The sequence below is a fragment of the Panthera tigris genome, chromosome E1 (assembly GCF_018350195.1).
Source record: "Panthera tigris isolate Pti1 chromosome E1, P.tigris_Pti1_mat1.1, whole genome shotgun sequence".
Taxonomy (NCBI): Eukaryota; Metazoa; Chordata; class Mammalia; order Carnivora; family Felidae; genus Panthera; species Panthera tigris.
This window is the reverse complement of record NC_056673.1, coordinates 10653757-10792445: the sequence shown is the minus strand read 5'-3', so window position 1 is coordinate 10792445 and position 138689 is coordinate 10653757. Positions and strand designations below refer to the sequence as shown.

At 54.0% G+C, this 138689-nt stretch overlaps 3 protein-coding genes, 1 long non-coding RNA gene and 1 other non-coding gene across 14 annotated transcripts; 2 read left to right on the top strand and 3 right to left on the bottom strand.

Moving 5' to 3' along the window:
• Positions 1 to 19171: 19171 nt before the first annotated feature.
• Positions 19172 to 105419, top strand: EPN2 (epsin 2). Of its 8 annotated transcripts, none has more exons than XM_042965493.1 (10): positions 19172 to 19309; positions 59640 to 60404; positions 81352 to 81464; positions 83546 to 83638; positions 84603 to 84777; positions 97577 to 97750; positions 98305 to 98391; positions 100417 to 100632; positions 102585 to 102622; positions 102884 to 105419. In XM_042965493.1, the coding sequence occupies exons 2-10, from the start codon at positions 59810 to 59812 to the stop codon at positions 103100 to 103102; spliced, it is 1710 nt and encodes a 569-aa protein (XP_042821427.1). In that variant the 5' UTR covers positions 19172 to 19309; positions 59640 to 59809; the 3' UTR covers positions 103103 to 105419. The 8 variants fall into 8 exon arrangements, with proteins under 8 accessions (XP_042821427.1, XP_042821425.1, XP_042821423.1 ...); XM_042965491.1 differs by adding an exon at positions 21189 to 21295 and having other exon boundaries at positions 102585 to 102973; XM_042965496.1 differs by lacking the exon at positions 19172 to 19309 and adding exons at positions 48418 to 49368; positions 62201 to 62371 and having other exon boundaries at positions 102585 to 102973.
• LOC122233425 lies at positions 72812 to 83584 on the bottom strand. The gene is made up of 3 exons (XR_006210962.1): positions 83384 to 83584; positions 74943 to 75429; positions 72812 to 73201 (listed from the first exon to the last, which is right to left on the bottom strand). It is a non-coding gene; the product is annotated as an uncharacterized LOC122233425 (long non-coding RNA).
• TRNAR-UCU lies at positions 95856 to 95940 on the top strand. The gene has a single exon. It is a non-coding gene; the product is annotated as a tRNA-Arg (tRNA).
• Positions 105420 to 110480: 5061 nt separating the features above from the next.
• B9D1 (B9 domain containing 1) lies at positions 110481 to 125278 on the bottom strand. 2 transcript variants are annotated; one of them, XM_007080761.3, is made up of 7 exons: positions 125051 to 125278; positions 123353 to 123421; positions 120869 to 120980; positions 116099 to 116195; positions 114903 to 114965; positions 111042 to 111109; positions 110481 to 110777 (listed from the first exon to the last, which is right to left on the bottom strand). In XM_007080761.3, the coding sequence occupies exons 1-7, from the start codon at positions 125111 to 125113 to the stop codon at positions 110635 to 110637; spliced, it is 615 nt and encodes a 204-aa protein (XP_007080823.2). In that variant the 5' UTR covers positions 125114 to 125278; the 3' UTR covers positions 110481 to 110634. The 2 variants fall into 2 exon arrangements, with proteins under 2 accessions (XP_007080823.2, XP_042823051.1); XM_042967117.1 differs by having other exon boundaries at positions 116099 to 116187; positions 125051 to 125266.
• Positions 125279 to 126009: 731 nt separating this feature from the next.
• Positions 126010 to 129244, bottom strand: LOC102965099 (serine protease 33-like). 2 transcript variants are annotated; one of them, XM_042967263.1, is made up of 3 exons: positions 129133 to 129244; positions 127153 to 127319; positions 126010 to 126536 (listed from the first exon to the last, which is right to left on the bottom strand). In XM_042967263.1, the coding sequence occupies exons 1-3, from the start codon at positions 129164 to 129166 to the stop codon at positions 126315 to 126317; spliced, it is 423 nt and encodes a 140-aa protein (XP_042823197.1). In that variant the 5' UTR covers positions 129167 to 129244; the 3' UTR covers positions 126010 to 126314. The 2 variants fall into 2 exon arrangements, 1 of the variants encoding a protein (XP_042823197.1); XR_006211368.1 differs by lacking the exons at positions 126010 to 126536; positions 129133 to 129244 and adding an exon at positions 127835 to 127988 and having other exon boundaries at positions 127185 to 127319.
• Between the last annotated feature and the right edge of the window lie 9445 nt (positions 129245 to 138689).

Genomic DNA, 138689 nt, shown 5'->3' with positions numbered 1-138689 from the left:
ATAGACATCTGAGGGATCTCATGACTGAGCTTTTACTAAACAGTAATGAATGGCCTTTTCCTAGCATCGGCTAGCCCCTCAAGGTCCTAGCAAACTTGCTTCCAGAATATCTTAGAGACTTCCATTATCCCTAACACCCTCTCAACCTGAAGGTATATAATCAGTCACCTGTCACAAACCCCAGTGCAGCTCTTTCTGCCCATGGGTCCTATCCCTGTGCTTTAATAAAGCCACCTTTTTAAGAAAAAAAATGTTTAAACCTGGATTCATGTTTGAGAGACACAGCATGAGTGGGGGAGGGGCAGAGAAAGAGGCAGACGCAGAATCCGAATCAGGCTCCAGGCTCTGAGCTGTCAGCACAGAGCCCGACGTGGGGCGGCTTAACCAACTGAGTCACTCAGGCGCCCCCATCAGGCTGCCTTTTGGCACCGAAGATGTCTCGAGAATTCGTTCCTGGCCATCAGCTCCGAACCCCAACACTTCAAACCCCCTCAGTGGGGACTGAGGCAAACTGAGTCATGTTCTACCCAAAGGGGCAGCCTTACTCAGTGTCAGCAGGTTGCTGCCTTACGGAAGGGCAGGCCCAGAGTCGTCCTTCTAAGAAGAAATGGAGATGGGATGGCCGGTGGGTGAGGGAGGAGGTCAAGGTGACTACAGGGTGCATGGCCTAGGAGTGGCAGAGCTAGAGAGAGGTGGGACGGAAGGAGTGGTAGAGCTGACCAACCTATCTGCCATTCCTAATCCCCCTCTCCGCTGCTGCCTTCCACCTTAGAGGATAGAAGAGACAAATGACTCGCTTTCCCACTCTCCTTTGCAACTGGGAGCGGTTATGTGACACAGTTCAGGCCAATTCGTTTAAGGAGTCTCAGTCTCGTTGAAGGTGGAGGTGAGTTTTTCATGATAAAAGGGACAAATGCTTTCAATTGACCCTGAATTTAACCATTCTTCTGCCTTCCCATCTTAAATGTGAATGCAGATGAAATGCCGGGAGCAGCAGCAGCTATTTTGTAAACAAGAGGGAAAACTCAAGTGAATTGCACACGGGCCCTTGACATCACTGGCCTGACAAAGCCGTACCAGCCAGAGCTGGTCTCCAAGCTCACTGTGCTAGGGGGAAATTAACTCCTCTTTGTCTAAGCCATTGTGATCTGTTTTGTATTTTTTGTAGTCAAACATTCTGAACTTTACAGAAGATGGGTATTTGATGGAATTCAGAAGATGAGGGAAAACGGGAGGCTGGACAGGAGTCAGTGGAAGGTTAAGGATCCAGGGCAGAGACTTTTTGTTGGAAGGTAGGGGACGTCTGAGGATGTTTCCGTCATAATAACCAACATTTATTGAGCACACATGATGTGTGGGGCACAGGGATCTTCACGGATCAACTTATTTGTCCCCACAATCTTCTGAGCCAGGACTGGCTTTGTCCCCCTATGATGGGAGACTCTGGCCCAGAGATGCAAAGCAACTTGTCCAAAGGTCCTGTAGCCACTGGGCAGTGCAGGCAGGATGGGAACTCAAGCGGATGGAGTCCCCGCAAAAATGGAATCTTTGAGTCCTCAGTCAGTGGAGTGAATGAAGAAGCATGTGCCCCTCTTAGGGCCTCAGTCTCTCACTGTGTGAAATGGGGCTGATTGTCTCACCGCAGTGATGGGGCACCAGGAGCCTGTCATCTGTGGGTGGCCCTTGTGAGGGCTGAGGCAAGAGGGGATGGCACTGGAGTGGGGGGTGGGTGCTGAGATGGGCCAGCAGGGTGAACTGGTCTCTGCGGGGCCAGCAGGCCAGGGGTGGTGGTGGGGGGGGGCGCTGCCTGGTGCTTGGGGTCAGTCATGTGACACCTCCCCTTCCCGCTCCATCTCTGTGTCCCTATGCCCTGCCAGGAATCCTGCCAGGACCAGGGGCTACCTGCAGGGACAGAAGGAGTTTGTGGATGATGGCAGCTGGGGGCAGGGGACCTGGAGGGAGCAGCTGAAATGCTGAAGGCTCTGTGACCCCACTGGCCCTCTCTGTGCCTCGATTTCCTCCTCTGTAAAATGGGGCTTGAATAGCACCTCCGCCGCCTACTGAGACGGTTCACAGAGACGACCGCAAAGCCACAGCGAGGTGCGGGGACGCGCGGGGACGCGCGGGGAGCCTCAGGGTGGCCGCCGGGGAGGCGTGTGCGGGCCCCGCGGTGTGTGGGTCCCTCCTAGGCCGACCTCACTCCGGTCTGCCCCACTTCCCGCCCCAAGCATTTCCGGCGGGCTGGTCTCAGGAAATACCAGACCGGTCCCCCCCCCCCCCCCCCCCGCGGTCCCCATGGGCCTCACGTCACCCGCAGGCGAGGGAGCTGCCCTCCAGCTCCTCCAGCTCCTCCTCACCCGCCCCTCCTCCACCTCCTTCCGGCAGCCAGCGGGCCTTTGCTCACATCTCCACCCCCCCCCCACCCCCCGGGAGTGCCCTCTTGGGCCGGACCTTCGAGACTCACCGGCAGCCACCAGAGCCTTCCAGATGGTCTGCACCTCCTCCTTCCTTTTCCTCCAGCTCTTTACTCCCGCTGGGAGAAGGCAGGTTGAGGGCAGGGCTGGGGCGGGGCTGGGGCCCTGGGAACTGGGCTGTTGCACCCGGGAGGCATGGCTGCTGTGATGGGGGGGCGGGGGGCGGGAGTTGGGGACATTCTGGAAACCCAGAAGAGGAATCAGAGAAGCAATCGGGGAAGGCTGCCTGAAGAAGGTGACGTTTACGTCTGGACTGGAAGAGCGAGGGGTTAACCAAGGACAAGTGTTACAGTAATTCATTTAGTCAACAAGCCTTTACTGAGCACCTCCTTGGTGCCGGTCCCAGCGCGAGGCCCTGGGATTCGGGCAGGAGGCAACATAGGTTTGCGTGCCCTCGAATATTGCAGCGGGGGAGTCAGAGGAGGAGGCAAACTGACAAATGGGGCACAGAGTTACTGAGGAAGAGACATGAGGGGAGGCGAAAGGGGCCTTGTGCTAGTCTGAGGCGGGCAGGTGGGCAGAAAGGCTTCCCTTCCCTGGGGAAAGGGCACTGGAATGACTGTGGGACAGTCCAATGCCCTGAGCAAGGCTTACTTAAGCAAAGATGGGGTTGGGGGGGGGGGCGGTTTCCGGATGGGGAGACGGCAAGTGCAAGGCTGGAGGTTGGGAGGACGTGGGAGGCCCTGCTGCTGGAGCTGAGACCTCCAGGTGGCACGATATTCACAGGCCAACGAGGCCGGTGAGTCAGGCCAGTGAAGGGACTCGCCCAGGGTCACAGGGGTTAGAGCTGGGATTTGAGCCTGGAGTTCAGGGACAGGAACTGCTAGCCACAGGGGGGCTTCCTGGCTCCTCGAAGCCCACCCAGTGCCGCAAACCCCTCCAGGAACAGCGGCCAGCCTCCCCTGCCAGGCACAGCCACCACCGAGGGCTGGCGCTGAGGGAGGGGGCGGCCAGCTGTTGGTAGGAGACACTGCCCTGGGACAGGCGGTAGCAGAAATCACCGTGGGATGCTGGAGGCTGTGGTGGCCATGATGTGGTTTCTCCAGGGCCCCTGTGGTAACAGCCTGGGCCCTGTGCCTGCCTCCTGTGGCTTCTTCACCCACAGAGTCCTCACTGGGGCCTGTTCTGTTTCCCAGAGCTTGGGCTGGGAGTCCGGAAGGGACCCTCCTCCATCCCTGGAGACCTCCCTCTCTTTCTCTGCTGGGGGGCCGGAGTGGGCATCCCTGTTTTGTAGAGCAGGAAACTTGGGTTCAGAGAGGGACAGTGGCTGGTCCCAAGCCACACAGCAGAGGAGCTGCACCCACGCTCCTCAAGGCGATTCCTGAGGGGCGCCTGCGTGGCTCAGCCGGTAAGGCGTCCGACCTCTGCACAGGTCACGCTCTCACGGTTTGTGAGTTCGAGCCCCACATCAGGCTCCACGCTGACTGTGCGGAGCCTGCTTGCGATTCCCTCTCTTCCTCTTCCTCTCTCTCTCTCTCTCTCTCTCTCTCTCTGCCCCTCCCCCACCTGCGCGCATGCTCGCTCTCAAAATAAATAAATATACTTAAAAAAGGAAACTTAAAAAGAAAGATAAAGGGGATTCCCGGGATCCCGTCCAAACACGGGACTTGCACTCCAATCCTTGTTCTAGGTGGGTTTCCGGGGGTGCTGAGAGAACACATTCCATCAGTCTTCAAACGTGACCTACCCTGAGCCCAGCGCCCGTGCTCATAGGACAGGCTCTAAGGGTGTTTGTTACCCGTGGCTTCAGTTTGTAGAGGGACTGCATAAGGGCACAGGCTCTGGGTTCAAATACCTCCTGCCACCTGCTAGCTATGCTGCTTCACCTTCCTGTGCCTCAGTTTCCTCGAGGGCGAAATGGGATCGTGACAATGCCTTCCTCATCGGGTTGGTATGAAGGTTCAATGAGATAATATAGGGAAGTGCTTAGGAGAGGGGCTGCTAGGGGGTGTCTGTGTGGGTTTGGTCTTATTATTAGGCACCTGCTGTATGCTGTGACCCGGCACAAGCCTCACAGCCACAGGTGAGGCAGATAGTTTCACACCCTCCGCTTCACAGATGGGAGACAGAGATTTGATGGGAGGTGAAGGTTGCCCAGAGTCTCACAGCTGGTAAAACATGGTGTCAGGATGGAAACCCAGGCCAAGCTGACTCAGACATCCCCGGCCCCCCCCCCCCACCCTCCTGCCAGCAGGGCGGCTGTGACTCAAGTTTGCAGGAAGAGGGGGAGGAGGGTGGGGTAAGGGGTACCGAGGGGAATCCAAGACCTCTGTTTTCTCAGAAATAGAAGTGCATTTGGTGACGTCTGCATACGGTATGGTTGAGGCGGTCGGGGCTGAGAATGAGCCAGTAAGGGGCCCGGGAGTTCATCAACACAGGCGGCTTGACGGGGTTGTGGGGAAATGTGTGATCTCTTCAGGGGCGGTTGGATTTCAACCCGGGACTCTGAGGCCTGGGCCTGGCCTGGCTACAACCTGGGCCCAGCCCCTAGCAGTGTAGGAGGCATCAGGCTGGCACGGGAGTCCCCAGTCCTCTCTCTGGCTCTGCCCTAACCTGCTGTGTGACTTCAGGCCCAGGCAAGACCTCTCGGGCTCCTCGAGGGCTAGAAGGGAGGCAAGTGGCTAGGATAAGTGAGCCCCCGGCCACCCTGCGTAGAGGGCTGTGAGTCAGCCGACTCAGAATTTGGAGGGCCCCAAGGTAAAGCCAGAGCCGGGGCTGGGGAGGTCCTGGACCCCCTGGGCTGGTGGCTGGTGAACAGAGCACCCTCTAGCAATAAGCCGGGCAAGGCGAGGCACACAGCCCACAGTGGAGCTGGTGGCTCATCCTTCTCCAGGGTCTGTGCACCCTGAGTAGCTGGGCCAGCTGTCCTGGGGGTGATAGTTTCCAGCTGGGCCCTGGGCCCCGCCCATCAGGAAGAACCCAGACTCCCAGCAACTGCAGCCTGGATACGAGGTTGGAGAGCACTTCTCTGGGCCGTGCATCTACCCGTTGATTCACCAGGTCTTTGTTGGGCGCCCACTGCGTGCCAGGCTGTGATCTGGGTTCTGGGGATTCTACCATAAACAAGACAGATATAAAGCCCCCGCCGTTCGGAGGGGAAGGAGACAATAAACAAATCCATGCATAACATAAGTCAAATAGCGATCAAAGCTGTGAAATCCATACCGAGCAGAGAGCGGTGGAGAGAGGTGTGGGGGCAGGGGGAAAGAGGGCACCATCATAGTGGCCCGGGAAGACTGACGGAGCATTGGACTGGAGGGAAATGAGGACAGGGCATCTGGATGTCTGGGGGAGGGCATTCCAGGCAGAGGGAACAGCCAGGGACAATGTGGGGGAGGCTCCACGTGCAGAAGAAGGCTTGGGGATGGGGTAGGGCGGGCAGGACCTTTTAGCCATGGGAGGCGCTGTGGATTTGATTCTAAGGGCCCTGCAAAGTCCTTGGAGGGTTTGAAGGAGGTGACAGGGTCTCATTCAGTCTTCCCAGCAACCCTCTGCCAGCAAGGGACGTCGCCCCTGAATTGCAGTGAGGAAGCTGAGCTCTGAGAGCACCACTGAGCAAGTGTGAGGTCTTTGTCCCAGGCTCCCAAATCCACTGTTTATGCGAGGCAAGGCACTTGGTGCAATCCAAGCCCTTCCCCAGGGGGCCACATTCCGTCAACCTGAGCCTCCCAGACGGGCCTCCACCCCTCAGCAGACAGACATGACGCCTGTGGCCAGGGGCCTGCAGGGGCCTGTCCCAGCCCGCCCTCAAGAAGCTACCAGACCACAGGGGGACAGAAACGAAACGGTGCGTCATCATCCAGGGAACAGGTGCTTGGGAGAGTCTGCAGCCAGAGAAGGCCCTGAGCACGGCCTTCAAGGTGGGATGCCTACTGAATCCTAAAATCTTCAGCCAGGTCAGCTGCTAGAAGGGGCCTGAGGGCCGGAGCGGGAGACAGTACGGAGGTACAATTTTGTTCTCATCTTTCTGCTCGGGGCCTTCTCAGCCACGCACATTTACAAAAACTAATAACAATATTGCTTCATGTTCTTAACTTGTATTTCCTTTGGGTTGAAGAAAGGAGTGGGGAGAAGAAAAGAAGAGAGGAAGGAAATAAGGAAGGAGAGAAAGAGGCAGGGGAAAAAAAAAAGATTTGAAGGGTTTTGTTTTGTTTTTTAATTTTTTTTGCCTTTTTCGGGGCTATCATGGCCCCAACCTTTGCATTCCATCACCTGTTGAGTCGCTGGCTTCCTGCCCCCTTTGGTTCCCCTGTCTTGGCTTTTAAACTGCTGTATCTGTACGAGCCTCCCCCACAGCTTGACGGCCCCTGGGACAGTCGTGCTTCAGCCCCAGTTTTCAGTAACACACGGTTTGGGCGCAGAAAAGGAAGTCTGTATGGATGAGTGGGGGTGAGCGGGAGGAGAAGGTGGCAGGGAGAACCGGTCTGGAGATGTGTTCCACGGTCTCAGGATAGACTGGTCCGTCCTGATAGTCCAACCTAGTAGCCTTGGCCTAGGGCCCTTCCAGTACTGAGGCCTGCCCTGTTGGCATTCTTCCAGCAACACTGAATTACAGGTTTATGAGTGCCGACTCTGTGCTAGGCCTTAAACTGCAAACTTTCCGTCTTCCATCTGAGTACCGACAAGCAGGTGTTATTCATGGCCCCCTTTTACAGGTAAGAAAGCTCGAGGCTCCGAGAGGAGCAATGAGTTGTCCGAGATCACCTAGCTGGGAAGTGATGGGGTCTGGATTCAAATCCAGGCCTCTCTGTCCCCAGGACCCCTATTTTCAACCATTGATATGCCCCCTGTAAGGGGCCAGATTATGGGCATGTCTTTGCAAAGAGAAGAGCATCCAAGTGGAAAAGCTGTAGAAGTTAAGCAATTTCCCCAACATTGTCACAAGAGTTTGTTCCTCTCCACTTCTAAACATTTCTGGATTCTCTCAGGGCTTCAATATTTTCCTCTGTGAAATGGGCCAGTAACCTTGCCTGGCCTCCTCCTCATCTAATGTGAGAGTACTGCGGGCAGGGCCCAGCCTCATTAGCATGATGGTTCCTTCCTGATTCCCTGGGAAATCAGCCAGGCTTGGGGTTTCTGGGTGCAGCTCTCCGCGGCTTTGCTCAGCCCAACGCACATGCATACACGTTTCCTTGTTGCACAGAACTTTCATAGCTTCTGTAATCTGGGACTCATTTAAAGTAGACCAGGCAGGCATTATCACTGCCCTGTCCATTTTATAGTCCAGAAAACCGCAGCTCAGAAAGGCAGAGCGATATGCCTGAGGTCACACGGCTGCTGAATCCCTTGCACCCAGGGTATTCCAAATCCCTATGGCTTTGCACCCAGCCCTATCACGTGAATTCTTCTGCAGGCTTCTCAGCCTGCCCAGGTCCCTCTGGCCTCCCCTGGAATCCTCCAGGCTGCAGGCTCTCAACTCAAACCCATCTGTTTTTCTTCTGGGGAGGAAGGAAGGGGATCAGGACTCTAAAAATGGAGAGGAAAGCAAGGAGCAGAGCGACAGTCACCCTGAGCACCTGCCCCCGTTGCCCTCACGTGGCTCTGGCAGAGGTCTCATGATGGGTGCAACGTCGGGGTGACAAAACCCACATGACAGGTTAGAAGACTTAGGTCTGCAAAAAGGTGAAATGGCTTGATGAATGAAGGAGCTAGGATCTGAAGCCTGGCTTGCTGACTCCCAATGTCATGCCCTTGGCATTGGAGGGGGCCGTACCTAGAGAGCTGACCGTCATCTCAGTCTTGATTTGGACTTTTTGCCCGAAACGATTAGCCGATGCTCACAGAAGAGGATGATGCAGGACAGGAGTGATCAAGGGCAGGGCATGGTCCCCAGCACGATGATGTCGTCTATTTCCACCTCTTTGTATCAAAGACAGAAGCATTTTAGGAATACAAGCAGCAAATGGCTTGCTATTACACCTAAAATGTGGTTGGGAGGGAACTAGGTGAATAAAACTAAGATTTAAATGCGACTTTAACAAATATTTATTCAGATCTGAATTGATATCAGGAACTAATGGAGAAGTGCTCCGAATGGGGTAAGTATTGCCACAAGAGACTTGCTACATTCCCTTATTAGTGACTTGAACAGAGGCACGGGGGCTGGGGGTGGGGGGGACAGCCATTTATTGACCTGGGATAGACAAGGTATCACATAGAGGTCTTTGGTCACGAGCAAAAAAAAAATGGATCCTGGTTAACTAAAGAAAAAAGTGAAAGGACATTTTTAAAAAAGTGGAAGGAGGGGCGTTTGGGTGGCTCAGTCGGTTAAGCGTGGGACTTTGGCTCAGCTCAGGATCTCCCCATTCTGAGTTTGAGACCCGCCTTGGGTTCTGTGCTGACAGTTCAGAGCCTGGAGCCTGCTTCAGATTCTGTCTCCCTCTCTCTCTGCCCTTCCCCCACTCACGCTCTGTCTCTCTCTCTCTCTCTCTCTCTCTCTCTCTCTCTCAAGAATAAATAAACATTTAAAAAAAAGTGGAAGGAATTGGAGTGGCTCAGCGGATCAAAGGCAAGGCTTGGAAAGGCTGCCACCTAAAGCAGCTCCAGGATCTCAGAAGTGACAATTGACGGGCATGTTTCTGAGAACGACACTGCTCTAGGGTGGTCCCTGAAGGAAGGACAGACGCTGGGCAGTTAATCCAATGGAGGACCCCTCCAGGTGGCTAGGATGTTGGCTAATATCATCCAAATTCCCAGAGGTATGACCTGCAGCTGACAGGTGGGATCTGAGTGAACAAGAATTTTGCTACGGTTGACCTCAAATCTTACCTTTTTGTAAATTTTTGAAAATTTTTTTACTTTTTTATTTATTTTGAGAAAGAGAGAGAGGGGGAGGGAGAATGGGGTGGGGGTGGGGTGGGTAGGGCGCAGAGAGAATCCCAAGCAGGCTCTGCTCTGCCAGCTCAGAGCCCAGCACGGGGCTCTATCCCACAAACCGTGAGATCATGACCTGAGCTGAAATCAAGAGTCAGATGCTCAACTGACTGAGCCACCCAGGCGTCCCTCAAATGTTACTTTCGGCTTGAGAACCCAATATAGGTTGGGGATACGTGACATCACAGTAACCTATAGACAAGACTCTCGAATTGCTCTTTGAGGGCCTTTATATAAGGAGCGTGGCACAGGAGTGCAAAGACCTATATGGCCAAGGACACACATTGCATGGAGCATCGTTTCTAGAAACAGAATGCAGGGATAATGTCCTCCATTTGCTGGAGACTGGTTACCTACACTAAGCCATCATGAATGAGGCAGTTCTTTTTATGTTTATATGGAAGAATCACCAAGATATATGCTGTTAGGTGAAAAGAGCCCAATGCCCTTAGTTTTCACTGCCTAGCCTGATGTACTGTCTGAAAATTTTCTGTGCGTGTTAAAGACAAAACAAAACAAAACTTGTATGTGGCACTTGGCTGGCTCAGTCTGTGGACATGTGACTCGTGGTCTTGGGATTGTAAATTTGAACCTCACATTGGGTGTAGAGATTATTTAAATACAACTTTAAAATATAATAATAAATAAAGCTTTTTACTTGGACTGATTTATGGAAAAGTTGCAAAATATAGCACAGAGGGTTTCCCTATACCGTTCACTCAGTTTCCCCCCAGTTACCATACATTTCCATTGTCCATTTGTCAAAACTAACAAATTAACATCGGTGCCATACCATTAACTAAGTCACAGAAATTATGTGGATTTCACCGGTTTTCCACCAATCTCTCTTTTCTGTACCAGAATTCCATCCAGGACACCAGGTTGCATTGAGTTGTCTTGTCTTTTCAGTCTCCCTTAGTTGGTCACAGTTCACTACTAGTCTTTCTTGTGTTTCATGATCTTGATAGTTTTGAAGAGAACTGGTTAGGTATTTGTAAGACTTGTGCACATATATTTTTAGGATTATTTTTAAAGATATTTACTAAATACACAAAAAATAAGAAGAGAGAGAATCAGAGAAAAAGAAATATGGAAAGAAGGGAAGGGAGAGAGAAAGAATGATTAAATGAAGCAAAGGAGAGAACAAGGATAAAAAGACTTTGGGGTTTCTCAAAAGAGAGCGTTTCCTGAGACAACAGTGAATGTGGCCTTCAAGAAAACTATAATGATGCCGACCTGACCTAACAGCTTTGATCACCTGGTTCCTGGGCTGGTCTGAACTGGAAGTGTTAAGAATCGTCTCTGTGATATTGCTGATGATCATAGAGTCAAAAATCTTGAATAAAATATTAGTAAGTCAAACTCAACAATGCACTGAAAAGATCATACATCATGACCAAGTGAGATATATCATTTCAGGGATGCAAGCATGGTTTAATATCCACAAATCAATTACTGTGATACAGCACATCAACAGAACAAAGGATAAGAATCATGTGAACATCTCCATAGATGAATAAAAAGCATTTGACAAAATTCAACAGCCATGTATGGTAAAAACTCTCAACAAAGTGAGTATACAGGAAACGTATCTCAACGCAATAAAGGCCATATGTGACAAACCCACAGTAATATCATACTCAATGGTGAAAAGCTGGAAGCTTTCCCTCAAAAATAAGGAATAAGACAAGGACGTTCACCCTCACCATATTTATTCACCATAGTATTAGAAGTCCTAGCCATAGCAATTAGGTAAGAAAAAGAAATAAAAGGCATCCAAATTTGTAGGGAAGTATGGGGTGCCTGGGTGGCTCAGTCAGTTGAGCCTCCGACTTTGGCTCAGGTCACTATCTCTCAGTTCGTGAGTCTGAGCCCCATATCAGGCTTGCTGCCCTCATCGCGGGGCCTGCTTTGGATCTTCTGTCCCCCTTGCTCTCTGTCCCTCCCCCGTGCATTCTCTCGCTCTCAAAGATAAAATAAAACATTAAAAATTTTTCAAATTTGTAGGGAAGTAAAACTCACTATTTGCAGAAAACATGGTATTATATATAGAAAACCCTAGAGAGGCACCTGAGTGGCTCAGTTGGTTGAGCATCATACTCTTGATTTTGGCTTAGGTCACGATATCACGGTTTGTGAGTTCAAGGCCCATGTCATGCTCTGTGCTGTCAGTGCGGAGCCTGCTTGGGATTCTCTCTCTCCCTCTCTCTCTGCCCCTCCCCTGCTCACATGCATGCATGTGCTTTCACTCTAAATAAATAAATTAATTAATTAAAGAAAGAAAACTCTAGAGACTCCACCAAAAAACTATTAGCACTAATAAATGAATCCAGTAAAGTATCAGGATACAAAATTAGTATAGAGAAATCTGTTGTTTTTCTATACATTAATAATGAACTATCAGAAAGAACAATTAAGAAAATAACTCCATTAACAATTGCATCAAAAGGGATAAAACACCTGGGAATAAATTTAACCAAGGAGGCGAAAGACCTGTGTTTTGAGAACTATAAGACAGTGATAGAAGAAACCAAAGACAAAACAAACAAATGGAAAGATATACTATGCTCATGGATTGGAAGAACTAATATTGTTAAAATGTCCATACTACCCAAAGCAATCTATGGATTCAATGCAATCCCTATCAAAATACCAATGGCAGTTTTTTCCATAGGACTATAACAAAAATAAGTCACAGGAATGTAATGTACACCATAGGGAATACAGCCAATAATCTTGTAATAACTTTGTATGGTGGCAGATGGCAACTAGACCTACCCTGGTGAACATTTTGTAATGTATAAAGACATTGAATCATGGGTCTTGTATACCTGAAATGAATATAATAGTGTATGTCCATTATAATTCAATTAAAAATTTTTTTTCTCTCTGCTGTGACAAAGAGGGCTCCTAGCAGCTCTAGGCTTCCCGAGTCATTGGTGCCCACAATCTCAGAAGCAGAGAGGGCTACTTTGTTGCTAATTTTAGGTAAAAATCCTGGAGAAAGCAGTTATTGGCTGAGCTTGGGTCACATGCCATCCCCGAACCAATCGTTGTGGCCAGGGAGATGCAGCACTCTCATTGGCCAGCCAGGGATATACCTGCCCCTGGTCTGATAGTGAGGAGGGTTGCTCTCCACACCTGTGCAAGAAAACGTTTAAAAAAATGGACTGGCTTGTTTAGAATCTTCACTATAGGGAAAAAAGCCGAAAGATTAAAAGACAATAAGAAACAGAAATGTTGTGTCATAAGATCAGAAGCTATATTTAAATGGATGCTATGTTTTTATAGTTGCACATAATGCCCTAGAGAGGAAAACTGATGCAGGGTATTGAAACTTGTTTATGAGGTGTGATAAGGGCTTTGGAAGAAAGGCAATGTGTAATCCCAAGCAGAACGGTCAGTTTGTTCGAATAGTACAAGTATAAAAGCATGGAGCTATCAAAAATTTAAATGTAAACTGGAGGTGGGGTTGGTGACCATTATCGTTAGGAATCAGGGTACCGAGTGATGAAAACCCAAGTCAACCAGTTGAAGGAGGAACAGGTTGTTGCATACCACCCCAGCACCTGTTCGCCTCCCATAAATTCACCGCCCCCCACCCCCCCAGCTCCAGGGATGAGTCCTGATTGGTCTAAGCCAACCACCTCAATTCCTTGCCCCAAGTTCCCCACAGCTGGCTCGGGGATGAGCAGGCAATCCAAATTCTTTCAATCACAGCAAGCCGTGGATGGTTGGGAAAAAGAGATATTGTTTGCTTCTGGGTGTTGTGGCTACAGACGTGACACACGGATCTGCTACAACCAGTTTACGGCAAGTTGAGAAACCAGCCAAGGAAAATGATGACGTGTCTATGAGGCATATGGCTTATGTCAAAGAAATGGAGCCAGAACCTTGATCATACTGCACCTGAAGCCCTAGCTCTGGAAATTTTAATTAAACGAGCTAATTGATTCCAAATATTATTTAAGCCACTTTGAGTTTGGTTTTCTTTTTTCGTCCTTTTTTCTTGTCTTAAATGTTTATTTATTTATTTTTTATTTTTTTTAATTAATTTTTTTTTAACATTTATTTATTTTTGAGACAGAGAGAGACAGAGCATGAACGGGGGAGGGTCAGAGAGAGGGAGACACAGAATCGGAAACAGGCTCCAGGCTCCGAGCTGTCAGCACAGAGCCCGACGCGGGGCTCGAACTCACGGACCGCGAGATCATGACCTGAGCCCAAGTCGGCCGCTTAGCCGACTGAGCCACCCAGGCGCCCCAATGTTTATTTATTTTTGAGAGAGAGGGAGAGAGAGAGAGTTCAAGCAGAGGAGGGGCAGAGAGAGAGGGAGACGCAGAATTTAAAGCAGGCTCCAGGCTTGAGCTGTCAGCACAGAGCCGGATGTGGGGCTTGAATCCACAGACCACGAGATCATGACCTGAGCCGAAGTTGGACGCTTAACCGACTGAGCCACCCAGGCGCCCACATCTCTGTGTTACTTTCATTCTCAGGCTGGTTCTCCTACTGTAGAGCTGCCCCAGCCTTACATCCCACTAGCTCAGCAACCTAATGGGAGGAGAAGCTTCCTGTCTCTCAACGGTTTCTGCGAAAATCCTGGGCTTGAGTCTTGGCCGGTTCTGGGAACCACTAAGACCAGGAGAGATGCTCTGATAGGCTTAGCCTTTGTTATACACCCACCCCTGGGGCTGGAGGGAAGGGGCAATCTCTCCCCTCAGCCTATTCAAATTCCTATTTCAAGGAGATCAGCTTGGAAATCAGATAAGCCTCGGGGTTTCCAGTATTGTTGCCCTTTTAGCATTGTGATCGTGGACGGATAATTGAATCTCATCTATAAAGTGGGAGTAAAGATGGTCTCAAACTCAGGGTTGTTATTAAGAGGAAATGAGATCATCCAAGCCAAGCATTGTTATTGTTATTATTACTATTTCCTAAGTCTACTACCTCCACTTCCAGGAAGCCTGTCTGATTACTCCCCCCCCCCCCCCCCAGGAGCTAGAAGAAAATTTTCTCCCTGTGAGCTTTCACAGCCCTTTCTTTCACGATTCTCTATGTGTTATTACAGTTTCTGCTCATGTTCATGATTCCTTTCTGCCCTTTTCAACTTCCAGCCCCTAGAGGGGCTACAGTAGGTTCATCACTGTATCTTTTTTTTTTTAATTTTTTTTAACGTTTATTTATTTTTGAGACAGAGAGAGACAAAGCATGAACGGGGGAGGGGCAGAGAGAGAGGGAGACACAGAATCGGAAGCAGGCTCCAGGCTGTCAGCCCAGAGCCCGACGTGGGGCTCAAACTCATGAGCTCACGAGGACCGCGAGATCGTGACCTGAGCTGAAGTCAGACGCTCAACCGACTGAGCCACCCAGGCGCCCCATCACTGTATCTTAATAAGAACCACTGCTAACACCCATCCAGGGCTTGTTAAAAAAACAAAATTCAACCAAGAAAACGTTGAAGATCTCATTGACTTTATTAAATGATTCATAAGTTGAGAAGCACCCCATCTAGCAAGGAGAAGGACTGCCTATAAAAAATGGAAACCTTTCATAGGAAGGAAGGTGAGCCAAGGAAGTTATGAACAAAAGAAAAGAAAGGATTGTTCTAGGCGAGACCACCTTTCCTTAGGGGAAAAACTGGAGGGTCTTATTATACAGGTTACTTCACCTTCCTTAGGTGGTGGTAGGGGTGGGTAGGGAGAGGGCCCACCTCATTGGTGCAATCCCATTGAGTGTGATGGATTATTCCCACTTCACAGATCAGGAAACTGAGGCCTGGGGGGACCAGTGACATGGCCAAGGTCAAACAGCAAATCAGTGGATAAGAAGTTTGGTGTTTCTGGATCCCCAGCACAGGATTCTTTCTGCTGGACAAATGGTTTTGAATCTAAAGTTCAATCTTTGGTGAAGATCCCTGAGACCTCCTTCTGAACCTTTTACTAGGTGATTCTTTTTTTTTTTTTTTTAATTTTTAAAAAATTTTTAAATTTTTTTAAATTTTATTTTTGACAGAGAGAGAGAGACAGAGCATGAGCGGGAGAGGGGCAGAGAGAGACACACACACAGAATCCGAAACAGGCTCCAGGCTCTAAGCTGTCAGCACAGAGCCCGACGTGGGGCTCGAACTCACAGACTGCGAGATCATGACCTGAGCCAGGGTCAGACCTCAACGTTCAGCGCTCAACGCTCAACGGACTGAGCCACCCAGGCGCCCCTAGGTGATTCTTTTCACTCGGCATGCCCACCTTCCTTAACCCAAGACATCCCTGCCTGCTCTGCACAGCCATCTGTTTGTGCTTCTGAAACACCACTCAGACCACCCCAGTCACCGCCTCATTATGCATCTGGAACCACCTTCCAAATCCTAGTGAAAGTGGACTTTACCTCCATTTTGACTTCAAATATTCTAATGGATTAAGTTCTTTCTGGCTTATCTCTTTTTTTTTTTTAATTTTTTTTTTTAACGTTTATTTATTTTTGAGACAGAGAGAGACAGAGCATGAACAGGGGAGGAGCAGAGAGAGAGGGAGACACAGAATCGGAAACAGGCTCCAGGCTCCGAGCTGTCAGCACAGAGCCTGACGCGGGGCTCGAACTCACGGACCGTGACATCATGACCTGAGCCGAAGTCGGACGCTTAACCGACTAGCCACCCAGGCGCCCCTGGCTTATCTCTTAATTTAGGCAAAAGGCCCTTTGGGCAAAGCATCCCCTGAGGAACCAAAACTACCCCCTCAAGCAATAAGGACTGACCTGAGCCAGCCAGACCCCGCCCGCAGGTGACTGACTCCAAGGTGACCATGGGCCTGACCTTTACTGCCCACCTGCAGGTCCCCACCGATCTCTGTCCCATATTTGCCTAATGTAAACCTGGAAGTATTTTCAGCACTTTGGAGACTGTCTTTGGAGACTGTCTTTGAGTCCACTGTCTTCCCCGGGGCTGGCCTCACTGCAGTAAATCCTTTTCTGATTTCACCTCTGCTTCTCTCTCTCTGCCTTTGGATTTTGTCAGCAGTGAGCGGCGGAACCTGGTCTGTTTGGGACCCCTGGAGTCAGGTGCTCTTGTACGCCTGAGCCCCGGCTACACTAGGAAGGGCTGATGAAGATGTCTGCGCCAGCCCTGTGCCCTGGGACTGCTTTGGGCGTGGGCACAGGGTCTGGCTTGTCCCTCAGCCTCCTCTGCAAGACTGCTTACGTGCTCTGGACCAGAGCGTGGGTGTGAATCCCAGCACTGCTGTGTGCTGCCTCTGTTTCCTCATCTGCAAAATGGGGAGAGGACTGCTGACCTTAAGTGCTCATCGTGAGGGTGAATTGAGAGAGGGACCATGAAAGAAGGTGCTATATTTCAAAGCAGTGCAGGAGGGAGAAATCACTTGAAGGAATGCAGGAATGTCCCCTCTGACCCTGCACATGGGTGGGGGTTTGGGGCCTCAGGAGGCCCTCCCCCACCCCCCAGCCTGGCTCAATCTCCAACTTACTTTCTGGGCTGTACTTAGCTCATCGTATCTTTTTTTTTTTTTTTTAAGTTTGTTTGTTTGTTTATCTAAATAATCTCTGCACCCAACGTGGCACTCGAACTCAGGACTCCGAGATCAAGAGTTGCAGGCTTCTCTGACTGAGCCAGCCAGGTGCCCCATCGTGATCTTTCTGTCTGTATCAATTTCTCTTTCCAAAACTTGCGTCTTATCTCTGTGGCGACACGCTAGTCGGGTGGGGAAGGGAATGGGTCCCATGTGCAGAAAAACTGGCCTGGATGACCAAGCCCTGGCATCTCTCCAAACCTCTGATTCTTGTCTGTAAAATGTGGACAGTAAGACCGCTCACCTTGTGAGGCTCTGGTGAGGTTTCAGGCCAGCGCTGTTCAACGTGGTAGCATCCAGCCACATGTGGCTGTTTAAATTCATTAATTAAAATAAATAAATAAATTCATTAATTAAAGTTAAATAAGGTCTTAAAAACTCAGCTGCTCGCTCACACTAACTGCATCTCACGTGCTTACATGTGGATGGCACGGTTAGAGAACATTTCGATCATTGCAGAAAGTTCTCTCGGGCAGCACTGGTTCAGACAATCTAACGCACTCCAGCCTGCACTGAGCACCCACGGTGTATTGGCATAATTCATCTGAGGTTGCAAATCCTAGTGAAAGTGAACTTTACCTCCATTTTGACCTCAAATATTCTAATGGATTAAGTTCTTTGAGGGCAGGGGCCATGGTTCATGTAAAGCTCTGCTCTCCCACAAGGCCCAGGAAGGCCCCGCCAAGAGTGAGCTGCAGTTTACGGGGGAGTGTTGAACTGGTTGAGGACCCTCTCCAGGAGGGGGAGTGGGCCAAGTTCAAAACAGGGAGCTCAGGTTCCTGCCACAAGGTTTAATTCACTCTCCTGGTGCAGAACGGACACTGAGCAGTGGGAGGGGGCTGCAAACCATGGGGAGGAGTTTCTAGCATCTAGAATTACCAGTGTTGGACTTTTCAAAGGAAAAATGACCGGGTGGGTTTACCAATGTGTTAGTTTCTCTCTCCGTCTTCCTTGTTGCTCTCTTCCCCTCTCCCTCTCCTCCCTCCCTCCCCTATCTTTTCTTTCCTTCCTTCTCTTTCAGTCTCTCTTTTCCCCTTTCCTTTCACTCTTCTATTTTCCCTGAGAAGGGAAGTCTAGATCCCAACTTGTAAGAACAGAAGGGATGTCTTTATCCAACTGGTTTCTTCATAGGGAGGAGGAATATAAGGCTCAAAGAAGTGCAGTGACTTTTGCCTAAGGTATCTTAGGAGAGCAGAATGGGACCCTGAAAACGGAGCTTGGCATAGTGTTGATGTCACCTGGGAACAGGGATGGTGCTGTCCACAACCCAGCAAACCCTGAACCATACCCCATACTCCGCGGTGAGGGGTTTCTGCTCACCCCACCCTGTCTGGAGTAGGTTAATGCCGTGAGGTCCCAGGAACCTCTGCAGGGTCTGCCTCTTCTCCAGCTTTGTCTTTGTCTCCCTTTGAGCCTTGCACAGAGCTTGGCACATAGCAGGTGCCTCATGGGCACTGGTTGAACCACATGGAAGGAGCGGTTCCGGCTGCTCTTTTGAGAGTTCCAGGCCGTGTGAAGGGGTGAGTCTGTGAATTCCTCATGTGAGGATGACGGTGAGCCAAGGGATCCACCTTCTAGATAGATCCCTTTGGCAGTCTAGCCAAGGCGATGCACCCCTCTCTCGGAATGATGTTTGAGTGTGTTTTATTGAAGTATTAACACACATACGGAAAAGTGCACACGTCTAACGTGTACATCGGTAAATTTTCACAAAGTGAACGCACTTGTGACCCTAGCACCAAGCTCAAGAAACCGAAAGTGACCGGTGCCCCAGTAGCCCCTGGCGCCCTCCAGGCTCCACCTCCTGAGAGAAGCCCCTACAGGAACAATGCTTTCAAGTGCATACTGCGAGGGCAAGAACGGAATTTCACGTCCGATGAGGGCTCGGGGTGCGTGCTTGAGGCTGGTGAGATGCTTGTGGAGTATGGGGTGTGGGGGGACTGGGTGGGGGGCGGATCTCAGGGAAGGTTGCCGAGCGCGTGGGTTCGGGTATGAGTTCGCCAGGGCTTGTAGGCGGTCGGGGGGGTCGTCGAGACGCGTGTGTGGGACTTGGGGGGAGGTCTGGGGGATTCGGGCGTAAGCCCCCGGCGCTGCAGGAGGGCCGGGCGTTCCGCTAGGGGTCGCGGGTCTGTGGGTGGGTGGGGGGAGGTCGCGGAGGCGGGGCCTCGGGGCGGGGGCGGGGCCTCGGGGCGGGGCCGGCGGGCGCGCGCACGCAGCCGGCGCGCCCCCTCCCGGCCGCCATGTTGGCTGGTGTGTGGGTGTCAAACGGAGCTAGACGCGGCGGCGGCTGCGGCGGCGGCTCCGCAGGCTCCGGTCGCTCCCGCCTCCTCAGCGCTGGCGGCGGCCGCAGCCGCGCACCCGGGCGGGCTCGGAGGAGCGGAGGTGAGCGGGGCCCACGCGCCTCGGGGGGCGGGAGCGGGGCCCCAGGGCGCGGACCCTCCGCTCCCTGGGGCGCGGACGCCCTCGCAGAGCGGCTCCCCTCCAGCCCGCCCCCCAGAGCATGCACCCCAGCTGCCCCAGCTGGGTCCCTGCCTCTCGTGGGACCCTTTTCTTTCCAGCCAGGCCCGTCCCCACGGGCTGGGGCATGGCCCCCCTCCCCACCTGGATCCCTCTTTCCGCTGCAAAGACCCCCGCCTCCCCCCACCCCGTTTCCCTATCGGGGAGCTTTTGCTTTTATATTCTCTGAGTCTGAGGCTCCTCTTACTCCCACCCCAGATCTGGGAGCCCTCTCCGGGCCCCCATCCTCTTGCCTTTCGGCTTGGAACCACCCCGCCCCTCCTCCCCAGATCACTTTCCTCCCCACCTCGGGCCAGGCACCCCTTTCCTCCCTCCCGCCCCCGTGCACAGCCCAGCCCCCCGTTTCCTCCAGGAATCGGGGGAGGGGTCCCCGCTGTCCGGGATCCCATCCCGTCGCCCCTCTCCTTCGGGCTGGAGCGGGGCCCCTTTCCCTCCCCAGGGACCAGGTTCTCCCTCCCCACCCCCGACCCCCACAGCACAGCGGGGACGGGGGCGGCAGAGCCGGGCTCCAGCTGCCTTTTGTTCCGCGTGGGATGGCAGAGACCCCGCCCGGCGGTCCCGTTCGGCTGATCCGGGTGGGTTTATGGGTGCGTGGGGGCCGGCCTCTTCAAGGAGACCCTCTCTCTGCCCGTGGGGCGGCTCCCCCTGAGCAGAGCGTGTTGGGAGAGGCTGGCCCTTCCTAGAGGAGTCTGTGCCAACAGGTTTTTGTTTGCGACCTGAAGTTGGCCCAGTGGCTTTGCGGGGGGGGGCGGGGGAGAGTGGGGACAGCTTGTTGTCCCCTGAAACCCCAGAAGGGGCCTGTGAAAGCCCATTCCTCCGCCCTGGGACATCGGCCGGGGGTCCCTTCGCTGTTTCGTCCTGGGGATGCATCTGAAATCTGTGCTTTAAGGGAGGACCGGGCCTGACCATCATTGGGGTTCAGATGGGGGAAACTGAGGTCCAGAGATGTAGTGATTTGCTCAAGGTCATGCACTGGTACCGTGTCACCGCCAGAACTAGAAGGTTGGTCTCCGGGGCTTGCTTTCCAGGACATTTTAGAATTTTTTTTTTTTTTTTTTTTTTAGAGAGATGTTCAGGATATTATCCCCCTCCCCCTCCCCCTTTTATTTTTAACATTCACACGAGATAACAGGCAGGAAAAGATGTGAAGTATGAGTTCTTGCTTTCCACCTCCAGAAAATGCCCTGTGAAAGAAGAGATTGCAACAGGAGGTTAAAGGGATAGAAAAAGGTGAATTTTAATTACTCTCCCCCCCCCCCCCCAATTACGTAAGATAATGAAGATTTGGCCGAAAACACGTACATCTTGTAGCTCTAGATACCAGATGATAGGTGCTGGCAATAGCAGATACTGAGTCCTGCACAGCAGTGATTGAGTTTGCGCTGATAATTAAGTTTTCGTCTGTATTTAAATGAACATCGGGAGGGACTACAGTTTGTTTCCGAATTGTTCTTGTGCCAGTGAGTGTATTTGGGGTAAGTGATGGTGTTGGGGAAGCCATCAAGATCTGATCTTTTATGTATCTTGTATTTTCCCTTTCATATTTTAAAGCTTACTAGTTTCTTTAGTTCTCATATTCGGTTAGTCATGTTACCCGTCGCAGTGGGCTTTTCTTTTGTAAGCGCTGAATGAGATACCGGCTAGTAGAGTTGGGTAGAGTGCAGATCGTTTCCCACAAGGTCCTGGAACAGGAGCAAGTTTGGATTGTCCTGTGGGATGTACTGATCTCTCCTGGTTTCCACAGGCTTTTTGCCTCCTTGAACCTTGAGTCTGGCAGATGGGGAGTTCGGTGGAGAACTCTTCTCCCAGCAAGATGTGCTGTACCAAACACCGTGGTGCATGTGAAGAAAGGTAAAACTTTCAAATGAGGATACTTCGTTTGGTACATGCAGCCTTAGAAATGACCCATCCCTTGTAAAAAAGACTTTGTAGAAATACAGTGGATGCCGGGGCGCCTGGGTGGCTCAGTCGGTTAAGCGGCCGACTTCGGCTCAGGTCATGATCTCTCGGTCCGTGAGTTCGAGCCCCGCGTCGGGCTCTGTGCTGACAGCTCAGAGCCTGGAGCCTGTTTCGGATTCTGTGTCTCCCTCTCTCTGACCCTCCCCCAATCATGCTCAGTCTCTCTCTGTCTCAAAAATAAATAAACGTTAAAAAAAAATATAAAAAAAAAAATTACTTGGGACATGAGTAGTTTTTAAAAAAAAAAAGAAATACAGTGGATGCCTTTTCATGTAACTGCCTTCCATGATAAGGTGTGGATTGCCTGAGACTTGGCATTCTGATAGGAGTCCTGCAAAAGTAGATGCGTTTTTAGGGCTTTGATTTGTTGTAATGGCTGGGCTCTTGCTGAACTTAAAGAGTGGGATTTTTATTCATTTCTTTTTGAAGATTTCATTAGGAAGAGGGCAACTTCCAGTTCTTTGTGGACTAAAGTGCCAAGAAATTTTCATGCAGGAATTGTCCTTTTCATCCTCTTGGGAAGCGCATTAAAGTTGTTAAAGCTTCTTGGCAGTTGGTCTTACTGTTGTTCCCCAGAACCTTCCTGTCAGAGCGATGGGGCCTGGATGACTGCGGTGGTCGTTGCTTTATGGCATGAGTACCTGGTGACCCTGAGCCTTGGAGAAATGACAGGGCTTGCATTTGGGGAACTTGAGGTTGGGGAGGATATGAGGAATTTTCTAGTTCTCCTCCCCTGTTTGTCTGCTGGGCTTTCTATTCATGTGTTCAGTTTAAACAGCCCTCTTCTGTCAGGCCTTTGCCGGCCACCTCCACCAGTGTTTGGGTCCCTCAAACCCTTCTCTTCAAGCCTCACCACCCCCAACAGCCTTTTGGGGCACTTAGTCGTGTTGTCTCAGTATTGGGCTTTTGCGGCACTGTGACATCTTTGAGGCCAGCGACCGCCCTCCCTGTCTTTGCTTACTTCTCCAGTACCCAGCTCAGGCTCTGACACATGGTAGGTGCTCAGAACAGGTCTAGGATGTGAATAACTCGTGGGGGCAGAGGAACAATTGGTCCCCTGCTACAGGCTCCACTATTTCGCCTTGCTCTTGCAAAAACCACTACTGTTGGTCCCGCAGTCATCTGTCATATGGGTGTGTCACGTCACATGGCACATGGGCGTGTTCAGCCACATGCGTGTTATCCCCCACCTGCAGTTGTGAGAACTGAGACCCAGGTGCTGAAGTCATGTGCTCAAGGCCACACAGCCACTAAGTGATGGGGCTGGGATTCCAGCGGGTTTGTTGGGGTTCCAAAATATTCTTATGCCTTTTACCTCACTGGAGAAACCAAGTCTCAGAGAGACGAAGAGACTTGTATGAAGCCCTCCTGCAAGTTGGCAAGGGACTGAGTGATGTCACTAAGGTCGTCGAGGGTGGGAGAGAGCACATTTTGTTTGGCCTTGTGAAACGACTATGGCCATCCGTTGAGTTTTTGAACATTGACAAGCTTTCTGATAACTTCGTCAATGGTATTTTCCTTGGTCTGAAGGGGTCTAAAAATAGAAACTTGGGAAAACAGATACAGTGAAATAAGTGTACGTGCCGTTGAGTGAGTGTGTCCCGTCCATCTATGGACTTGTTTGGTTCCATCAATTGTACTGTCAGATGGTTAAGTTTTTCATGTCTTGAAATGCAAAGTTGTTTCAGCAGACTTTTTTTTTTAATGTCATTTCATTTTGTCTTCACATCGACCTATGACACAGGGATCACCACCCATCTGTGAGTGGAAGAATGGAGGCCCAGAGATGTTAGGTAACCTATAAGGAATTCGCACAGCCAGCAGCCAAACCAGGGTCTGTGTGATTCCCAAACCTGGGTGCCTCCTAGTCCACCAGCTCCTGTATAAAGCCCCTCAGTGTTATGTGTGCTCATTTAATTTATTATAGAGGATAAACCTGTGATCTGAAAATCACCACCGAGTTTCTGTAGAAAGTTGGAAACTGTGAATGAGATTTCTTTTTCCTGACCTTAGGATCAATGAAACCACTGTAATTTGAATGTCAAGAGTTTAATGAACCAATTGAACTGACGGACGCTAGATTTAGGGTTAGATTAAAAAAAAAAGAAAGAGAGAAAGAAAGAAAGAAAGAAAGAAAGAAAAGAAAGAAAGAGGCTTGCCTCCTTTGAACCAGATCTGCAACATTGTTAAAATGTTCCGTGTCCGTGCATCGGATTCTTTGTGGTGACTCATTCCCAGCATCCCCAGGTACTGGAACCTGCTTTGTGCCTGGGCGCAGAAAAGCCTTCCTGTGGGTGTCAAGGCTGCACTCTCAAGCGTTCTGGAGACAGAACAGGTAACTTCTCTTTCTGTTCAAAGCAGTGCCAGGAAGTGGGTGCACAGAGGGCTGTGCAGAGGACTCCCCCCCCCTCCGCCTTCCCTTCGTGGCAACCCCCGCTGATAAATGGAGCAGGGAGAAGCAGGCTCGTCCTGAGGGATGGCCGACCATCTAGGGCTGATGCATGATGTGGGTTTAAAAGCATCTATAATTAATCAGTTCTGAGTGCAGGCTCCATCCTTCCTCTTTCCCACCCCTCTTAAGCTAATGTCATCGTCGCATCCTGGTGGCTCAGTAGCCGAGAGCACCGCATGGTCCAGACAGTTTGGCTACAAAGTCCGTGTGAGAAATAGCTGTGGAATCAGACGTGGGTACAAATTGGTCTCCTGGCTGGGTAGCGTTGAGCGCTGTACTCACGGAGCTTCATCTTCTGCATCTCTGAAGTGGGGCTAATAGTAACCACCTTGCAGAACAGACCAGTGCTTCTCAGACTCCAGGCGTGCATTGGCATCACCCCGTGGCCCGTTAGACACGTTGCCGGGCTCCGCCCCAGAGTGTCTGAGTCAGTAGGTCTGAGGTGAGGCCTGAGACGGTGCGTTTTCAGCCAGTTTCCAGGTGTTCCTGATGCTCCTGGTCCAGGAACCAGGTTCGGGAACCCTGGCCCAGAGGACCGGATAAAGAAGGCGTGTGAAGGTGTCAGCACTGGCCGACTGTGCTGAGGGCGCTCATACACAGCGGTGGTTTTCTGCCTCTGAAATGCTTCTGGATTGCTCGGAAGGTGATGGCAATGACACTTGGGAAGGGACTTTGGTGTGTCAGATGTCTTCGCTTCGTTCTTATGTGATGATAACTTGGACCATGGTCACAGGCGTCATCACTATGGGAGTTAGTTGGGGTGTTTTCCTTAATGAAGGGAATGTAAGACATCAGTGCCCTTCAAAGAGGCGCTAAATCTAGGATTCTGTTAGAAAAGCCGGTTCATCATTCCCACACATCAAACAAGATGTTCACGGTCAAGGCTTTTTAGAAATGCAGCTGAGAAAGGGCAGGGCACCAGACAGACTCCCACGGGGCCGTTAGGGATGGCCACTGGTGTTAATGGAAGTCACTCCTCCTCCTTCCCCATGGTTCAGATTGATTTAATATTCTTTGGTGTTTAGGGTTTGGGGGGGAAAAATTCATTTTCCACCAATAGTAATTATCGTCTTGTCCATCAAAACCAAACACGGTCTGTGTGAGTGTGTGTGTATGAGAGAGAGACAGAGAGAGAGAGAGAGCCCTGATGGTTTTCTGATGTCTCCTGTGTGCCAGGCCCTATGCTACGCCATCTGCGCACAATATTTAATTTCATTCTGTTCCTCCAAGGCCTGTCACGATTTCCCTTTTTTGCATATGCAAAAACTAAGGCTCAGAGGGGTTCAGCACCCTGCCCCAGGCCACACAGCCAGTAAGTACCCCACCTAGTTTTTGCTGCCACCTGTGTCAGATTCAAAACCACATTATTTTCACTGCCTCACTCTGTAGCCGTGCCAGGTGCTTCCATTGCTTTGCTAAACCCTCGCAGCAACCCTGGGAAGTACACGTTTCACAGATGAGTAGACCAGCTTGGGGGGGGGGGGGGTCAGGCTGGTTCTGTGTACCCACCCAGTCCCGTACCTGTCTGGTTTTGGAGCCTCATGAAGCTGTTTCTGTGGCAAGACCTCACCTCCCTGTCCAGGGCCACAGAAGTAAATTCTAAGACGTACATCTGCCTGGATGCTTACAGCGGGGGCCTGGGAGGACCCCAGCTGGGTTGGCTGGGAGGAAGTCTGTGTGGGCTGGTAAAGGTTTTTGTGTTTGCAAAACTGTGTTAAAATAATTGCCCAAATTGCTCTGAGGAAAGGGCTCATTTCTTTTTTACTCTGTAATCCTGAAGCTCTGCACATTGGTTCTGTAAACATGACACATGAGAATTAAGGACTCAAAAAAAAAAATCCTCTGGTTAATGCTGTTGTTAAAACGTGATCAAATTCACGCAGAGGAACTTGTTAGTCTTAAACAGTTATGTAAATAAAAATATAAAGTGTCTCCTTCCTCAGTAGGCAATTAACATATGACTTGTAGCAAATGGGTCATTTTTCTGGTCTTAACAGTGTATGTGGAGGTTGGGGTGTGATCACTTTCCCAAGGTTTAAAAATTGCCTGCAGCTCCCAAGCCAAGGAGTGGTAAACAGCTATGTGTCAGTACCTGCCCTGCACTCTTGGGAGGCCCTGGAGGTTTGGACTCAAATTTGTTGTTCTGTAAACGCTTTCAGGCCGAGGTGAATAAATCATCAGAGCTGGAAGTTGGTTCTGCAGAGTCCGCCCCCGGACCTGTCCTTCCTCCCTCCCCAGAAAAGTCATAGCAGTGGAGGAATACTGACAGGCTAAAAAATCACATATTTACTTGAAAGTGACTTCTCTGCGAGTGCCTGGTGATATCCAGTGCTGTCCTGGGGTATAATGACTGTACCTGGGATCCCAACGTTTGGGAAACACATGATGAGGGGAATAACTTTTATGCCACTTCATGAGAGGCAGTTCAGCTGATGCAAAAGCATGAGGATCAAACCGAGGACCATTCTATGACATTAGGGCAGAATATTTGAGGTCACCGTCGACCTGGAAAATCTGCGACATGTGGTCTCTTGTCAAGATGATGCGTGTCGGGGAAATGCTATGTGTCTTGCCACCGATCGAGAAGTCAGTTAATATTTGTGAGACAATAGAAGCTGGTGGTTTGCTAAGCTGTGATTTTGATTCTTTGTTAGGACATCAAGAACGCAGAAAAATCTAGAAGAGTCAGGGAAGACGTCAGGGAGAAGGTAGGATTTGAGGTAGACCTCAAAGGACAGGGACCAGTATCCGGGTATAGAGGACAGATGGGAAGGCCTTTCAGGTCGAGGGAACATCAGGGGGTGAAGCTTGGGGTGGGCGTGGGCTGGGGCCTGCGTGTGGGATGTGCGTGGCACCCCACGTACACAGAAACAGCTCTGCCCGGAGGATGCTGGGAACAGTGAGGACAGAGGTGGCCCGATGGCCACTGGCTCTGATGGGGCAGCGGCCTTGGGATTTGGTGGTGTGGGCAGTAGGGCGCTCAAGTGTTTGGGGTGGGGCCCTCTGGCAGGGCCTGACCCGGCAGATCGGTGAGACGAGATAGGTCACAGTTCCAGCAACAGCACGAGGGTGCGCGTCAGAGTGAAGGGAGGTCCTGGGGTCCGGTTCTGTTTCGGGAGAGGCAGGTGCCCCGGGGGCCTCCGTGCTGGCTGGGGAGAGTGGATGTGACACCGTGAGAGCCTGCAGTTTTTACCCTTGGCTGCACCTGTAGGTCACATGGCCTGGAAAGCTTTTTAAAAATGCCTGTGATGGGGCCCCACCCCAGACCATGGAGGAAAAGCCAGTCGTTTTTTTTTTTAGAAGTGCCCTAGATGATTTTCATGGTTTGTGTGGGCCAGCAAGATGAACTGTGTGCTCAGGGGAGCCTCTGGGCGTGTCAGGGATTAGAAGGTGGGAGCCAATTGGAGCACGAGGAGAGCAAGAAGCCTTTGCAGTGATGAGATATGAGGTGCTGGGCTCTGAGCTACTGTAGAGTCGCCGAGGAACCAGCTTGAGGAAAGAGGGAGGGGGCAGCATGTAAGGTGGAATCGTGCCAGGGAGAGATCACCCCCCCCCCCCCCCCCCCCCCCCGGGCTGCTGAGGTTTGCCTTGAGCCACTTTGCAAAAGGGGGCTGGCCCAGCAGAGAGTGTCAACTGGGTGAGGGCCGGAGAAAAGATTGTGCCCCACCTGTTTGGCAATGTTCCTCCCCCCTGATTTTCAGCCAGGAGTAGGGAGCAGGCACGGCGGGTTCTTATCTGGCCGTTCAAGCCTACGAGCCAGATTCCTTCCTACACCCCTGATCGTAATGACTGCAGCAAACGCCGCTTGTAAAACTTAAAACTACATTTGTTCACAGAAGTTCCATCAAAGGTAGTTGTAATTTAGAGTACCTAACTGAGGTAGATTCGCTTTTAGCGGAAGATGTCTGGAAGAGAGGTTTTACCTGGTGCATTTCATGTATATCACAACATCATAATTTATTATATTTTCAGAAAGAAATTAGTTTGCGGTCCAATTAATTCTGTAATGTTTATTGAGCACATATGTACTGTGCTCTGTAGGTTGGAAATACACGGATGGAGAGGTGTAAGTTCCTGGGCTCACGTAGCTTATGGTGCACAGACAGTGGCTCCTGACGGAAGGATAAGTGATGGCAGCCTGGGAGGGAGGGTAAAAAGTGGTGTCAGATACCGAGAGTGAGGCTGAAGGCTTCAGGGGAAAGGGTAGGGAGGTAGAGTCTTGCAGGGAGAGGGGGAGCTCTGGGGGACGCAGAGGAGAGGCCTCCGGGCCAGAGAACAGGGCCGGGCCAAGGGCTGAAGGCGAAGGTGTGAGCTCGAGCTGAGCGAGGGTGTGGAGGAGGAAGGGCCGGCCGTGAAGCGGAACAGGCGGACTGCTTAGCGCGCTCTGAGTCGGGACGTGGCTTTCACACAGTCTTTTGGTGGCGAGTGGGCAGCGCCCTGGGTCCTCCACGCTGCCTCTGATTGGAGCAGTTCTGCTCTGCTCTGCACGTGGGAAACTAAAAAGAGCTCATTTGAAAAGTGTTCCTCTGCTGTTTCAAAAAAAAACAAAACAAAAAAACCCCAAAGTGATCTCATTGCTGTAGGTGCAGGGGAGTCACTGACAGCAAGAGAGCGCCCTGTGGGTGGCCGGGAGAGAGGGCCTGGAGGCTTCCCCAGGGAGCTGAGAAGCCCCCACTTCTTTCTTTCTGCAGGAGAAGGCGGGGCTGAGAGGGGTTCTCACCTCTTCCACCCTCTGCTCTAGGCCACTCTCCCAGGTCCCAGGGTGAGGTCTGGGCCATGTGCCTGCTATGGCTAACAGGTCCTTTGGGAATGGAGCTCTTTACGGCCAAATAGCTCTGTTTTTGTCTTTTTCTCTTTTGTAAATAAGCTGTGTGCCCAAATGGGGCTTGAACTCATGACTCTAGGAGCAAGAGTTGCACGTTCTACCGACCGAGCCAGCTGGGTGCCCCCAGCAGCTGTATTTTCCAGAAATCCCTGGAGAATTTTATGACCAGGTCATAAAGGTAAGGGACCTAGCAGTTCACCCTGGGATGCATGTCCGAGAGATCACGTGCCAGGCTCTTGTGCTGGGTACCTAGGAGGTGGCCCGGCCCTCAACTCTTCTTAGACTAGACAAGAGTGGTCCACAGGCCCCATGCGGCCCACAGATGTATTTTGTCTGGGCTGTGCTGGGCCTTTTTAAGGAATTAAAGTTGGTTGCCCTATTAGTTTCCTCTGGCTGCTGTAACAAATGACCACAAATGCAGTGGCTTAAAACAACAGTTGTGTAGGTTAGAATTCTAACACAGGTCTCAGTGGGCTAAAATCATGGTGTAGCCAGGACGGTGCTCCTTTCTGGAGGCCTTAGGAGAAGATCTGTTTCCTCGTGTTTTCCGGCTTCTGGAGGCTGCCCTCATCCCTTGATTGGTGGCCCCTTCTGTCTTCAAAGCCAGCCACAGTTAGGCTGTGTCTTTATGCCGCATCATTCTGACAGGGACTTTTCTGCGTCCCACTGCCACTTTTAAGGATCCTTGCCATTACAGGGGTAATTCAGGATCTTCCCTATTTTGAGGTCAGCTGTTCAGAAACCTTAATCTCATCTGCTGCCTTAATTCCCCTTCGCCGTGTAACTGGGATTAGGATGTGGACATCTCTGGGAAGCCATTATTCTGTCTACCGCAGTTGCCAACATGAAAATCAGGAGATCTTACATAGCAATCCGGACTTGCAGCTTCATTGACAAATCAGAACACTTGGCAGCCAGGGGCCTGCACTGTTGCCTGGCAACAGTGGGTCAGTGCCAGTGTCGGCGCCATCTCTGGATGGGGCTTCGTGTGCCAGTTCTCTGCAGCCCCCACCCCTCCCGTGACGCCTGCTCACTTCCCTTCGTGGCCTGGGCCCTGCTCTGGAGACCCAGGACCCTACACAGTTCGTCACGGCAGTGTCTCCTGTTCAGGGTGGTGGGGCTTGCCAACCTCCCTGTTCGATGCCCTCCTCCTTGCCCTCACGCTCCACCCTCTCTGCTTAGACACTTGTCTCCCACCCTCCTCTCGTTCCCCCCTCTCCCTGACCCAGGCCTCTACATTCCAGAGCATCTCTGATGCTATTTTAGGTGGGCGTTATTTGCACGATAACTCCTTGCCTCCTGTCCTCTCCTTTCCTGGCACCCAACACCAGTACATTCTGGTGCCTTCCGTTTGGTATCTTGCATTGGCATTTGTGAGAAGCAAGTCTTTACGATGCACCTTGAGAGTAGTGTCCATCAGAAGTCAGGATCACACAGCAAACATTTAGCTGAGCCTCTGCTCTATGCCGTGTACTTTCCTACCTGCTGGGCATTCAGTGGGAAGGCTGGTAGGGATGCTGGCCTTGCCTCCCACCTCCATGTGGTTCTCCAAGGGGGAGGAGGAGAAACAAGCGGGTAGGTGATTGCAAGTTTAACCACCTGTTGCATCTAGGAAGCGCCTGGCAGCCTCCTGCTTCCCTGGGGCTGGGAGGCGAGCTCCGTTTGCAGTGGTAGGGGGTCCCCTGGCTCTGTTAAAGGCAGTTCAGTGAAAGGTTTCCTTGTTTCCAGACCCTCGCTGAATTTGGGGGAGGCATCTCGAGGCCTACGTGATGTATTGGTTTACAGTGTGAAGGACCAGGTCAGAGGACTCTGTGTGGCTGCCTGGCGGTCTCACCTGGGGCTCTGGTTCTTTTCTGAGGAGCCCCTTGTGTGGCCTCTCGTGGACAGGCCTCCACAGTGACCCTGAGCTGTAGGACTCAGGTGGAGGACACTGGGTAGAGCCCCCAGAACTTGACAGCTTAAGGGCATCTAGTTCTTTAACCTGCGCGGAGCGTTATCTAGCATATTAAGGGTATCGGGGAACTTGCTTGAAAGCAAAGTAAAACTTTTCATTATGGGGAATTTCAAACATAGAAAAATAGACTAGTTCAGTGAACTCCCAGCACTGAGCTTCAGGAGTTGTTTTTTTCCGTTTTTAATGTTTATTTATTTTTGAGAGAGAGAGAGAGACAGAGCACGAGCAGGAGAGGGGCAGAGAGAGAGGGAGACACAGAATCCAGAGCAGGCTCCAGGCTCTGAGCTCTCAGAGCCTGGACGCGGGGCTCAAACTCATGAATTGTGAGATCATGAGTTGAGCCAAAGTTGGACGCTTAACTGATTGAGCCACCCAGGCGCCCTGCTTCAGCAGTTTTAATCTAGGATCCTTCCCCCTACCCCTCTCCGATTCTCTCTTTCCTTTTTTTTTTTTTTTCCCCTCTTCGATTATTTCAAAGCAAATCCCAGACTTACTTCATTGATCAGTGCTTCGGTATCTATCGCTAGCAGATACAGACTCTTTGGAAACTTGTTTTTGTAATCTTTTTTTTTTTTAATCTTTGTTTTTGAGAGAGAGTGCGCATGCATGTGTGCAAGCAGGGAAGGGGCAGAGAGAGGGAGATACAGAATCTGAAGCAGGCTCCAGGCTCCAAGCTGTCAGCACAGGGCTCAAACTCACGAACCGCGAGATCATGATCTGAGCTGAAGTTGGATGCTTAACTGACTGAGCCGTCCAGATGCCCCTGGAAGCTTGCTTTTAAGTGGAGACTAAACACCAGGCATCCTAATTTTGATTTCGTGTGCTCTGGAGTCGAAGCTGACTTTCTGTACTTGTGGGTGATAATCTTTATACAAAATCTTGATGTGGGTTGAATTTTATTAGCACAACGAGAATTTTGCTATTAATTTTTTTAATTGCAAAATACATGTAACACAAAATTTACCATGGTAACCATTTCAAAGTGTTAAGAATTCAGTGGCATTAAGGGGCGCCTGGGTGGCCTAGTCGGTTAAGTGTTTGGCTTCAGCTCAGGTCATGATCCCACGGTCCATGGGTTCGAGCCCCGCGTCGGGCTCTGTGCTGACAGCTCAGGAGCCTGGAGCCTGCTTCAGATTCGGTGTCTCCCTCTCTCTCTGCCCCTCCCCAACTCATCTCTGTCTCTTTCTCTCTCAAAAATAAACAAACATTAAAAAATTAAAAAAAAAAATTCAGTGGCATTAAGTATATTTACACTGGGGCATGTGGATGGCTCAGTTAGTTGAGCGTCCGACTCTTGATTTTACCTCAGGTCATGATCCCAGGGTCATGAGATCGAGCCCATGTCAGCTCTGTACTGGGCGTACTTAAGATTCTCCCTCTCCCTCCGCTCCCCCCTGCCTGTCTCTCTCAAAAAGAGTATATATACACTGTTGTGCAATCATCACCACAATGTAGTTACAGACTTTTTTCATCACCCCAGAAGGAAACCTGTACCCGTTAAGCAGTTATTCCCTATCCCTCCCATCCCCAGCCCCTGAAAACCACTAACCTGCTTTCTCTCTCTAGGGTGCTCGGCCTGTGCTGGGCATTTCATATGCATGGAGTCATATGGGTGTGACCCTCTGTGTCTGGCTTCTTTCACAGAGTATGGTGTTTTCCAGGTTCAGCCCTGGAGTCACGTGTGTCATTCCTTTTTGTGGCTAAATAATATTCCATCGTGTGGACAGACCACAGTTTGTCTATCTGTTCATCTGTTGGTGGACATCTGGGTTGTTTCCACCTTTGGCAATTGTGAGTGGTTGCTACTTTAACTTGTCCGTGCTTACTTTGAAATGGGTGATGTGATACGTGGATCAAAAAGAAAATGTCGTCATGCAGGGGTGGGGGGGGTGGCTACTTCCATAATCCGTTGATTTTTAACCCATTTAAAAAGAACTTATTGGGGCGCCTGGGTGGCTCAGTCGGTTAAGCATCCGACTTCGGCTCTGGTCATGATCTCACAGTCTGTGGGTTCGAGCCCCGCATCGGGCTCTGTGCTGACAGCTCAGAGCCTGGAGCCTGTTTCCGATTCTGTGTCTCCCTCTCTCTCTGTCCCTCCCCTGCTCATGCTCTGTCTCTCTCTGTTGCAAAAATAAATAAAATTAAAAAAAAATTAAAAAAAAAAAGAACTTATCGTATGTAACGGAAAAGCATACTCCACGTCAGGGACTCAGGCCTGTTGCTTTTTTTCGGTGGCCATGAGGCCTGCTTAGGAGGCTGCCATCTGAGAGACACCCTCCTCTTCTTAGACCTGAGAGACCACAGCTATGGGTCTGAGGGTGGGCAGTGGCTTTTTTTTTTTTTTTAGCACTGGCATTGAGGGAAATGCTTGACTTAGACTCCAGAGTTATAGGGGCAGACTTGGTGTTTTCGTGAGTCATTGCCTTTATTTCCATGCCTCAGTAAACAGTGTCTGCCCTTGTGTTGTCAGGTGCCGCAGGTCAGGGGGTTAGGTTAGGTATGTTGTTATCAGTGTGCAAAATGAAGTGGGTTTGGTAACATGTTTTATATGTAGACATTGATTTCTGTTAGATTTTATTTCTAGCAAGGAGTTAGCGAACAGGCCTGAATAAGTCAACTGCTGACTCGTGGGGTGCCCATCGCAGGGGCTGCCTTGTGGGGCGAGATGCTCTCTCGCATCATGCCGTGTGTCCTCTTTTGGAGGGTCCAGAGAGGTGTTCATCTCAGGTCCCAGGACAAGGAAGAACTCTTCTGTGAATTAGCTCTATTTCTGTCTCGTGGGCAGCGTGAATCATCTTTGCCTTGGCCATCTGGAAGCTCAGCGCAAAGTCGATCATTTGGGCCCGCTCTAGTGCGGCCTGCCCTTGGGGTTCTAACCTTGCTTTTTGGCCCAGCCTTTTGTTTTGTTTTGTTTTGTTTTCTTTTTTCCTTCTCTTTCCCTGTTGCTTGAGTTTCTTTGTTTGCTTGCTTTTCATTGTTACATGGGTTTCTCTAAGCCAGTGATTCTCAACTGGGCTCAATGTAGTTTGTCAGGATAACCTGGGGAGCTTCTTTTTTTTTTAAATGCCGATGCTTGGGACACCTGGGTGGCTCCATCCGTTAAGCCTCTGACTTTGGCTCAGGTCATGATCTCACCGTCTGTGCGTTTGAGCCCGCATTGGGCCCTATGTTGACAGCTCAGAGCCTGGAGCCTGTTTCAGAGTCTGTGTCTCTTCTCTCTGCCCATCCCCTGCTCACTTGCTCTCTCTCTCTCTCTTTCTCTTTCTCTCAAAAATAAATAAATATTAAAAAAATTTTTTTAAATGCCGATGTTGGGTCCCCACCACCTTCTGTTTTAATTGTTCACGGAAAGTGGCCTGAGCCTAAGTATTTTCCAAAGTTCCCCAGATATTTACCTGTGTGGCCAGGGTTGGGAGCTGCTGTTTTAGGCCATTTCACATTCGTTTAGCAAACAAGACAGGGATAAACAGAAGAAAAGGATGGAGTCTGGGAGGACAGCTGACCCTAAAGTATGGTGGTTTAAGCTCAGAGGAGCCAAGTAAAAGGGATTATGTAGCTTCCAGTGGTTTTCCTGCCAGTGGAACCAGTGGGAAAGCTCTGAGGGGATCCTCTCTGTGGCCAGAACTGCAGAAGGCTTAACTCCTGGGACCAGGGTTGGGAGGTGGGGGGGGAGTGGCTGGGATTTTGCTCTGAATATCTCAAGCCTGCTTAGTGGTAGTACAGCTTTGTAACCAGGTCTTCTGGCCCATTCAGGACCCACGTCCCATACTTGGGACCTAGTTTGTGCTTTAATTCCATTCGTTATAAAAAGTAATCATAGAGAAGACCCAGTGTATAAAGAGAAAATTTAAAACATGGTCTTTGCAACTAATCCGATTCCTCCTGCACTTTGAAAAAGCACTGTCTAGGGGCGCCTGGGTGGCTCAGTCGGTTAAGCGTCCGACTTCAGCTCAGGTCACAATCTCACGGTCCGTGAGTTCGAGCCCCGCGTCGGGCTCTGGGCTGATGGCTCAGAGCCTGGAGCCTGCTTCTGATTCTGTGTCTCCCTCTCTCTCTGCCCCTCCCCTGTTCATGCTGTGTCTCTCTCTGTCTCAAAAATAAATAAAAATGTTAAAAAAAAAATTAAAAAAAAAAGAAAAAGCACTGTCTCTGCCTTTTTTTTTTCTTTTTTTAAATTTACTTATTTTGGCGAGAGCACAAGCAGGGAAGGGGCAGAGAGAGGGGGACAGAGGATCTGAAGTGGGTTCTATGCGCACAGCAGTGAGCCCTTTTCCAGACTCAAACTCATGAATCGTGAGATCATGACCTGAACCAAAGTCAAAAGCTCAACCAACTGAGCCACCCAGGTGCCCCTAGCACTTTCCCTGCTTTAAAGAGAAACAAGAAATTATGAAAGAAAAGACATTCTTTATTGATTAAAAAAACTATATTTTATTGGTAGAAGAAAATGGTAAATAGCACAAGAAATCACTGTAATCTGAATGCAAGGTGTTGGATAGATGTTAACATTTGAAGAAAGAGAAACAGATGATTATCGAAACAAAACCAAACCCATTATTTCTTCCTTCATCCCACCCCATCATTGTTTTTATTTACTTCTTTCACTTTTTAACAAAAATCTTGTTCACTCTTTTTCTCTTCTGATTATGTTTAAGTCCACTCTACCAAAATAGATTATCTGCAGTATGGTATTTCCAGGCTGATTTTCTTTTTGCGCTAAGTCTCGGAGAATGGTTAGGGTGCCCGTTTGAATGGTCATCAAAGAAAATTTGGAAAGTTCACCTAAGTAGGAAGAACCAAACTGGAACTTGACCTATGGCCTTGCCCCTGTAGTCACTGTTAATAGTTTGGTTTGTTTTCTCTAAGTTGTTTGTTCGTTTAGTACCCAGGGGTCCTTGTGTTCTGTGTGACCATTGCCAGGATGGTCCAGAGCTTTCCCTTGAACAGCCACAGTGGGAAGAGGGCAGTGCCTCCTGCAGTTTGTCCCCTCCTCCCTTGCTGGGGGTGGCTCCGGTCTTCAGCCTCCAGAGGCTCTGGGAGGGCGCTCAGGAACTCTCTGCTTTGCGGGATTGCTAGGGGCTTATTAACCAGTTGGATGTGGGTGAGGGAGGGGGGACCCTGACTGTGGAAGCTGTTGGTACTGGTGCGGAGATGGGAAGTGTAGAGGGGGGACCGGTCGAGGGGGAGGAGGGCTTCAGGGCCGGACCATGGAGCCAAAGACTGACAGAAGCTTCCAGAGAGGGGCAGGCTGGCCCCTTGGGCAAAGTTACCTACTGGTCCCTGGGCCTCAGTTTCCCCCTCGATGGTATAAATGAGAGAGTGGGACTAAGCGACACCCAGGTCCGTCCTGACTCCCAAATGCTTTCTTCCATCCTCAGTAAGGGCGGCAGTCGGGCTGGCCGTTGTTTTTGTCTTCTGAATGTGTCTTTTCCCTTTGGTGAGCTGCTGATGAGGTGTCGGTGATGTGGGTGTCGGCATGTTCTTACCGCAGTTTATTGCCTCTTCTCAGAAGTCCCCGTCGGAGGAGGAAACAGGCCAGTTCCTTAGGAAATGTGTGTGCCTGGGGCTCAGCAGCTCACTTCTGATCCAACCCGGAGAGCTGGTCCAGGTTGTAGGTCAACTGGCTCGCTTCAGGGGCACCCATGACATGTCATTTCCTTCTGGGGCCCTCAGCATTGCTGCCGCACGGGGACAGGCAGAGGGGTCATTTGTGGGTCCCTGTGAGTGGGTGTCCCACGCCGGGGACAGGTCCCCGCTTCTCTGTCCGGCGGTGTCAGGCACGCCTGGCTGGTTACTGAGCCAACCCCAGCGACAAGCTGTTAGCTTTCCCACAAGACTGCACATCCCGGGAGGAGAGCAGACCCTGACGGGTGCCGCGTTCCGCCCAGGGCCTGGTGGTGGCGGATGGCTTAGCACAGACTTGTCACTTTGAGGTTTTCATTTGTGTGCTACATCACACTACCAGCCGGTGGATATTTAAGAAGTCTTTTTGACAGAAATTTAAAAGCTATTATGGAGGCTCCCCCCCCCCTCCCCGCCCCAGTTTAGAAGAAGGAAATCCATTTAAAACTCAGAAAGGGGAAACAATGTTGTCTTCTTTAAGAGAAAAAAAAAAACCCTCATTCTGTAACGTACCGGCTTCTGAATCGAGACTCAGAAATGAGATTAAAAAAACAAACAAACTGCCCTGTGATCTGTGCTGACAACACTGAGACTGCTTGGGATTCTCTCCCCCCCCCCCCCCCCCCACCTCTGCCCTCCCCTGCTCATGCTTGCTCGCTCACTCTCTCAAACAAATAAACATTAAAAAAAACAAAACAAAACTGTCCTGTGAGGCTCATGGAAATCGAATTTGGAATTGGTCAGCCTAAAGTTTGTCTCCTTTCAGTAGGTAATGTGGAAATACGGTTTTGCTGTTGTTGTTGAATATGAGCACAGTACCTCGTTGACTTGGCATGTTTTGAGCACTGAGTCACTTCAGAGGGAAATTTCCAGACAAGGATCACGTCCCTTTGAGGGCCAACAGCCTGTCCTTCTCACTTGGCACTTCTTTTCGCCCTCTTCACACTTGCCCTGTTCCCCCCCGGCTGGCTGCTGGCTGGGTGGTGAGGAGGGCTGCCTTCCTCGGAAAGGCCCAGGCTACCTGCTGGGAGCTTGCGGTCTCTGATGGGTCTTGAGGAGGCTGAGACTCCCCTCCCCCCGGAACGGAACGCCTGGAGGAAGAGTCCCTGTTCTCCGTTGCTGGCATCCAGGGCCCATCCCTGTTTGGCCTGCGCCCTCTCTTCTGGCCTCCTTCTCACTGCTGTCCCCTCCCCACTGGCCCGGCTGGGGCCTGAGCCCGTCATTTTGCTTGGAATGCACTCCGCCTGCCGCTCAGCCACCTTGACCTTCCCCTTGCCCGCTCCACCGCTGGCCCGTACCCCTTGGGCTTCCATAGTAGGGTGTCGGCTGTCTGTGTTTCCCTGCTTCCCATGGGCTGTGTCGTGTGAGCTCTTTGCAGACAGGGTTTGCGTCTGACTCACCTGCATCCCCCAGCACTCTGCTGCCACCTGACGGGGGGGGGTGGGCAGGTGTTGACGACACACTTGCTGCACAAGTGGGGGCTCGTAGCCTCTTGTTCCTCCCTTCCTTGCCCCTGCCCTGGGTGGTCAGAGAGGCACCTGCTCAGGGCCATGCAGGGGTGGGGTGGGGGTGAGGGGTAGGAGGTGAGAGTAGCAGGGTGGCAGGGTGGGTGGGGGTGCGTGGACCTGTGGGCAGCACAGAGGAGAGTGCAGGTTGGAACGGGGTATGGACAGCTGGGAAAGGCCACCACAGGCCATTTGCGGCCTTCCAGGTGTGACACCTGAGGAGCCTGGTCGACACGGATGCAGACTGTCTTCTAGTCCTTGCCCTTCAGCTTCCCAGCTGTGGAGGTGGAGGTGGGCTCTAGCAGATTGACAGGCTGAAGGACACAGGGCTGGGCGGAGGCTTACGCCTGGCTGCTCATGGCACCGGCACGTTGGCCAGGGGCTTTGATATTTAAAAAAAATTTTTTTTAATGTTTATTTATTTTTGAGAGAGAGAAAGTGAGAATGGGGGAGGGGCAGAAAGAGGGAGACAGGATCCTAAGCAGGCTCCTCGCTGAGTGCAGAGCCAGATGTGGGGCTCGAACTCATGAACGGCGAGATCATGACCCGAGTGGAAATCGAGAGTCAGCCGCTTAACTGACTGAGTTAAGCACCCATACGCCCCAATATTTTTTTAAATGAGGATGGGACTTTTTTTTTTTTAATGTTTTTTTTTTTTGAATAGACAACACATTGACATAGGTTTGAAATAAAAGATTATTAAAGTATACTTTGAGAGATCTTGCCCTTCACCTCTGATCTCATCTGCCTTGTCCCCCCCTTCTTCTTCTTTTTTTTTTTTTTAAATGTTTATTTTTGAGACAGAGAGAGCACAAGCAGGGTAGGGGCAGAGAGACAGAGGGAGACACAAAATCTGAAACAGGCTCCAGGCTCTGAGCTGTCAGCACAGAGCCCAACGCGGGGCTCGAACCCACAAACCATGAGGTCATAACCTGAGCTGAAGTTGGAAGCTTAACCAAGCTGAGCCACCCAGGCACCCTCCCCCACTTTTTCTTTTTTAGCGTTTATTTTTGAGAGAGAGAGAGCGTGAGCGAGAGTGTTGCTGGGGAGGAGCAGAGAGAGGGAGACAGGGAATCCCAAGTAGGCTCCGTGCTGTCAGCACAGATCTTGACGTGGGGCTTGAGCTCATGAACCGGGAGATCATGACCTGAGCCAAAATCAAGAGTCAGATGTTCAACCAACTGGACCACCCAGGTGCCTCCGCCTTCTCCTGAATAGAGAGCCCCTTTTAGCAGTTAGGATATCCTTCTAGTGTTTCTTTACTCAAATAAAGCAAACACAAATTTATATCCTTATTTCTCCCTTTTTATTAGAGAGAAGAGCACACTACGCATAATCATTCTACACCTTGCTTTACACTACCACTGTAGCCTAGAGAGTTTTCTATTTTCATACTTGGAGAATCATCACTCTCTTTCAGCTATTTGATATTGTGAAGTTGTTCCTTTGTTTGTTTTCTTTTAAATCCCATCCCCTAAACAAAGGCATTCGGGTTGTTTCCAGCATACCTCTCCTGCATCCAGTAGTCTTATCTGTGCATCTTTCCCGCGTGTGCAGGGGGCCCTGAGGGTAGCGTCCCCCAGGGACACCGCTGGGTCAGAGGGCAAACACATTTGCAATGTGGGTAGATTTTGCGAAATTGTCCTCGGCAGGGGTTGTTCCAATTTGTACTTCCATCCAGCAGGTATGAGTGCCTGGATCCCCACAGCCTTGGCCGAGAGAAGGAGAGTCAGATGTTTGGATTTTTGCCAACCTGACAGGTGTAAAAGGCATCTCAGTGTAACCTTCAGTTTGCATTTTTCTGAAGTGTGAGCCGATCGTGTCATATGTTTAAGGACTACTTATTTATTTAAGAATATTTATTTATTGTTGGGAGAGTGCGTGTGGGAGGGTGGTAAGGAAAGGCGGGCAGAGGATCCAAAGTGGGCTCTGTGCTGACAGCAGTGAGCCACTGTGGGGCTTGAACGCACGAAACATGAGATCATGACTTGAGCTGAAGTCGGATGCTCAACTGACTAAGCTACCCAGGTGCCCCGGGACCATTTATATTTTTGGGTGGACGGTTCTTTTCTCATTTTTTTCCTTGGGTTATTGGTTGTTTATTTCTCAATCGCTGTGAGCTCTTTATGTTTTGGGGAGTTTAGTTCCTTAAGTTAGGAGTTGTAAAAATTTCTCAGGCTAGGAATTGTTTCGATCTAGCCAGATTCTTTAAGTACCTCCCTCCCACCCCCATCTCCTGTATTTAAAGATTCAGACTGTGGCCTTGGGACAGAGTCTGGTCTCTATTGGGACAGAACCACAGCCTTGGCTTCCTTCCAGGATTTCAAATTAATTGACCACAGACACGTTTTGAGTCTGCATGGGGGTGGGCTACGTGGTGTTGTGAAAACAACCAGCCCCTCATGTTTCCGTGGCCCGACACAGCAGAGACTTCTCTCTCTCCTCGTGCTGCGTGTCCAGTGTGTGCGGTCATCGTCGTCATTCACGGGCCCAGGCTGATGGAGGCACCTTTTTTTGTTGGTGGTGGTGGTTATTAATGGCTTTATCGATTCACAATTTGTGTCCCACGCATTAAAGTTCACTTGTTTGAAATACACAGTTCAGTACTTTTTAGTATATTTACAGTTGTGCAACAATCAGCATAATCTTAACATTTCATCACTCCCCCAAACACCTCATACTCATACCCGTTAAGCAGTCCCCCCATGCCACCCCCAACCCCAGCCTTCCTTTACCTTCTGGCAACTGTCAGTCTACTTTCTGTCCTCTGGATTTGCCTGTTCTGGACATATAAACGGAGTTATGTATACAGTAGATAGCCTTTTGTGCCTGGCTCCTTTCTTTAAGCATGTGGTTCTTTTCTTTTTTCTTTACTTTATTATTTTTTAATAACAAAATATATATGTTTTCAGGAATAGAATTGTGATTCATCACTTACATACAACACCCAGTGCTCATCCCAACCAGCATCCTCCTTAATGCCCCTCACGCCACTAGCCCTTCCCCCACCCAACACCCCGCCAGCAACCCTCCGTTTGTTGTCTGTATTTGAGAGTCTCTTATGATTGCTCTCCCTCTGTTTTTATATCATTTTTGCTTCCATCCCCTTATGTTCATCTGTTTTATATCTTATTCCACATATGAGTGAAGTCATATGATATTTGTCTTTCTCTGACTAATTTCGCTTAGCATAATACACTCTAGTTCCATCCACATTGTTGCAAATGGCAGGATTTCATTCTTTTTGATTGCCGAGTAATACTCCATTCTATATATATATACCATGTCTTCTTTATCCAATCATCCATCAGTGGACATTTGGGCTCTTTCCATACTTTGGCTATTCTCGATAGCGCTGCTATAAACATCGGGGTGCCTGTGTCCCTTAGAATCAGCATTTTTGTATCCTTTGGATAAATACCTAGCAGTGCAATTGCTGGGTCGTAGGGTAGTTCTATTTTTAATTTTTTGAGGAACCTCCATACTGTTTTCCAGAGTGGCTGCACCAGCTTGCATTCCCACTAGCAGTGCAAAAGAGATCCTCTCTCTCCGCATCCTCGCCAACGTCTGTTGTTGCCCGAGTTATTAATGTTAGCCATTCTGACAGGTGTGAGGTGATATCTCAGTGTGGTTTTGATTTGTATTTCCCTGATGATGAGTGATGTTGAGCATTTTTTCACGTGTCTGTTAGCCATCTGGATGTCTTCTTTGGAAAAGTGTCTATTCATGTCTTCCGCCCATATCTTCGCTGGCTTATTTGTTTTTTGGGTGTTGAGTTTGGTAAGTTCTTTATAGATTTTGGATACTAACCCTTTATCTGGTATGTCACTTGCAAATATCTTCTCCCATTCCATCAGTTGCCTTTTAGTTTTGCTGATTGTTTCCTTTGCTGTGCAGAAGCTTTTTATCTTGATGAGGTCCCAGGAGTTCATTTTTGCTTTTGCTTCCCTTGCCTCTGGAGACATGTCAAGTAAGAAGTTGCTGTGGCCAGGGTCAAAGAGGTTGTTGTCTGCTTTCTCCTCTGGGATTTTGTTGCCTTCCTGTCTTACGTTTAGGTCTCTCATCCATTTTGAGTTTATTTTTGTGTATGATGTAAGAAAGTGGTCCAGGTTCATTCTTCTGCACGTCGCTGTCCAGTTTTCCCAACATCATTTGCTGAAGAGACTCTTTGTTCCATTGAATATTCTTTCCTGCTTTGTCAAAGATTAGTTGCTTGTACGTCTGTGGGTCCATTTCTGGATTTTTTGTTTGTTTGTTTGTTTGTTTCCATGATCTATGTGTCTGTTTTTGTGCCAGTACCATACTGTCTTGATGATTACAGCTTTGTGATAAGCTTGAAATCCAGGATTGTGATGCCTCCGGCTTTGGTTTTCTTTCTCAGGATTGCTTTGGCAATTTGGGGTCTTTTCTGGTTCCATACACATTTTAGGATTGTCTGTTCTAGCTCTGTGAAGAATGCTGGTGTTGTTTGAATAGGGATTGTTCTTTCAGCGTATTTTCAAAGTTCATCACGTTGTAGCGTATATCTGTACTTCATTCCTTTTTAAGGCTGAATAACACTCCGTTTTGCACCACATTTTATTTACCCGGTCATCTGTTGATGGGCAAAGCTGTTTTCACCTTTTGGCTATTGTAAGCAATGCTGCTGTTAACACGGGTGCACAAATTTGCGTGTGGACGTATTTTCCGGTCTCGGGTAGATAGGCAAGCTCTGTGTTGACCCAGGCCGCCACCATCACCACCACCTTGGGAAGGGAGTTTAGAGAATTACACCCTGGCTTTTAAAGTGTTTGACGGAAAAACGACACATTTCACTTCTAGCAGATTTTATTGGCCAGGGGCCGTGACTGACCTGGGGACGTGCAGTTCCCAGAGTACTTGGTGCATGTAACTAATTTCTACAGAGAAGAGAAACGGGCCTTCGTGGGACCCAGGAGAGCGAGTCCGTGTGGACAGGCCAGTCTGGGAAGCGTTCAGTAGTAAGGTGGGGAGTCCCCGGGTAGAAACTACCTGGAACTGAATAAATGGGGCAGCCTTGAAAGCCGGTCGGTGAGAAGACCTCGGATCTTTCAAGCGGCAGCTTTAGAAGTGGGCGATGGTATCGGAGAGGAGCAAGGCAGTCTCGTGCAAGTAACCTTGAATTGGCCGAGGTTTGGGACCGGGCTCGTCCAAGTTTTCACGGCAGGTGTTGTGGCTCCGTGCAGGGGACGCAGACCTCACCCCACTCATGCGCGGTGTCACCCACCCCTTGCTTCTTACCTGTAAAATGCCTCCCTTGCAGAATTCTGGCACACAGTAGGCACTGAGTAAGGTACAGCCGTCACCCTGATGCATTTGGCTCGCTGCAGCCAAGCCTGCGGTCACCAAGCGGCCATCCCCAGGCCTCTGGTTCATGTTTTCCTTGCGAAGCATACACGTGCTGAAGGACTGTCCTCTTCTCGGGGCCTGGTTATCCCCAGGGTGGCCGAAAGAGGAGGAGGTCGGTGGTATTGACGTGGCCGATGAATATTCCAAGGCGAGTAAACAGTTCTTCCTCAGCCTCTGGCGCAACAGATTTCTCAACTCGAGTGTTTTCTGAGCCCCGGAGAAACTGGGCAGATCTGTGTGCACACTCAGTCCTACACCCTTGTATTATTTTTCTAAACAAAGCAGGACAATGGCAATGTAAACATTGTTTGAACAAAGGCATTTGGCTAATGGAGATAAAACCAAGAGGAAAATAACAATTTTAATTTCTTTTTGGCTTTCGTGTTTTGACATTTGCCAGCATACTTTAATCTTTTAAGAATTAAAAAAATTACACGGTTTGCAGACTGCTGTTTGTTTCTGCTTGTTAAATTTAGTGTGAAATTGCCTCAGAAATCCCCCCCCCCCCCATGTCAGCTTGGTCTTGTTTTCCTCTTTCGGGTTGGGGTCGGGGGGGGGGAGGGGCCAGTGGCCTGCAAAGCGTGTGGGCGAGCATGGAAACTGGTAGAAGCAAAAGCTTTCACCTCCGTTCTCACAGCTTGTGCGCGTCCATTGTCTTGTGGTGCCTGGCAGGCCGCCGCGTCCATTTTCCAGATGAGAAAACAGAGGTTCAGGGACGTGCCTGAACAGTGGGGGGTGGGGGGGGGAGGAGAGGCAGCCATCTTTCCACTCTGTCGGGCTGTCATTTCTAACCCCCCCACAAACAGTACCGAGAGGTCGCGTTTTACATTCTGTCAGAGCATCTGGAGGTTTGGTTGGGGCGCGGAGAGGAGCTCAGAGACGTTGGGGGGGGAGCGTGGGAGCAGGTGGGGCCGGACTCGGGGCCTGTGGAGTCATTCATTCCCGCGGCAGATGTGTGCCAGGCGCCGTGCCAGGCCCTGTGAGGCGGGCGGCAGTGTGGAGACAGTCGGGGCCTCTGTCCCCCCGAGAGCTGCAGTCCAGAGGTCGTGGGAGGAAGGAGGGAGAGCGGAGGGAGAGCCGGAAGCCCAGGCAGGCAGCAGGTGGCGGATCCTCCAGCAGAAGGAGAGGGAATTGGGGGTGATTTGGATTCGGTTTTATCCTGAAACCGGGGAGGAGGTAGTCGCCCCGGAGGTGCGGGCCACGGTGCCACAGGTCTGGGAAGTGGCCTCCCCCGCGAGGATGTCTGAGCCACTCATTGGTGTCATGAGAAGGCATGCTGCTCACGGCAGCCACGGGCAGGCTTCTTGCCGCGTCCTCTGGACTCTTCTCTGTCCCGGTTCGTTAGCATCACTCCCTGGCCTCTCCCCTCGCCTGCGCTGGATGGTTCTCCGGGGTCTCCGGCCCCCTTCCTGGCACTTCTTGGACTTGGCCCGGTGACTGCTAGCCTCCGTCCCTGTTCTCCCCCGGTCGTCTCACCGCTCCCCCCAGAGGAACGTGTGGACCCTGGTGCCCCTCCCCAGCCCTCCGTGCCCGCTGCCACTTGGCCTTTTTCGCCCTTCGCTCCCGCTTTGCCGTCACCTCCAGCTACGTTTGTTTGAAGGAAAACCACGGATTCGGCCTCTTTCCTTCTCCTGAAACCTGCACACTCTTCCCACCTCTGTGTTCTGTGAAGGGCGCCTCTGTCCTCCTGGCTACCGCCACTCCACCTGTCGCACCCCGCGCTGACCTTCGGCTGTCGGGGGTTCGTTCTGCTCTGCGTTTATGTCCGAGGCCTCCCGCCTTTCTGCTCCCCTGCTGCCCCCGCATTCGGGCCTCAGTTCTTCTCATCGCCCCTCGTGTGGGTTCTGAGTGGCCTTCCTGTCTTCCTCGTCCTCCCTCCTCCCCACCCTGGCCCTCTCACCCTGTGCTGCTTGGTCAGGATTCCAGAAATACTGTTGGGACAGCGTCATTGCCCTGCTCCCAAACAAAACAAAAACCAGGCTCTGTAGCTTTGCTCCAGCAGTATTTCCTAAAATAATTTTGAGTGGTACGCAGTCGAATGTTGAATTGCAGTAGTTCTTTATCTTAAAAATGCCCTGGTACTTTGGCAGTTGAAAAAGTTCAACGCTGAGTTACCACATGAGCTGGCGAGTCCAGTCTTCGGTGCAGACCCAGGAGAGGAGAGCTGAAGGCGTAGTCCGTGCAGACACTCGTACGCAAATGTTCACAGCGGCACTAGTCACCGGCCAAAATAAGGGGGAAACAACCCAGCTGTCCTCCAACGAAGTCGGTAGATAGAGGTAGTATCTCCATACAGTGGAAAATTCCTCAGCCCTAAAAAGGAACGAAGTCCTGATTTATACTGCACCGTGGATCAGTGTTTAAGATGTGTTAGGTAAAAGAAAGGAGACACGAAAGGCCAGAGGTTGGGTGATTCTGTTCATATGATACGTCTGGGAAAGGCAAATCCAGCAAGACGGAACGTGGACAGGGGCGGGGGTGGGGAGCGGGAAGGGGCTCGGGTGGGGACTAACAGATGCACGGCCCCTTCTTGGGATGACCCTAGCACAGGCACTGTGGATATACTAAACGGGAAGTGTGATTTGTGCACCGAAAAATGGTGAATTTTATGCTCTATGAATTCTGTCTCAAAAACAAAGCAAACAGGGGCGCCTGGGGGGCTCCGTCGGTGAAGCATCCGACTTCGGCTCAGGTCATGATCTCACGGTTCGTGGGTTCGAGCCCCGCGTCGGGCTCTGTGCTGACAGCCTGGAGCCCGCTTCGGATTCTGTGTCTCCCCCTCTCTCTGCCCCTCCCCTGCTCACGCTCTGTCTCTCTCTGTCTCAAAAATAAATAAAAACATTAAAAAAATAAAAAAAAAAAAACAACAAACAGGCCCCCCACTTCCCAAATGTCACAGCAGTGATGCCTGATTTCGTGTATGTGGTTACTTAGAGTGGGTATTTGAATTTAAAAGGAAATGGATTTAAAGAAACGTAGTAAGCGAACAATAGTACCACTTAGAGGAACAACTAAATGAGGCCGTTCCTAAGGCAGCACCTGGCGCTTAGCAAGCGCTCTGTGTCAGCCACTAGCATTATCATTTTTGGGAGGAAATGGCAAAATCTTGCAAGTGAGTAACCACGCAAGTCCAGATTTCGTAGTGTGCTGAGTGGGGCCCCGGCAGCACAGCCTCTCCCCGCCGGCCCCCTGGAGACCCCACTCCCACACCCCTCGCTGTCTCTGCGCTCTGCCTGAACGAACACTTGCTTGTGCCCCTCGTTCTTCAACAGCATTGCCTCAGATGCACTTGGCATCTCACAGCCTGTCCTGATCTTCCTGTGAGCTGCCCCGGGGCCCGCAGCTTGTAATCTGCTCTGTTGTCCCCCCAGCCGAGACCGAAGCCACGTCTTGTGCCTCCCTAAACCCTCGTGCCTGTTGGAGCCGTTCTTTTCACACTGAGCGAGTGAAGAGTAATTGTTGAACCTGGTATCGACTAAACCATTAATACGTCTGCTCTGTAATGATACAACGATGTCATTAAAGGACAGCAAAAGCGTTCTCAAAATCTGTGGAGAGCTTTTGCACACCCTGTAAATGAGCAGTTCTACCCTTAGGAACGTACTTGGAAACACCCTGCCCCTGTGTCCTGGGAGCCGTGCCTGCACGGACCAGAATTATTCACGATGGCAAAAGTTTGGAAATAGTTTAAGTGTCCATTGGCAAGAGAGTGTGTATAAAGTGTTGCATGCGAACATAAGGCAGGCGGGCCACAGCTAGCCTTATGGCGCGACGTGGATTCGCCTCAGGAACATAGATGGTATGAAATGACAGAAGCGACTCGTGGAAGACCACACATTATTTGGTTTTACGGCACTGGCGGTAAAATAATTTTCTGCTTTAAACAGCAAGGGACGGGGCTCCGGGGTGGCTCCGTCGGTTAAGCATCTGACTTTGGCTGAGGTCACGATCTCGCATTCGTGGGGCCCAGCTCTGCATCGGGCTCTGTGCTGACAGCTCAGAGCCTGGAGCCTGCTTCAGATTCTGTGTGTCCCTCTCTCTCTCTGCCCCTCCCCTCTTCTCTCTCTCTCAAATAAACATAAAAAAAAAAAAAAGAATCAAGGTACTGAAGAATCCAGAACCGGAGCTGTTTGCCTGGGGCAGAGGAAGTAGGGAGGGGAAGGACCCCCTGGGGTGGGCACTGTGGTCGTGCCCTAGGCCTTGAGAGCGTGGGGGATCACAGGGGTCCCTTTTGTTTGTGCCTCACATGTGGTTTGCACTTAATTCTTTTATGTGCATCCAATAACACATAATAAAAACTTAAGCAAACAGAGGAACAGCAAGAAGACGTTAGGGCCAGCTCCCGTCTTTTCTGGGGCAGAGACTCTGACATTTAAGAGTTAGAGGGAACATTTCCTCCTGACATATCCAGTCGGTATTGCAGAGTAAATAAAGCACTGGGACCGTCTCCAGCAGAAGAGGAAGGAGGGAAATAATATTTTTATTCTGTACCAAAAAAGAAGGTTTACCTTTCAACATGGAGACCCAGTTTTTTCTGAGTGGAATTTCAGATGACCACAGCTATTTGAAAGGATTAATACAAGGGGGCGCCTGGGTGGCTCAGTAGGTTAAGCGTCTGACTTCGGCTCATGTAATGATCTCACGGTTTGTGAGTTCGAGCCCCACCTTAGGCTCTCTGCCGACAGCACGGAGTCCTTTTAGGATTCTCTGTCTTCCTCTCTCTCTGCCCCTCCCCTGCTAGTGCTCTCTCTCTCTCTCAAGTAGAGAAACATTAAAAAAAAAAAAAGAAGAAGAAAGAAAGGAATAATGCAGACTTCTTGATGTAACTGAATTAGCAGAAGATCTGGTTATAGCCAAAGAGACATCATTTCTTAAGGATGTGAGTTCTGAAGAACACATTTAAAAAAATCGTTTTGGAGTCTGTGGTATTTCAGACTTCTGCCCTGATTGATTTCATTGTATTGCCAGTCTGTAGAGCCTTACACACTTCAAGGGGAAGCTTTCTTTGAAGCACATCTTTAAAACCTTTTTCCTTTGTGGGCTATGCTGGTAGGAGCTGGGAATGCCAGGGTCTGATCCTGGTACAGCATTAAATTGCTCTGGGCCTTGGGGCGCCTGGGTGGCTCAGTCGGTTAAGTGTCCGACTTCAGCTCAGGTCACGATCTCGCGGTCCGTGAGTTCGAGCCCCGCGTCAGGCTCTGGGCTGATGGCTCAGAGCCTGGAGCCTGCTTCCGATTCTGTGTCTCCCTCTCTCTCTGCGCCTCCCCCATTCATGCTCTGTCTGTCTCTGTCTCAAAAATAAATAAACGTTAAAAAAAAAAAATAAATAAATTGCTCTGGGCCTTGGTGTCTGCACGTAGGTGAGTCCTCAGGCCCTTCCGGCTCCAGCATCTTTGCCCCTGCTCACGTGGCTTGGTGAGCTGGCTGGGGACGGGACCTCCATCCGGTGGCCAGCTGAACAGGGGTAGGAAAAGAGTTTCTCCCCCACCATTTTCTGGCCTCTCAAACACAGAGGCAAGAGGCGCCTTTCCGGGCTGCAGCGTCAGCAGGGACAAATTCATTGTTCTCGTGACTTTGAGCCCTGGATGGGACTGAAGCCAGAAGGAATATATACGAAGTACAGAATAGGACCAGAGGCCAGAGGTCTGGGACCAAATCCTGGTCCTAACCCCTGCTGGCAGTGCGGCCTGGGCTGGTTCCTGAACCTCTCTGTGCCTTAGCTTCCTCCTCTGTAAAAGGAGGGTAATAATAATAGCTCCCGCTAGGACTGTTACGGAGATTTAATAAGGAAACGCGTGTGTTCTCAGAACATGCCTGGCATATAGTTGGGGCTCAATTAGTATTTGCTAGTTTCTATTAAAGAGCGTCTTCTCTTTCTCCTGCTGTTCTAAGGCTATTCTATCACAGTTACTAGTAACAAAGAATTAGCACACGGAGACCTTTCTTGGAAATGCCAGCCACAGAGAAAAGCCGGAGCCGGTGACCCTGTTTACCAGGTTGCCGTGTGGTCAGGAAATGGGCGCTTGTGGACCAACAGACTGGTAGACGATATCCACCCAGCACGGTTTTCACGGAGAAGCTCCCGTGGGCTTTTGTCTCCTGCTTTGGAAGTTCTTTTTGAGTCGCCCTCGGGGACGTGCCGAGTAACATCCTTACCGACGTCCTCCCCTTGGTGGTGCCGGGAAGAGGACGCAGATATTTGGACACCTGTTATTTGCCAGTGTCTCTCCAGGCACCTCGGTAAGAAATCCCCGTGTTAGCCCTCACATGCGGCCTGACGCTGGCCGGCTTTGCTCCCGAGCCTAGGCTGTCGGGGGCATCGAGTGGTCTCTGCTCTGCGACTCGGACGCCGCCCCGTGGGGTCCGGGCCCTGGCGAGTCTCTCCACTCCTGTGGTGGCGCTCGTGAAGCCGGGGGCCTGGCAGTCCTGTCCTCGGGCAGTTCATCCCTGGGCAGTCAGTACGGCAGCCGCTTAACTCCCGTGATGGTGAGCTGAGCGGAAAGGGAGACGGCGTTAACGCTGCTGGTCTCTAGATAGACGGGACTGTGAGAACTTTAAACACGGTCTTACTTGCCGCCCCTGTGTTCGCTCAGCACTCACTGCGCGCCGGGCTCTGCTCTTGGCCCAGAGGAGACGGCGGTGAACACAGCCAGGACGTGCTCTCACAGAGGTCAGGGGCGGGAGGGCGGGGGGTGGAGGGGGCACAGGGGAGAAACAGGTTCACAAGCGAGAAAACGCCGTGCAGAGCGGGGCTTTGCTGAGCATCCGAGGTGGTGACGTGGCAGGGTGACTGGTGGGTCTGAGGAGGCGATACTTAAACTGGGATAAAAATGAACCAGAAAGGCCGTCCAAGTGACAGTCGTGGGAAGAACGGCAGGCAGACGAGGCAACAGGTGGGTAGAGGGGCTGGGGCCTGTTTGTGGCACATGGGCTTCTCTGAAGTGACAGTGAGCAGACTGTCCCAGTAATAGGACAGTGATTGGAGAAGAGGGTGCAGCACATGGTGACACAGAAAGAGTTAACCTTTGAGTCCTGTCCTTCCTCGGGGTAGCCCCGGGCCCTGATTTCGGAGAATCCGGCCTATCCTTTCTTTCCGATTGCCCGTTTGCCGAGGTGAGCCTGTCCTCTGGTCTCTGGGGCCCTGGCTCGACCACCCCCCTCCGGCCCGCTGCCTGGGGTGGGGGATGGGGACCCAGGCCCAGCCTTGAGGGTCAGCGGACATCAGCCATCACTCCCTGACAGTCCGCGGAAGTCACTCCCCAGCCGCCCACGGAAATTGGCCTCGTTCCTTCACAGCCTCTGCGAGGGGAGTCCCGACTCCTGGAACTCCTGCTTTAAGGGCAGAGAGAGGTGAGCAAACCAGTTGTTCTCCTCCTGGCTTTGGGTTTGCTCTTACAAGTGTGGAAATACGTGTTCCTTTCCTGCAGGGTTCCTCTTGGCAAGCATCTCGAGCTCCGTTTGAGAAAAGCGTTAGCTCTCTGCTGTGCCCGAAACCAGGTCTGTGGGGTCCTGGCCCAGGGGGCCCATAGTTCACCCTCACGCCGCTCCCGCTCTCTCGCTGGCTCCTCGGGAGACGGCGACAGCCCGGGACTTAGTGCCATCACAGCGGCCAGCCAGGGCTAAATTAAGCACAAAATCATGGGAATTCTAAATTTTCCCATGCAGCTCTGCATTTTTTTCAGATGTCTCAAGCTGGAAAATTGTACTGATCAAAGTCTAATCCATAGCTGGGCCTGCCCCATGGAGGTGGGATGGGTGTGTGGAGCCATCAGATGCCCCCATGCCGTGGTTCCCAGTCTCTGGGTGGCATTGCAGCCAGTTATTTGTGGGTATTTCTAGTAGCACAGTCACAGTGTGTTAGAGATAGAGACGCTCTGGCCCAGGGGTCACACACAAGCTGCCTTCCTGGGAGGAGGGAAGGGTTCTGAGGGCTATTCATGCCCTCAAAGGAAGCCCTACCGTTTTGCCCACCATTGAGCCCCATAGGCCGACAGAAGCATCTGCCACTAGGCTCGTAGCCAGAGTTCTCACCTCACAGTCAGTGACCTGTGGCTGAGCTGGTCAGGGCTCCCCGTGACAACCACGGAGGTGGCAGGGAATTGAGCCATTTGTCAGAAAGAGGGTCTTGGGAATTGAAGGGTTTAGGGAGAGCATCCGGTCTACCCCATCATTTAAAAACTTTTTTAAAATATTTATTTAGTTTTCAGAGAGAGAGAGAGAGAGAGAGAGAGAGAGAGAGCGCGCGCGCAGGGGAGGGGCAGAGAGAGAGGGAGACACAGAATCGGAAGCAGGCTCCAGGCTCTGAGCTGTCAGCACAGAGTCTGACGCAGGGCTCAAACTCATGAGCCATGAGATCATGACCTGGGCTGAAGTTGGATGCTTAACCAACTTCATTTCAGAAGCGAGGATCCTGGTCACTGGCTTGCCTGGTGCCTCAGAGGGGTCACAACTCTGGACTTAAGATTCTCAGTTTCCTGTCTCCTGATTCTGTGCATTGACAGCACCACAGTGTTTACTTTTTGGCATGATTCTTTTTAAAAAAATATTTATTTGTTTTTGAGAGAGAGAGAGAGAGAGAGAGAGAGAGAGAAAGAGAAAGCATGAGCAGGGGAGGAACACAGAGAGAGGGAGACACAGAATCGGAAGCAGGCTCCAGGCTCCGAGCTGTCAGCACACCGCCTGATGCAGGACTCGAACCCATGAACCGTGAGATCATGAAGTCAGACGCCCAACCGATTGAGCCGCCCAGGCGCCCCTTGGTGTGATTTTTTAAGAATGCTGTCAATGATTGGTCATTTGCAAAACGACTTTGAAGAGTAGAAGAGAGGTGGGGAGCATTAAAGAGTTCTTTTTTCTTTTAAAATGGCGTATTTATGCCTTGCCTTGGTCCAGTTCTCAAGATTTTGATCCTTGACCCTCCCGGTGAGAGAGCCACAGCTCAACATACCCCGTCTCCTAAATCGGGGAGTGAAACTAAGTGGCTGTGTCCGATGGCCAGAGTGTAGCCAGAATGGCCAGAGCAGCTCTGACCCTGGCTCACGTGATCTTTAAAAATGACCGCATTTCAACACCCATATAATCTGCACCCACAGGCTGCTCTTCTCAGAGACTAAGTGGTCGGGGCACACTGGCAAAGAAAAAGAGAATTCATCATGGGTGTTTTCAGTACTTCAGAAAACTTTAGAACAGGTAAAGTCATAGAAGGCTATCTGACTTGCTTCAGTGACTGTCAGATCCTGGCAGAGGCCGCCCAGGATGTTCTCCGGTGGAGGACTGGCTGCCTGGTGGGAGGAGGGTCACTGCCCAGCATTGGGGCGGGAGTCCTTCATTTCCACCTGGTGGTAGGTTAGCTGACACCCCAGTGGGGCTCTTCTTCCCCTAGAAGTGAGAGCGGAGAGGTGCGTGGGCAGTTTAACCTGACCTGCTTTATCATCTAGAAGTCAAGTCTAAAATGTTTGTTTTTGGGGCACCTGGGTGATTCGGTCGGGTAAGTGTCTGACTCTTGGTTTTGGCTCAGGTCACAATCTCACGGTTGGTGAGTTCGAGCCTCGCATCGGGCTCTGCACTGGCATTGTGGAGCCTGCTTGGGATTCTCTCTCTCCCACTCCTCTGCCCCGCCCCTGCTGTATTCTCTCTCTCTCTGTCTCTCTCTCTCTCTCTCAGAATAAATAAACATAAAAATTTTTTTTTCATGTTTATAATAATCCTCCTTTTTGGATGGTGATATAAAATTTGATTTCTCCACTTAGTGAAGAGAAAACTTCTTTTTTGGCTGAATCTCACCGTTTTTCTGGTGAACGTAAAGGGTGTTTCTCCCCCCCACCCCCTTTTCCTTTCTCCCCTGTGCATGAGCAGTAGTCATTAGGCTCTGAGTTATTGCTAGCTTGGCTGATGCAGGGTCATAATAGTCCTTTCTCTTTAGGCTGAAATGATTACTGTGGAAAAGAATGTGGCACTGTCCATATTGTCCTAACTGGACCGTTGTCTTCTGGAAAGCCGGCTCAGTTTGGTCATGTGAGCCGTAGTCTCAGCCACCCCCTGACTGAGCCTCCTTGTGATGGTCGTGGTACCCTTTTCCCCAGTAGGAAGGTGGAGATGTTTCCTCACTCGTGGATTGCACGCAGAGGAGAATTAAAGCCAACTAGTCAAGGCTTGCAATGTGTTTCACAAACTTTTGGTGTCTATGAGTGTCATGAGGTGACACCAGGGCACTCACTCCAGGATACTCAGAAATCACCCCGGGAGCTTGGTCAGGGTGTTGCCTCCCCTCGGCGCTGCCCCCAGTTATTGTGTGTCTGGAGTTTTTTGACCAGTCTCCGCAGGGGCTTCTGGAAGACGGCCGACGGCGGGCCACACCGGTGTGCCACGGCAGGAACGGTGGCCGTACCCCCTTCCCACAGCTCTCCCTGTCCTCTGCCTCGAGAAAAACAAAGTGCACGTGAAGTCACAGGAGGCTGCCACACACAGATAGTTTGAGCTCTCATCTGAGATGATGGTTTTCGGATCAGTTCACTCAGCCGTGTCTGTCGATCGAGACTGGGTCATCACAATTGGCGTTGGTTGACCTGCGGCTGTTAGGTTTTGGGGAGCAGGGAGAGACCCTTGGGGCTATTCCCTCATAGCTGGTCTTGCCTTCTGATGATGATCCCTGGTCCCTGCGAAGCCACTGCCAGATCTCCTTAGGGATGTGGCGGGGACCTCAGTGGGCAGGGCGTGTGTCTTCTCGTAGCCGGCCAGCCACGCCCGCCTCCGTGACGCAGCAACGCAAGAGCGGCCCAGGGACCTCCGGGCTCTGACCGCGGACCCACCCGGGCTGCTCTGGGTAGCTGCTTTGGGTAGCTGCTTTGGGTAGCGGAGAGAGCCTCTTCTTTCTTTCAGCGACTGGGAACGCTAGGTTTGGAAGGAATTTCCCCACCCAGTTGCACAAGCCCTTGGAGCACATTTTTATGGAATTCTTCTTGCCTCCAGGGGCACCGCTCTGGCCTCGGAATGTTTGTTTGTTTATTTAGGCTTGTTCTTTGGCTATTCCAGTCTCCGGTGCCTCTTGGATTCTGGTTGTGTTTTCAAGAACGCCACGGTTTGTCTTGCCCAGCTTGTCCCCAGCGAGTGTGACCGTCGGGCTCTCTTTGCCGTCACTCTGGAAGAGATCTTGACTGGTGGCCGCCTGCGTTTTGAGGAGTGACGAGCCTCCCTGGGAGGGACGCGGCTCCTCAGTCCGCCTGAGGTCGTGGGTCAGGTGTGCCTGGGGAGAGTCTGGTTGGTGTCCCCTCACGTCTACTTGAAGCCCCGTGGGGGAGTCGGGGTGGGGGGCACTCACTATGCGTCTGGTGTTTGCCCGTTGCCGGCTTTCCTGCTCTCAGGGCGCTCCACGTGCTGGGCTTGCTGTTACAGGTGACGGCACACGTTGCTGTAGGTTACAAGTGACCACGCGGGCACCTGCGTGGAGGAGAGATGGCTTCAAGCACAGGTGGACCCAGAGGCTCCACCCGTGTTGTCTTGCTGCCCTCCCTCCCTTTGCTCTTTGCTTTCTTCACTGTCCCTTTAGGTTTAGGGAACCCCTGGCCCTGTGGTGGCTTCCGGCAGCTCAGCCACCTTCTGGTTTCGTAGCACTTTAAAGCCACCCAGAAGGGTCTCCGGACGGCCCAGTCTGGATGGCCCACCTGCCGTGATGCAGCCACTGTGGTTGGGGGCCTGTGGCGCTCTGACCGGCAGAGCCTGGGCTGGACCTGCTCCTGGCCGCTTCCCCCTTGGAAGACCCAGGATCTTTCTAAGACAAGAGGAAGTGGATGTTGCATAAGCAGAAACAGTAGATTCCAATTCCAGGACAGAAATGAAAGAGATCTTTGGCTTAAAGAATCTTCTCCGATACTGGGGCCTAACTGTAGAAAAATGAGTGTCCCCTTCTATACTGGATAGACTGTTGGCTTTTGATGGGGGGGGTTCTCCAGAACTCTCAAAGGCCTTTTGGAAGGCCTGACAGAAATGCGCATTGCCCACGATGAGACTTCCCCAGGGCAGCTGAAATGTTCAGTTTCTTTGCCGTTTGTTGGATTTGATCAACTCAGTGAGGTTTACCTCTTGTGCACCAGAAGCCTTGATTCTTAATAAAACAAATTAATACATTTTCAAAATAGGCTAGTCAGGGCTGGGGCCGGAGTGGGGAGGTGTGGTGGGAGCCCCGTGTGATCTCATCCAGGGTAACAAATGGACATCCTTTGGCTCCTGGTCAGCTGTTCTGTAGATGCAGAAAAATTTGTTTGCTTTTTTTTTTTTTTAAGTTTATTTATTTATTTTGATAGAGAGAGAACGAGCTGGGGAGGGGCAGAGAGAGAGGGGGAGAGAGAGAATCCCAAGCAGGCTCCCTGTTGTCTGCACAGAGCCCAATGTGGGGCTCGATCCACGAACCGTGAGATCAGGATCTGAACCCAAATCGAGAGTTGGACGCTCAACCGACTGAAACACCCAGGCACCCTAAAAATTTGTTTACTTTGAATAGAAATCTCAACTTGGCTCCATTCAGAAAATATTGAAAGTCCTAACAGTTGTACAAACTTTACCACTTATAATGCAATAGTTTAAGTCGTGTCTGATAACAGAACTCGATTTCTGAAGCTCTTTCTGATTACTGATTTTTTTAAATGTTTATTTACATTTGAGAGAGAGAAAGACAGAGAGACAGAGAGAGGACAAGTGGGGGAGAGACAGACAAGGATACAGAATCCGAATCAGGCTCCAGGCTCTGAGCTGTCAGCACAGAGCCTGAGGCGGGGCTCAACCTAAGCCATGATGTCATGACTGAGCCACCCAGGTGCCCCATCTAATTACTGATATTCTGATGGCATTTGTCCCTTGAGTTGTTGGTATGTAATTTATGGAAATAAGCCCTCCCCCCTTTTTGCCATCTTGGTCTAAACCTTTAACAAAGTTTATTTTTCCTTCTTGTTTTGACAATCCCCATCGCCTCCTACCTCCTGCCTTCCCCATATCTGAGCTCAAGCTCCTTAATAAATGGGGGTATATGAACTGACCACGGCTTCCTAGGCTTGATTGAAGAGTCCCACGAGGTCACAGATTATCCTGTACTAGTTAGTTCAGGCTCAGCAAGCTGGAAACGGAAGAAAACTAGCAGATGAAGAGGGAAGGTTGGGAAGGTGGACCATGCGTACTGTTCAAAAAAGCAAGAACAAAACAAAACTTAGGTTCTGGAAACACTGCAGGGTGTATATTTGAAGATGCGCTGTGTTCGGGGCCGGTTTTGGGGAGGGAGTGCCTGGCAGATGTTTGCCTGGAGAGGAGATGTTTAGGTGTTGACTGTTCAATCCTGAGGTTGAGGGGGAGAAGTTTTGGAATGGGGAGAGTGAGGTCTGAGGTCCACGTGGACAAGTGCGATAGGGCCCCCCAGGTCCCCGTCCCCAGTTGGGGCCTCCTGGGAGATCCGGGGCTGTGGTCCTGCAGCCCACTCGAGTGTCGCTGGCTTCTCTCACGGCAGGAATTGGAAGGGTCGGTCTACAGAGTCTCTGGTGAGGCGTGCCACCCAGCTGGCCTTGAAGATGGTTTCTCGGAGACGCCTCTGGTGTCCTTTCTCCTATAAGGAATTTTGTATCCCCAGGTCTCCTCATTCTCACCACGTGCCCATCCTGAAAGCACCTCTTATCTACGGCTTTACAAAAAAGGCAGGCAGCCATTCAACTTATATGGGCTTTCTATATTTCTCTGACTGTAAGAAATGTTTTATTAGCTTTGCCCTTCTTAGAGCCTAAATATTTCAAAGAGACTGCTAACAGATGTCTTTGCAAGTTGAGCCTATTAGAGAAAACCCCTGCCTTGGTCTGCAGCCCCGGTTTCTCAGCTCCTTTGCCAACCTCTGTCTGGCAGGGCAGGAACACTCCCCGCCCTTGATCGGAGGAAGTGCAGCCTTTTCTTTGCCACCAAAGGCCTAGGAGGCTTGGTGGGTGCCCTGGCCAGGCCTCCTGGCCTCTCCTTGGCCTCTCCCTAGGAGGACACTGGGTCCAAGGTGGCTGGACTAGAAGGGAGCAGAGCCGGGGCGTCATTTCTTCCTCAGGAAATTGTTTTGTTTTGTTTCTCGTTATGTTTCCAACCATTTGAGGCCTTCTTACCAAGACCGTTTGCTCTCATGCTTAATCAGAGCTGCTTCCTGACCTGGAGGAAGGTGGCCGAGGACCTCTTCAGCAGCGGATTCCCACGCCTCCTGCCTCCCTGACAGTGGGAAGGTCGTACCTGCCGCGCACCAGATGGAGTGACAAACGGAGGGGCCCGGTGGTCCCTGGCACGTCGCCGGGCCCCTGGGCATTAAGTCCAGCTGAATGTTACTACTGATTTTGACGAGTGTTTGTACTTTAAGCTGAGGGATGCTCATTAAAAATCAAAGTGTTCCTTTTTGCTTTTGAGGCCTGCCCCATCCCTGGCAGCAGTGAATGTTGCTGTGAATGAAAAAGCCTAACTAAATCAAATGTGCAGGTCACCGTGAAAATTTTTATCCCTGGTCCTTTGACAGGCTTTAGAGGATTTATGAGAGCTGGCCAGATCAGTGGAGAGGCAGAATATGCCTGCCTTCTGCTGAAGCCCCGTTCTGTGGCTTCAGATGGGGACAGAATTCTTGGCATATCTGAGGCTGGAGAGAAGGCCTTGTTAGCCATAGCAGATATATCGGCTGTCCCCAGGATAAAATTTTATGAGCTGTCCCTTATTTGTATGGTTACATGTGATAAGTGATCATTGTGTTTCCTGTGGTTCTTCCCTTCCCCTCGCCCCTACCACATCTCTTGTTTGTTTCTTTATTTTTTTGATGTGCCCATTGCCCATGTGAGGCTTTAGATGAGGAAGGTGAGGGCCATCCGTTGTTTCTCTGTCAGAAGCAGCACAACAGCTGCAGCAGCTCGTGGGGAGGATGGTGGGGAGGACGGAGAGGACGGGCCACTGCAGGAGGAGGTGGGTAGGGAGCAGGTCCCGGCCGCACCAGGCTGCTTTGGTGGAGGTGACCTTGGTTAGCTGACCCCATGACTTCAGGTCCTCGGGTTCCTCACCTACCTTACCTGGAGGCTTTTCATGAGCATTCAGGGAGATAGAGCCTGGCCCAAGGCTGCCTTGGCTGCTTCACAGCCGGAAGAGCCTGAAATGAGCCCCGTAGGTGGTCATGGGGGGTGGGCAGAGGGAGGGCACTTGTTTCGTGTCCAGGCTCCAGCTGTGCTGCTCTGTCTTTGGCAGTCCCTGGAGTCTACTGGACCCCAGTTTCCTCATTTTACCGAGGAGGAGTAATTTACATTATCGCTTCCTCCCACCCTCTCAGGTCTCCTCAGCTTTGAAGACACACTGGGAGTTCTTTCTCACGGAAATTCCTTCTCCTGCCTGCCTTTGCAGCCCCCAGCAGCCAGCTGAGTTGGTCGTTCTGGCTTTGCATCCTCAGATTCTCTGTGCTCACCTCCAACCCCTGCCAGACTGGCCTTCCTGAGGAGAGGGACACTGTTTTTAATCTGTTCTGTAGATTTATTCAACAGTATTTATATCCACGTCAGGCACAGTGTGGGAAGCTGGGTGGTTGTTGATGAAAAGACCACACTCACTGACCAAAGCCCATTGTCAGAGATGTGGGCCTCACTCTAGCCCAGTAGATGTTTCTTCTCTGGAGAAGGGGGACACGTGTGTCCGTGCCACAGGGCTGGGTGGACCCATTAACGTGTAACCTTGGGCCTCAGTTCTGTCCTCTGTGAAATGAGGGGATTCGGCTAGAATCAGGTTGTATTAGCTCAGGCCAGATGCTGGAGACTCTGAAAGTCCACTGGAGGGTCCTGACTGTGCTTTAGAAGAGTAGTTGGAAACCTTTATAGGAAATCAGGAGAAAAGCGGTGCTCACAGAAAATTCCCCGGAATTTAGAAGCACATTGGACCAAAGCCAAATGTTGAGTGATTTTTAAAGGCATAGACAGCACCTGACTGACTCAGCACAGTGTGTGACTCTTGATCTCAGGGTTGTGAGTTTGAGCCCCACATTGGGTATAGAGATTACTTAAAAAAAAGGCATAGACAGACATTTTTGGGGGGGGGGGGTAACATATACCTGAAATAAGTCTTTTCTTGCTCCCATACATAGGTAATTTAAAATTTGTCAGGACCAACTTCCCCCAGCATTATGACTGTTCTCTTCTTTCGCCAGTCAGTGAAAATACAACCCACAGAAGAGCCATGCCAGTGGAAATGTTTTGAAAATAGAACAACTGTTACAGTGTTTACTTCCTATCTTCCCAAGGCTTAAACTTTAGTTTAGATTGTATTCATTATTAACTTGTAGTATTGATCTTGTCGCAATGTTTTTTTTTAAAGGTGGCTCTGTCTCCTCCTAGGGAGGCTGGAGTATGTCCACACCTCCCCCAACCCTCCTGACTGCCACCCCCACCCACCAGACCTCAGTACCTGCCCTTTCCAGAAAAGACCAGAGCCCCCTAGTCTCTCCGAGGCGTGCGTGCTACAGTGAGCGTGTTTCTTTCTTCCTCCAGGTCATGGCTTCTGGCTTCTCGGACCTGAGGCTCCAGCGGAGGACATGACTCTCAGGGATCCTACTCCAGATCTGTTGCGGAGACTGAACCTTCGCAGGGCACGAACTCGCCCAGGACAGGAGAATCTCTCTCTCTGAAGGGCTCTACGAGTGTCGCCAAGAAAAGTAACAATGGCGACTTCGTCTATCAGACGGCAAATGAAAAACATCGTGAACAATTACTCGGAAGCGGAAATAAAGGTCCGGGAAGCCACCTCCAATGACCCGTGGGGCCCGTCCAGCTCCCTGATGACGGAGATCGCGGACCTGACCTACAACGTGGTGGCCTTCTCCGAGATCATGAGCATGGTGTGGAAGCGGCTCAACGACCACGGCAAGAACTGGCGGCACGTGTACAAGGCGCTGACGCTGCTGGACTACCTCATCAAGACGGGCTCCGAGCGGGTGGCCCAGCAGTGCCGCGAGAACATCTTCGCCATCCAGACCCTGAAGGACTTCCAGTACGTGGACCGCGATGGCAAGGACCAGGGCATCAACGTGCGCGAGAAGTCGAAGCAGCTGGTGGCCCTGCTCAAGGACGAGGAGCGGCTGAAGGCCGAGAGGGCCCAGGCTCTCAAAACCAAAGAGCGCATGGCCCAGGTCGCCACCGGCATGGGGAGCAACCAGATCACCTTCGGCCGCGGCTCCAGCCAGCCCAACCTCTCCACCAGCTACTCGGAGCAGGAGTACGGCAAGGCCGGGGGCTCGCCCGCCTCCTACCATGGCTGTGAGTAGTGGAAGCGCCCCCCACCCCTTGCCAGCTCGCTGGGCCTCAGGTGGGGTGGGCGCCCTGGGGCTGAGCGAGAGCTTGTGTCTGTCCTTCGTTCTCAGCTCCCTGCAGCCTGCGCAGCACCGCCGGTGGTCTGCACCGGGCCACGGCGACACGGGGGCTTGGTCCCTTGGCTGCTCTGCCTCCGGGGTCTCAAGACCCTCTGCTGCTCCATGGTGTGATTCGGTACATCCGGGCGGGGCCGGCCGGCCCTCGGGGAGACGGTCTGCCCCTTTCCCCCACAGGGAAGGGCCGGAGTGAAGCGACTGGCCTGCCCCACAGACGGTGGGAAGTTGACTGTGTTTGGTAGGTAGGAGGAAACGAACGTTCTTTCTCGATGATCATCTCGTTTCTTTAATCTCATTAAATGTTTGTCTAACCACTGGGCTGCCGGTCTCCCGACCGGCTCAGCGTGTTATTCTACCTCAGCGTCCCAGGGGAGAGAGATGGCGTGTCTCTGTCTCCCTTAAAGAGGGAGGGAGAAGGCAGAGGCCTCTGCAGGTGCCAGTGTGAGCGAGGCCCCTCTTTGGACATGTGGGCGAGAGCTCTTGGTGATTTGCTTTTGCATGGCTGGGTCTGTGCTGGGTGGGGCTGCTCTGTTTTCTCATTTTGCATGTCGGGTTATGCTGGGCCTTTGCCCAACATTCGGACGAGATTTCAGGGAACAGAAGTGGAGTTCAGGGCCTGACGGCAGCTGGTCTCTGTGAGCCACGTTGGTGCCCTGGGCATTCACTAACAGTGGCCCCGGGAACGGGCACCCTGCTGCTTTCCCCGATGCTGTGTCAAGACAGGTGGCCCTGGTGGCCTGTGGGGACGCAGAACTTGTGTCTTATGGCTGTAAAAACAAAAGTGCATGCCCCTACACAGCCTTTCGTTTTGGTATCGGTAACACCGTGTCAGCATAACACCAGCCTTTTTTTTCTTACAAATTTTTTTTAACGTTTATTTTTCAACGAGAGAGTGAAAGAGAGACAGAGACAGAGACAGATCACCAGTGGGGGAGGGGCAGGGAGCGAGGCAGACCCAGAATCCGAAGCAGGCTCCAGGCTCCGAGCCGTCAGCACAGAGCCCGATGCGGGGCTCGAACCCACAAACCGTGAGATCATGACCTGAGCCGAAGTTGGACACTTAACCGACTGAGCCACCCAGCCACCCCATTTTTTTTTTTTTTTTTTTTTTAAAGGAAATTGTTTGTAGCCTGACGAACGCCTGTCGGTCTTTGTGTGGTCATTGGTTCTGCTGGCCGACCACCTACTAACGGCCCCCCCCTGCAGGTGTCAGTTTGACGTTGCCCTGCCACCAGCAGCATTTTGAGAAATGTGTCAAATGGGAGATGTGTGTACCAAAGCCAGACTTCCTGACTTCCCTAGGAATTCCAAATTATGACCGAGCTTGGAGAGGTTAGCATTTTTCTTGTCCCTGTTTCTAGTCGTGGCTGTTTCCCTCTCAGTTTGAGCTGCTCTGCCGAAGCATAGGTTGTGACCCTCGTGAGACCGCACGAGAAGGAAAGCGACCTGCGTCCCCAGAAGTCTCCGTCTGGGCCAGGTTCATCACCAAAGTGGTGACGATTGCCCTTTAAAGGGAGAGCTCGTTTGTTGCTCTCATGGAGCCGCCCCACCCCCCAAAAGTGCCCGCTGCGGGTTGAGCTGGTCCCAGGCTGCCTCGGCTTCCTGCCTGGGAAGTGGACGCGCCTCCCACTCCCTCTAACGGCGTGTCTCTCTCTGTGTGTGTGTGTGTGTGTCCCTGCCCGACAGCGCCCGAGGCCTCGCTGTGCCCCCAGCACCGCGCAGGGGCCCCGCTGGGTCAGAGCGAGGAGCTGCAGCCGCTGAGCCAGCGCCACCCCTTCCTGCCGCACCTGGGGCTGGCCTCCCGCCCAAATGGCGACTGGTCCCAGCCCTGCCTCACTTGTGACCGCGCAGCCCGAGGTGGGACGGCGGTTTGCTTTTCTCCTTCCTGGAAACGCTGGGCGGCTTGCTGGGGGTGTGCTTGTTGTGTGTCAGTACAGCCAACTCTCTCCCTGTCTCCTCCCCGGCCTCTCGGTCCACCCTCCCGCGGACCCAGGGCCCCCTTTTTCCTGTCTCCCTGAGAGCCCCCCTCGCACCACCACGTGTCACTCGCCAGAAGTCCTGTTGCGATTTGGGTGAGGCATGGGGTGACTGTCCGTGCTTTCCCGCTGTCCCCACACCCCGAAAATTTGGACGGGGCCCCGCTGTCTGCCAGACCCAGGTGTGGTGGGGGCCAGACGCCCTTCGGCTTGTTGAGCCAGAAGGGTGCGGCTTAGATCTCGCAATGGTGGGCAGACCCGAGGGCCTCGGTGGACGCTCGTTGGAAGCCATCAGCCTTGATGCAGTGATACGTGCCTTGATGAGGACAAAATGAGATTGTTTCTGCTTCTCAATTAACTGCTGCCCTTCCAGAAATCCCCATTACCGTGGTAAACAGAGAGTTAGCTGTACTGTCGATTCTAGGTCACAGTGTTTGAAGACACCTAATTCAATGGGTAACTAAAAGCGGGGCTTCTCTTTGGACTAATTAACAATGTGTCCCGGTCAGAGGCTCCAACTATTGCAGGTTAAACCGAAAGCAGATTTTTTCTGTCGCCTCCAAGAAAACGTTCTCAGTCTGATCAACCTTCGGCCCGAGCGCCCCGCCCCCGCCGCCCGCCCCCCACACACAGAGAAGAGAGCTATTCTCGCCTGTCCTTACTAGAAGGGGCACCGACGGAGAGCCCCTGTGTGACCTCCCCGATAAGGTGGCCCGCCTTTATTCAGCCCTGGAAACAGTTACTGTTCATTCATGCCTCATCAATGTTACAGCTCGTTTGACTCGGGTATTTGTGTGGTCACTAGATTTAGCTCTGGGATAGTTTCCTCTGTGCTCCTGTCTTCCCCTAACAGCGTGTGCAGGATTTTGTGAGGAGCACCGGCTTTGCACTCTGCAGGATGAAAAGGTCGAAGTGTGTTTTGAAGGATCATCCAAAGGCCCTTGGGTTGCACACCGTTTCTTCCAGCAGATCTTTGGCGGCCGTTCCTACAGGTTCCCAGTGTTCCCCCCAGGACTCCGGGGTCCCCCTTTGTTCTTCCCAGATTTCATTCGGTAACCGGGAAGGTGTGTTTGGAGTCTTGCACCAGCTCTCCTGGTGGCAGGTTGGCTCTGCTGGGACGTGTGCATATTAAAATTAGGCCGCCCTGCTGCCCACCTCCCCCGCTGTGTTCCGGACCACACCCTGTGCCACCAGGCCAGTCTTGTCCCCTCTGGTTCCTTCCGCCCGGGCGCCTCCCCTGCACGCACACATCTGGCAGGTTGCTCGAGGTGCCCGGTCCATGTGGATTTCTCTTCTCCTGCAGCTCTGGTAGAAATTGGGGGTCAAAATGAGCAGGTCTTTTTGGCGGCTTCTCGTGTCCCAGAAGAGTTTGGGGCAAACGAGTGTCACACGGTGCCACGTTCCGTCCTTCAACTGGTTAGTGTGTGCGTCCCTCTCTGTATCTCACACGCTGCCCATCCTTAGGCTGCTGGAGAGCAGGACCCCCGCCCACGACGACTTTCTGTCCGTTCTTAGCACCTAACGGTGTTCAGTGCAAGGTAAGTGCTTCACGTACGCACGTCGGTGGGTTTGCTTTGAACACGCCGGCTTGGAATCCGGCAGTGGAGGAGTCAGAGGGACACCGGCCGTTCAGGAAGTGGTCTCCTGAAACGCAGGCCGTGATCCTGGAGGAGACGTGTGGGCGGGGCACACTTAGGACCCCAGACCCCGCAGAGGAGGCCCTGTGGGCACGGGTGCAGACTCAGTGTGGGGCAGGGGAGGCAGACGGCTGAGAAAGCCCCTTCGTGGGAGAGCACGCACTGCGGGGAGGCTTTCACTGCTGGGTGGCTGTTCTGACCCACAGTCATCATGCCAGTGTTTGAGGAGACCGTCCTTCCACGCGCCGTACCCGCCTGATCCTCTCTGTGCCTCCTTCTCCCCTTTTGCCTCCCGCATACGTCGGCAGGTCTGACCTTGGAAACCTCTCAAATTCTGTCCTTCCTCTCTAGTTCCATGACCTCAATTCAGTGTCTGCTTTCTCACTGGTTTCCTTGTGGTTAGCCGCCCTCCCCCCCACTCTTGTCCACCTTCCATCTTGAGAAATGATACCCTGACCCTGGGTCTTGGGAGAGATCCTCTAGATTCCAGGGTCCAGGCCAGAGCCTTTGACACGGCAGACAACTCCCCTGGGGGTCCTTGGCTGCCCTCTGTCAGCCTAGGTGTGCGGATGTCCACCTGGAGGCAGCACTCCAGGTTGTCTCTGCGAAGCCTGCCCCAGCTGCCCTCTGGCTCCCACATTCCCTCCTTCGCTCAGCAAGTATCGAGTTCCTGTCGTGTGCCCAAGCGCAAAGCAGAGCCCTCCGCCCCTACTCAGGGGAAGAGAGACAGTAAGACACCATACGGGATATTACGCGGTGAGTGCTTTGGAGAACGGCAGAGAAAAACCAAACAAGCATGAGCATGCCCAGCCAAGCCTGAGGAGTGGGGAGGGTGGTCTGCAAGTGTTAAGGAGGGTGTCGGGGTAAGCCTGATTGAGAAAGTGATGTTGGAGCCAGGGTCAAAGGGGGATGGGGAGTGCTCGCGTGAAGGCTCGGAAGAGGCAGTGCAAATGCCCCCAGGTGGAGTGTGCTGGGGGGCGGGGAGGGGGTTGTTTGCAGACCCGAAGGGCCGCTGGGGCTAGAGCTGAGTGAGGCCCGCCCCGAGGCTGGCGAAGGTGGAGGGCCCTTCTCAAACTGCCTCTGGCAGGGAGCAGTTCTTTCAATTCCGGATCAGTCTCAGACCGATACTTTTGTATCAGCCTGTGGATGTTGTAGCTATCTCAGAGCGCCCTAAAAGTTTCTAGCCACTTTCTCTCACCGCGCTTGCTCCTCTGGCTCTGTCGGGAAACCACGGTCCTTATCCAGGTGGGGGGTGACAGGCTGTGGAGGCCCGGGGATGTCTTATAGGAGAGCCAGTAGGCTTGCTGGAGGACTGGGCGTGGCGGGGGAGGGGGGGGCATGGGGAGAGGAGTTGAGGACTGCCGGCGGAGCAGCCCAGGGAGGGGGGGTGGGGGGATGCCGCTGCCATCATCCGGCCGCCGTGAGGGTGGCTGTGAGCCGCGCGGCTGTGAGCAGAGGTGGGGTTATCCTCTGGCCATGGCGAAATGTCTACTAGACATACAGGTGGAGGTGTGGGGAAGGTCTGAGAAGCCGAGGGCTTGGGGGAGAATTCCGGGCTGCCAATGGCTTCAGCTCTTTGGCCTCACCTGGCATTCATGTTTCCTTCACAATTGTGGTCATCCCTGGTACCCCGCTGCCCTCCCCGCCCAAGGCTGGGCCCTGGGCTGGCGCGCGTTGGCCGTGTATGTGATTTTGGCACGTAGCCGGTGCTCAGGACTGCCGTGTGCAGGGGAGGCTGTGGGGCCCAGGGGAGCCTTTCCAGGCTGAGAGGTTGGGGTTTGCCAGAGAGCACCCAGACAGGGCAGCTGGCTTGGGCGGAGCAGGGGTGAGCCACCTGCCTGTTGTTACCCTCCCTCACCCCCCCCCCGCCCCCGCCCTGTCCACCCTCCACCCTTCAGCAGGCAGGGGAGAAACTGCAGAAGTTCTTGGGGTGGTGGGAAACCACATGAAAGGTGGCGTGGCGGGGGGGGGGTGCGGGGGGAATCGTCCCGTGAGTCCGGGTGGAGACCTGAATGTAAGACTGCCACTGTCCTCCAGCAGGCACACCCAAACTCAGGGCAGGACCTGCCACCTCCCTCATCTGTCCTGTGGATGGAGGCTGGTGAGGGAAGGAAGGAACGCCCAGCCCGTACACCCCCAGAGCCCGGGCCACGCTTGCCTTGCTGCGGCATGAGGGCGTCCTGTGTTTGGTACCTTGCGTTTCTGGGTGCGAGGCCAACCACCAGCATTCCCATTTTTCTTTTCTTTTTTCTTTTATTTTCTTATTAATTTTAAAGTAAATCTCTTTTGAAAGAGAGAGCATGCACACAAGCTGGGGAGGGGCAGAAAGAGAGGGAGAGAATCCCAAGCAGGCTCACGAACCGTGAGATCATGACCTGAGCTGAAATCAGCAGTCGGGACACTTAACCAACGGAGCCACCCGGGCCCATCCAGCGTTCCGGTCCTTAGACAAAGGAAGGAAGAAGGAAGGAAGCAGAGTAGAAATGCTTGTTGCCCTCTGATTCCCTCGGATGCATCAGAACCAGAGTGGGCAGTTCTGTGTTCGCACACGCCAAATGGGGCCAGGTCTCGGGCTGACCCGATGGGTCCACTGTCTTGGTGACCCCTTGGACGCTTGGATCTGGTGGAGCAGCCCCCCTGCGATGTGGCTGGGCTCTGCTCCCAGGAGAGCTTCGGGGCTTGCCTCAGGCCGGCCCTTCTTTTGGGCTGGGAGCTCCTCACGCAGGGCTGCGCCCCCCAGACCCTGTGGACAGCGACTCACCAGGTGATTACCAGAGATTATGAGCATTCCATTTATTTGCTCTGCTTTGGTCTAGAAAGGATTGGAGCTGGCTTACAAAACACATTCGATACCAGAGGATTAAACAGGGGCAAAAGGAAAATAAAATAAGGCCAGAGTCACACATAAGTGCTGGAGACGGATCCAAAATCGGCTTTGAACTTCTCAGCCGCCAGCACCAAAGAGGGCGATTTCCCTTTAGTTTCTGGACAAGAGTCTAGGATCCGGATGACGTCCAGGGAGGCCAGGTACCCACCGTGCAGCGGGGGGAGCGGGGCCTAAGAGCAGCCTGCACAGGCCTTCACGGGGAGCACTTGATCCTGACTGCATCCCCACGGCCGGATCACCCGAGCCTGTCCTGAGCCCTACCCGCTGGCCTGGTGTGAATCCGGGGGAGCTTGAGGTGTCCCTGGGACTGGAGGGTCCGTGTGGTTATCTCCCTCCACGGTGCTCAGCCATTCTTAAGCCCATTAGGGAGAATCTGAAAGCATGCGTGTTTGGGAGGAGCCCAGGGGCACGGGCCTTCCCAGAACTCTCCAGGGAAGCTGGTTCTCCACAGCAGGGAGCCTCAGGGGTGAACCAGAGCCCCTGCGGCCCCTGCCCTGCCAGCCAGACTATGGGAGCCGAGCGGGAGCAGGTAAACACGTGCATGCGCACAAGAGGACATTTTAATAAGGGTTAGGCATCTGAGGAAGGGAGGAGTCCTACACAGGTCTGTTTCTGAAAACTTGAAGATGTGCGAATATATAATAATAATAATAATAATACGTTATTGTTTTTAAAAAGCTACAAACCCAGCCAGCATGTCCCTCAGAAGCCCTCGGGGGGTGTGGACTCGGAAGGAGCCTGGGTCAGCCCAGGCCCCCTGAGAGGGGGGGAGGGGGAGGGGAGCTCTGAGGTGCAGGACTGAGTGGGGCTGCCCAGGCACGGGGTGGGGGGGACGTGCAAGGGCCGAGAGGCGATTGCTGGCTGCCAACCAGGTAATTCCCCAGTGTCGGGGAGGCCAGGGCCAGCCACCCGGTGAAGAAAGTTCCCGGCCCTCAGGGGTCCCAGCCCTCAGCGGCAGAGTGTTTTTCAAGAGGGATGGACTAGGAATCTGGTGGGAGATGGGATCCACGGGACTTCCCTTTTGCTGGGGCGAATATGTCCTGTAAGTCACGGGACCCCTGATCTTAGGCAGGCAGGCAGGCAGGCAGGCAGGCAGGCAGGCAGGAAGCCCCACGGCAGAGGCCGGTGCCAGGCTGGCAGCCTTAGCGTGCTCTGGAGTTAATCCCTTCAGGTGGAGGTAGAATCTCAGAGGAGGCTGGTCAGTAACGTCGGCAGACCCACGGGGGCGGCCGTGTTGCTGACACACGACCCCGGAGATGCTGCTTCTTGCCACAGGGGCTGGGTCCCAAGTGGGTCTGAATGTGCCGGGTGAGGCTGTCCCCCGAGCGGGCCGTTGCGAGAGACAGCCGCAGGGTGAACTTCCCACCCGTCTGCTTTCCCCGTGACTGGTCCATCTGCCGCTTCGACCTGCCTGAGGAGGTGGGCGGGTGCTCCTCAGTAAGGACACCGAGATGGCCTGAGCGGAACCCACTGTGTCATAAGTGGTAAATCTGGGGTTCCACCGAGTAGACGAACGAACATACAGCTGCACTTGTTCCAATCATAAGATCGTATGGCTCATCCCATGTAATGCTTTTTTCTTTTATGGTTTAAAAAAAAGTGGGTTTTTTTTTTAACATTTATTTATTTTTGAGAGACAGGGAGAGACACAGCGTGAGCTGGGGAGGGGCAGAGAGAGAGGGAAACACAGAATCCGAAGCAGGCTCCAGGCTCTGAGCTGTCAGCACAGAGCCCGACGCGGGGCTCAAACCCAGGAACCACAAGATCATGACCTGAGCCGAAGTCAGACGCTCAACCTACTGAACCACCCAGGTGTCCCTCTTTTATGGTTTTTAAAAAATTTTTTTTCATGTTTATTTATTTTTGAGAGAGAGACAGAGCGTAAGCAAGGGACGGGCAGAGAGAGAGGGAGACACAGAATCTGAAGCAGGCTCCAGGCCCTGAGCTGTCAGCACAGAGCCCAATGCGGGTCCCAAACCCACGAGCCGTGAGATCAGGACCCGAGCCGAAGTTGGACGCCCAACCAACTGAGCCACCCAGGCGCCCCCTTCTATTATGGCTTTTAAAAGCAGGGGTACCTATTTCAACTGTTACATAACGGGGACCCAGATTTTAAGGAGTTCCTGTGATTGTCAGAGAGTGTAACATTGAAACACAGCCATCCGAATTGCTGATTGGGGATTATCAGCTAAGGACCAGTGTTGTCTTGTGCCATAGAAAGTTGAATTTTGAATACAAAATTTGTATCTGTCCGTTTGTCTTTTAAAAAAATGTTTTTTTAAATTTATTTATTTGGAGAGAGAGAGAGAGACAGACAGACAGACAGCAGGAGCACAGAGAGGAAGAGAGAATCGCAGGCTGGCTCCACGCTGTCAGCACAGATCCCGACGCAGGGCTTAAATCCACAAAACTGTGAGATCATGACCTGAGCCAAAACCAAGAGTCAGGTGCTTACCCGACTGGGCCATCCAGGCACCCCTCTGTTTGTCTTTAAAGCAGACTTTGTAGTATAGGTAAACAGTGTTGTTTATAAGCTCATAGTAAGTGGAGTATGAAACAGGGAAAAGGAGCTTTAAGTCAAGGTCGACAACAGTTACACAGCTGTGACAGTGCCTGGGTCATGGCTGCCCAGTTCCATAGTGGCTGGCTTCAAATAGTCCACTTCAAGAGGGCATTTAAAACTTAAGTAAAAATAAGAAGGAAGGTCTAAAGATAGATTTTTTTTTTTTTTTTGGTATGGCGAAAGAGACTGTATGATTTACTTATAACCCCTGTATATCATGTTCCTCTCTTTTATTGTGTTCACAGTACTTTTTACTATTTGAGTTATCATTTATTTCATTTTCTGTCTCCCTGCACTAAAACACACTCTGAGAGCAGAAGCCTGGTCTGTGCTCAGTGCACAGTGCCTGACCCCGGGGGAAGGTGTTTAGTAAACACTTACTGAATGAACAGATGCTAAATAAACCTTAATCTGTCTTCCTCCCTCCCTCCCTCCCTCCCTCCCTTCCTTTCTCTCTCTTTCCTTTCCTCCCTTCCTCTCTTCTTTCTCTTTTCCTTTCTTTTCTTTTCTTTTCTTTTCTTTTCTTTTCTTTTCTTTTCCTTCCATCGTTTGTTCCTTCCTTCCTACCTTCCTCCTATCCATCCTTCCGTCCATCCATCCATCCATCCACCCGTCCATCCATCCTTTCTTGGTATTTCTGTGTTATGCTCATCTCTCTTGGTGTTCTGCCCCAGGCATAAGCATTAGTCTCTTGGAAATATATTTTGTAGGCTTTTCCAGAAATAAAGAGACACTTTACATATCTGTGCAGTTTCTTGGTGCTTTAAGGTTGAGTTTAGTTAGCAACAGTGTAATTCATAGATGCTGGGTTTTGTCTATTAATAAAAAGCTGTTCCTCGTCTTGCTGGCTGCCTTTTTTTTTTTTTTTTTTTTTTTTTTCTCTAAGCCACTTGCCCTCAGGCCGGCTGCCGAGAAACTTTTAAATGTTCCAAAACATCCCAAAGCCTGGGCTGCACGTCTGACCAGTGAAGTCAGAACCTGTGGGCTGGGCCCAGGCTTCACAGCGTGCGCCCGGGGCCGGGCACTGCGCCTCCAGTGGTCCATTCCGGGTCAGCTTTTGTTCAGCAGAAGCCTTCTGTTGTCCCCTCTCTCCAGCCGATGCCCAGTAGTGGTGCCCTTTCAGAAAGTTACAGTCGGCAGGCAGAACTTTCAGCAGCTGGAAATTGATGGTGCCGAATGAGTTAGTCTCCTCCTGCCGACAGCTTAGTCCAGCTGTGGGGAATAACCTGCACCCTTCAGCCCAGATCCCTGGTGGCCCACTTCTCCAGTACGAACTGGTAAGCGCAGGGTGGACCTGAGCTGAGGACCTGCGGCCATTTCGTTATAAAAGTAACGTGTCCATTCGTGTTCGTGTAGAAAGTGCAACACGAAGAAGACAAATATCCCCTAATCTTATTACAGAAAGACACAGCCTTCCTTTACACGTTGGTACATTTCCTTTCGGACTTTTTTCTCAACATTTTTTGTTCCACGAGTGCATACATGGTAAATGCAAGTTTGTGTCTCTGGGTTTTGTCTCATAACAGTAACAGAAGCGCTGTCTCCCTTCCTCCCACCCTGTGAACATTCTACCAGCTGCACGCAACATTCCACTGGGTGGAGCTTCCTCGCTCATCCCGCCCGATGCTGGACCTGCGTTAACTCTTCTGGCTAACGCCAGACAGCCCGGCCATTTTCAGTGCCAGGGTCCCACTCCCTGGACCGTGAGCACGGAGGCTTCGAGCCCCCCGGTTGTGCGGTTTTGTTATGACCATCTTCCTGTGGGCAAAGCAAACAGGTTCCTAATCGGGAAAGGAATTGCAGGCCAGATCAAGACCCACATCCCCCAAAGGCGGCTGTGCTGACATATCTGGACCGCAGGTCTGAAGACCGCTCCACGAAAACAGGACAAATCTAGCGTTTTGTGTTCTGCAGATAATAGCCCGGTATACAAGCGTCATTCATAACCACATGACATTTGCAGAACACAGTTTTCAAAGCATTAAGTTTGTTCGCTTGCTCATTTCGTAAGTCCCGTGGGCCAGGGCCGGCGCTGAGTGGTGAGGGGCCCATATAGCAGCCGAAGCCTTGTCCCTCGTGGGCTTCCGGTGTAGGAGAGGCAGACACATCTATGGGGCGGGCACCTAGTATAGGGCCTGGAAGGGGGCTGGGCAGGCGGTTTCAGAGCTTCGTGGCCATCTAGCTGTTCCAATGCTGTGTGTGGTGTGATGGGGCGAGCTAGTGGGCGGGGGGGTGGGGGGGGGGCTGTCAGCGCAGGCCTCAGGGATCCCTGTGCAGTGGCTACAGAGGGTTGCCCTTCAGCTGACTCCTTAGGCTGCATTCCCACGAGAAATAATACAGTTAAGCGGTCTGATCTTTTCACCTAACTTTCTATGTGCATTTTCCATGTCGCCACAAAGTTACTCTTAGTTTCTTTCTGTCTTTCTTTTTTTTATTTTATTTATTTTGAGAAAGAGGGAGCAAGCAGGAGGGGCAGAGAGAGGGAGGGAGAGTGAATCCCAAGGGCGGAGCCTGATTTGGGATTCCAACTCCTGAACCTTGAGATCATGACCTGTGATTGCTGCTAGTTTTAAAGCCTTGGGCAGGCTACTTCACTCTGGCCAGTGTAAGTCTTTTAATTGGTAAACTAGGGATAAGGGTAGTCTCTCCTGGATTATGGCGTAAATTACGTATGCTAATATATGCTGTGCACAAACGGCCTTACACAAAGGAGGCGTGCCATAAGTGGATTGTTATGATCAGAGTTGTTTTCAGCTTCTCACCAGTGTAAATAATGCTGTGGTAAACTTCTTTGCAGAAGACTTGCTTTTCAAAGGATTCCTTAGGTTCAGTGTGGCCTTCGGTGTGGAGTTCCCAGAAGTGGCATTAATGGAGAAGCGTGTGAACATCATTCTGTCTCCGGAAACGTGGCAGATGCTTTCCAAACAGGTTGTGTCCCCTTGCCGGGCCCCCAGCTGTGGAGACAGTGCTCGGTTGATAGCCACGGAGCCCAAAGGGGGTACTATAATTTTTTTGTAAAGATTGTTACTAACAGATGGAAGTTACTATCAGAATACTCATTTTATGTGTTTGTTCTAAACATTTATTTATTTATCTTTAACGTCTGTTTATTTTGGGAACGAGTGTGTGCAAGTGGGGGAGGGGCAGAGAGAGAGGAAGAGAATCCCAGGCAGGCTCCACACTGTCAGCACAGGGCCTGAAGCGGGGCTCGAACTCACGAACCGTGCTGTCACGACCTGAGCTGAAATCACGGGTTGGATGCTCAACCGACTGAGCCACCCACGCGCCCCCAGAATACTCATTTTAGAAGTGAGTTCCCAGTTTCTAAGTATTACTCTAAGAAACTGCTATAGGCATTTAACTTCTTTATTTGCATTCAAACTTATGATTGGATTTTAAACGACATTCCATCTCCGCTGAAGTTCATGCCTCACCCTGGGCCTGCTCACAAGTTTGGGTGCCAGCGTTCACTCATCTCCACGGGGCCAGATGGGCTGCCGAGCCCCAGTCCCTCCCTCCCGAGGTCCTGCCTGGAGAGCTGTGGGCACCTCCCGTGCCCCACCCAGAGAGCGACTTTCACCGGGGACAAAGCCGGGGGTGCCGAGGCAGGAACGATGGGGGCCCCTGGGAAAACAGTAATGAGAAAACGTTGCTTAATGCTGTGGATGAGCCCTCCCTACCACACCTCACAAGCCGGTGATCTTGAAATGGAGAAGGTTTCACCTGTGGCCCAAAGAGAACAGCACAGACTTGCTCTTTTATTCCACGCAGAGCGTGGGCTCTGAATCGTGCAAACAAAAGGACTGCCTTTTGTCTCTGCTCCCCCCGCCCCACTCTCCAGCCCTTCGGGGGAGGACCGGGACCACCGTTCGGGCTCTGCCCCCTTCCTCCCTGGGCTTCGGCTTCCCTATCCCTGTCCCAAACTGAGGCGGGCAGCACCAGTGGCTGAGGCTGGTGGTAAGGAGCGAATGACATGGGAACTGAACTTGCAAATGAGCCAACAGGTGTTTGAACTCCTGCTCTGTGCCTGTCAGGAAGCCGACGTGGCCCCTGCCGCCGTGGAGTCTTCGGCCACATCAGTTCGAGGAGATGGCCCGACTGCACGCAGGTCAGCGGTGCCGCTGTATAAGCACTGATTACAAAGGGGCAGACGAAAGCCACGAGGTGCCCTGCTCTAGGCGCCAGGGGTGGCGGGAATCAGGCCAGCAAGGACGCCTGCCCCGAGGAGCATCCTACTGGCCTGATCGAGGAAGACGTGCTTGAGAAGGTGCCGCTGGAGCTGACACTTTGGCTGAGGGGGTCTCTCTTTCCCCCTTGCGGAACAGCGGGATGGGCACAAAAACAGGGAGGAGCTGAAAGATTCTAGGAACTGAGTGGAGGCTGGCAAGCTGGGGTGCCTGGGAGGAGATGGGCTCGTGAGCAGCCCCGGGGAGTGAAGAGTCCGTCCTGGAGCTGGGAGGCGGTGCTTCCTTGCCTGCAGGACGAGGATGCCCATGTCGCTGTGTGCAGGGAGGCGGTGGGAAGACGCTGAAGCTGTGCATGGGTAAAGCTTTGACCCGGTGGCTTCCCACAGCTGCTGCAAGCGAGCGCCCCAACCCAGGCAGCTTAGAACAACGGAAAGGGGTCGTCTGTCCTTCAGGAGGCCCCAGGTCCAAAATCAAGGCATCGCCAGGCCCACACTCCGTCTGAAACCTGTAGGGGAGAGTCCTTCCTTGCTTCTTCCTAGCTTCTGGTGGCGGCCAGCAGCTGAAGCGCTCCAGTCCCTGTCCCCCCTCGTCCTACGTGGCCTCCCTTCCTGTGTCTGTGCCTGGGGCTCTTCCCCTTGGTCTTGTCAGGACACCGGCCATGTTGGATTTAGTGCCCACCCTGCTTCAGCATGACCTCGTCTTCCCTTAATTACATCTGCAGTGACCCTGTTTCCAAATAAGGTCATGATCTGAGGGGCTGGTGGTCAGGACGTCCCCGTGTCTTCTTGAGGGACCCAGTTCTGCCCACAGCACCCTGGCAGAAGAAGGCACTCTGAGTGATCGCAAGCACTGCTTCGGATGCAAGGTGTCAGCCAGGCTGGCCAGGGCCACAGATTCTCTCCTGTGGCCTCAGGCTGGATGGTCCAGGAGCCTCTTCAAGTATAATAGAATCTCAGTTGAGTGAATACTGAATCCAGCCACGTCTTACCTCTGGCAAAGCTACCACTATTGCTCCCAGGGACCAGTCACACTGCATCATGGCTCCACTTAGATGCCAGAGCCCCTCTAAGGACCCCAAGAACCACCTTGGCTCTTCCCTCGTGGCCCTTTGGACACCCTCTGCCTTCACCAGCCTCACAGCCAGTGCCCTCCACCCAGTGAGTGAAGCTCCCACTTACCCTCTGTCTGACCTCCTTCCACCACCCAGGCCTCTGCTCCAGCATCTCAGAAAGGCCTTCCCTGACCTTTGAACACACAGAGCAAGCTCTCCTCTGCCTGGGATTCCCCCGCCCCCTGCTCCCTCCCTTCCTTCCTTTCTTTCAAAAATAAGCTTCCTGCCTGTTGCAGAGCCATGGGAGCCCAATGCTGGGCTTGAACTCACAACCCTGAGATCAAGACCTGAGCTAAGATCAAGAGTGGGACGCTTAACCGATGGCGCCCCACCGTGCCTTCTTTATTCCTTACTGGCACACAAGCTCCGGGAGATCGGGGACTTTGCTTCTACCTGGAGGGGTGCAGGGCATGGTAGACATGGAGTGTAAAGACAGAGTCCCGGAGCCCCTTCAGGGTGCTGGAGCGAGCATGGCATTCGGCCCTGCGGTGTGGCTTTGAGTTCTGGTGTCCGTGACCAAGCCATTTAGCCTCTCTGGGCCCCAGCTGCCTCCTCTGTGGAAACAGTGATAACCAAGAACAAGGCCTTAAGGACCACACTTTGTCTCTCTCACCGGCTGGGTGACCTCTCAGCCTCCGCCCGGGTCTGCGAGTTGGACTGAGGCTTCGCTGAGATACTAGTAAGAGTCACACGAGCACCGCGCACGCCAGGCCCTGGTCTCAGCGTCTCAGTGCTCTTCACAGATGAGCTCACTGAATTCTCACAACTACTCTAGGAGGCAGGGACTCTGTCTCCATTTTGCAGATGAGAAACGGGGGCCCAGAGGGTTAGCGACCTAGGCCAAGGTCACCTGCTGAGAAGTGGCAGGCAGAGCCCAGATCGGAGCCCCGCCCTCCACGCCGGGCTGCGTCTCATGTGGAAAACACTCGGCCCAGGTGAGGCGCACACCTCAGGAATGGATGTGCTTCCCTGCGCGTAAATGCCAGGAAAGCACACCCACGCACATCCACGCGGAGTAGGCATGAAACGTTTTTCTGGGTGGAATCACAAGAAAATGTCAACAGCTGTTTCCTCCGAGGAGCGGAATGGGGGCAGGATGAGAGGCGTGGCTCCCACTTCCTTTTATGATGAACTGTTTAAAAATAGTCACAGGCATCATCACATTCCACCCGTAAATATTCTGTACGCGTCTGTTCCTGAAGAGTGAGCCACGGCGCCCTGGCCGCACCTCCCGAAAACAGCAGCACCCGTACCACCCACACTCAGCTTTTGTCACTTGCGCCCAGAGTGTCTTGCAGCTGATGTGTCTAAACTGAGACCGTCCCAGGACCGTATGTTGCATCTGATTGTCCTGTCCCTTCTGTCTGTCTGATCGCAGCAGATTTCCCTTTTTTCCCTAACCTGAATACACCAAGCGCCTGGGCCACTTGTCCCCTAGAGCACTCCTTAGGTCTGGGTCTGTCCCTGCACTGCATTAGGCGGTGTTTGGCTCAGTCCTCGCCCTGTGAACTGGGGATCAATTTCAAGTCTAGATTGGAATCAAATCCAAGATTTTGCCCGAACTTTCATGGGAGCTGGGTGATGTCATGTGACAGGCAGAGGGTGCCCACAGCATGGCGGGTGTGTGTGTGGGGCGCTATGGCTTATCCCTCTGTCACGAAGTCACAGCCTCCCCCCCCGCCCCCCGCTTTGCCCTGAGAGTGACCTGACTGTCATACTTGGTTTCTCTTCTCATCTTGTACTTTAAAAAAAAAAAAAAAAATTTTTTTTAATATCTTATTTACTTTTGACAGAGAGAGAGTGGGGGAGGGGCAGAGAGAGAGGGAGACACAGAATCTGAAGCAGGTTCCGGGCTCTGAGCTATCAGCAGGGAGCCCGGCGCGGGGCTTGAACTCATGAGCCGTGAGATCATGGCCTGAGCGGAAGTCGGATGATTACTTACTGACTGAGCCACCCAGGTGTCCCCCCCCCACCCCTTTTTTACTTTTTTTGGCTTTTCCAACCATGTATCTATATTTTTTCTGTTTTAATGTTGCCTGGGGTAATCTGAACTTATTTTCTCATAATTCATCTCATTTGACCTAAAGTAATGTTTCTTGCTCCTCCCTGTGAGGAGATGAGAGGAAGACCCTTGGGGGGGGGGTCTTCTGTGGGGAACAGGTTTAGAAGCCTCAGCTCAGGCCAGGCTACTGAGTGGGGGTGGCCTCGGTTTCATTGCTGATTCAGGAAGTGGCCCGTGGAACCACAGGAAGATGTCACCACATTGAGAAAGATCCAGTAAGCACTTGCCTGCAGTTCAGTGATGAGGGAGGAACTTCACTGGCCTGGGGCACCGGTCACTGGAGGGCGGAAGCTGGAAGGCTGTTCCCTAGCTCCTCCCTCAAAGGACCATGGCCCCAGTCCTGCCCCCCTGGAAGCCTGGGAGGGACCAGGGTCCAACAGGATACCCACTTACGGCTTCCGTGTGAGTGCCAGGCAGCTCCAGCCCCTAGGGAGTCTGGTGGCCTTGGGGTGGAGCAGAGAGCAGTGACCTGGGGGCCGGGCGCATTCTCACGGGAGAGCCAGCTGTGTGTTGGGCGCTCCTGACCCTTCCCACAAGCCCCGCTGGCCTCTATCTCACAGATGTGGATACAGAAGCCCAGAGAGGTCAGGCCGTTGGCACGCGGTCTCACTGCCAGTTGGTGGTGGGGACAGGATTTTGAACCCTGGATTCCCTGCCAGCTAACAGGCACAGGATTATAACGGTGGGGGCGGTGCTCAGACCCAGATGGGGTCTTCTCCGGCCCCTGAGGCCTGGTGCCCTTCCATTCTTCCCGGGTTGTCCGACGTGCCTTGTGTTGCCCAGCATCAATGGGAGACACGTGGAGACAGGCCGTCACCTTGCGTGAGGCTCACGTACCAGAGAGTTTTACCAGAAGTCACGCTGGTCGGCACGCAGAGCTGTTTTCCTGGTAAGGTCGTGTCCCACAGTGGCTTCCCTTTCATCGATGCGATTGCAGGCATGCTCAAGTACTTTCTAGGAAAATCGTGACATGGCCTGAGAAGTGATTTCCTGTTTTCCTATTACCTGGACTGCTTCGGTTTCTGCTTTCAAAATGGTCCAAGGCCGGCCAGCCGAAGCCTCTGTGTTAGAAACTCTGCCAGCCTTTGCTTTAGGAGCACATTTGGGAACCCAGATCCTTCCTGAAGCCCAGGGCATGGGCACCCACACTGGGCCTGGTGCCCCCCGGAGCCGTGGGGGGTGGGGAGTGACTGCCAGAGACTCTCGTCCGCCTGCAGTGGGAGGTGTTTCTTGGTCTTCCTCTTAGCCTGTATCTTGAAGGAAAAGTTGGCTTTATAGGCTTCCTCTTCAGCCTTTCCCCTTGGCTTTCTCAGCCGGCATAATAGGCCCGAGAGGATCAAGTCGAGGCCTAGCTCTGTTTATAATTCTTGGCCCCAGCGAGCGAGGACTTTGAACTCTTCCAGGTGGGACCCGGGAGCAGGGCCATGATGCTGCGCCCTTGATGCTCCATCAGTGGTCAGCCTCCACTAACGGCCCCTGTTCGTCCCTCCAGAAGGTGGCGGGCTGAGAAAGCGTCTCTCGGGCACTTGCGTTTTCCAGGGGTCTCTGGGAACCGTGGACCTCCAGAGCCGCCGAGCAGGGCCAGGCTCAGGTGGTCAGGAGGGTCCGTCCGGGCTCATCTCACAAGCACATCTGTGTTCACGGTCACGTGCGCGGGTACAAGAGGCCCTTTGTGGGGCGGGGATGCTGTCACTAAGGCAGAATGTCTCCGTTGGAATCCTCCCTCACAGCGGAGGCCGCTGTGTGCAGCTCAGCTGATACTTGGGGCTGGCGGCTGTGAATTCTGCCATCTGCAGAACTGAGAGCTGTACATCCGTTCATAAAAACCACAGCGTTTAGGGGAATACCCTTTGTCTTTAATTTCCACATTGATGTGGTAAGCCATTTCCCTACGTGCCGGCTATGTGTTATTCTAACAGTCAGTCGTGGTAGGCACTCACATGTACATTTGCATTGGAAGCCAGTCTGGCCTTGCAGATGTGCTGAAAGGCTCAGAGGACAAGGGAGGCCTCATTTCTCTCGAAGGTCCCTGTTCAGGGCCCCGTCCCATTCGTCCCTGGCCGGGCTGACTCGGGCGCTGTGGCCGTGCGGCCAAGTAGCAGCATTCCCTGCCAGGACGGGGCTCATTTTTCAGAGCGCTTAGTGCTTTTTTGGGGTGTGGGGTGGAATACAGGTCTTCTTTATCGACTCCCCATTTCCATTTGGTAGTGAATGAAGGACGTCGAGTGTGCTCTGTTTGTTATGAACAGAGTTCTGTGAAGCAAGCTTCAGAGATTCCCGGAAAGAGGCTGGGAACAGGCAGGCCTGAGTGGTTAAGCATGGGAGAGCCACACACATTCAGTCGAGCAGAATCTTCCAGAGCCGTTCCCCAAAACCGTGCAGCTTCGTTTGTATCCAGCAGTCTGGATGGTGACATCTTTGCTTCTAGAGTACAGGAAAGCCCAAACCTGAGCCCTGTTATTGGCATAGGTGAGGTTTGGGAACAAGAGCACCACCACCATAAAAAAAAAAAAAAAATATATATATATATATATATATATATGCTTTTATTTGGTATATTATTAATAAATCAGATTATTAAAATGGACTGGACGTTCCATTTTATTACCATCTAGCTTTATTTTTAAAACAAACACTTTGGAAAATGCAACTGTGATTTACTAGGCTGGGATTCAACCTGATTTGTTTCTTTTTCCTTTTATTTCTTTATTTTTTGTTGGGGGGTGGGGGCTGTCCTTCTGGTTGACAGTAAATCATAGCAGACACACTGCTTCACAACACAGAATTGTTCCCTTCAGAAACGAACCCTTACTGCCGCGTGTTTTGTGCGCTTTTAAAAAATTGTGTGACAGAGCATTGCCTTTTGCAGCCTCCTGCCCTTGCAACCTTGCCTGGTTCTTCTGTGATCACGTCCGTGACTCTGTGTCTAGCCCTCTTCTTCCTGTTTTTATTCATGGTGGCCAGAGGCGAGCCAACTAGAAACCTCATCTGTCAGGAATCATTCCTGACCTTTTACTTTCTCCCGAAGAGGCAGGTCCTAAGGAGCAAGTTTACATTGGGGTTTTAGGCAGAAGCAGCGTTGGGTGCGTGGGCCCTGATGGTGGGGCTTGCTGGAACGGACATAATGAAAAAAGGAAGAAAACTGATACACGATTAGAGCATTTTCAAACAGCTACCCGTCCGCCATGAGATTGAATTCTCCATCTGTCCGTCTGTCCATCTGTGCATGCTTCCACGCATCCATCTATCCAGTGGGTGTTTGCCAGGTGCTCTGCCAACCTTTGAGGATGGATGTGCTGGTGAGAAGACAGGCCTGGACCCTCCTCAAGGAGTGTACCTTCTGGCATAATCCACCAAACTGCAGACTAGAGGGGAGGGCTGACCCAGCCCCAGCCGGGAGGGCAGTCCGGGAGGACCAGGGCAGGGGAGCTGAGCTCCGAGAACTGAGGACTTGCCGAGGACATGCCAGGAGGGCATGGCACGCACAAAGGCCCAGGGGGAGGATGGGGTGTGGTTCCAGACCTTTCAGGCAGTGGGGCTCGGCTTTGAGGGTTTCGGAGAAGCTGTGGACCTTCTCTCGAGGCAGAGGCAGAGGCGGGCATGTGCACCCAAGCTTTATGCCCTGTTTCTGGAGAACCCTACACTCCCCGATGCACAGAACATCTGATGGCCGTGTCGTTTTCCATACGGGGAGGCCCAGCCTGGTTTAAGTGTGTGAATGCGTCAAGACTCCTTTCCTGGAGGCTCAGTGCATCCGCTAGGAGTCCACATCCCATCCCTTCAGTAAGAACTGTCTTTCCAGGAGCTGCTTTCAAGTGTTTACACTAGCTAACTGCTGACAGCAAAAATGTGTTTTTTCCCAAGTCGGTGCTCCGTTTTACTTAGAAAACCCAATTTTTCAGGGTTGCCGCAGAAACATTTGGCTTCATTTCCCATGGTCTTTACCCCCATGAGATGCACAGTGAGATTCTTCAATGTTGAGGAGTCTCAAGTGAAGTTCTTGGTCCACAGATAGCCCTGTGCTTGTTTGAGTGACAGTCTTTGATCCAGCTTTTCAAGAACAATACTTTTCATCTTCTCAAAACAAACCAACCAACAAACAAGCAAACAACTTAGTTTCTCTCTCTGAAGGAGGGCAGCCTGGAAGCGAAGACTGAGGTTCTAATCCTGGCGAGGCCTGACCATGGGGCTGGCGCCTGAAGGCCTCTTTCCTTGACTGGGGCCACGTGGCTCCTGTAATTGAGAGTCTGTGTTTGATGTTACTAGATTTTAACCTTGCAATAGTCACAACCCTTCCGTGCACGGCCGACCCTGCGGGTGTGAGGTGGGGACGGGGTGTGGTTCGACCCGGTGGCTGTTGATCGTGAGCCTGAGCCTGTCCCTTGCCGGTAGTGACTCTGCCTTTCCCCTGCAGCCACCTCCCCGAGGGTGTCCTCTGAGCTGGAGCAGGCCCGGCCCCAGACAAGTGGAGAAGAAGAGTTGCAGCTACAGCTGGCACTTGCCATGAGCAGAGAGGTAGCGGAGCAGGTGGGTGCCTGGACAGGGGCGGGTTGCGCGGCGGGGGCGGGGGCCGGGCGGGGCGCGGAGCAGGCCCTGCCCTCGGTGTTTCGGGTGTGTTTCCTGAGATGGGGCTTCGAGGTGCCAGGACCGTGTTCTTGCCACCCACCGTCCCCTGTCAGGAAGGGGGGCCTGTGCTGTTCCAGGTAGGGAAGCCTCTTGTTGCCAAGGGATGGAGTGATCGGAAGTGCGCCCCAGAAACACTTTCGCACACACAGCAAGTGTCATGGCCTCTGGGCGTCCACAGCCCCTCAGCGAAAGGCCTGTGGGTGCGCAGTGGGGCTTAGCCCCTTGGGAGGGAGGTTTGGTGAGATGGATCGAAAGCATCTGAGCGCCGAAAAGGCGAGAAGAGCTGCAGGTAATAGAGTGCTCATTGCGTTTAGATGACGGAAGTGTGTGCAGTTTTAATTTTTTTCAGTTCCTGTTTTTCTCTAATAATCATGCATTACTTTAACACGGAGAAGGAGGGAAAGACGTGATGGAAATGACCTTTCAGAGCGGCCATCCCGTGGGCCCCAGTGATGAGGTCCGTCCCTGCTGACCTTGGGTTAGGGAGGGTAGACTGAGTCAGGTAGCGCGAGGCTCCGTCTCGCCCAGAGGTGATGTGTAGGGACAGATATTAGGGAGTGCGACGGGAGTGCGGCGGTGGCTGTCCCAGCCTGACTTGTGTCGCTGTAACTGGAAACCTAAAGTCCAGCAGTAGTGGACAGCTTTGCTCGGTCCCTCTGTTCACAGCAGGAAAAACACAGCCATTAAATCTGTCCCTGTGGATGCCTGGCTCTGTCACTGACAGCCCGGGAAGAAGGTGTAGGAATACAGGGACAGATGGACAGTCGGAGCCCATTTTAGTAAAGAACTCATCTCTGTGATTTATCACATTTAATATAAATGAAATATAACGATTTTTTTATTTCATTATTATGCAAAAGCCTAGGACAACCCAGTCTTTCGCATAGGGTGACTTCACCTTAAATAAATATAAATTAAGGGCTCCTGGGTAGCTCAGTCGGTTAAGCGTCCACCTTCGGCTCAGGTCATGATCTCATGGCTTGTGGTTCAAGCCGTGCATTGGGCTCTGTGCTGGACCCTGCTTCGGATCCTGGAGCTCAGAGCCTAGAGCCTACTTCGGATTCTGTGTCTCCCTCTCTCTCTGCACCCCCCACCCCCCACTCTCTCAAAAATAAACATTAAAAAAAATTTTTTTAATAAAAAGATAAATATAAATTAAATACAGGTGACCTTTGAGCAACACAGGTTTGGACTGTGCTGGTCCACTTATGTGTGGATTCTTTCCAATAAATAGTGTAAAGATACTGCCTCTTATTTTCTTAATAACATTTTATCTTCTCTAGCTGTATTATAGTAACACAGCATATGATACATATACAGAATATGCATTAAGTGACTATGTTCCAGTCAACAGTTGGCTATTAGTAGTTAAAATTTTTTTAAGTTTACTGTTTTTGAGAGAGAGTGTGCGTAGAGTAGTTAAATTTTTGAGGAGTCAGATATATATGTTGATTTTTGACTGTGCAGGGGCGGGGGTTGGTGCCCCTAATGCGCATGTTGTTGGAGGCTCAGCTGTATAATGAGTCATTTCTGTTTGAAATCATAGAAATAAACATACAGCCATTTTCTGTAAGCATATGCGGTGCGAGGTGCAATAAGTGATTTTCATCCTCTTTTCTAATTCCTTTCTGGGCTGTCAGACTTTTGTATTTTATATGGAGACGTGTTGCTTCTATAATTACAGTTATAAAGCCATTTTCATTTTGAGAAAAAGTGTTCCCTTTCCCTCACTTGGCTGTGCCTGCGCCCGTCTCCCTGCTGGGACCCCAAAATCAGGGAAGCCACACGAAGTAGGTGGGGCGGAGCCCTGTGGGCTGTACCTTCGGGATAGAAGACTGTGTTTCACGAGTCCTTTTCCAATCTTCCTTTGAAATAATGCGTACTACAGTTTTGCGCATCCTGTTCCTGGCCAGCGCTGCTTTGTTCTCTACCGTGATGTTATTACAGTCACGGTCAGCTCCAAGTCCCATTGTCCTCTACAGGAAGAGCGCCTCCGGCGGGGTGATGACCTCAGATTACAGATGGCCCTAGAAGAGAGCCGAAGAGACACAGTTAAAGTTCCCAAAAAGAAAGAGGTAAGCGCTTCACGGGGAAGGTAAACGTTTGAGACGGTCCCGTAGTCGCTGGGGGAATGTCCCAAACCTAGCGTGCAGAGTACCCTGCCTTCTCAGAAGGTGCTCTTTTCTCCCTTGGCTCAACAAATACTCCTCGGGCCCGTGCTGAGCATGAGTGAGCCGAGGACGTACTAGAAAACACATCCGCCCCAGACATTACTCCCAAGGCTCTTCTGAGACCGGCCCCAGAGGAGACGGGCATGGGCGAGGGGCTTCTGTTGACCAGGGCCTCCCTTTCCTCCCGTGTAAACGAGCACGATAATAGCCAGGCGGTCTTGGCGGCCCTTACATAAGCCAAGCGTCAAGTGCTTTGGAACAAATTCCTGGCACAGGGTAAGCCCTCACTAGTGCCGGTCTCCACTGCCGTCATCAGCCTTACTCTGTGCCAGGCTGCCTGCTAGGAGCTTAAGGTGACTAGGACGCGGGTCTGCTCCCGTCAGGCTCATCCAGTCAGAAGACACAGGGCCAGCGGTTCCAGTGATCTCCTGTGGTACAGCACCACGGGGTCCCTGGCAGTAGCTGGGGCGGGGGGCATGCGAGCGGGTGGGCGGGGCCGCCCCCCAGGAAGGAGGGCCCTGGATGATGGCTGGCAGCTGGGGGCAGCACGGTGGGTTGGTGGTGGGGACAGCGTTCGGGAGGGAGGCTGCAGTCTGGGCAAAAGCTCGAGTCCTTCTGGAAAGCCCTGAGGGCCTTTGAAGGTGGGCGGGGCATTGGGCACAAAGTATATAGCTTGGTGTGGGTGGAGCCTGGGCCGCACTGAGACTTGGTTTTGTGAGGAGGTGGGCGGGGTGGGCAGCTCAGTTTCCTCTTGGCACCTCCCAGAGGGCTTCTCTTCCTAGGAGGCAGACAGTATTTATGGTTAACACGTGGATATTTGCTGTGACTGTAGCCAAGTAAAACCTGTCCCCTTCTCTTTGTCTCAAAGCATGGCTCCCACCCACAGCAGACCACTCTGTTGGATTTAATGGACGCCCTCCCCAGCTCGGGCCCTGCTGCCCAGAAAGCAGAGCCTTGGGGCCGGTCAGCCTCAGCCAACCAGACGAACCCCTGGGGCGGGCCGGCAGCCCCAGCCAGCTCTTCAGACCCCTGGCCATCGTTCGGTAAATACCTGCCCCCTTCGTCTCCCGTGCCTTCCTGTTGGATGTGTGAAGGGCAATAGGGCACAGCCTCTTGCTCTCTCCCCCCTTCTGGAGGTGGGAGTGAGGCAGGCCTTTGGTGGCGGGTTGGGGCTTCTCCAGTCCTCAACCGTAATGTCCAGTAAAGTCCTCCCGAGGACTGCAACACAGGGCTTTCTGTTTTGAATGGTTTTCTGCTTTGGTAGAGGGAAAGCTGACTTCCTCTGCTTCCCACACGCAGTAGAAATGGCTGGTCCCCTTTCTGGGACGTGTGTCAACTCTCTGAGCCTCAGAATTGCACCCAGCACCCCAGGTTAAGAAACTAATACATAACTGGAAATTATGATGTGCTTGCTGTGGTTGCTAATGAAAAGAGGATGTGTTTGCTGTAATTCTTCCTACCTGTTACATAAAGCAATAGTCAGTTTACTAGGCTAAGTGAATATTTTAAAGTTCTTTTTAATGCCAAATGTCGGAGAGTCTGTGATAGGAGATTTGAAACACGAGTGTGGCGCAGATGCTTTAATCTGGGGAGAAATCTTGGGCCTGTGGGTTTCCTGATGGCTGGACACAGGGCCTGGCCTGAAGCCTTTGTAATGGCTTCCAACCCAGCCTGCTGCTCTGGGAGGTTCCCCCCACCCGGTGCTCTGAGCCCTGCCGACCATGGCTGATCTGTCTGGGAACTTCCGGCGGTAGGTTTTGTGGCAACTTGCGTGTGTCTCTTTGGGGTCTCTGTTTCCCCCAGCTGGAACCATCTTTTGTGTTCGGCTCGGTTCCCTGGACGTTTGCCGAAGTGTACCGAACGCCAGGCTCTTTCCTGCTACTCAGGGACCCAGATGCAAACAGGTAGTGGTCTTGCCTTCAAGGTCCTGAGCAGGTGGGGGCAAGATGAGGGTTCCAGCATGGCAGAGGTACACTAGATGGTGGGCTGGGCCTTGGCGGTGGGTCTTTAAGAGCATCCTGGGACAGGGCTTAGCTCAGGAGTCGGGCAGGCATGAGACAGGTATCTCGGAGGAACCTTCAGGGAAACACAGGAGGTGGCCAGGCTGTGAAGAGGCAAGGGTGTGCCTAGCAGAAGGCGTGGCTTCTGAGAGGCCCAGAGCGTGCAGTGGTGTAGTGGGTGCAGGTTACAGGCAGCGGGGAGCAAGGGCATGGGGTCGGGGCCCTCAGGGCCTGGCAGCCTTGTCCAGAAGGCAGTATCAGCCCCAGATGTCCTTTGGCAACGCCGTTGGCCTCAGGGACCCGGGCAGGTCCCCACATTTCCTTTGGCAGGAGCCCTCTGGGCCTTGGGGCAAACTGCAGGCCAAATGGCCTACAGGATCTCGGTCACCGAAAGCCAGGACCACGGTTGCCAGGAGCTTGGCAGTTCTCACGGCCCATGGCCTGCGCGCTGCGCCCCCGGGGAGCTTGTGGGCTAAAGTGTTACTGAGAATACACAGGGATGGCGAAGGCAGCTCTCCTGGAAATGCCCACTTGGGCCCCTTCCAGACAGTGGCTTTGACTTTATTTTTTAAATTTGAGAAATAGTTCCTCTGTAACGTGGTGGCCACCTTGAGTTATGGGTAGGATGTTCTTCAGGAAACACTATCAATCCCTTTTGGAGTTGCGTAATGGATCATTAAACAGACAGGACGTTTTCTAGTGCCCAGAAAGGAAAACCGGCACGCTAGGAGCCGGGTGCGTTTAACAAGATTGAATTCTGCTGAGTCTGTGGCTGATGGGGAGTGGTGGGGGTGGGGCTTGGGGGTTGGGAGGGAGACTACTTCTGTCTACTTTTTTTTTTTTTTTTTTTTGCTCTTTGACTTACTAGGGGTATGTGTCACCAGGTCAGGAGACACAGAATTTATGAATTTTCAATGAACGAGTTTGCCCCTCCCTTCCTTTGGCTGGGGGATAGCCCTGTGCCCTGGAGCTGGGTGTCTTGATCGAGCCAGGGACTTGACCTCATAGGGTGTTTTAAAGTGGGCACTTCAGCAGTTGTTAGCCATTCACGGTGTGGTGCCACCATCACTACTAATCCCAGGACATTCCCATCACCCCAGAAAGTGACCCCATTCCCATTAAGCAGTCACCCTCCGTGACCCCTCCCTCCAGCCCCTGGCAACCACCAGTCTACTGCGTTCTGTCTCTGGATCTTCCCGTTCTGGATATTTCTTACGTGTAATGGAATCAAACAGCGTGTGGCCTTTGTGACTGCTTCGTGTCACTCGGCGTGATGTTTTCAGAGTTCATCGCTGTAGTAGTGGCACGTGTCCTCACTCCGTTCCTTATAACGGCTGAAGAACATTCCATTTATAGTTCCACCGCATTTTGTTTAATCACTTAGCACTCGATGGACACTTGGGTTGTTTCCACTTTTTTGGCTACTAGAATCCAGTTTTTTTAAAGAGAAGATGGAAACCTAAATTTTTGAAATCTGTTCATTTTTGCTCATTTCTGAGAGAGCACGCAAGCGGGGGACGGGCAGAGGGGGACAGAAGGTCTGAAGCAGGTTCCATACTGCTGGCAGCAAGCCCAATGCGGGGCTCAAACCCAAAAACCACGAGATCACAACCTGAGCCGAAGTTGGACGCCGAACCGACTGAGCCACCCAGTCGCCCTGAAATCTGTTAATTTTTAAATGTTGACAAGGAATTTAAATTTTTTTTTTTTAACATTTATTTATTTTTGAGACAGAGAGAGACAGAGCATGAACGGGGGAGGAGCAGAGAGAGAGGGAGACACAGAATCTGAAACAGGCTCCAGGCTCCGAGCTGTCGGCACAGAGCCCGACGCGGGGCTCGAACTCACGGACCGCGAGATCATGACCTGAGCCGAAGTCGGATGCTTAACCGACCGAGCCACCCAGGCGCCCCGACAAGGAATTTTAAAGTGAGAACATGATTTGGGGCTGATCAGATATATCTGCTGGTGGCCAGTGTGGTCTGCGGACTGCTAGTCGGCCATTTTCTTGCCCCTTGCCCAACCCAGGGCCCTGTCCTTGGTTCTGACGCACTTGGCATTTTAACCAGTGACTTGGGGAGAAAAGGGGACTTCAAAGCCCAGAGAGGCTCCTCCTTCCTCTGGTGTCACACGGCAAGTTAGGGGCAGGTTCAGTGCATGTGGCACCTAATCCTTTCCTGGAATCGCCATATGCCATCTTGGGCTGCTGCAGAAGCCTTCTGTGGCCGTGCGTGTCCCGGAAAAGTCACCTCAGACCGTAGCGTGGAGATAACCAGTGTTAGAATGTTAGCTTATCTGCTTCCTGTTTTTTTCTGGCTCTTATGTTTTTACATAGGTGAGGCCATATTGTATATCCGGCCTTACACATGTATATAGGTATTTCCATCTGCACTGTGTGGTATTTCCAGACATCAGAAACTCTGCACTGCACGGCTCCCGTGGGACAGTGCAGGGCTGTGGCACCGTGACACAGCCCCCGGCTGTCCCCGGAGGTGGGTTGTGCAGCTCTGAAGCTCTGCTTCCAACAGCCCTGCAGGAGATGGCCTCACACCAGCTCCTCCATGCACTGGAGCATGGATACAGCCCCTCTCTGCTTCCCTCTTCCGAGAGCCGCTCCAGAGCAAGACACGGTGTCAGACTTGCCGATTAGCCTCAGGCAGAATCCGCTAGTGTGTGTTTTCTGGGCCACCCCATTGCCCGGAAACACATTCATAAATTTGAAAGATGTAGAGAGTTCCTACCCAAGCGCTGGTAGTCGCCCCCGCCCCCGGATGAAAGGAACACTGTTTCGTAGCAAAGCCCTGCCATTCCCGGTTCTCTCCAAGCAGCACTGGGGGCGGCTTGGCCAAGCGGCCTTGGGAGGAAATGCTGAGGGCTGAGAGGAGGGCGGTCGGAGCCCGCCGGGTCAGCGGGGCACTTCCTCCTCTGTTCCAGACACACAAAGCAGCCACCTGGGATGAGAGGGGCAGACAGCCTGGTGATTCAGAAGGCCTTGGCTGGCTCAGGCCCGCTCACTGCCCGGGCCAGGACAGAGGCTGTCTTCCGCCCCAGTGGCAGCAGGTGGTGCTGCTGGTTTCCTGACGATCCCCGCCACTCAGTTCTGTGACCCCCACAATGTGACTGCCCCCCACCCCGCCCCCCCGCACATGAATATTCCTATGCGAGGCCTCGGATGAGCCAGGCCGGCGGGGGAGGGGCCCAGGGACACTTGCTCCCTATGAATGGGCCCACAGAGCGGGAGGCGGAAGCCGCTTGATCTTTCTGCCCCGAGTTCCATCCTCCTTTGCTCTCATTCACTCGCGCTTTCAACAAGCATTTATTTATTGGGTTTGTGGTGTGGCCCGGGCCCCGTCGACTACACGGAGGACAGAGCACAGAGGAGCCTTGCAGCGAATCCACTGTCCATTCATGGAGGAGGAAGACGGAGCGCCGGTCCCCAGGGGCCGCGCTGTCAGCGGGCGTAAAGGGGGGGTCTGCCCCGCCAGGCTAGCTTATGTGGGCTGTCGGCACCCATGGGAAAGCAGAGGGCACGTTTTCTGTCCCCCAGGTAGGTCTGAGGAAAGCGAGGTGCCACCGCGTGTAGCCTCCTGTGACTCCAAAAGTCAGCACGGTGCCTGGTACACACATAGGTCCCCAAGCACCACTCGCAGACTGGAAAGCCAGGAGCCCGCCATGGCTAAGCGGCTCATCCGTGGTCATCTGGATGACTGGCCAGGGATTGAACCGAGGGCGTCTTTCATCCCACGCCCAAAGCTCTCTAGGCTGTGACCGTTCTTTGTCTGCGTGCACGGCGGTGCGGGGGCAGGGAGCTCTTTCTGGACCGGAGCTTGTGGATTTTCAGCATCGTGCGTGCTGGGTTTTAAAGTTCTTGGCCGTGCTGTTTCAGCGTATTCTAAAGGGGACGCAGGGCACGTGGGAAATAACTGGGGGTCATAAGAGGCTCTCGAACAACGTTAGGGTAGAGTTGCACAGCAGCGGGGGGGGCCCCGTGTGGGAAGCCTTGCCTGTGAGCCCAGGATGACGGGGCTCAGCGTGGTGCCAGCTCACGGAGAGGGCATTGGAATGCGCGCGGTGTATATAGCCTCACGTTACCGTGTTCGTGCAAAAGGAGCTCCTCCGGAGACAGTGAAGCACTTTGTTTTCACTCTTACCGTTGCCCGTTTATCAGTTTGAGGGAAAACTGGTGTTTCGACCCTCGTTGCCCGAGCTAGGGTCTGGATGGAGGAGCAAAGCCTGATTTTGCACCTGTGTGGCAGGTGTGCAGTTGCCGAGGGGCTTGCCCGTGTGAGGCCAGGAGGGGAAGGCCCGGGGCCCAGGGCTGGAGGGGTGGCGGAGCACCCCAAGAATTGTCTCTTTGTGGGGGCCGCCTGGGTTCCCGTGAATGCCTGATCCTTCCTTTTTACATCGTGTCCAGTTGTCCGCCTCGCAAACTCCTGTGTATTCTTGGATACGCGGCTCACATATGCTGCGTGGAAAGATGTCACCTGTCCACAGCACTGCCTGCCCCGATCCCGTGGTCACCGACTGCCCGTGCCAGCCATGCTGGTTGCAGTAGGTGTGTTCTTGTTTCTTCTCAGAGGCGGGACCTGGACCCGGGCCTGGTGAATGCTGACCAAATGTGCTCAGAGCGAGGTGACTCCAAGGAGCGCCTGTGTGTGGGAGGCGAGGCTCGTCCCCGCCCGGCGTTTGTCCATTCAGGCTGTGTGTCTGGCTGGCGCTCAGATGGTGGGCCTCTGCTTCCGAGAAGGCTTGGCCAGGCACCTGAGTGCTCCAGGAGCTCGGTGGCTCTCACACATCCTGGCTGCCTATTCTAGTCACTTCTAAGCTTCTAAGAATCCAGACGCCCAGGCGCTCCCAAGAGTCTGTGCGTGTGAAGGGAAGAGGCAGTGTTAGTGTTTTACTCACATCCCTCGAGGTTCCTAAGGACAACAACACCTGAAAACCACTTCTCTGGTGGCCCCTGAGCCGCACGGCCAGTGAAGTCTTGCCAAATCTAAGGCGTTTGAAAACTCTGCGCAGCGCGTCAGAGCTTAGGGGCAGCTCTTATCTGTGTGTGTTTCTAACACCCCGAATTGTCCAGAAGTGGTCACTGAACTCCAGTGTTCAAAGATGCCTCACCGGAGGGAGTTAGTGTGGAAACTGCAAAGTCCCTTCCGGCCCCGGGGTTCTATAGCTCCCTTGATCCTTCGCCGCTTCCCTCCAGCCCCCAATTAGTTGTCGAGCATCTTTTGCGCGTGAGGCTCAGTTCTGAGCGCGGGGCAGGAGCGGCGTGGGCCAGGTAGACCCGGCCGCTGTTCCGTGGAACACGCGCTCCAGCTGGGGAGGCGCATTGTCACGTGAGCTAGCGCAGGGGTGAGTTCCTTGTGAGGGGTGAGGGGCTGGGCTTAGAGTGGGTGGCTGAGGGATGAGGTGTTGTGGAGGCTGCAGGGTAGGGGTCGGGCCTTCTCAGCAAGCACCTCCCACCCCTCCAGACACACAGCGGCGGGAGATGACCTTGCAGACAGCTCCGGTAGAGACGGGTGGCTCTGTCTTCACACCAGCTGGACACCGTGGCTCAGACATTATCACCAAGACCCGGACTTCTTTGCGCAGCCCGAGCCTGTGGGCCCTTCCCCTCTGGCCTCCGGCCTCAGAAGCCCCGGGTCCTGCCGCCTTGGGGGCTACCTCATGTTCTCAGTCCACAGCCCAGGGGATAGGGAGGATTTCTCTGTAGCTCCTCTGCCATCCAGGGGTTTGGGAGTGGGGGGCTTGGGACCGGGGTACTTTGCAGGTTCACGTCAGCTGGTGGAAACCCTCCCCGGTTGCCACAGCAAGGTCAATCCGCCTCGGACTGGGACTGGGAGTAAGCGGGGATGGGGGGGGTGGGTAATTCTCCCAAGGAAGTCAGGGTATCCTTCAGGGAAACAGGGCAGGAGTGCTGGAAAGTGGCCAGGGGTCTCCTGATGGAGGCGAGCGGCTGGAACGGGCAGCAGCTCTCACACACAGTGCCCGAGGTGGTCAGGTCTGCAGGGGCAGGAGCGTGAGCCTCCCGGTCCGTGTCCTCCTGGCGCAGGTGAGCTGGGGGGTGTAGACCGGTCTCCTGACGAGCTCGTTCAGTTCTCGTGGTTGCTGGTGAGCAAGGGGAGGCTGAAGAAAGGGTGTCAAGATTCCCGTGCTCTGGGGCTCCTGGGTGGCTCAGTCCATTAAGTGTCCGACTTCGACTCAGGTCGTGATCTCACGGTTTGTGAGTTCGAGCCCCACATCGGGCTCTGTGCCGACAGCTCAGAGCCTGGAGCCTGCTTCGGATTCTGTGTCTCCCTCTCTCTCTGTCCCTCCCCACTTGTGCTCTGTCTCTCAAAAATAAATAAACATTAAAAAAATTAAAAAAAAAAAAAAAAAAGATTCCCTTGCTCACAGGGAGCCGGAGCAGTCTGTCAGTCTCTCCCTGACACTTTCTACCACATGGCCCCCTCTAGTCAAGGTGGAGAACCAAGGCCCCGTGAGGTGCTGTGTTGGGGACAGAGCAAGGACCCATCCCCACTGTGATCCCAGCCAGGACCAGTGTCCTGCTAAGCGCCTCGTCACCTCGTTTGGCAGAAGTGGGCCTGGGGAGAGCTGTCACAGTCACAGGGAGGTGGCTCTGTGTGTGCTTCTGGGAAGACCTGGAAGGAAAGGTCAGAGCAGCTTCTGGAGGCAGGTGGGTGTTTCTGGAGGCCTCTGGAGGGTGTGGGTTTGGGGGAAGCAGCAGGAGAGGTCCCAGGTCCACACAGGAGTTGACAGGCTCGGGTGTCCAAGTGGTGGTGGGAGTGAACCTTGCAGGTCCGTCTGCCTTGGCCCGTGCCCAGCCATGCACGCTGCTGCTGGGGCTGTTAAGAGGGGCCTGGGAATGGGGCCCAGGGAGGCAAGTCCTCTGGGCTCCAGAGGCGAGTCCTCTGGAGGCCTGGGGGACATTCCCTGGTCTTCTCTGACACTGGCAGTCACCACCCTTCCTGCTGCCCTCTCTGAACCTCAGAGCTCTGCCAGATTGTCGCAGGAGCCACCCGCACACCTGCAGCGGGGAGGAGCGTGACGGGGGTCACAGCCCAGGGAGACTCTTAGGCAAAGGAGTAGTTATGGTGCTAAACGATAGGTGCTCTAAAGGAAAGCTGAGTGATTCCAGAGGAGTTAGTGAGGGCAAGCGGGGAGGGGAGAGGCGGAGGGACTCGAAGGCCCAGAGGCAGCAGGCGGTTTACGTGCCCTATTGTGTGTCTGGGGGTGCTGGGGAGGTCAGTGTGGCTGGGGAAGCACAGGCAGAATGAGGACATCTAACACACATCTCTTTGGAGTTCCAGAAGAGTTTATGCTTGAAAAGATAATGATTGATGGTTTTTAAGTTTGTGGCAAGGTGCTACTTCTCAGATCCAGGAAGCCTAGTGAATCGTAAGCAGGATAAAGTAAAAGAAATCCCCACCTGGGCACATTGGCAGGAGACTGGAGAACACCACAGGAAGGGAACATCTTTTAGTTTTTATTTTAATGTTTCATTATTTTATTTTTGAGAGAGAGAGAGAGAGAGAGAGAACGCCGGTGGTGGAGGCAGAGAGTGGGGGAGAGAGAATCCCAAGCAGGCTCCCCACTCAGTATGGAGTCCAACACGGGGCTTGAACCCCCGAACCGTGAGCTCATGACCTGAGCCGAAATCGAGAGTCGGACATTCAACTGACTGAGCCGCCCAGGCGCCCCTAAGGAAGAGAACGTCTTAAATAAACCCAAGGGAGCATTTGCACCACTGAAAAGAGACGGCAGTCAAGCGGACGGCTGACTTCTCAACGAGGATGGCCATTGCTGGCAAGCAGTGGAATAAGGTCTTAGGTGCGCTGGAAGAAACACCATCAACCTTGAATTCCCTTCCTAGGGAAACCTCTTTCTTGCCAGAATGATGGTAAAATACATTTTGAGACACCAGCGAAACATCTGTTACCCTCCGGAATTCTGGATTCATTGAAGGTATTCCTCAGGAGCAAAGGTGAAATAGTGACATTTGCAGGCCGCAGAAATGTCCCAGCTTCCCATTGTGACTTGGTCTTTCTGGTTATTTTGGCTCCAGCCAGGAGCCCTCCAAGGAACCCGGCCAGAGTCGCCTCAGCTGAGCAAGAGATTCTCCCAGTGCTGTGGTCACTTAAGAGATCCCAAGGGTTTCAGGAATTCGGGACCAGGAGCCGAGGGTGCAGAGACCAATATGTATATTTCATATCATTTCACAAAAAGTAGTAAAAATGTAACAGGATTTGAGCGGCACAGTTCATAAGCCTGCGGATTTGTTGTTCTCAGTGACAGGAGCACACGCATTATTTTCAGTCCCCTTCAGAATACTTAGCAAAGACTTGATCCTGTGCTAGGCAAAAAAAAAAAAAAAAAGGCCTGCCTCAGCACATTTCTGGAAACCGGGATCACCTAGAACACACATTCTGACTACAACATCCTCAGCAACAAAAGGAAGACTAGAGAAACTCCATATGCTTGACATTTGAAAAACTCCTCTGAATTCTTGAGTCAAAGAAGAAATTCTAATGAGAATCAAAACACTTAAAACCAACTAGTAAGGTAAATATTTTTATCCCAGAATTTGTGGGGCCACTAAAGCAATAGTGAGGGGGGAACTGGTAGCTTTCACTGTTTACAGAATAATGTGACACCGAAAGTGGAAGAAATGAAGTAAGGATAAGAACAGAAATGAGTGCATTAGAAAACAAACACACGGGACAGTCATCGCTGACCGAAAAGAGCAACAAATAAAACAGATCTCTGGCAAGAATAATTTTAAAAAATAAGGAGGAGGGGCGCCTGGGTGGCTCAGTCAGTTAAGCGTCTGACTCTTGATTTCGGCTTAGGTCATGATCTGTGGTTTGTGGGTTCAAACCCCACACTGGACTCTATGCTGACAATGCGCACCTGCTTGGGATTCCCATTCTCTCTCTCTCTCTCTCTCTCTCTCTCTCTCTCTCTCTCTCTCTCTGAGACCCTCCCTTGCTCAAGCTCACTCTCTCTAAAGAAATAAACTTAAAAAAATTTTTTTTTTAAATAAGGAGGAAAGACGCAGGCGTTATTAGGAATGAAACAGGGGGACATAACTGCCCACACTGCCAAGGTTTCACACGGAGTCAGAGGCTGTTTGATCAGCTCTGTGCTTTCAATCTGAAAACTTAAAGTGGATAAATTTAGAAGGAAAACTTAGCAGAGCTGACCGGAGATCAGTAGGAAATCTGTAAATAGGGGTAGTGCTATATCATCATTAAAGGCATCGAGTCAGGACTTAAAAATCCTCCCCACCCTACAATCCACCCGGAGGGCTTTCCTGGCAGATTGTAACACCACTCTGGAAACAATTCCACCTTTATACAAACTCCTTCAGAGGGTAGGAAAATAGGGAGTACCCTGCTATTTTATGAGACTAGCATAACCTTAGCATCAAAAGCAGACAGGACATACAGTGTGAGAACAGACCTGTCAGGCCACTCCCGCTCAGGAATACAGATGCAAAAAGCAGATAGTTGCTAAACCAACATGAAAAATATAAAAAATGATAGAGTACATCAGGAGAAAGTTTGCAAGGACCCCGTCCTTAGAAAACGTATACATACGTGTACCAAGTCACAGACGAGAAGGGGAAAATCATGCTATCATCTTAATTTTAAAACTGATAAAATTCATCAGCCATTCACTGTGAAAGTCTTAGCAAACTTGGAATAATGAGGAGCTTCCAGAGCCTGATTAAGGGCTTCTAGAAGGAAAGAAACCTATAAATGGTAAGTGATACCATTTAATGTAAAACGTTGAAAATCGATCCCGTAAGAGCAAGACAGGGACACTGGCTGCCCACACTCGTGCTTTATGTTGACGCTGATGGTCCCAACCAGCACAGTGAGGCGGTAAAAGGAAAGAAAAAGGATGAAGGCTGGGAAGAATTAGGCCATCGTCACTTGCAAGAGATGTGCACACAGAATAAAAAGGAAATGTGTACATAGAAAAAAAAGACCTTTGAGGTGTAGGGAAGGCTTTCCTAGTCATCACAAAAAGCACAAATTACAAAAGAAAATACCGATAGGTTTCTCCCCATTAAACTTCAGAACATCTCTGTTCATCAAAAGATACCTTAAGGGGGCGCCTGGGTGGCTCAGTCGGTTGAGTGTCTGACTTCTGCTCAGGACACGATCTCGCGGTCCGTGAGTTCGAGCCCCACGTCAGGCTCTGTGCTGACAGCTCGGAGCCTGGAGCCTGCTTCAGATTCTGTGTCTCCCTCTCTCTCTGCCCCTCCCCTGCTCATTCTCTGCCTCTCTCTCTGTCAAAAATAAACATTTAAAAAAAAAAAAAGATACCTTAAGGAGAGTGAAAAGAAAAGCCACAAATTGGGAGGTAACATTAATGGAACATTATGAACATTAATGCAGGGAACATTAATGAGATTATGGGGCAGTTCCCAGAGCACCAGGACTTGCACCCACACAGCATAAGGCATGACTGTGGAGGCCACACGGGCATCACTCGGTGAAGGGGAAGGAGCTTCGACCGAGGGCCTCACACGTATGAGCGCACTTGGGGATGAGAACCAAAGCAAAACCTAGCCAGTGCCTTCAGCGGACCAATCACATGTGGGCACCCCCCGCCCCGCCACGGAGCGGAATATTATACAACCGTAAAAAGGAACACGTTTCCACTGCACGTCAACGCAGGTGAAATCTCCCAAATAAAATGTGGCGTGCGTGAATAGAGCAGGCCGTACAGGATGTGTACATTTATATATAGGTAAGAAAGGCACAGCTGATCGATAGGTTGTGTAAGGCTGCCTCTATGGGTAGAGGGGAAGTCGAAGGAAGGGCTAACACGAAATTGATGAGGATTGGGGTGGGGCCACCATTGCGGGGGGCACTTCTCCCTGAAAGGCAGCAGTGGCTTTTAGTTTGTTTTTACTTTTTCGCATGTTTGTTTTTGAGGGAGAGACAGAGCACAAGCGGGGGAGGGGCAGAGACAGAGACAGAGACAGGATCTGAAGCTGACTCTAGGCTCCGAGCTGTCAGCACAGAGCCTAATGCGGGGCTCGAACTCACAGACCCCGAGATCATGACCTGAGCTGATGATGCCAGACACTTAACCGATTGGGCCACCCAGGCTGACAGCCAAGCTGTGGCTTTTAAACATTGTTGTGACTCCATCAGAAGCTACAGGTGCATGTTGTGTGTCCGTGCTTACGCGTGAGAAACGCCCCGTATCTGTGTGTGACCGAGGTGAAGGACTGGTACAACAGGATCGACCCCTTATATTAGGTGCATTCTCTTTTACTCTTTTGAAAACCGGTTGTGACCCACTAAGTTGATTTGCCACTGACGGTTTGAAAACATTTTATTGCCTAGGTACATAGGCATTTGCTTCTGATTCCTTTTCACATACACCTCTGTTTTATTCACCCTCTGTCAAAAGCAGAAACCACTCAAAGCAAGTGGGGACGGGATGCTGCCAGGGCCTGTGGCTGGAGCAGCAGATGGGCAGGCTCGTTCCTTGGAGGAAGCCTGTGGACTCCGGGGAGACGGGCTCGAACTTAGCTCGGGAGGCTCCTCGCGAGACCGTGTATGGCGGGGACTTTGGAAAGGTTCTCCGCGGTTTCTTGTCTGGTCCCTTCCCAGCAGGCCAGGCCCAGTGCACTCCCCGGGGTGGGCACCCCCGATGGCTGTCGGCCCTGGCCTTCAGCTCTGTCCAGCTTTGCTGGCGTGGGACAGCACCCTTTGGGTGACTGCCTGTCTTGACATGGGGCCCAGCGTCCTCTCCTTTCTCTCCCCAGCCGCCCAGTGCTCTCCGAGGATGTATCTGAGCCTACCCTGCCTTTCCACAGGTGCCAAGCCAGCTGCCCCCGTCGACCCGTGGGGAGTGCCCACCGGAGCCAGCATACCCTCCGTCTCCAAGGGCTCGGACCCCTGGGCAGCCCCACAGCAGCAGGCCCCCAGTGCTGGGAAAACAGCCGACGCCTGGGCCGCAGCCTCGGCCGCCAAGCCTGTTTCGGCCACTGGTGAGACCTCCCTCTGCCCAGGCTCCGAGGGCCCCTTTGGGCCCCATGCCTTCCCCTCTTCTGGCTCTGTGGCGTGGGATCTGTGGGTTTGCCTACATTTGCTGCTGCTACCCCATCACCTGCAGCCTTTGTCCCCAGTCTCCCGATGCCACAAGCCCACCGTGAAGGGTGAGCTCACAGGTCTTCTGGGCACCGCGCCTCTGTCCAGAGGGAGCTTCCCGAGGGGGTCTGGGCAGGCTACCCTCTGGGCGCTCCTTCCAGTAGCTTCCTACAGGCTCTATCCAAGTCTCGAAACCTAGCTCCCAAGTACCTTCTTCAGTCTGGGGTTGGGGCAGGCGGGAGCAGTCGCAGGCAGGCGCCCCCACACCGTGTCCTGGGAGGCCAGGATCCTCGGCCTGGCCCCCTCCCAGACCACCAGGTGACCCTGAGCCCCGTGCGATGGGGTAGACCTCTCCCCTCCTGCTCCCAGCACACCCCTGGGTTGTAGACTGGACGGCAGAATCGCGGGGTCATGTTGATGTGCCCACAGTCACCGGCCTCTTATGTTCACCCAGGGGCCTTTGATCTCTTCAGTAATTTGAATGGTACAATTAAAGATGACTTTTCTGAATTTGACAACCTCCGAACTTCAAAAAGAACAGGTATGTGAAAGATGGTAGTCGTTTCCATAACGTCTGTGCCTTTGACCAGCCCAGTTGTTGCAGAAATAATCGGCTTTCAAGACCTATCGACTTCCTGCATTTGGTTGTGTTTTGGTCTCGGGAGCTGTAAGTGGCCGATTGCAGGAATTCACACATTGGCAGTGAAAAGTCATGCGGTTGGGTTTTTCTTTCACCCCGTCCTGGTGTCGGGCCTGGGTTTCCTGTCTCATTCACCTCTCTGCCTCGGCCCCGCCCCCAAACCCCAGAGGCTGCCTGCACGAGCCCCAGCCCAGCATGGGCCCCCCCCCCGCTGTCCAGCCTGAGCCACTATGACTGTCTTCTTTCCTCCCGAGTCCCCACTCCCCAAGCTGCCCCTTTGGCAGACAGCCTGAGCTCTGGGCCTGGACACGGTGTCTCTGCCCGACTTCGTCACCCCCGTTGTGGCTCCCACCCAGTGCCTGTCAGAGGCCCAGGCCCAGTGCCCCCGGGGCTGGCGGGGCATCAGGGCAGGTAGGGTACAGAGAGACCGGACCAGGGGGAGGGGGCCGAGGCCAGAGGCCAGGGACAGAGCCAGGCTGTCTCTGTCCGTCTCCGGCCACGCCTCCCAGCTACATAGAGCAACTTCTCTCCTTTCTCTTTCCTCTCTCAGCTTCTCCCCGTGCCCTCCCCATTCTCCATTTGCCCCCCACCCCCACCCCCTTCCTCCCACCCCTTCCCCCAGCTACAGCTACAGGCCTGGCTGGCCCTGGTCTAAGGTACGAGCAGCCTGGTGCCCCGGGTCACCCCTCGGGCCCCCTCTCAGCTCAGGGGACCAGAGGCCACTTAGAACGTGCTGCTTCTTGGGGTCTTTCTTTCGCTGCGTTAAAAAAACAAAATGCCATGCGTGTCCTCTGCGGGCCAACTTACAACCTAACTGTCCTGGCCCACCCACGCGTGCCTCAGCGAGAAGGCGGTGTGGCTTCTTTGTGCGGACATCGTTCCGTGGACTTGCAAAATAGGTACCCCCAATTCTAGAGCTATTTCCACTGCAGAAAATTTGGGAAAGTTTGTGGAAGGAAATGAAAATCATCTGTAATCCTTCCACCCACCCCAGCCGCTGTGTATGTTTTCTGGGCTCTGTGTATACGGTCTTTTTTGTTCAGCTCATACTGTCCGATAGAGTTGGGTCCTCCCCCGTCTCCTCCTTTACAGAAGAACAACGGATTGAAAAATGGAAACATTTTTCTCAGGACATAAAAAAAAAGACTTCAGCAACTATTCCATCGCTGTGTAATATTCTCCTTGCGTTGCTCAGCGGTAATTTATTTGATCTGTAACTTTTGGGAGGACATTTTAGGTTGATTCCAGGTTTCGCTCAAGTAAATAATGCTGCTGTGAACAGCCTGGTGCTTACATCCCTGTTCACATTTCGCATTATTTCCCAAGACTGGATTCCTAGAAATGGGATTACCGAGTGGAGAGTATGACCATTTTTAAGAACCCTTAACCCCATTGCCGCGTTGCATCTTGGCCAAGCACACTGCGTTCCCACCAGCCTGTCTCAGTACACCCTCTGTTGGCTGAATTTTTGAAAATAATTTGCTTTCTTCTCCATCAAGAAATTCACGTTCATTGTAGAAAATGGACAGTGAACACACACCAAAAAGTAAGCTGCTCGTGCCCAGCCAGCAACCTGAAGGAGCACCCCGGTATTTTGGGGGGGGGTAATCATGCTGTCTGCGTTGTCTTGTCACCTGCTTGTCTTCACGTAATGTTGTGATACGGCTCTTCCCTCATCATCGCGTCTTCTGTCCCTGCGCTCTGGGTTTGGTTACGTGAACCGGGGGTCCTGGGAGCTGCCCCTGTGGCCGACTGTCCCCGGTCGGGTCTGTTGGAAACGGCCCTGCACCGAACATCCCGTCTTCTGCGTGGCCACGCGGGGTGCCCCCCGGAATGCCTGTGTCTCGCTTGGGACTCTCCTGGGGTTGGCGTCTCGGGGCCCCACCCTCCGCTCTCACCGTGCCCGCGTGTGTCCCTATCTTGCAGCTGAGGCGGTGGCCTCTCCACCGTCCCAAAACAACGGAACTACAAGCCCCGACCCCTTTGAGTCTCAGCCCCTGACCGCCGCCTCGAGCAAGCCCAGCAGCTCCCGGAAAACCCCCGAGTCCTTCCTGGGCCCCAACGCGGCCCTGGTGAACCTGGACTCGCTGGTGACCAGGCCAGCCCCGCCGGCCCAGTCCCTCAACCCGTTCCTGGCACCAGGTATGCGCACCTCCCGGCTCCCCCCCCCCCCCCCACCGGTCGTCCGCCCTTCCTGAGAACGGGTTTGGGGCAGGCCTCGGGCCCTGACCTCTCCTCCATCCCTCGGGGGGCGCTTCCTGCCGTGTCCCACACGGTGGTGCCAGATGCTCAGAGGCATGGCCGCAATTGCTGGGCTTCAGCGGGCAGGGGTGTGAACGCCAGTGTGCAGTGGTGGGGTGGGGGCTGGAAGACAGCCCCTCTCCTCAGGTAGACCGAGACCCCTGAGCGGAAGCTGTCCCTGACGCGGTGCCCTTGGCCAGGGAGACCCTCCGGCAAGCACCGCCTCCTGGCCGGGCGAGGGCAGTGGTGGGGTGAGGAGGGGCCGGAGTTTGCTGCCCAGCTTTCCACTCTCTGGGGGCCACTTTCCAGGGACCCATGGACCCTCACTTCAGCCCCGCGAGGGGCTGGATTCTGCCTTTCCAGGGCTCGGAACCCCACCTTCCCATCCCTGTGTGCGTCCTCCCTGCCGGCAGGCTCCTTCTAAAGGCCCGCTCTCCACCCTCAAAGGCTCCGTGTGGACAAGCCCCCAGCCCTTGCTTTAGCGTCCAGGGCTGCTGTGGCCGGCTTGGCCCTGCCTTCTCTGCCCCTGCACTCACACCCTCAGCTGCCCCGAGCCCCTCTGCTTTCCCTGCCCGGAGCGCCCTCTCTCCGGTGGGAGATCACAGTCCTTCTCGGCACCCAGCCCAGATAACCCTCTCCCTCCGGGGACCGACGCCCCCGAGATTTCCCAGCAAGGCCTTGGGAGCCCCAAGGGCCGGGATGTTATCACATTCAGGGCGTTCAGTCTGAAGCGCACCGCAAGACAGATCTGAAGCCCTGGGCCGCGGCCCCTCATAGAACCCTGCAGAAAAGAGGGACCCCAGGACTTAGAAGGGTTGAGGGTGGGGACCCTGGGGCAGAAGTGGGGTGTGTGGAGGGCCTGGTCCTGCCCAACCCTGTGATGGGCAAGGACGTGGTTGCTCCTTGCTCCCTGTGCAGGATGAGAACCCAGTGTCTAAGCCAGGCTGGCCTTCCCCCCCCCTCCCCCCGGTGGCCCGCCATCCCTCCCCCCACCACTCACCCGGCGGCGCCCCGCCATCCCTCCTCAGGGGGCTTCTGCTACCTCTAAGGTGGCCCTGCTCCAGCAGGGCTGATCTGCAGGGTTACCAGGGGCTGGTGCGGGGACGCTGGCTGTGTCCTCAGCAGGGCGTGTGTCTCCCCAGGGTGGGGCAGAGAGCGGGCAGGGCAGCGTCTCCTGGTGGTGACCTGTGGGGGTGCCCTCAGCAGGCAGCCTTCGTGCTCTGGGGCTGGGCTGCTTTGGAGACTCAGTGCTGGCAGCTCTCGCGTTTTTGGCAGAACATCAACGGACATTTTTGCTGAAAGCTGGGGAAAGGTTTTATGACGTATGATAAATTCTGGACATGCTGGGTAAGACATGGCTGCATGCACTTCTTGACTGCGGGGCTTCTCAGAGCCTTTATCATGCCAGCCCTTGGGTCCCAGGGCCCAGCATGGGGACTGCCACCCTCCAGCAGCAGTTCCCAGCTCCCCCTCTGCCCTCCTCATTCCCGGCCCCCCGTGGTCACGGAGCGTGGCACGCGGAACACGGGAGCAGTGCCGGCTGTTCGTCGTGAGGGAGCCCCACGAGCTGGGCACGTTGCTGGCACTGCCCCATTCAGGCTTTGGGACTCTGGATGAGTCCCTTGGCCTCTCACAGCCTCGGTCTCCTCACGCGGACACCGGAGACCCAGCCGGCAGATGCGTGTGCGCGTGCAGAATAGCGTGTGCGAAACAGCGGGCGCCGGGAAGGGCTGTTCCCAGAGGGGTGGACTGCGGAGAGCACGTGCTCCCGGTGGCCGCCAGCTTCCGGCCCTTGGACCTGGGGATGGATGTTGTCCTGACGAGGGCCGCTGTCCCTCCTGCTCTCTCCTCAGGTGCAGCCGCAGCCTCGGCCCCTGTCAACCCCTTCCAGGTGAACCAGCCCCAGCCGCTGACGCTGAACCAGCTGCGGGGGAGCCCAGTCCTGGGGACCAGCACGTCCTTTGGGCCGAGCCCGGGGGTGGAGCCCGTGGCTGTGGCCTCCATGACCTCCACAGCCCCGCACCCAGCTCTGGGGGGCAGCGGTTCCTCCCTGACGCCACTGGGCCCCGCCACGATGAACATGGGGGGCAGTGTGGGCATCCCCCCGTCGGCAGCTCAGGCCGCCGGCACAACCAACCCTTTCCTCCTCTAGTGCCCGGGCCTGGGACCCACCACAGAGCGAATGCCCAGAGCACCTGTGCCTGAGGACGCCCAGCAGGGACTCGATTGCAGAAGGGGGGGGTGGGTGTTAGGGCTTTCCACTTCCGGCTTCCTGATAAAAGGGTTGCCTCTACGGCCCCGATCCTCAGACTCGAGCGGCGGCCGGCCTGCTAGACGTCAGACCCGGCATGCGGGTCTCCGCGCCTTCTGAGGCCGCCGCTCGCCCGTCCCTGGCCTGTAGCCCGACCCTGCCCGGTCGCCTCCCCGCGTCCCCCCCCACCCCCCACCCCGAGCGTGAGGTCCCGGCTCCTGTGGAGATTGGCCAGCTCTCTGGGGCCTTGGACGAGGGGGCGGGAATTGTCCGTGTCGCCCTTGCCCTGAACCTCAGCCCGAGGGCCTCTGGGACGCTGCCTGGCCCGGGCCTTGGGACAGCCACCGTGTCTTTGCCCCTGACCTCCAGCCCTAGCAGGACCCAGGCAGTCCCAGGTGTGGACGGAATGAAGCACCAGCTCCATGAAACGCTCACCTTTTGGGGACGTGGTTGTGCATATTTTATTTTCCTTTGACTCGTGTGTGAGTTCAAAGTCACCACCACCACCGTGGAACAACTCGAATTAAATCCACTAGAGCAAGCTTTAAACTAATCTGAGCATAACCCCGCCACGTGGCTCTATGCTTGTACACGTTTGCACATATTTTGTTTAGTACAGTTTCATATTTGAGTTTGCAGAATTATCTAATAGTCTTTTTTTGGCTAATATTTTTATAACGTGGTTCTTATTTAACTGTCTAGTTTTGATAGAATTTACCAGGTCTGGCTCAATTAAGATATTGGCACGTGTCATGTTAGTGGTTTAAATGCTCTTATTTATGGTTTTAACTCTAAGAAAATTTAAATAGGAAGAGACAAAAAAAAAATGCCTTATGGAAAAACTAAAGCAGATTCTTTATAGGGAAAAATATGGGAATTTGATTACACATAAAAGATGATGTTTATTTAAAAAAAACAAAACCTACAACAGCAACAACGACAACATCCCAGCCTCCAGTTGCCTTTTCCTTTCTTTCACTCCCTTTTTTTGGTGACTTCCCAAACTGATTGATTTGTAGCCGTTTGGGCTAGATCCTGAGAGAGGCTATTTTTCTTACCAATACACCACCGTCAAGAAAGTTAAAGAAAAAAAAAAATCCAATGTATGAATGTGACTCACCAGTTTGTATCGGCTAATTCCCTTTTGTAACTGAAGGCACGCGCAGATCGACAAAGGACTTCCGTTGGCAGTGGAAATCTGAAACGGAAGAGGCGTCTTGAACCTTGTGTCTGTGATCTCCTCTGTCTTAATCCGCACTCAGGGTGAAGATGGGGACGGCGTGGAGATGGCGGGTGTCTGGGGGTGCCCGTGGCTCCCTGGGGACAGCCTCCGGGCCCAGAGGGGTGAGGGACCGGGGCTGGCCCTGACCCACCCGGCTGCGAACCCCAGACACACACACTGCAGACTTAAAAATAATCATCTCTTATTTTGGAGAGGAGGGGGAAAAAAAAAGTCCTTCTCACACGATAGATTTTTAACAAACGTGCACTAATCTCACCCCCCCCCACCTCCTGCTTCCCCCCGCCCCCCACCACTGTAAGAAAAGTATGAAGTCATGAAATAAAGACCAGAAAGGATGCGCTTCTCCCCAGGGAAGGGACCGCGCCCCCCCCCCCCCCCCCCCCAATCCCGCGTCTGGTCAGCCTGCCTGGCGGGCGTTCCGGTCTTCCTTTCCGCCCTGGACTTTTCGACCCCGACCCCAAGGGCAGCGGACCCCGCCCCCGGCCATCCTCCGCCCCCTCGCTGGTTCCAGGAGGAGATGTGACCCTGAGCACCGCCCTGAGAGCCGTAAGATGCCCGGTGGCGAGCGGGCGGAGTCAGAACTGCCTTCTCAGGCCACTCCTGTTTGCTATTTTTACAAGCTCACCGTGCTGCTCCGAGAGGCCGTCCTCCGGCCCCAGGAGCCACCGCCTGAGCTCCTAACCGGCCACACCTCGGCCAGAGCCGGAGGCCCGGGGCTGGACCACGGGCCCCGGCGGCGTCTGGCCTCTTCCGACCTGGGGGAGGGGCCTCTGCAGGCCGCTTCCCCAGGGAGGTGCTTTCACTCGTATGGTGCGAGCCCGGACCCCGTCACAGGCCAGCAGACCAAACCTGACTACTTGGCCAGTGATTCTTGGTCACAGCCAAGACCCCTTCCTGACGTGACTTTGAGGCCCCCACATGGTAGCCACTGGGCCACCGAGGCCCCAGGAGACCCCCGTCCCTCCCCGCCTCCCGGCCCAGGCCCGTCCCAGGCGCCTCGTCCCTGTTGCCTGCTGCACTGATCATGAAGCCACCGGCCTCTGCCACACGTGTAACACACATGCCCTCACGCCCCCTCCCGATGGGCACCGTGGTAGGGGTGTCACCCAGCCCTTTTCTCAGTCCCAGGGGCCGGTGGCTGGTTTTGAACTTGTGTTGACTATTGATACTTATTTACTGTACAAATATAATTTATCATTTGTATCATGATGCGGTTTCTGGCTGTGTCCTTCCCTCACCCCCATCTGCACGTCAGTCCCGCCACGCAGGAGAGGGGTGGGCAGGAGCAGGGGGAACGGTGGCGAGGTGCATGCCCCGTGGTGGGCATGCGGCTTGGCTTCCCTCCCCTCCCGTGAGGGCCCCTCGCCCCAAGCTCTGCCCCGGGGCAGCCCTGCACACGCACCTCTCGGCCGCACCTCTCGGCCGAAGACCTGGCCTGGCGTCCGCTCCGGGAGCAGGACTCAGCAGGGACCCTGGGGAGGGTTTGCCTGAGTCCAGAGCAGCTGGGAGCGCCCCTCTGCCAGGGTGCCCTGGGTTACGCCGCGTCGAAAGCCACCTGTCCGTGGCATGACAACCCGCTTACTTCTTACAGAGTCCAGTGCCTGGTTGGTCGGGCGGCTCTCCAAGCAGTGATCGGGGACCCCAGCTGCTCCTTCTCGCGACACCGCCACCTTCGACACACGTGGCCCTGAGGTCTGCGGGGAAGGCAGTGAGCGAGCAGAGCGAGGAGTGTGAGGTTTCACGAGGGCCACGTCTGGCGGTGGCTTCTCCCCGAACCCTCGCCAGCACCGGCCCCAGGGCTCCAGCTAGGAGCAGGGAAAGGGGGAAATGCAGGCTTCCTTTGTGCCCTGGGGGACGGGATGTGAGTTGGGTTAACGCGGCTGGTCTCTGTCACAGCAGGCCTTGTGGCCGCCAAATGCAGATTTCATCCTTCTGCACATAGAGTGTACCCCTACCCCCGAGGGCGGCATCCTAGGGTCGCACACAGAACCACCAGAGAGCGTATGTGGGGGTAATTTGTTACACGGCAGTAGAGAACAAGCACACACAAAATTCTGCCCTATTTCCTTGCTGTCTTACCCTCATATTGTTCCGACTTCCTGCAGCCCCTGTTGAGGCCATTTGGGATAACGGGAGGAGCGTCACCCCCTAAACCTGATACTTCCCGGGAGGCTACTTGTTCCGATGAGAAGTTTTACTAGGACTTTAGTGTCCCAACCAGTTTTGTTTCTTCCCTCTTCCCGTCTGTTTCTTATCTGTTCCCCCAAGTCCCATCGGCTTCTAGAAACCAATTCCTTTTCCAACCTCTCCATGCCCCCAAAGTTCTGGATTCGTCGTTTCTGTCATTCAGCTTTCCTGAGCTCACCGCTTCACTGTGCTAGCTTTCCAAGTGCAAGGATCGCTCAAGGGAGGTTTGAAATGGGTCGGGCCTATAAGTGGTGAACGAACATCTTTCAAACCTACGTTTCTTTGGCCAGAACAACTCACAGGGACCCACCTGTGTACCACGGGGCCCTGGGACAACGCAGTCTTCTTGTGAGCCCAGGAGAAAAAGGAGATGTTCTAGTGAGCACACAGCTTTCTCACGGTGGAGGACAGAGGGAACAGCGAGGGGTGACCTCGGGGCCATCCCCTTTGACTGTTCTTTGTGTGGATGGTCACAGATCTCCACCCTGCTTCCCCAGTTCCCAGGCACAGAATACCCTCAGCCTCTGAAGTTTCTAGCATTCTCCTGCCCTGACTGGGAAGAGGCACGAGGCAGCTTTCTGAGGAGATGGTCACATTCTACACCTTGACAAGGAGGATGAAGGGTACGCATTGGTCGAAACTCCGCGCGTGCGTGAAAATTAAGATTTCTGCATTTCATTGCACGTAAATGTCCCCTCAAAAGAAATGGCACCTGAAAAACAAGTACCGATCCCTAGTTAAGGAGAGGCGTGCTGACATGTTGCAGAAGGAGGTGTAGTGATGTCTGAGGTCTATTTTGCACTAAAACTTGGACGGATGGAAGGGGGGAGGCGAACGCAAGGGTGGGGAGATGGCGACAGGAGTCTAGGTGGCTAATATGCAGCCGGCCATTCACTGGGACGTTCCAGCTTTTTCCATGTTTAAACATGTTAATAAGAAAATGTTGATAAATTAAAAAACTGCAAAACGGAGGCACCTGGGTGGCTCAGTCAGTTGAGCATCCGACTTCAGCTCCGGTCACGATCTCACAGCTCGTGAGTTCGAGCCCCGCGTCGGGCTCTGTGCTGACAGCTCGGACTCTGGAGCCTGCTTCGGATTCTGTGTCTCCCTCTCTCTCTGCCCCTCCCCTGCTCATGCTCTCTCTCTCTCTCTCTCAAAAATAAACATTAAAAAAATTTTTTTAACTGCAAAATGGAAGAGGACGAGAGGAGGGTGAAGCACGCTACGTCATCGGTGCTGGCACGCTGGGCCTGATGGGAGGGGTTCGGCCCCTCAGAGCTGCAGGAAGGTGAGGAGGAGAGAGGAGAGGCATGTGGAGGGCCCGGGTTTCATTGGGTGCAGCTGTTCGCAAGCCAAGAGCCGCGTGGAGCTCGAACTCACAAACCCCAAGATGAGGAGTCCCATGCTCTGACTGAGCCACCCAGGCGCCGTCTTGGATCATTTCCTTCTCCTCGTGAGCCCTGCAGCTGAGAGTGAGGGCTCCTGGAGGCTGGAAGAGGGACAAAGACGTGGAGGAGTTTTCTCTGAGATGCCGGCAGAGCTGGGGGGGGAGAGCGGGGTCCGCCTGCAGCCGCGAGGCAGCCCTGGCCGCGGACCGAGCCTGGCAGTCCTGTCCTGGCCTCTGTGACCATGCCCCGGCCCCGCAGCACCGCGCGGGCCCAGGGCTAGCTTTCGTAGGGCCCAGGATGGCCGGGTGAGGACACGGGAGGGGACACGGGCACAGCAGTTGAGGGCATCGGATGAACGTGCCTGTAGTGACAACTGTGACTTTTTTTTTTTTTTCTTTAACTTACATCCAAATCAGTTCGCATCTAGCGCAACAATGATTTCAGGAGTAGATTCCTTAGCGCCCCTCCCCCATTGAGCCCCTCCCCCCTCCCACCACCCCTCCCGTAACCCTCCGTTTGTTCTCCATATTTATGAGTCTCTTCTGTTTTGTCCCCCTTCCTGTTTTTGTATTATTTTTGCTTCCCTTCCCTTATGTTCATCTGTTTTGTCTCTTAAAGTCCTTGTATGAGTGAAGTCATACGATATTTGTCTTTTTCTGACTCATTTCACTTAGCACAATACCCTCCAGTTCCACCCACGTAGTTGCAAATGGCAAGATGTCATTCTTTTTGATTGCCGAGTAATACTCCATTGTAAATATAGACCACATCTTCTTTATCCATTCATCCATCGACATCTGGGCTCTTTCCATACTTTGCCTATTGTCAATAGTGCTGCTAGAAACATGGGGGTGCATGTGTCCCTTCGAAACAGCACAGCTGTATCCCGTGGAGAAATGCCTAGAAGTGCAGTTGCTGGGTCCTAGGGTAGTTCTGTTTTTAGTTTCTTGAGGAACCTCCATACTGTTTTCCAGAGCGGCTGCACCAGTTCGCATTCCCAGACAACTGTGAGTTCTGAACTGGGCAGGGAGGAAAGGAGAGGAGGGGCTGATGGCTGGCACGAAGGGGGTGGTGGGCAGCTTGGAGGACCCGGATGCAATGGACTGTTGAGGGGGGACCGCAGGAAAGGAACCACAAGGTGGGGAGGGAGTGGGCTGGGAGGGGGAAGCCCGGGTGGCTCTCTTGGAGGCACTGGTAACAAGAAACAGGTGGTGGGATGGGCGGCTGCTGAGGGGCAAGGCCAAGGTCATGGCAAGGGAGGAGGCTGAGGAAGAGGCCAAGTCGTGGGAAGGGTCATCTGCGTAGGTGGTGAAGTTGTCACGATTAGCTGGAGGGGCGCCTGGGTGGCTCAGTCGGTTGAGCGTCCCAACTCTTGATTTCGGCTCAGGTTGTGACCACACCGTCAAGGGATGGGGCCCTACGTCGGGCTTTGCTCTGGTAGGATGGAGCCTGATGGGAATTTCTCTCTTTCCCTCTCTCTCTGCCCCTTCCCCACTTGTGATTGCTCTCTCTCTCTCTCAAAATAAACTTAAGAAAAAAGAATAGCCGGAGAAAAAGTCCGAGGGCAAGGTGGTCAGGTCTCTGGTGGACGTCAGTCCTGGGGGCTGGGACACGAAGGCGGAAATGGTGCTGGGAGCCAGGACGAAGCTCATCTCTGGGCCCGTGGGACATGGCGTGTGGCAGCAAAAAGACACCGTTTAAGAGGGCTGTGAGCATAAGCGGCCAGGACTTGTTGGGGGGGGGGGAAGGGTGTGGCCAGGGACAGTGCGGGTTTCAGCACAGGACAGAGGTGGAGGGAACTTTGCATTCAGAGAAGAGGCTCAGTATCCTAGGAATTTTGCTGACGACAGACCACACGTTCCAGAGCACACAGGGAGCTGGGGGCTGGGGCCGGGGGTGCCCGGGCAGCACAAAGTTCTGGTGCAGAGAGAACTGAGTGAGGTAAAGGACAGAACGGGGTCGGCTCAGTAGTGTCGGAGGCCAGGTTCCAATTGCAGGGCAGTGTGTAGGGGCGAGGCTGGTGGCCTTCAGGCCGGGAGCCAGGGGGTTACCAAGAGCTGGGCGCAGGCACCTTGCGGCTTCCCTTAAATCAGGCCCATGCAGCGCCAGGCGGCGAGGAACCCCGGGCGAGCTCTGGCTCCCGTCCCCAGGCTGAGGGCAGGCTGGGTGCCCACCAAGCCACGGGGACCTGTGCGTTGAGAGGGCTCAGCTCCCAAAGTGCGGGCTGCTGGGCTGCACGGCGCACCCTCCTGTCCCGTGGGAGACCAGAAAGCTGGGATTCCGGCGCCTCCCCGCCTCTGGGAGGACTGCAGCCCCATCGTCTGGGCTGCGGGGTTGGGGGCCGGCAGAGGGCAGGCCGGGAGGCCCCTCCTTGCAGCTCCTACCGACGGGGCTCTGTCTTCTTGCCAAGGGAAGCAGGCGGTCACACCCCACAGCGGGCACCGCGGCCGGGCACCCAGCAAGCCCGGCCTTGGGGACACACCTGTGTTAGGGATGAGCGTGTCGAGGCGAAGAAAAGGCCGCACAGCCACGAGTGGCAGAACCGGGCTTGGAGCGAGGCTCACAGCCTAGGTGGCTGTCTCGCCTAGAGGCCGTGCCTCTCTCGGGGCAGCTTCAGTCCCTTCGCCGGACAGGGTCGGGGGAGGGGCCAAAGGGGAGAGGAGGCAGCTCCAGGCCCGGGTTCTGTGAAAAGGTGATGCTTTATTATATAAAAACCTCCACCCACCCCCTTTCCCAGTCCCATGAGGCCACACGTCAAACAGATGTATCCGAGGCCAACTCTCTGGAAGGACAACCTGCTTTGTCTGAGGACGACCGGTCCGGGCTGGGTGCCTTCACAGGGGGAGTCCTGGCGGCGGGCTGGGCCCGGGGACGCCCTGCGTGTCAGAAGGCCCAGTGTCATAGCCCAGCTTCCTCATGTCCTTGGTCACCACGTTGAAGAGGAGAGTGACAAAGCCCTGAGAGCGGACGCGGGTCACTGGGAAGAGAAGGGCAGCATCAGCTGGGCTGCTTTGGGAGTCTCTCGGCCTCAGCGTTTTCTCCTGTAAAATGGGAATGACTGCCGGCCCGTGCCCCTCCCTGGGAGGTGCTCTGGGGAAATGCCTGGGCCCTGCCCCTGCAGTCCCTCTGCGTGTCTGGCGGGTCTCTGGCTTCCACCCTGTTGCGTGGGGGTCTCCCCAGTCTCTCCCAGGCTCCAGCTTGCCTGTGGGGTGGGGGTGGGGTTGAGGGGATCAAGCTTTACCTTCCCGGCCTTCACCCTGAGCCACCACCTTGGGGTCTGTGTACTCGGGCCGCCGTCCCATGAACCAGCTGGAAGACAGGAGACCCTGGGTGAGCAGATCCTTCGCCTGGCCGTCCCTCAGCCCCGAGACACGGGCTCTCCGCTTACTTCAGAAACCAGCAGCCCTCCTCCAAGCCCTGTCCTAGGGCCGGGCCCTGGGCAGAACCTTCCCACGCCACCTCCCTCTGCCTGGGAAGGCGAGGCTGGGTGCCATGTGTGGCTTCCAGCAGGCGTGTGGGGCTCTGTGCCCCACCCCTCCTCAGCTGGATGCTGGGCTTTCCCATCACAGTCACCCATGGCTTTGAGGGTCATGTGGGGCTGGGGGCACAGTGGGAGCCCAAGTGGAAATCCCAGAAAGAGGATGGCAGCATGAGGTGCCCCACCCCCCCCCACCCCCCCATGTGGGAGTTCAGCATCCCTGGGGCGGGCAGAGAGGCCAGACCTGGGCTCTCCACTTTCCTCTCAATGGTGCGGGATCCCGCGCAAGTCACTTGCCATGTCTGAACCCTTGAGCCCCAGTGCCTCTCACCTGTACCTAATGGTACCTAGCTCCCCGGGCTCTAGGTGAACGCACTCTGTCAACTACCATGAGAAACATTAACCCTCCTATTTATGCCTCTCGCATAAATGCACCTGCCCCAAGGGTGGGCTTGCTCTGGGGTGACCGACACGATCACCTGACTCCGCAGTCACTGATATGAGGGGTGCACACTCAGTGCCAGGGACCCTGCCATGCCCACTGTCCACCTGCCCCTCACAGGGGCCCTGGTCTGTAAACCCTGCCTGTCAGAGGCTAAGGGCGGTGTGGTGACATGCCCAAGGCTACAGGCAGGGAGGTGAGGTGGGGCCTCCCCTCCGTCCCAGTTCAGCCGGCCAGAGCCTCGCCTCCAACACATGCATTCAGGCCGGGAGACCCTCCCGGGGCCCATTCCCGGCCGGGTGGGCCAGGTGTCCCAGGCAGGAGCGCCTCCAGTCTGCGTTCTGGACCCTGCTGGTGGCAGGGGGGACCAGTGATGTAGCTGTGGGCGGTGGGCTCCCCACAGGGAAGGACGCCCCTCTATCGGTCCAGGCCCAGGTTCCGGCATTCCCAGAGCAGGCTCTGCCCTGCCTCCCGCTACGGTGGCCTGCACTCCGTGCCCAGCGAAGCCACCCTTCCCGAGCAACACCCCTCCAGCTCCAGCTGGAGTCACCCCTTGGCCCAGGCCACCCCGACTGAGACAGCCCCGGCCCCCAGCCCACCGGCTGCTGCCCAGGGGAGGAAGCAATGTCTGCCCCCTGCTTTCTGCAGCTCCAGCGACACCCAGTAAGGGGCTCACTGGCTCCCAGCTGAGAGAGTGAGAGAGAGAGAGAGAGAGAGAGAGAGAGAGAGAGAGAGATGGGAGGGGGACTGGGAAGCCAGGGTTCCAGCCAGGGCTGGATGGGCGTATCGCCACTTCTCTGTGCCTCGGCGTCTCCATCTGAGGAGTGGGGCTGTGCACCTCGCAGGCACGGGAAGCAGCCACCGCGAGCGTGGCACACCCCGAGCACCCATACCCAGAGCTACCAGAGCCAGTGCGTTGCTTCCTCTCCTGAGGCCCAGGAGGGCAGACGCTTCAGGGTAGGGTAGAGCCTCCGTCCAGGCAAGGGCCTGAGGCAGGGAGGGCTGCAGGGGGCTGGAGGAACCAAGTCAGAGGGCACGTGCGGGCAGGGGAGAGGGCCCGAGGGCAGCAGGGCAGGAGAACGCAGGGCCTCGCAACATCCTAGCTGAAGTTAACGGAGATGTGCTCGAGTGGTTTCTAAAGCTGTTTTAGAAAACCATTTTTGTCGCTACGTGAAGACTAGATGGGAGGCGCTGTCATAGGCTGGATAATGGCCCCCAAGATATCAGGTCCTAATCCCTGGAACTTGCAAATGCGACCTTATTTGGAAAAAGGACCTTTGCACGTGAGATTAAGGTGAGGATCTTTAACGTGGGGAGACTGTCCTGGATTATCTGGATGGACCCTAAATGCCATCACCAGTGTCCTGAGAGAGGCGGAGGGAGATGTGACACAGGGGAGGAGGTGACATGTGAGGTCATACACATGACTGCAGAGGACACTGGAGCGATGCAGCCGCAGCCACCAGGAGCGGGAAGGGGCTGGGAACAGATTGTCCTCTAGAGTCTTGGCGAGGGGTGGGGGGGGGCGGGGGGGAGCGCGCCCTGCCGGGTACCTTGATCGCAGCCCAGTGATACTGACTTTGGACCATGAGAAAAAAATGTCTGTCATTTAAGCCTCGAGTTGGTCGTGATTGGTTACAGCAGCCCAGGAAACTAATATGGGGCTGAGTGGGCCGGGCCAGGCGAGGCCAGGCCGCGGGGGCAGGAACGAGAAGTCTCCTGCGGGAGCAAAGGCCACTGGGAGCCAGTTACACGCTGGCCTCCACGCACGCCGGGCCACGTCTGGGAAGATTTTGATCAAACCGCCTTCGCTAATCAGACCTTCCTCCGGTGTCTGCAGTCCAAGCACACGCGGCCTTGCCCAGAGGAGACGGTCCCCTGCCCCGAGTTGCTGTCCCTGGGGCACCGGCAGAAACTTCGCCTGCCGTGTGAGCCGTAAGGCCTAACTTCCTCAGCAACGAAACCCTTTTCTCAGAGGGACCTGGCCCTGAGACCCAGGCTGCCCTCAGCGCGGCATGAACGCCCTGGCCCTGGGCAGCTGTGTGGGCTCAAAGCCCTTAACCTCCCGGGACCCGCCGACGGGCACCGCCCCCACTTTCCCGACGGTCCCACGGGGCGGGTGGCGTCCTCTCTAGCTTCCGCTGGCCCAGGGCACCGGCTAATAAGCCCCTTCCCGTCACGGTGGCCTCCCAGAGGGCAGGGGGCACCCCAGTTCGCCCCTCCCCCGGGACCCAGAACTCAGGGGGGCCTCCCTGGCTCAGGTCCAGCGCCGTCCCTCTGCGCAGCAGGGCTCCGGCCAAGGCTCACCCCGATACCGGCCAGGCCTGCCGGGGGCTGCTCGTCGGCTGCCACCCGGGGAGCCAGACGGTCCTCCATTTCCCCCACGTCGTCCTGCCTGTGAGCAGAGGGCCCGGGGCCCGCTCCTGGCTGAGCTGGCGGGGAGCAGGGGCGGCTGGCCGCCGCGCTAAGCTGACAGGAGCTTCTGGCCCCGACCTCGAGTCGGCCGGCCCTCCGAGCTTCGACGCGGAGGCGGTGAGGGGCAAGAGGCCTGGGCCCGGTCTCCCCCACATCCGTGCGCCAGCCCCCCTGCCTCCCGGGTGTCCCTCCCGCCCCCCCCCCCGCACCACCACTTACCAGCGACACCCCGTCCTTGCCGCTCCTCACACACGAAGCCCGTGGGCCTTGCACATGCGGTTTTCCTATGTCTGGAACATTCCTTCCCCACATCGCCCACCCTGGCCCTTACCTCTGCTCTAGTCTCTGCACAGATGTCACCCCCTTGAAGAGGCCCCGCTGTGAGGCATTTCCTGACGGAAACTGCCGACCAGGAGTATCGTTGCCGTTCTGTTCGGCTCTTACTGCTGTACCCTCCCGCGTCCTATCTTTTTAACGTCATATTATGCCACGAGCATTTCCCCATCTGCTCTGCTCTGAACAAAGGCTGTTAACGCGGCCCAGGGTAACGGCGCACGGACTTACGCGGCCGGAACGGTGGCTGAAGGGAGCCCAGCGACCCCCGGAAACCACACAGCCCCCGCTTCCATTTGTCCCCAGAGACAGAGCAGCAGGAGGATGCGACGAGGTTGCCCGGCACAAGTGAGGGGGGGACCGTGACAGCCCTCCCTGCGCCCCCCCTGCTTAGGTCAGAAGGAGGGGCTGGAGGCGACGCGTACGAAACTCACCTTGTAAACTTTTGCAGTTTAGACGTGGATTCTGGGACAAACATGGGGATGGTCCTTTTGTGCCTGAAACAAATGTTTTCACGGACACATGTGCCGAGTCACAGAAGAGTGATGAACTTCCTGAGCCTCCCGCGAGCAGGAGCTGTCAGGCGGGCGGTGCCAGGTCAGCGGCAAGGCCAACCCGTCCGGCTGGCAGGGGCCGCACCCACCGGGCCCGGGCTGGGTGCTGAGCGCCGGGAGGCTGAGGCGGGGAGAGCGGGCCAGGCCTCTCAGAGGCCCGAGGCCCCGCGAGTCTTGTTTCTTTCAAAGGGTCAGGAGGATACAGACGGCTACAGCCGTCCGGCCCGGGGTCCCGGCTCACGCGCCCCTCCGAGGCTCCGGCCTCCACACGTCCAAAGGTGCCGCCACCTCCACGGCCCAGTTTGGACGCCCTTCCTCCGGGAAGCCCCTGACAATCCCCCGGACCTTCCCCGCCGTGGCCACCTGCCCCAGGCCTGCCCCTCACACCCCGTCCCCCACTCCTCTCCACACACCTCCCCTCACGTCTTGCACTTTCTGTCTCGGCAACGAGACTCCTCAGGGCATTTGGTGCCCGCCGTCCCTCCATCTTCCTCCACCATCTCCAGACAAACTCCCGTCCTCTGGGCCCCAGAACACGCTGTGTCCATACCCTGTCACCGTGCTTAAGAACACGGTCGCTCCTCTCCGTCTGTGTCTACTAGTCTGGGGGCTTCCGAGGAAGGGCCCAGGCGGTCACACTAACGCCAGCAGGGCCGGGCACAGAAGGGGTATTAGCGAGAGCTCGCGGGACGCTGAGTGGCGCGGAAAGAGAGGCGTGGATGGAGTCTGAGCCGCAGCCCCAAACTGCCTGCGAACTCTGTCGCTGGGCCCAGCCCCTCGAAGGATATCCCCCGGTGCTTCCTGCCGGGGCCTCTGACACTCCCCCCACCCACCCACTGTCTCAGGGGGTGGGGGGCAGCCCTAGGTTCACCCATTTGGGTCTCCTTCCAGATATGGACTCTAACCCACAGCCCCCAAGCCGAGTTGCCCAGGCGCCTGGGGACCCCAGTGCATCCCCAGCCTAGAGGTGACATCCGTCCCAGGAAAAGGCCTGCTGGGGTTGCCCTGGTTCTCAGCCAGCACGGCCCAGCAAGGGAGGGACTGCGGCCCAGGGACCAGTCAGAGCCAGGACCTACCTGCCGGGCGAGAAAGGCAAGTGCACTGCCCCATAGCCTCGAACCACATCGTTCCCAAACACGTCTGGTCCATACACACTGAGCACAATCTGTGGCCCTTGGGAAGGACAAGACGAAAGGTCAGCAGGTGGCGAAACTGGGGGGGGGGGGGGGAAGGTGCCAGGCAGAGAACACGGATGGCGCTCAAAGTCCCAGGGGCTGTGGCTGCGCAGAGGGCAGGAGTGGACACGGGTCCCGTCCCCTGGGTCCGTATATTCATCCTCTGAATGTAGGGATGAAATCACTGCCCCAGGTGACAGGTGAGGTGAGTGGGTGCGGCCCCCAGGCAATGACCTGCCTTCCCGGCCTCTCGGTTTCCTCCTAAGACCAGGAGAGTAGTGCCTGACACAGAAGTGCTCCGTGTTAGGGAGAGGATCGTACCAAACAACGCGTGCCGAACATAGTACTTTGGTTTTACCCATTTTTTAAAAACTTTATACAAACGGAATCCTATAGTATGTGTATTGTTACTTAGCTTTTTCCTTTTTTTAATTATTTTTATTTATTCATTTATGTTTTATTTATTTTTGAGAGAGAGAGAGACAGAGTGCGAGCAGGGGAGGGACAGAGAGGGAGACATAGAATCCAAAGCAGGCTCCAGGCTCCGAGTTGTCAGCACAGAACCCAATGCGGGGTTTGAGCCCATGAACCATGAGATCACGACCTGTGTGGAAGTCGGACGCTCAACCGACTGAACCACCCAGACGCCCTTTTTTTTTTTTTTTTTTTTTTAATTTTAGAGAGAGAGAGCATGAGCAGGGGAGAGGGGCAGAGGGAGAGAGAGAGATTCTTAAGCAGGCTCTTAAGCAGGCGGCTCAGCACCAAGCCCCATGCGGGACTCGATCCCACAACCCTGGGATCATGACACGAGCCAAAATCAAAAGTCAGACACTCAACTGACTGAGCCGCCCAGGCGCCCCGGGATCCAGCTTCTTTATAATTCCACATCACGTTTGTGAGATTCTATCAAACTGTCATGTACGGGGTTTTGCTCGTTTTCAACGCTGGGTAACATTCTAGCTCCGGACAGAGAATGAGGACGTGGTTCACTCTAGTGCCGATGGACACGTGGGTGGTTTCTCCTTGGGGGACCCCCCGATGGGGAGACTATGCGCTCTCTGCTACTCTCGTCCAAGCTCCGGCCCCCTGTGCACGCACGTTTCTGCTGGGTACGTGTCCGGGGGGTCCCGCGGGGTACGCACACACTCGGGCTGAAAAGAGAACGCGGGGCCGTCTCCCAAAGGGGTCGTGTCACCCACACACTCCCGCCCGTGATTGGAGTTCCCTTCACACCACATGCTCACGAAGCTTAGGATCCTTCCTCCAGCATTCTCCCCTGAGCTATTCTGGTGCGTGGGCTGCGGCACCTCACGGTGGCTTTTAATTTTTAATATTTATTTATGTTTTTCAGAGAGGAAGAACATGAGCAGGGGAGGGGCAGAGAGAGAGGGAGACACAGAAACCTAAATAGGCTCCAGGCTCCGAGGTGGCAGCACAGAGCCCGACGCGGGGCTCGAACTCACAAGCTGTGAGATCATGACCTGAGCCCAAGTCAAAGGCTGAGACGGAGCCACCCAGGCACCCCTCACGGTGGCTTTCATTTGCATTTTCCTTAACTGTAATCTTTCTTACTAAAACAAAGCTGAGGCCCTGCTCTGTGTCTTGTCACTCAGATGTCCCCTTTTGTGAAGTACCCGCTCAGTCTCTTGCCCGTTTTTCTACCGGATGGATCTTTTTCTCATTGACGTGTAATGTGTACGTGTGTGAATTCTGCGGCCTGTCTTTTTGGGCCAATTGCCGTCTTCTGATGAATAGAAGCCTTTAATTTGAGTATGGCCAAATCCCTGGATCTTTCCTTTAAGAAGTCCTTTGAAGGGGCGCCTGGGTGGCTCAGTCAGTTAAGCGTCTGACTTCAGCCCAGGTCATAATCTCACAGTTCATGAGCTCGAGCCTCGCGTGGGGCTCTCTGCTATCCGCTTGGAGCCCACTTTGGATCCTGTCCCCCTCTCTCTCTGCCCCTCCTCTGCTCGTTCTCTCTCCCCCTCTCTTTGAAAAAGTCTTCCCTTCCCTGCTATCATGGTTCTAGCGTCCTAGGCTGTCTTTCTGAAGCTTTACTACTTTGCTTTCACATTTCGATTTACACATCCACCTGGACCTGACTTTTGTGTATGTGTGGTAGGATGCGGGGATCCGGTTTCCTTCCCTGCGCATATCTGACTGTCCCGGTACCTTTTATCAAAGACCCCGGCTTTCCCCTCCTGCTCCACAGTGCCCTTTGTCACAAATCAACTGTCTACGTAGGCTTAGGTCTGTCTTGGGGCTCTCTTTGGATCTGTCTGTCTGTCCATGTGCCAGAACTACACTTAGTTATTCTGCTTTAAAATTAAATTGAAGCTCGATGTGTGGTGGAACAAGTTATATTTTGATCTTGTAAGGAATTTCTTTTTAAAATGCCACTTTCGATTCACTTTTTATGCACGTATTTTAGTTACTTTTATACAGAAAGCCACTGGTTTTTGTGTGCCCATCTCATATCCAGCATCCATGGAAACTTATTAATTCTATAACTTCTCTGTAGGTCATTTTGCACATTCTTTAAAAAAATTTGTTTACGTTTATTTATTTGAGAGAGAAAGAGGGTGGGCAGGGGATGGACACAGAGAGAGAGAGAGAGAGAGAGAGAGAGATAGATTGAGAATCCCAAGCAGGCTCTGCACTGTCAGTGTAGACCCTGATGCAGGGTTCAAGCTCATGAACCGTGAGATCATGACGGGAGCCTAAACCAAGAGTCAGATGCTCAACCGACTGAGCCACCCGGGCGCCCCCATTTTGCACCCTCTACATACACAAGGTTACCTGTGCAAAACAATTTTGTTCTCCCTAATTCTTATGCCTTTTGTTTGTGATGGTGCCAGCAGGAAGGAAATTTCACTTAGGAGAGGTGATATTTGCTCTAAATGTTTTATAGAGAACCTTCATCAGATTAAGAAAGTTTCCTCCTGTTCCTAGTTTGCTAAGTGTTTACCACGAATGGATGTCGAATTTTATCTTGGTTTCTTCATTTATAGGGATGATCGTGACTTTCCTTCTTTTTAAAGCAGTGAATCACACTGGTTGATTTCAGATGTTCCACGTACAAGCTTTGTATTTCTGGAATAAACCGTACTTGTTCAGGATGTATTATCCCCCTTCCATCCAGCTAGATTTGGCTTACGAATATTTCGTTTGGGAGTTTTTGCCACCATGTTCAGGGTCTGGAATGATCTGGAGCCGGGCTGCTCCTCCCTTCCTCCCAGGGTGCAGCACCTCGAGGTCTCCGTCCGAGTTGCAGGGTTTTTTTTTATTCTTGTGCCCCAAACCCAGTGCAGCTGTCAAAAGTCTCAGTCAGCCTCTCAGTCACCTCTGGTGGAGTCAGCAAATACTTGCAGGGGTGATGTGAGCGGGATCATGTCTCTAGATTTTGTTTTCTCCCGGCTCTTGGCCTGGTGACTCTCCAATACTTGGCCAGCTCCCTGAGGCCTTCAAAGAGTCCTGTTTGTTTTTGCTTCTTAGTAGTTTATCCACCTCTCCTAGCTTTCCTCAGCAGCAGGAGACTGCTCCGTAATCCAGAGCCCCGTTCCAGGAAGCCTATGGAATGGGGCGCCTGGGTGGCTCTGTCAGTTAAGCGTCCGACTTTGGCTCAGGTCGTGATCTCATGGTTCGTGGGTTCGAGCCCCACATCGGGCTCTGTGCTGACAGCTCAGAGCCTGGAGCTGCTTCAAATTCTGTGTCTCTCCCTCTTTCTGGCCCTCCCCCATTTGTGCTCTCTCTCTCTCTCAAAAATAAATTAACATTAAAAAAAAAAAAAAAAAGCATCTATTGAAGCATCTTACTCATGGACAAAGACAAGATGCAGTCCAGGCAGCCCTGCTCCGGACCCTCTGTACCCAGTAAGCCTAGGCCCCAGGCCACACGAGGCAGAAAGGCCCAGGCTATGAAATCAGATGGACCTGAAAGCCAGTCCACACTCAGCTCCTAGCTATAAAGTTGAAGGCAAATGACGTCACTTTCTGTGTCCGTTTCCTAATGTGGGAAAAGAAATGGAATGCAATCTGCCCACCACATAGGATTAGGAAGCTAGGAAAAGCACACATGGGGGGAGTATTCACAGCCCCTTTGGAGCGACCCCAGACTTTGCACACAGTAGGCGGTTATTAAGCTAGAGCGAATTCCAACTACTGGACAAGGCAGATCGTAAACACTGCAAGCAACGAGGGCGCTGGGAAGGAGGCCAGAGATGGCAGCGGGAAGGGGTGTCCCAGGCAGAGGGGACAGTACGAACCAAGCCTCGGAGAGGTGACTCGAGGGATGTGCACAGGAGGTGTGGACGGCTCCTGTCTGGCCGCAGCACAAGACACGATCGCAAGCTGAGAGCCTTGCAGGCCAGACCGCCACAGCCACGGACACCAGGCTGTGCCCTTCCCAGCCCCAGAGCTGTCCAAGGCGCAGGCCGGGGCCTCACCCGATCGGCTCTGAGCTCCCAAAATGTCAACTGCACAGCATGTAGACGAACTGGGGTGGGGAAGTGGGGGGAAGCGGCCAGGTGTCAAGAGAGCCCACGGCAAGGCTGACATAAGGGTCCCGGAGGTGGGCGGTGGAGAGCCGAGAGCGGACAGTGGTGGCAGGATGAGGGCCGGACTGTCCTGGGGGCGCCTCCCCGTCCCGGTCCCCGCAGGGCCCCCGGGGACTCACAGCCGTAGGGGTTGGTGCTTTTAAAGGTGACGTCGATGGGGAAGTTCCACACCAGCGCCTGCCGCACGTCTCGGCTCTTGGATGTGATCTGTGAGATGCCCTCCTCCAGACCCTGTGAGCACAGAGACAGTGACAGCCCCAGCTCCAGCTGCCATGCACACCCCCTACCTGGGTGGGCGGGCGGGAGGGCTGTGTCCTTCCCTTCTGCCCACATGCTAACTTCCCAACAACAGGGTCTGCGAGGTCACAGAGCAGCTCCTAGTCTCTCCGGGTTTTATTTCGTTTGAGCTTGATGGCCTGGAGCCAACTGGGCGCAAGTTCTCCCCTCGCCAGCCCGAGGAACCGGCTCCGGCCGGCCGGCCCCTCGGATGTCACCGATTTCACCCCGACGCTTCCTGTCGGGGCACAAGTGCGTGCGATTTTCCCCATCATCAAACAGTCCTGCCCTCCTTCTTCCTCCACCCGTCAACCCGTTCGATGCTCCCTGCCAAGCAAAACTCCTTGAAAGGTCTGTCCGTTACTCCCTGGCTCCAGTTCCTTCTCTGCTTTTCTTTTGAGAAGCGACTTCAGTCTGGCTACAGGCTCCCACTCTACCAACGTGTTTTTGTGGCGTAGCACCAGTGACCCCAGCATCGCTGTATCTATGGACACTTCTCTGTCCTCAGTTCACCTGACCCAGTGGCAGCGCTGGACCCGGCCGATCGCTTCCTGACACGCTCCCCCTGCGTGGTTTCTGGGACACGGTACGTACGTACGTCTTTGGGTCTTTCCTCCTCACGGGAGGGGTGGTCCCCACTGTTGCTCTCAGCACTTGCTCCTGTCGTGTGGGAGCGTCCCGGGGCTCTGTGTTGGGACGCTCCTCTAACCGGCACTCGTGATCTCAGCCATCTCGGGGCCGCCGACGTGGTCTGGGTGTGGCTGATTCCCAGACCCGTGTCTCCAGCCTGGTCCTTGCCTCCGACCTGCAGATCAGCACGGCCCCACCCCCAATGCCCACCCGGCACCTCCGCCTGGATATCTAGTGGGAACCTCAACACTTGCCGGGCCGAGTTCTGGAAAGTTCTTCCAGATCTGCTCTCTCTAGTCTTCTCAATCGAATGGCAGCTGTGCTAAGTGCCCAGGCTAGAAAGCTTGGTGCTACTTTTAACTACTTTCTGTCATGCCCCACATCTGTCCAAGAGGAAACCCCGTTGTCTCCCGTCTTGTTCGACCACCTGTCATCACCCCCCGTGCCACGCCTTGTCCACGTGCCGTGTCTGCTCGTCTGTTTCCGGTAACCGTCCATGGCGTCCCTGCTTTGGCCCTTGCTCCCCTGTCTACTGGGAACACAGAAGCTGGAGGGAGCTTTGCAAAACACAAGACGGGTCACTTTCTCTCTGTTCTAGACTCTCTGAGGGGGTCCCAGGTCACCCCGAGTGAGGCTGTGGTCCTCACTCTGACTTACCGTGTCCTTCAAGGCCTGCCCCGTCTTCGACACCCCCTGCTTCATCCCCAGTCACTCCCCTTCCTGCTCACGCTCCTCACTGGCCTCCTTCCTGCTCCTCAAGCACGCCAGGCGCACCCCTGCCTCAGGGCCTGTGCGCCGCTGCTCCTTTGGTCTGGAAAGTTCTTTCCACAGACTTCTGCATGGCTTATTCCCGCACTTCCTTCGGGTCTTTACCCAAAGTTACCTTCTCAGGGAGGCCTTCCCTGGCCATCTGATCTAGATTCCAGCTTCTCTCTATCCCGCACACCTCCCTGCCCGACGCTACTTTCCCCTTGGCACTTTTCACTAGAACATACTAGAACACTAGTATTTAGTGTCTGTCTTGCCCCACAAGAATGGGCACTCAACAAAGTCTGGGACTCTTGTCTGGCTTCGTTCACCACTGTCTCCCCATCACCCAGAAGGCTGCCAACAGTTACTCAGTTAGGGGGTTAAGAGAAAGTAAGTATTGTCACCTCGCCGTGCAGAGGAGGAGACAGGCTCAGCGAGGCTTCGACAAGTGCTGCACACAGTAAAGTGTGGAGCGAGCCGACATGGTCGTCCCAGCCCATCTCCTGGTGGAGACAGACTGTTCCCAGGGAAGTCTTGCAAGGACAGCTTCCGTTCTGCCTCCTGACTCCCCAGGGTCCTCCCCATGAGCTAAGAGAGGCCAAGTGATGAAGGGACTTGCCCAGAGGCGCCACAGGGTGGCTACTTCCAGGCTGGCCGTCTGGGGCCTGCGTGCCTGCGCCACCCACACATGCCTCCTTGCTGCCGTGTGCAAGTTCCCGGGGTGAGGCTCGCGGGCAAGCGCAGCCTGGATCCGGGAGCCCGCCCGTGGCTGCGTCCTCCACTCCAGCTTTACCAGGAACAAAGTCGTGTTTTAGAACCCCCGGAACTCAGTGTCTACCTCTCAGTGCGTTCTGAACTGGGAGAGGAAGGGATGTACGATGGACACCTTGAGAAACCCCAACAGTCGTGGGGGCTGTGAGGGAGGGAGGCCCGAGAGCCCAGCTTACCGCCGTGGGGGCCCAGTCCTGGCCATACACAAAGCAGTACTTGCAGTAGAGGTCATCATACTCAGGAAACTGTGGAAACAAACACACACAGGTTCTGTTTACAGGGACTCGTGGTGAAGCTATGTTGGCCAGGTAAGGGCAGCTGACGGGAGTTCTGAACACGGGGCGCCTGGGGTGGCGTCTAAGAGACAGCCGGACGAGGAGTTCGGCAGAAGGGCCGGGGCCCGAGATGTGGGGGTCCAAGGGAGAGTCCCAGGCTGCTACTGCCCTCAAGCCTTTGCCCAGCCTCTGCCTTCCGTCTGACATGCCCTTCCCATTCCTTCATCTGGCAGACTCCCGTTCGTCCTTCAAAACTTACCTTCCAGAGAGCCCGCCCTAACCTCCAGGCTGTTTCAAGGGCCACCGCCTCGCGCTGCCAGCCCCTGGTCCTTCCTTCCGCCAAAGCTCTGATTGCCCGTGTTTATTTCTGCCAACCCCATCTGACTGCGAGCTGAGAACAAGAGTGATGACGTTTTGGTGTCCCCGATGCTTGGCACGAGGGTAGGCATAGAGAGGAGGTCTAAGGGAATGGTGAAGTGAAAGGTCTAAGCACCCGGATGCTAGCGGGACAGAGAGCAAACACAGGGCTGGAGTTCAAGGCCTGAAGAGGGGGAGGGGCCCACAACTGAGTGGGAGGCACAGTGGGGGTGGCAAGCGGGCTGTCAGTAGAGGTAGTTGTGATGCTGCCCAGCCAAAGGCCCCTACGGGGACAGAAGAGGAGCAGACAGTCTTGGGCACTAGGACCAAGGCCGGGGAAGGGGGGGGGGGGGGGACCGGGTGGGTGCACGGGGGCATAATCCCAATGAAACAGGAAGGCAAGAGACACCTACTAAGAGATCGTGGCAGGGCTTTGCCCAAACCATCTCACTTAATCCTCACAAGGATATAATCAACGCCATCTTCCAACAGCCCGGAAGGGTAATGCAGCAAAGCTCTGGCACAAGACAGACCGGGTTCAAATCTCAGCCTTGCCACTGCCTTTGGGCAAGTGTTCCCCCATCTGTAAAATGGTGGTGTTAGTAATACCCACTTCCCAGGACTGTTGTGAGGACTGAATGAGCAGTGCTGGGCGCCAAGTCTGACGCATAAGGAATACGTGGTGCGTATATCTCTGTGCGTATATAATAAATATGACAAATGGTTCTTCTCAAGTGTCGGGGGATGGAGGGTAGCGTCTCCTTCTGTCAGACTGGACAGACTCTCCCTGGATCTTTCCACCATCACCATCGTTGTATCGGATCGCCTAAATCACCTCCATTCTAATCCAAGTTTAAGGATTCGAGGGCTCAGAGTGCGGAGCACTTGAGGACCGAGGCCCAGCGTGCCGGTCGGGTCTCGGCTCGTCCCGTTACACCCGCGTTAGGCTCCTGCCCGTGACTCAACAGAGTGGACACGATCCGAACCAGGGGTCACAGGCTCGGCCGAGCGTGCCCTCGGTACCAGCTCAACCTCTCGAGGTCTGTTTCCACACGCGCACGTCGGGCGCGAAGACTCCGCCAAGCCTCTCAAGGGCTGGTTCCCCTCCCCCGTCTAACCCAGGAAGAGAGAGGCTCGCAGGAACGACGCGCCTCTCCGGAGCCACACAGCAGCCCGGGAGATCGCGGGATAGGCCCCGGGGGGAGACAAGGGGAAGGCTGGGCAAGGTCCACGGCCGCTCACCTGGGCGCTCTCCACCTGCCCGTTGACCATGAGTAGGAAGACGCTGGGACCCGCGGCCGCCATGGCAGGCTGGGGGCGCCTGGAAACGACCCAGGCTGCGCGCGGGGTTGCTAAGAGGCGCCGGGTTGCCCTGGAAACAGACGGCGTGGCGCGTGGGACACGCTTCTTGGGAGCCGCACCTTCGCGGAGGCGAGCATGTGTGAGACAGTGCGCAGGCGCAGTCAGCGGCTGCTGGTGCGAGGGGCGGGGCTCTGGGGGGAGGGGCTCGGCAGTCCCACCCCTCTCCGGGGGAGCCGGGACCGTCCACGCAGGCTGGGCGGGAGCGTGGGCCCGTTGTGTAGAATCCAGCCCCGCCGTCCGATCCGGTTACACCCGCAGGGAGTGTGTATCCACTCGGCCTCGGCGCTGCCCGCCCCGAAGCGCAGAGGCCCGCCCTGACTCAGGCGGGCCAGGAGCCAAGTGGTGCAGATGCTCTCCGCCACTAGATGTCGCTGTGGCGCTACCTGGAGGATGGCGGCCAGGGCGTGCGGAGGAGGGAAGGGACCCTGGTGCGCGACCACCGCGTGTCGCGTGTCGCAGGCAACGCTCGAAGGCCACGAGTCAGACGAGGCTCGGGGCCGCCCGGGTTCTGGAGAGTCTCCAGCTGGGGCCCAGCAGCGCCCAGCGTCAGGTCAAGGGGATGCCCCTTTGGGGCTTTTGAGGTCCTCGCCCCCCAAGAAGTTGTGTAAACAAACTTGGGAGGGACCTCCAGAAAACTTTAGTCCAAGCCAAGGCTCCTCAATGTGAAGGGGGGAAACTGAGGGGCACGGAGGGGCAGCACCTGGCATCCCAGTCATCTGGCCGTAGGGGGAAGAGTGAGCCAGAACCCATGCCTCTGCCTGGTTACTGTTCAAATAACTGACTCCCTGGCCGTCCTGCGTAGGTCATGGTTTCTGTTAACACAGCAATCCGATCCTCCTTAGCACCCACTGTGGTTTGTATTTGCACATTTATTACTGTCATGACTCGGGCTATTGCTTGCCTCCCCTCCTCTAGACAAGCCTGCTTGTTGCCTGAGACCAGGGGCCCCACTGATCCTGTGTTCTGGTTGCCTGGCACATAGGAAGCACTGGTAACATTGTTGGATGAAGGAATAATTGTGAATACATCTCAATTACTCAAAGAGGAAGCAGATCCAGAGAGGGGAGTTTGCTGGGAACAGTCACAGCGGCAGGTAAGTAGCTGGATCAGGGTTCAAACCCAGGACTTCACAGGCTAAAGATCCTCACTGCCTCCTCTGTCTGGTCCCAGGCCGGGCCCAAGGACGCTTCTTGGCCAGGGTGGGAAAAGTGGCATTAGAGACCTTATCTCTGATCCAGGAAATGAAGGGATGCACAGGCCTGTAGACTTCTGGGAGGCCAGGCCCCCAGCAGGGACCCCAGGTGATCACCCCCTGTAGCAGCCAGCTGTTAGCTTGGAAGCAGACCAGGGGGCTCCCATCAGACACCTGTGCGGGAGAGGGAAGGAGGGGTCAAAGCCAGCAGGGACCCACTGACCACTCCCTGAGAGGCGAGCAGAGATACCTGATTGGGGGGGTGGGGGGCAGCCAGGGTTCCCACCTCTGACAGGAGATGCTGACGCTGGGGAGGCCAGATGGTTAGGGGCCCCAGTGCAACACACAGAGCTCAGAGCTCGGGTGGACTCGGTCATCCCCCCTCCCCCCATCGCTCACACCCTCTTGCCAGTTAAAATGCTTTCTCCCACAAATTCTACCACTCTTGCCTGACCCTTTCCTCCTTGTGGCTTTTGAGGCTCAGTATTACACAAAAGTCGGTATTTAACAAAACGCTTGTGTTTTGTCAGATAACCAGGGGCTTTCCAGAGGTTCAAAACCTGACTATGTCAAAGGCTGCCCCACATTCAAGCAGGACCTAAACGGGAAGTCTCCCCAGGGGGTGGGAAGCCCCTAATCAGGGGTGCACATTAGCTGCTTGCCTGGGTGTTATGGAATAGGAGACCCTGGGAGGATGGCCAGCCTGGCTCTACCGAGTCTAGAGGCATTAGGAGGGGCTGTAGGGGAGGGCATGTCTCGGGGCCTGCTTGGGCCCAGCTCGAATCCTTACCACCAGTTCAGAGGGGCCGGTGGGGGGCTTGGTGCACCGGGAGCCCTCAGGCAGGCTGGCCTCCGGGTCAGGACAGTCAGGGTGGAGGCGAAAGGCATCTTTGCAGGTGTGGATATGCAGTGGTCTCAGCGGGACACTGTGCAGCTCTCGGGGTGGGATGTAGGGATCTGCTGGGGGCGGGGGGGGGGGGGGCGGGCAGGGGAGGGCTGCGATGGGCGGACCCTCAGCCAGGACTGATATCCGGCAGGTTTGCACACCGCAGAGTTTCCCTCCCTGCCCCAAGCCTCCCTGCCCTGAACCCAGTCCTGAGCTTCCAGTCCTCCCTGACGCTCCTCACCTCCACCTCCCTCTGCTATGGCCCCATCCTCCCCTGCATTCTCACGGTGCTCCCAGGGAAGCTTTAAGCCTGGGGAGGAGGCCAGGAGCGTGCCCAGGGCCAGCCTTTGGGGCTGGGAGCTGACTCAGGCATAGTGGGGGGTCCCTGCTCACCCTCTCCCCTGCATGCTGGCATCTCTGGTGCTGACCGTTGGCTGGCCAGAGCCAGGCTGTTCTCCGGGCTCGGGGACTGTGGGGATTAGTGCCCCCGCAGGTGCCCCAATCTCCACCTTGGCTGTCTGCCTCGCCCAGTCCAGCGCCCCCTGCTGCCCTCAACCAACCATCCCAGGCACCTCTCCCATCCTACCGATATCAGCCTCAAACCCTTGGGCCCAGCAGAGCAGCCGTGGGAGGAAAGGTTGGGGCCGGGTGGCCAGAGGGACCGGCTGCACGGCGCTGCTGAGAGGTGGTGGCCTTGCCAGTCGAGCCAGGGCCAGGCCACCGGACGCAGAGCCCTCACTCCCTCCCGGGGACAGGAGCAGCTCCTCCACACGGGAAATGCTCTTGCAACTGTCCAGCACCAGGCGGTCTGGGCCCAGGGTCACTCTGAACTGGGACCGAGGCCCGCTGTAGAGATCAGGAGGTAGTGAGCCTGGGGGCCTCCCCTCTGGAGCCCCTCTCCACCACCCTCCCGGGCCCTGCACCCACCTGCCCAAGCAGCTGGCTCCTGCGAGCACCCACTCTTGGGAGATGAGGGCCCCCTCGCAGCGGTAGCGGGCATCCAGGAAGATGCTTGCCTGCCAAGGCCACGCGGCCGGGCCCTTCCTGCTGTTGGCCTCCGCCGGCCTGATTCCCGCACCTCAGGAAATGAGGCCTCACAGCTCCGCTCCGGGACCCCCACACCCGGTGGGGGGGGCGGGGGCGGGGGTGGTCTTGCGTTCATTTCTTTCCTATCTGGCCCGCCGCCTTTCCATCCAGGCCCCTGCTAACCTCTGCAGCCCCAGATCCGACCTCTCGCCCCCTCCCGCCCGAGGCCAGGCCGCCTGTGATGCGATCCTGTGTGAGCTGGAGAAAGCTACCTAACCTCTCAGGGTCTCAGTTTCCTAGTTCCACCCCGAGGGGTCTTGTGAGGATTAGAGGGACGAATGTAGGTCAGAGACTGAGCACATCATCTCCGCCCTGCCCACCGAGAGAACTCCTATTCAGCCTTCCAAGCCCACTTTTGTGAAGTCTTCTTTGCCTGCCTGTCCCCAGCCCCTCCCCATCTTCCCCGTGGGGAAGATTGCCTCACCTTCCTGCCCAGAAGCTCAGTGTAGGTGGGTATCCAGCTCTGCTTGCTTTTCTCTCAAGATGGGGAGCTCACTCATTGCTAAGGCAGCTGGGCCTCATTTAGGTGCCTTCACCCTGTCCGTGTGGTTTGACCCTCAGGATCTTCAAAGGTCAGGCCCCATCCACACGGAGCTCCTCCCTGGAGGCTACACACCCCCCCACTGCCTGTCACCGTGTCTGTCCTGCACCCGAGTTCCTGTTACTCGAACCCAAGTCTGGGTCGTCAGTTTTAAGAGAACCTGGACTCTCAGCCCTCCAGGGATGGGTGTCCCCCCCACCCTGCGGAGGCCACCTCCTTCACCCTCTATCCCCAGCCCCCTTCCCGCAGCCTCTTACCAGACAGGAGCAGCAGCACCGGCAACATTTGCATAGCGGGCCCCGGGTCTCGTCCCCACCGGGTCTGGCCTCCTCCCCGCCAGCCCAGGACATTTAACGTCTCCGGCGTCCCCTCCGCACCACCCACACAAGGCCCACGTCACCAGGCCAGGGGGAACTGGCCTGGGAAAGAGGAAGCGGCCATGGCAGGACTGGCAGGGGGCGGGCGTCCTGGCGACAGACCTAGGCCCATCCTGGTGACCGCAGCAGGGACTCACATCCCGCCCTGCCTCCAGTCTCAGGTGACAGGTGGAGAGGGCAGCTGGCCCGAACCCACAGCAGCGCTGATAATCCCAACCCCCCTCTGTTGATGCCCCAGCGAGCTCTGGGGCGCCCACGCCGAGGGTTCCCCACAGCAACTCCACGAGAGCCGTCCTGCCACCTGCCAGTCCCTGTTACAGATGGGGAAGTCGAGGCACGGAGAGGTGAAGTGATTTGCCGAGATCAGTGTTGGAAGCAGAGTTGGATTCAAACCAGAGTCTGTGCGACTCCAGATCACCACATCCTTCCCTCTCACAGCTCTTCTCGGTCTTTCTTCCTGGCTCAGGCGCTCGGCTCTTCACGCCAAGAATGCTTGTGGGCTCCCCGCCAGATGCAGCACAGGCCAGACCACAGCTGAATCCCCCAGGCAATGCAAAGGTAGGCCCTTTGTGGCGTGTCACGCCCCTCTGGCCCCTCCTGCGGCTGTCCCCCTGCCCCCCCCGGCCCCCCCAGCCTTACGGTGCTGGACGCCTGCATGCACACCGCCTTCTTACAAATCGTATGTATTTGTTTTCGCTGAGGTGGAATTCACATAACCATTCTTTAAGTTACAATTCAGTGTACCCCAGTGCCTTTGCACATGCTCTATTCTTCAAGCCTGGAATATCCCTTCCGCCTTTGCTGCCTGAAAGCTCCTTACTGAACTTCAAGATCCAGATCAATGTCCCCTCCTTCAGCCTGCCTTTCTTCTGTCCCCCTGCCCCATGTTGGTCCAGGGGCTTTCTCTGGACCTCTCAGCCCCCCAGTCACAGCCCTACCCCGAAAAGGCTGCGGTCTGACCCGGACTCCCAGACCACGCTGAGAACTCTGTGAGTGCCCGTGGAGAGAGGGCACATTGGAGCCACTTACTAATTGCTTGTGGAATGACTGCATGAGCGAGTGAATGGGTGGGAGTCTTTGGGGGATACTGGAGGGGGTAGGGCTGGAGCCTTAAGGTTCCAGCCGCAGGGGGGAGGTGTAGATTCAGGAAGGGGGGAGAAGAAGACTCGGGGACCCCAACCTCCAGCAGCATGATAGAATAATCGGGTCTGGGGCAGAGCCCGACATAGAACAAAGGGCCCTCAGTTTCCGTCTCCAGCCTGTCTCCGCTTTTCAGTGTGACCCCGGGCAAGTCATTGCCTTACTCAGGATCTCAGTGTTTGCATTAGTAAGAGAGGGGCAATGCCTGGACTATCTCGTTCTCCTGTTGAGTCATGGGAAGGGCTGGGGAGGGGGGGGGCTTCCTCGCCCCTCCAAATCAACCTCCGCGACTGGGGCATGCCCTCTTAACCCCTGATGTTCAAGGGAGGAAGTGCGTGGAGTGGCTGCTTCCGGAGTTAGCCAGCAGAGGGAGCTGTGGAGAAATGGGTCACACAGTCTTGGGTTCTAATCCAGACCCTGCCCCTTACTAGCTGTGTGAACCTGGGCTGGGTGCTTAAGTTTTCTGAGCCTCAGCTTTCCAGGCACACCTGTCTAGTGGGGCTCAGTAAAGGGTAGCAAGGGTCTCCACTGTGAGGATGGGGATGTGATTGGAGTCCACATCACTGGTAGACAAATGGAATTGCTGGCCAAATTCTGGAAAACACTGTACATCTTTTTTTTTATGTTTATTTATTTTTAAGAGAGAGAGAGAGACAGAGAGACAGAGCGTGAGCAGGGATGGGGCAGGGAGAGAGGGAGACGCAGAATGTGAAGCAGGCTCCAGGCTCTGAGCTGTCAGCACAGAGCCCAATGCGGGGCTTGAACTCACAAACCGCGAGATCGTGACCCGAGCTGAAGTCAGATGCTTAACCGACTGAGCCACCCTGACGCCCCAAAACACTGTAAGTCTTTAAAAACCATTCATCTTTGGGGTGCCTGGGTGGCACCTCTCTGTCTCAAAGGTAAATAAACATTTAAAAAATGTTTAAAAACACATTCGTCTTTAGGGGTGCCCGGATGGCTCAGTCGGTGAGCGTCCTACTCTTGATCTCAGCTCAGGTCTTGATCTCGGGGTCGTGAGTTCAAGCCCTGCGTTGGGCTCCACAAATGGGCATGAAGCCTACTTAAACAGAAAACCGTTCATCTTTAATCCGGAGGAAATAAACACGTCGGCCGAAGCCAGGCAAGTTACATGAAGCATGTTCACATGTCGGGCACATGACACGTAGGCCACACGTAACAGAAAACTCATTTGGGGCTTACATACATGGAGGTCATTTGTCTCAAACATACAGTCCAGAACTGACAGGGCGGCTCGGCTATGCCATCAGGGACCCAGGCTCCTTCTATCTTCCTGCTCCACCTTCTTAACATGTGGCTTTTGTCCTCATAACCACAAGGTGGCTGATTCCGCTTCGTTCCGGCGAGACTTTGTGTAGGATGTGACATCCCATACAAACCACTGATTGGAGGAGGCCTTTCGGACACAACCCATCAGCCAGAACTACTTGACAGGGCATGTCTCGCTGCAAGGGAGTCTGGGAACTTGAGCGTTTTTCTGTCCGGGCTGCCCAGGATAGGACAGCAAGGGACAGGGCAGTTAGAATGAGCGTTGCATTAGCCAATTCTTCAATTCCAGGGCTGCTTCTGTTGATCTTAAGCGCATCTCCACATCTAGCTTTTGTTTTCCTCCGTTGAAAGACACGGCTGCCAGGAGTATTTCTTTGCTTCAGGAGAACATGACCGTGCGGGCATGGAAATAAGGGAGTAACGCATCAAGCTTTGCCTCAGGCAGTTGTTGTGGATGGGGTGGTATTTAGAACACGGACTAACTCTTGTGGCGTGGGCACCCACTGATGCAATCAGATGCCCAGTGGCTCAAAACATGCTCGACCAATCCGCGCGGACACCTGTCGATGGGCCGGACTGCCTCACGCCGGCAGAATGCCGGCCCCCGCGGTAGGTGTTTCGATCCACGGTTGCCTCAACTTCCACAGCTGGAAAATCCTGTCATGTTGGGTGAATGTTCAGATGACATTACGTCGGTCAAAGAAAGCCTTGTGGCTCTTGACGTGTAATCCCTGGCCTGTGGGTCATGGGTGGGTCAGGGTCATGGGTGGGCCGGGGGTCATGGGTGGGTCAGGGGTCATGGGTGGGTCAGGGGTCATGGGTGGGCCGGGGGTCATGGGTGGGTCGGGGGTCAGGGGTGGGTCAGGGGTGGGTCGGGGGTCATGGGTGGGCCGGGGGTCATGGGTGGGTCGGGGGTCAGGGGTGGGTCAGGGGTGGGTCGGGGGTCAGGGGTGGGTCAGGGGTCATGGGTGGGTCAGGGGTCATGGGTGGGTCGGGGGTCAGGGGTGGGTCGGGGGTCAGGGGTGGGTCAGGGGTGGCATGCCCGTGGCCTGACTGGCTTGTGGGAGGGGGTGCAGGTGCCGGTTGCTCCTCATGATCCTTCCCTGCCTCCCCGGAGTTCCAGCCCAGGAGGGAGATGCGTGGTGAAGGGAAGGGAGAGAGGTGATCTCCCCAGGAGATGGTGGGGACGCTCTCTGGCGAGAGAGGCTGCTGCGGACTAAGAGAATCTAGGATGATTTCTTATTTTTTAAAGTTTATTTTGAGAGAGAGGGAGAGAGAGAGCGCACGCACGCACCAGCAGGGGAGGGGCAGAGCCAGAGAGAGAGAATGCCAAGGAGGCTCAGTGCTGTCGGTGCAGAGCCCGACGCGGGGCTCTATCCCACGAACCGTGAGATTATGACCTGAGCTGAAATCAAGAGTTGGACGCTCAACTGACTGAGCCCCCCAGGCACCCCTAGTATGGTGTTATTTATTTATTTATATTTGTTTATTTAATTCACATAGGAATAGAATTCAGTGGTTTTTGTTTTCAGGGATAGAATTTAGTGACTCATCGCTTACATATAATACTCAGTGCTCATCCCAGCAAGTGCCCTCCTTAATCCCCCTCACCCCTTTAGCCCTTCCCCCCACCCAACACCCCGCCAGCAACCCTCAGTTTGTTCTCTGTATTTAAGAGTCTCCTATGGTTTGCCTCCCTCTCTGTTTTTATCTTATTTTTGCTTCCCTTCCCTCGTGTTCATTTGTTTGGTGTCTTCAATTCCACATATGAGTGAAGTCAGGATATCTGTCTTTCTCTGACTGATTTTGCTTAGCGTGATACCCTCTGGTTGCATCCACGTAGTTGCAAATGGCAAGATTTCATTCTTTTTCATCACCGAGTAATACTCCATCGTATGTATATACCACATCTTCCTTATCCATTCATCAGTCAATGGACATTTGGGCTCTTTCCATGCTTTGGCTATTGTAGATAGTGCTGCTATAAACTTTGGGGGGCATGTGACCCTTCACATTAGCATTTTTGTATCCTTTGGATAAATACCTAGTAGTGCAATTGCTGGGTCGTAGGGTACTTCTATTTTTAATGTTTTGAGGAACCTCCATACTATTTTCCAGAGTGGCTGCACCAGTTTGCATTCCCAGATGTCACTTTAAAAAAAAAAAAAAACTTTCTTATTGTTTATTTATTTTTGAGAGAGAGACAGAGTTCGAGAGGCGAAGGGGCAGAGAGAGAGCGAGACACGGAATCCGAAGCAGGCTCCAGGCTCCGAGCTGTCAGCACAGAGCCCTATGCAGGGCTTGAACTCATGAAATGCGAGATCATGACCCGAGCTGAAATCGGACGTTTAACCGACTGAGCCCTCCAGGCGCCCTCCCCCACCAGATGTCACTTTTAAATGGACCAAAGTCACCCAGGCTGGGAAAAGGGACAACAGAAGGATGATTTTTTTTTTTTTAAGTGTCCCAGATGACAAATCCATGTTAAGTGTCTCCATGTGGTGCTTGAGAAGAATCCAAGTGGAGATTGCATTGTTTAAGTGACTTCCTCTACTTGATGAAAATTCGTGATTTCAAAACATGCTGTCATAGGGGTGCCTGGGTGGTTCAGTCGGTTGACTGTCTGACTCTTGACTTTGGCTCAGGTTATGATCTCACCATTTATGGGTTTGAGCCCTGCATGAGGCTCTGCACCGACAGTATGGAGCCTGCTTGGGATTTCTCTCTCTCTCTCTCTCTGCCCCTCCCCTGCTCACTTGCTCTCTCTCTAAAGAAGCAAACTTTAAAAAAATAAAATAAAACAACATTGTCTAAAAAAATGCTGCTGCGGGGGCATCTGGCTAGCTCTGTTGGTGGAACGTGCAACTTTTGATCTTGGGGTTTTGAGTTCAAGCCATTGGGTGTAGAGATTACTTAAAAATAAAATCTTTAGGGATGCTTGGGTGGCTCAGTTGGTTGGGCCTCCGACTTCGGCTCAGGTCATGATCTCACGGTCCGTGGGTTCGAGCCCCACGTCGGGCTCTGTGCTGTCAGCTCAGAGCCTGGAGCCTGCTCGGGATTCTGTGTCTCCTTTTCTTTCTGCCCCTCCCCTGCTCATACACACACACATACACACAAACTCTCTCTCTTTGTCTCTCTCAAAAATAAACTTAACAAATGAAAAAAAAATGTTTAATTAAAATACATTAAAAAATTTTTTTAAATGTTGTTACAGGATCAGTCCAACAAAATGTAATCTGATATTTGTTGGCTCTTTTTGACAGTGTTGAAATTAAATGAATTGAAAGCAGTGTGGGGGGGGGTGGGAAACAAAAAAAGTGTGAGTTTTTACATCATAACATGTAGAATTACAACGTAACATGTAAAAAAACAAACAACTGGGAGTTGTTTGTATGTATGTTGTTATATGGCCAATAATTAGGACTTCTGACAGTTCTAGAGTGTTTCTTCCTCATAGCTATGAAATGTCTCCCCTCTGAGAAATGGTGGGGTGGATGGGGTTCCTGGTGCCACATTTTTGGGGTGGTAGATATTGCAAAGTGCTTTCCCATCTGTTCAGCTGCATGGCCCCCCACAATAGCTGCAGAGGTGGAAGGTAACAGCTCCCTCACAGGGGACGAAGCCAAGAGGCTCAGAGCTGGACGGGACCTCTCTAAATTGCACAGCAGGGTGGTAGTGGGCGGGGCTAGAATCCAGGTCGGCTTCTGGCTGGCTCCTGCAGGGGCGTGGCCTCGGTGGGGGGTGGGGGTAGAAGGCATGAACACCGACGAGGAAACGAGTAAACGGATGTTCCCAACAGTGTGAGGCAGGGATAAGTGCTAGGAGGAAGAAATAAAACAGTGCAAAGGGCTGGAGAGTGATGGGGGTTGTTGTAGGTGGGTGCCCAGGGAAGACCTCTTAGAGGAGGAAAGTTTGAGCAAAATCCCAAGAGAAGTGAAGGGGTGAGCCACGCGAGGACCTGGGGTTGAGCACTTCCAGAAGAAGCCCAGTCAGTGCAAAGGTCCGGAGGTGGCGTTTGCTGAAGGAACAGAGAGGCAGGCTGGAGCCCGCTCGCACTGACTTGCACTGACTCACAAAGACAGCTGTGCCCAACTTTGCCTTCGGTGATGTCACATCGGTAGCTTGAACTCAGCCACAGAGGGAGCATTTACACCACAGAAATTGGTAAATGCTAAACTCGGGGCTTTTGAGTTTTTATATTTGATTGTTTTTCGGAGGGCCACCCTCAGCAGCCCGGCACTGGGGGCGGGAGATGGGTTTGGAGAGCTCACCAGGGCCTCGCGGCAGTGGAGGGTTTTGAGCCAAGGAAGGATGTGAAGTGACTTGGGTTTTAACAGAGTTTCCGGCCACCATGTGGGGAAGAGACCATGGGCCTTGGGGGTCGGGGGTCGGGGGTCTGGGAGGCCAGTGAGGGGGCAGATGTGAATCCAGAAAGGATTGCCAGATTTAGCAAATGAAGATACACAACCTCTGGCCTCAGGGAAGCTGATCCCTACACCTCCCTTCCATTCTTCACGAGTGGGGCGTGCGGGGCCAGGGGAGGGACTTGACCTATGGGAGCAGGAAGCTACTGCAGGGACACGATCTGATCTGTGTTTCCCAAAACCTCTCTCTGGCTGCTGTGCAGAGACTAGGGTCCAGGAGCAGGAGAGGGAGCCCAGGGGACAATGCAACAGGAAATGATGGTGGCCGGGACTAGGCCGTGAGCCGGGAGGATGGCGCTTCTCCAACTCGGGCTCCCCTACTCACTCTGCTCCAGCTCCAGGGACACTCCTGCCTCAGGGCCTTTGCACCTGCTGTTCCCTCTGCCTGGACTGCTCTTCCATCAAATCTCCACAGGGGATTCCTTCCTCTCCTCCTTCAAATCCTTGCTGCAACGTCACCGTCTCTGTCCGGCCTTCCCTGACCATCCTGTTTACAATAACACCCCCCTCCCTGCCCCCCACCCCCGCATTACTTCCTACTGCTGCCCCCTGCTTTATTTTTCCGCATGGTGCTTATCACCTTCTAAGACCAGTGTAATTGAGTTGATTTGTTCTGCTGCTCTCTTTCAGCCAAAATCTGAATTCCTCAAGGGCAGAGACTTCTGTCTGTCTCACGGCCGAATCCCCAGAACCAGGAACAGCGTCTGGCACACGGTAGGTGCTCCACACCATTGAGTCAGTGACTGGATGTCCGCATTTGGGCCTGTTGGAGGTTGTAGATTGGAGGCGTAGGTGGGGGCGGGGGGTGACTCCCAGGTGCCTGCCCTGGATGGAGGTGCCGTTTGCTGAGATGAGGGGCCTCAGGGTGGGGCGCTGGTGAGCGTGGTATTAGTCACAGGAATTGGAGGGCTTGTGGGGGGTCCGCGGGGAGATGTCTGGGGAGCACTGGCTGTCAGGACCTGGAGCTCGGGGAGAGGGCCGGGCTGGAGCAGGGTTGAAAGCGGTCCGTGCAAAGCTCAGGGAGGAACAGAGCGAGGAGGGGACAGGGACCGGGCCAAGCCCCAAGATACAACATTCCAGAGAAGGGCAGACCTGGGGCGGGGGGGTAATCAGGAGAGGCGGGGTGCCATGAGGTTGATGTCCCCGATGACATTCATCCCGGGCCGGTCTCCCTCGCAGACCTGGGATCTTTGCGAGGACAGAGCAGATGCAGTTCTCCAGCCCACAGCCAGGGTAATCGCGGGCAGGCCTCAGGAATGTTCTGGGATGGGTAAGATCGGTGCAGTGTGTTCGCCCAGCTAGTGGGTTCTCCGGGGACCACGATGGATTGCAGCACCAAGGGCGGAGCTCCAGACTCTGTGACAGATGTGATGCCATCTCCCCCCCACCCCCCGCATCCCCGCCCAGGTCCCCCGGTCAGCCGGGGTGGGCCGAGTGAGGGAAGCAGGGGAGAAGAGGGGTGCCGAGAAACCACAAATGACCTCAAGCTGGAGCCGTCTAGCCATGAGGTCAGCCCACCCAGCCATCCAGGCTTTTGGAAGTCAAGGACAGCAACTTCCTGGCAGGCTCCTGGCTCTCCCTTCCACCCAAACTGCAATCAACTCGCAGGCTGGCCTGGGGGCAGTCCCTTCTCCTGCGGGGGGTGGGGGGGGTGGGCAGGGAGTACTGGCATTCAAATCCCCCCGGCCACACTGAGGTCCAGCGTGGTCACATCCCATGTCCGGCTTGCTGGGCCCCCGGCAGCGGCTCCCCCACGTCCCCTCCCTGTTCCCCGAGTCTGGGAGTTTACAAGCCTCTCTGACTTAGGCACTGACACTTCCAGGCAGAAATTGCTCCTTCCTATTTGCCTCATGACCTTTGGAGTGGAGGCAGCCTGTCCTGGCCACCGTGTGCTGAGGCAAAAACAGACAAAGTACAAGCACCAGAAGAAGGAAGGGGTGTGTGTGTGTGTATGTGTGTGTGTATGTGTGTGTCTTTGCATGCGTGTGCAAGCCCCCATGTGTTTCCGAATGTGCGTCCCAGTAGCTTGCATCTCCATGGGTACATGTCCCCGTGTGTGTATTGTTCTCATGTGTACGCGTGAGCCTATGTGAGCCTCTGTGCGTGTGAACGTGTAGGAGCGTGTCCCTGTGCTCTTGTGCGTGCGAGTGTGTACGTGGCAGGGTCCCTGTACTTTGTGAGACCCTCCCAGTGTGGGTATGAGCACGTCTGTGTTTCTGTGACCCTGTGTGGCCCGTGGGGCTTCGCAATGCTGGGTGGAGATTGGAGGGGCCGGCCAGACTGCCAGCCGGCACCTGCCTCACGCCCAGCCCTGCTTGTCACCTGCGAGACAGTAGGCGACGGGCCGTGTGAGACCTCGTGACCTGTCACCACTGGGACAGAGCAGGGGGGTCCCAAAGGCTGGGAGAGATGAGGAGGGTGGCTGTGCCAGGGAGACTGTGGACCCCAAGTCGGGGAACCTAGGCCCCCACCCGGGCTGCCAGCCCTCAGCATCCTCTAGAAGACGCCTATCTTGGTCTTGGGCACTAGGGCACCTCCCACCTGCCCTCGTGACCGGTAGATCTGGCTTTTCCCCGTTTACCT

Bases quoted from the DNA above. Each gene is read 5' to 3' on its own strand.
- LOC102965099 (XM_042967263.1), bottom strand. From the start codon at position 129,166: ATGCAAATGTTGCCGGTGCTGCTGCTCCTGTCTG. The intron at 127,320-129,132 runs GTAAGAGGCTGC...CGCCCCCAGCAG, and splicing joins GGTGCTGCTGCTCCTGTCTG to ATCCCTACATCCCACCCCGA. The intron at 126,537-127,152 runs GTAAGGATTCGA...TCTCCCGCACAG, and splicing joins CCGGCCCCTCTGAACTGGTG to GTGTCTGATGGGAGCCCCCT.
- EPN2 (XM_042965496.1), top strand. From the start codon at position 59,810: ATGGCGACTTCGTCTATCAGACGGCAAATGAAAAACATCGTGAACAAT. The intron at 60,405-62,200 runs GTGAGTAGTGGA...CCTGCCCGACAG, and splicing joins GCCCGCCTCCTACCATGGCT to CGCCCGAGGCCTCGCTGTGC. The intron at 62,372-81,351 runs GTGGGACGGCGG...TTTCCCCTGCAG, and splicing joins TTGTGACCGCGCAGCCCGAG to CCACCTCCCCGAGGGTGTCC.
- B9D1 (XM_007080761.3), bottom strand. From the start codon at position 125,113: ATGGCGGCCGCGGGTCCCAGCGTCTTCCTACTCATGGTCAACGGGCAG. The intron at 116,196-120,868 runs GTGAGTCCCCGG...GTCCTTCCCAAG, and splicing joins AAGCACCAACCCCTACGGCT to GGCCACAGATTGTGCTCAGT. The intron at 114,966-116,098 runs GTAGGTCCTGGC...CATTTGTTTCAG, and splicing joins TTGCCTTTCTCGCCCGGCAG to GCACAAAAGGACCATCCCCA.